General features: G+C 41.7%; 1 protein-coding gene across 2 annotated transcripts; it reads left to right on the forward strand.

Annotated features, from left to right (window-relative positions):
• Positions 1–21,754: 21,754 nt before the first annotated feature.
• On the forward strand, positions 21,755–98,883 carry SLC1A3 (solute carrier family 1 member 3). 2 transcript variants are annotated; one of them, XM_032851339.1, is made up of 10 exons: positions 21,755–21,874; positions 23,471–23,743; positions 44,039–44,176; positions 80,580–80,784; positions 83,528–83,570; positions 86,889–87,181; positions 90,246–90,479; positions 91,080–91,274; positions 94,294–94,428; positions 96,649–96,853. In XM_032851339.1, exons 2-10 carry the CDS (start codon positions 23,563–23,565, stop codon positions 96,851–96,853), a joined length of 1,629 nt encoding a protein of 542 aa, XP_032707230.1. In that variant the 5' UTR covers positions 21,755–21,874; positions 23,471–23,562. The 2 variants fall into 2 exon arrangements, with proteins under 2 accessions (XP_032707230.1, XP_032707231.1); XM_032851340.1 differs by lacking the exon at positions 21,755–21,874 and having other exon boundaries at positions 23,563–23,743; positions 96,649–98,883.
• The last annotated feature ends 45,296 nt before the right edge of the window (positions 98,884–144,179 follow it).

Here is a 144,179-nt window from a genome sequence, read left to right on the forward strand (position 1 = left end):
CCCTAAAGTTACAAATGTAGTGACCCAAAGTGGAACATGCACCTGAATGTATATAGCAGCTATGTTCACAATAGCCAAACTATGGAAAGAACCTAGATGCCCATCAACCGATGAATGGATAAAGAAGATGTGATAGATAGATAGATAGATAGATAGATATAATGGAATACTATGCAGCCATCAAAAGAAATGAAATCTTGCCATTTGCAATGACATGGATGGAACTAGAGGGTATTATGCTTAGCAAAATAAGTCAATCAGAGAAAGAAAATTATCATATGATCTCCCTGATATGAGGAATTTGAGAGGCAAAGTGGGGGGTTTGGGTCTAAGGAAGGAAAAAATGAAACAAGATGGGATCAGGAGGGAGACAAACCATAAGAGACTCTTAATCTCACAAAACAAACTGAAGGTTGCTGGGAAAGGGTGGTTAGGTTGTGGACATTGGGGAGGGTATGTGCTATGGTGATTGCTGTGAAATGTGTAAGCCTGAAGATTCACAGACCTGTACCCCTGGGGCTAATAATACATTATATGTTAATAGAAAAAAAATTTTTTTAATAAAATAAATACACAAACAAAAAAAGTACTGTGAGGATTATACCATACAGAGAAGTGAAATCTATCACAATAATAAATCAAAGAAAGGTGTCAGGGAAAGGACATATATTGCCATAAATTTTTAAAATTTTATGGGAAGTTGCATAAAATCAACTTCATACCTCCCTATCTTACCCTTACACTTTCTTATTCTATTAAATCCCAATGACCTTAATCTTTGTCCTCATCATGACTTCCAATCCCTATTCTTTACCTGTACTAGCATTATTTCCTTTCTTTCCCACTCAGTAGGACCCTGTGGCCACACCATAGAATCACAGATGCTACAATGCCAGGGGTAGAACATTATCACTTCACCTCTTTCTTTTTTTTTTTTTTCCTAGTTGAATTACTTGTACTTTTAAAATTTAAATTCAATTTAGTTAACATATAGTGTATTATTAGTTTCAGACGTAGAACTGAGTGATTCATCAGTTGTATATAACACCAGTGCTCCTTACATCAAGTGCCCTCCTTAATGCCTATCACACAGTTACTCCTTCCCCCCACCCACTTCCCTCCAACAACCCTCAGTTTGTTTCCTAGAGTTAAGAGTCTCTTGTGGTTTCCCTCCTTCTCTGTTTTTATCTTATTTTATTTTTTCTTTCCCTTCCCCTATGATCATCTCTTTTGTTTCTTAAACTCTATATATGAGTGAAATTATATGGTATTTGTCTTTCTCTGATTGACTTATTTTCCTTTGCATAATACCCTCTAGTTCCATCCACGTTGCTGCAAATGGTAAGATTTCATTCTTTTTGATGCCATAATAATATTCCATTGTGTATATATCTATAGATATCTATAGATATGTGTATCTGTCTATAGGTATCTATATATGTCTATATCTATCTATGTATATATAGATGTTTATCTATATATGTATTTATATATCTATGCATCTTTTATCTATATCTATATATAACACATCTTCCTTATCCATTCTTCTGTCAATGGACATCTGGGCTCTTTCCACAGTTTGGCTATTATGGACATTGCTGCTATAAACATTGGAGTGCAGGTGCCCCTTCAAATCACTATTTTGTACCCTTTGGACAAATAAGTAGTGCAATTGCTGGGTTATTGAGCAAAACCCTTATACAGAAGGAGAATTCAGACCTCCAACTTATTTTCCTGCAATAGTCCTCTTACCATGTTCCTCTATTTCCATGACTGATGCTGTTTGCCTCACCGAGTTTCATACTATGTGAACACCTGCATTCAATTTCTCCAGCTTCATCTTTTTTCACTCATTGCTGCAACTAATTGCTTAAGAAACTCATTAAGAACATCAAAGGCCTCTAGTGCCATTTTCTGCATCCAACCTTAGCCTGGCTTCCAGCATGGCTCCTCACTCCTTTGTTCATATGTGTAATTCCTTGGTAGGATTCATAACTTCAATCTCAGAGACTTACCTTTTAGTTTTCCTATGTCTTCATTTGTCCATGGTAGACATTTGTAAAGTGTTTTTTATTTCTAATATTGGAACATCCATACACCTTCCTATGTTTGGGGAATTTCCCATTGTGGTAACAGACTTCTAAAATAGCCTTCAATATTCCTAGCCCCTAGTGTACACATACCTCCCAGTTTTTCAGATACTAATACTGCAAACTCCTAGTTATTTGAATACTGATTTCAGATGTAATTAAGTCCCCAAATCAGCTGACCTTAAAATAGTGAGATTATCCAGGTGAGCCTGACCTAATTACACCAGCCCTTTAAATCTGGGTCTGGAGATCAGAGACAGAATGTCAGAGAGATTGGAAACATAAAAGAGGGATTCAATGAGAGAGAAATTCTCCATTGCTGGCTTTGAAGATGTGGGAAGGGTCACAGGGCAAGGAATACAGATAGTCTCTTATCCCTGAGAGTGACCCTTAGCTGACAGCAAGGAAACAGAGACCTTGGTACTACAACCACAAGGAACTAGATTTTTCTACAACCTCGTGAATTCAGAGGAGGCTCCTAAGCTTTAGATGAGAATGAAATCTGACCAACACCTTGATTTGAGTTTAAGAAGACCCTAAGCAGAGAACTCAAGGCTTCTCACTTACAGAAATATGAGCTAATAAATGAGTGTTGTTTGTGGTAATTTTTAATGCATAACAAATTTGTGATTATTTATTATGCATCAGGAAAAAAAAAAAAACCTTCTACGTCAATAAATGTAGGCATTTGGTTAAGGTTTTTTAAAAAACAAGACAAGAGGCCCAAAATGAAATAACTTGTGCTAAACCTCAGGTCACCCAACTGAGACTTCACTTTATTATAGTTTGGGTTCTCCTAGAAATGCAGTCTAACTCAGTAAGTCAGGAATCACCTGATGAGCCCTCGTTGGGTAATCCGCCTGACGGAATCCTGCTGCTCCTTAAAGGAAAGTAACTTTGCAGTAACCAGCCTGCTCTCTGGCTTCATGTAACTTCTTTTTTCCTGCTCCTTTGTGCCTCTAAAAGTCTTTCATTTTTACTGCTCCCCAAAACTCTTTTCTATTTCCTGGATGGGAGGCTGCCCAATTTAAATCAATTTTTGTTCAAACTCTTAAAATGTTTAATATGCCTTGGTTTATCTTTCAACAGTTTTAGTATCAGAAGAGGGAACAGAGTAGGCCCCAAGGGTCCCCGGGAGCCACAGAGCGACCAAACAGACATTACCTGTGGAGCCCTCGCTTCCTCCCTGCATCCGGAGGTGGTCTGGCTGGGACACCGGCCAGCATCAGACTGGGTCCGACTTAGAAACTGGTCCAGGTCAAGCTGGGTCCAACTTGGGATCCAGACTGGGTTTGGGGTGAAACCAGGTCTGACTTAAAAACCAGACTGAAGAAGCTTAGGCTAAGCCCCATGCCTCCAAACTAAGAATTCTAGTTTGTGCTCTCCGACAAGTGGAATCTTAACTCGGTCAGTCAGGAATCACTTGATGAGGGTTAGTTGGATAATCCGCCTGACAGAACCCTGCCGCTCCCTACAGGAAAGTCGCTTTGTAATAACCAACCTGCTTTCTGGCTTCATATAACTTCTTTGTTCCTGCTCCCTTCTGCCTCTAAAAGGCTTTGGTTTTGTACAGCTCCTCGGAGCTCCTTTCTGTCTGCTAGATGGGCTGCTGCCCATTTGAGCAGATTTTTGCTCAAATCTACTCTTAACATTTTTAATATGCCTCAGTTTATCTTTTAACCACCTTTCAGAGGCATTTGCGCCGTACCATTCTGGCTCCCCCAGTGGTGTTAGTGGCTGCTGCTGAAAATCGATTCCCCCATGTAGACATGGTGGCCATTCGGCCGGCCCGCTGATAACGAACACTAAGAGCCAACATTCCCTAGTCTTCATCGTGCACAATCTGTGGCACTGAAACATGTGGATCTTTCTCTTCATTCACTTGTTCAACAAATTTTCACGGACCACACCAAACACTACTTTTTCCTAAGCATTGATAATAGAATGGTTTAAAAACCGGCAGGGTCCGGGCCCTGTCCTCACAGACTGTGGGAGCTTAAAACGTGTCCCCAAATTGTTCAATTTTCTCCCATCCAGCCCTAGAATATGAGTGGCCTTAGTAAGTCACTTCTAATGAATGGCATGCTGTCGAAATGCCCCCCGAACGAAGCAGTGATAAACAGCCATACAGCTCCTCCATGGCTTGCTCTGGGACCCATGTTCTCAGAGCCCAGTCCCCGTGCTGTGAGGAAACCCAGGCCACAGTCTCATATAGATGTTCTGGCCGACAGCCCCAGCTGAGGTCTCAGCTGATAGCCGCTATCAACCACCAGACACCGGGGTTTTTGAGATGATTTCAACTCCCATCCTTGTCTGCCTACAACTGAATGAGAGACTCAGTGATAATCACCCAGCTGAGTCTAGTCAACCCCCAGAACCATGAAAGATAATAAAAACAAAAGACCTTTCTTGCTTGTCTCATGCCACAGAGGTTGAGATGGTTTGTTTTCCAGCTATAGATGAGTTTACAGACTAGTGAAGGAATGAGCAGATATTAAACAATTATCAAAAAATAAATAAAATTTAATTATAAGGGTACCTTGAAACTCTTTCACTTGCTCTCGAAAACCTTACCTTACCCTAGCTCTTCTCTCCACTCTTCCTGGCTTCTCTGCCCTTCTGAATGGCATCACTGTCCCGACAAAAACCAAGGCTGAAAATCTGGGGGGCAGTCCTGAACCATTTTCTTCACATCCATACTCAGGTCTCCTATCCTGTTGATTCTCTTTCCAAAAATGCCTCCTAGCTGGCTCTGTCTTTGCAATCTCACCACCACCAGGGCCCAGGGCAGGCCCTCGAAATCTTATCCCTGGTTTACTAACATGACTTCTCCAGTTCCTCATTTGCCTCCTACCTAGTCACTGCTGTCCCATCAGTTCTTAAAGTGCATCCCCTGTTTTTCTCCATAGAGAAATCTCTACTATCTCTTCACTGCTGGAAAAATACAGTACAAATGTCTCAGGCCCTTCATGAGCTGCTGCTATCTATCCTATGCTCTGGCTTGGCTCCCCACACAGTTCTGTTACTGCACACTACACTCCAGATAATCTAGACTTCTCAATATACTCCCACCAAATCCCCTCTTTGATGTCACTGAGCTCTCTATCCCTCCACTGGATTTTTTTTTTTTTTCCTAACCCGTATGTCCAGAGTCTACCTCCTATGATCTTCCCAGGCTCCTACAGCAGGGATTGTCACTAGTCCTATGGCCATCTAACCATGACAGCGGTGTCTAGGATAGTTTGCAGCCCACTGTCTCACACAACCACAGTGAGGAGTTATAACTGAACACAAGGCTATCTAAACACTACGGTTCCCAGCCTTCTAATGCAGCTTGACCCAATCCCATGACTAAGTGCTGGCAAATGGAATGTAACAAGAAACAGCATGTGCCACATCTGGGTCATACCTTCAAAAGGAATATGCATGCACTCCCCAGGCCCCCTCTTCCTCTTGCTGGCAGGGATGTGGTGAGAGCAAGATCCATGTCTTCGCCTTAGAGATGAAGCCACATGTTGAAAATGACAGAGATACCCCTGCAGCCCCAGACCTCCAGGCTCAATACAGAGAAATAAACCTCTATTTTGCTATGCTATTGAATATTTGCGTTGGGTTATGTTTGTTGTTGTTGTTGTTGTTGTTGTTCTAACATCAGTTTAATCTACTCCCTATCTATAGGATAGCTAATCTTTAGATTGAAGGTTTATTGTGGGGTAGGCACAGTGCATTACATCATTTAGTTCTCACAATGATAATATGTGGGAAATAATATTAGAGATAAGGAAATTAAAGCTCAGAAAGGGTTTACCAGTTGCCCAAGGCCACGTGGTGAGTAGGTGATGGAGTTAGAACTCAAGCCTCAGTCAGTTGACTTCAGAAACGACACTTTTAATCACTACTTATCCCTTGGCTCTGATCCACAGGCTTAAGGGCACAGACAGATCCCACTGAGGTTTGCCAAGTGTCCCCATAAGCACTTAGCAACATGCTTTGCGTGTAATAGATACTCAACAAATGTTTGCTGGATGAATGATGGATTGGTTTTAGGAAAACGGGCTTTTTGAAAAGTTCCTAACTACAAGAATAGGATTCAGTTAACTGTTTCTGGTTACCTGGCAGCCAGCATATCCCTTTTTTAAACAGAACACTCTCCCAGATGCTTAACGCCAGAGAATTTCCTCCCTGAAGAATACCGTATATCGAGGCACTTTGGGTCCACGTCTTTACCCGTCCTACGCAGTCAGGGGAGAGCCTGTAAGAGTATAACAGGCAGCTGGGGCAGCGTTCAGCTTGTGGCAGTCCTCTGTATTTATTTACACAGCTGTTCTCCCCCTCGTTCGAGCTGAAGACTCTGGCCCAGAAATCAGAGATGGAAATAAAATTAGGGGGCTTTTTGAAGACTGCTGTGCAGTATCCTGCATCCTAGGCTCTCAGCAGGGATCTGGGGTCCAGGGACTTTCAAAGTCTTCCTTTGTGCTGGGTTAAGGGTACTAGTACAAAGTGAATAGTGCTGGGAGCTTCAGGCTGTGGGAGAGGTTATTAGAAAGTACTGACATCCTGCTGTGAGGCCTGAATGTGTCCCCTTCCTCGGGGGTGTTATCTGGAGCTCTTCGGTAGAAAAGGAATAGAACAGAATGCCTGAACTGTCCTAGAGTTGCCTCCAGCCCTCCCCTGGGAAGACTTTGAGAGATGAACACAAATCAAGAGGAAACTGAAGAATAATTTTTTAAAGGATCTTCAAACAGCCAGTCTTTATTTTTTCAAGTGGGGGGTACTAAAAGACGAAATTAGAGCCAACTTTCTTTCTAATTAAGTTCCATGGACCTCCCAAAAGACAACACAGATGCTCTGATGAACATTAACAAGCTCTTAAGCGGACTGTGTTTGAACTTGGTAGCACAAAGATAGAGAATGATTTTTAAAACTAAAAAGAAGGAAAGAAAGACATGGAAAGAAAATCACACACACACACACACACACACACAAAGACCATAAAAGCCTGTTGTAATCATGACTTGCATTAGTTCTTTAGGAGGTTATGCAATAAAGATGAATTCCTTTTCATCAGCACATTCAAAAATAAATTCACTCTTCTCTTCTGATTCCAGTAATGACCTACACTTAACGATTATTCTTTCTCTTCCTGGGGGCACCTGCCATATTAAGATAACAATACAAAAGTAAGTATTCTTTTGTTTCAGAGCATATGTTTGGGAATAAATCCCCTGACCTGGAATTCCACAGAGTCGGGTGTCCCAGGATGGAGCGCACGAGCTGGAGGGCTAAGGGGAATCTACCATAGAGGAACGTGTGGATTAGGAGGAGCTCCGTGTCCTTGAAGAGATAGGTTCCTCCAAAAGATGGGTCCATTTTAGCACAGCCAGATCTCATGGGGTAGTAGAACAGTTATAGGGTAAATAATTAGCCCTGAGTCATTCTAGCTTTAAGCTTAGCAAATCAGAAAAGTTGCTGGGTCTTCCTTTCCTGGTTTTAGGATCTATACCAATAATCCCATAGACACTGTCAAGGTCTGGAAAACACCCCATGTAAAGGGAACTAGGTACGCAGGTTGGCATCACTTTGGGGTTACTTAATTAGAGGTAAGAGAGTCAGAGCCAAACTGGGTGCCAAGAAAGGTAGATGATGCTATCCTAGAACAAGTCTCACTGGAGAAAATTGAGCTCGGTGTGAAATGGCAGCAGGAAGCCGTTGAAGTTGAATTGAGGATTATTTGTCTGTGAGATGATATTAAAGATCATTTCTAAATCATTTCAATGAAGGAAAAAAATAAATCAATGGAGAAATTTATCTTTATCATTTCTCTCATGTTTATGTAGGAGTGAGAGAATATTCCAAAATAAATAATGTAGGGGATCTGTCAAAGGCAAGAGAGGCTTTGCCTATGTTATCAGCCAAGCTAGAAGATGAAGGTGTCTATATCACTTCTTAACATCTCTGTTTATTATGTCTCTCATCTTAAAAAGGGGGATAATAATTTACTCCTACCAGCATCAAATTATTGGAAGGGAAAGCTTCAGTTTCCTTTCCTATGGGGGTGGGGGTAACTTTTAAGGCCTCTTTCCAACCCCTTAATCACTCCTTCTTGTCCTCTGACAAATTTGGGAAGAATAAAATTGACCTTTTTGATTCATTCCTTCCTTTTTTTCCCTTTTTTTTTTTTTTTTTTTTTGGAAGTGAGCAGACTATAATGGGGCATTGGTTCCAAAAGCTTGCCTGGACAACTCCCACCTCAAAAGGATACCTAGCTATCTGCCTAGCTCTGAGGTTTAGCTCACAAGCGTATTTGGAAGTATACTTAGCTGTCCCACTCAGCCTTGGTCTCTTTATTTCTCATCTGCCTAACTCTTTATCTCTTTTCTCAATTTGTTCAAAATGTGGACAGTGAAAAGTAATGCTATATAATGAGCTCCTGGGAAATCCCAACAAAATAATTAGATATTGGAATATTTAAGTTAATTTTAAAGTGTACGTGGAAAGAAGCAAAAATAACTGAAACAATTATGAAAAACAAGCATAGTAAAAATGAAAAGGGTTTTATATTATAAAGCTACCATAAGTAAAACTGTGGTGTTGGCACATTGACTACGTAGACAGATCAATGGATCAGACCAGAAAGGCAAGAAATATGTGTGGAAATTTAGTAGCTATAAAGATGGCATTTTAAATCAATGAAGAAAAAGATCATTTAATAAGTTGTGTTGGGGTAGCCACATGGAAAAAAAATTAAGCTGGATCCTTTACGGAAGATAATTTCAGGTAGATTAAATATTTAAATTCAAAGAATGAAATAATAAAAATACAAGAAGAGATCATTATAGTCTTTTATAATCCTGCAGTGGGGAAAAATTTTCTAAGTACCATATAAACCTCCTGTAAGCCACAAAAAGAAATACTGATCATTACAATTTTATAAAAATCAGAATTTATGTATAACGAAATCCATAATAACCATAATCAAGAGATAAGTGACAAACTAGTCAAAATATTAGAAATGTAAGTCACAGAAGAAAAGCCAAAATTTCCTAACACATGCCTTTTATAAATCAACAAGAAAAGACTAACAAATCTAATGATTCTTAAATATATGAAAAAAATGCCCAGTATCATTAGTTAAAAGAAAAATATAATAATTCCACAATGACTTATCATTGTTTTACCCATTAATTTGGCAAAATTAAAAATCTGCATAGAACAATGCATGGAGAACAAGCACTATCAATACAATATTGGTAGGAGTTAAAAACTGGCAATCCTCTACCAAGAATAATTTGATCATATCAGTTACAAATATATAAACACTTTTACCTAGAAATTCCTCTTCTAGAATTGTATTCTTTCAATATATTGCATATGTGTAAAATGACATATGCAAGGTATATTCACTGCAACACTGTTTATGGGAGCAAAAGATTGAAAACCATCTAATTATCCACTATTAGGGAACTGATTATATAAATTATGATAGATCTCATTAGAATATAACCTCTGTGAGGGAAAGAATTTGTTTTGTTCATTAATATATCAGAGTTTAGAAAAGTGCTTCACATATGTTTTCAATAAATGTTTGTTGAGTATATACATACAATAGAATTCTAAGAAGTAAAGGAGAATGAAGAATTTTTTTTAAATGTAGGTAAGGAATGATATCCAAAATATATAGTAAGAGAAAAATAGGAAGGGGAGAAGCAATGTGTATTATATACTATTTTGTGTGTGTATAGTACATGCATTTGTTTATATGTGCACAAATATTTCTATTTTGGGGTAGTTGATCTTTTCCTCATTTACCATGGTTTCAGCAACTTTACTGAGATATAATTGCTATATAATAATAAATATGTGGGGCTGTTGGGGTGGCTCAGTCAGCAGAACATGCCAGTCTTGATCTTAGGGTGGTGAGTTCAAGCCCCATGTTGTGGGTAGGGTTTACTCAAAAAATAAATTAAATTTCAAAAATACATATGTGTACAAATAAACATCTCTATAATGATACAAAGGAAACTAATGACATTGAATGCCTCTAGAGAGGGAAATGAACAATCAAGTTTGGGTATGAGTAATGAAACTTTTTAAAATAAAAAGTTTTATGTCTTTACATTTTCAATCATATGAATGTGTTGACTATTCAAAAGATTAAGTAAAATTGAAGATATGAAGACATAAGGGGTAGTTCACTATCTTGGTTGTGGTAATGGTTTCATGGGTGAATACATATGTCAAAATGTATCCAACTGTACATTCTTAATATGTAGAGTTTATTTTGTATCAATTGCTAACTCAGAAAACCTTCTAAAAATGGTACCTGAAGAAAAGATTGACTCTTCAGTAAATGGTTTTGTAATATTTGGCTACCATTTTAGGAAAACAGATTAAAAAGTTAGGTCCTTATACCTATTGACCTTAAAGGTAAAATAGCCAGTTATTTTACCAGCAATATGGATTTATTTGGGAAGAGCAGAGGAATTACAATCCAAGACCTATAAGCAATGGCAAACCACAGGCAAGTCCAGAAGAAAGTTACTTTACAGAGAAAAGGCAAAGACAGGGAGGGGATGTGTTGAATGGAAGCCCATTAGAGGAAAGCCAAATCTAGGGTGGTGACAGTTTCTCATTGGCTGAACTCTGGTATTTTCTTACTGGCTGAGCTTGTTGCTGGGGAACTTTTTTTTTTTTTTTTGTGACTCCTGCTGGAGTAGGAAGGAAAGTAAGCCTCTTCTTATTGGGGTCTGCAACTCACAGCAAGTGATAGAGTATGAGAGCTCCCTTTCTGGGCCTCCCAACTTTAAATGAGATTTCCTTTATTCCATTTCATACATCATACCAGACATAAAAACAAATTCCAATTGATTAAAGTGCTAGATAAAAAAGCAAAACAAAAACTGTATTAAAATGTTAGAAGAAAACACTGGAGAGTGAAGTACAGTACTTTTATAAAACTTTGGAGTGGGGGAGGTCTTTCCAAGAAATACTCAGAACCTGGAAGCCATGGCAAAAAAAATAACAATAGCAGACTGTACTATCTAAAATTTAAAACCTCAGAGGAGACAAGATGTTGTGAACAAAGATAATGTCATTATCAATCCCCAAGGTATCCAGTAGAAGAAGATTACTCTTTCTCTTAAGTCATGTGGTGCTAAGAAGTGAGAAGTGTATGGAAAGAATGCTAAGACACAGATTCAGAGACATCAGAGGTCCTCCACCTTTCTGTGCCATTGTCCCCTTTGAAGTCTAATAATATCCCTCCTCAAAATAAAGAGTATAAGTACCTAAATAAAATGCAAAAGATTACAAAGGGAACCAATTACACTGAAATACAATTATATGTATTTGTGCTTCTTTACAAACAATAAAAAAGACATAGTGTCAGGTCTAATAACTATACAATTTTGAAATCGTGAGAAGCATAGATAACATTTTAAGATATCTGAAATCATTGTAGGGCAATGTGATAATATCTGTGATTACTATTGGTATCAATTAGGGTACAGGGTACAACTGATTTTTTTTTGCCCACATTCGTAATTGAAGAAACTGATGAATTTCAATTCAAAGTTAATGAAAATAAAGATGTAATTTTTTTTCCCATCCAAGTTCTCAGATCCCTTGTTTCTATCCCCAGAAAACCCTTTAGAAGTCTCTTCAAACCCTAGGTTCAGAATTCCAGCGAAAGACCTTGACATAACTGCAAAAGATAAAGAAATGCAAAGTCTCAGTCAAGTGGTCTAGCTCCCCTGTGGTCACTGAAAGACTCCAACTTGACTTGAATAGTAGATAAAGAAACTCAGCCCCTGGGAATTGAGTTATGTGACCACCCTACACTCTACCCTAAAAATTCATGAGGGAGAGCCTCTAAAGAGTACCTTGGAATAGCAGTCAAGGGTTGAGAAGCCACGCTGTGATGTCTGCCGTTTCAATATCATACCTGGCCAAAATTTCTGGTCAATGTGCAACAGTGATTAGCTGGAAATGTATAGCGGCAAACATAATTCTAAAATATTCCTTTGGGAAAGCAACCTTGAAATTATTTGGAGGACAAATTACTTGAATTCTATACTTGTGTTAAGTTGGTTTGTTGTTCTTGTTGTTGTTGTTTTGGGGGCAGGGGCAGGGGGGAGAAGAAGAGAGAATCTCAAGCAGACTCCATGCCCAGCACAGAGGCTGGACACAGGGCTCTATCTCGCCACCCTGAGATCATGACCTGGGAGCTGCAATCAAGAGTCACACACTTACAGACTGAGCCATTTAAGTGCCCTGATACACCCGTGTTAAGTTTTGTTTTGTTTTGTTTTTGTTTTTTTAAGATTTTATCTATTTGTCAGAGAGAGAGCACAACCCAGGGGGGAGCGCCAGGCAGAGCAGGCAGAGAGAGAAGCAGGCTCCCTGCTGAGCGGGGAGCCCCATCCGGGACTCAATTCCAGGATGCTGGGATCATGACCTGAGCCAAAGGCTGATGCTAACGACTGAGCCACCTAGGCATCCCTACTTGTGTTAAGTTTTAAAAGAATTTGTGATTATGTGATACTGTAAGTATATGTAATGTTTAGTATATTTAGTATATATATGTAATATTTAGTATATTTGACAACACTTCTGTTTTTTCCTCTCTTACCTTGCTGTTTCTCTTCCAATTCCTTCATATATTTTCTATCTCTAGACATTGGAGAGCCCTCAGGGCCAATCCGTGATTATTTTTTCTCTAGTTACAGTCATACCCTTGGAGCTGACATCCATTCCTTTACTGTTGAAACGTACAATAGCTTTATACTATAGCTAGATATTGATAATACCAAAGTTAATCTCAAACCAGATCTTTCCCCTGAATTCCTTCTTTTATATCTAACAGCCTATTTAACATCTCCATTTGATTATCTCAAGTTTTGATTACTTGCCCTGACCACACCCCACACAAATCTATTCCGGATCTTCCCCAAATCAGTAAATTACAACTACAGTCTTCTCAGGACAAAAACCTTGGTGTCATCCTTTTTGAAGCAATAAATGCTTATAAAATTTTGGCTAACAATACGAGGCAGAATAATAGAGATTCCATTAGATATAATTCTAGCCTTTGCAATAGTGTTTGGTGTACTAGCACATAAAATGCTAAACAAAATAACCTCAACTATTCAATTTTCAGTTATTCCATTCCATTTCAGTTATGAAACTTCTCTATCTTCATATGCTCTCACACACTCCCTTGGCATGTTTATACGGAGCTGAAGCTAAAGCTCTTAATTCCAGAGCTGAAGCTCTTGTGTGTGACAAGTTCAAAATGTGGAGTTCCAACTTTCTCTCTCTCTTAGATGCCACTGTCAACCTGGACAGCTCCACTTGGAGATCTGAGAGGATCCAAAACAGGACTCTTCATTCACTTATACCTGCCCTGATCTTGGGCTCTCCACCCCATTTTAGTTAAACTCTAATTACTTGCTTCCTCAAGCCTAAAACCTTAGTTCCATCCTTCACTACTCTCTTTCTTTCATACCCTTTGTCCAATTTGTCATTAAATCCTGACAGTTCTTCTGTCAAAAATACAGCTTTGAACGTGAGTGGCCTGGAGTGGAATCCCAGTCCAACCACTTAACTAGCTTGTGACCTTGGCTGGTTGCTAATTCTCTCTGAACCTCAATTCCTTCATTGGTAAAGTGGGAATAATAAAACTTAGCAACACTAGGGTTGTGGTGACAAGTAAATAAGGCAAATGTAAAGCATTTGGCACAGTGCATGGCACATAGAAAAGACTCAACTAATGGTAGCTATTTTTATTAGTAGTAGTATTACCACTAGCAGAGACCAAATATTCTCACCTTACACTAATCTATTTAAATAAACTGGGAGAGAATGGGCTAGTGAAGAGATTCTGCCAGCTCTGCCAACTCCAAGGACTCCTCTACAAAGAACAAGAACTCCTCTATAAAGAATAACCATTTTAGGGGCACCTGGGTGGCTCAGTGGGTTAAAGCCTCTGCCTTCGGCTCAGGTTATGATCCCGGGGTCCTGGGATCAAGCCCCGAATCGGGCTCTCTGCTCGGCAGGGAGCCTGCTTCCCTCTCTCTCACTCTGCCTGCCTCTCTGCCTACCTGTGATCTATGTCTGTCAAATAAATAAATAAAATCTTTAAAAAAAAAGAATAACCATTTTACAACAATGCTGCCTAATAGACATAGAATGTGAGTCACATATGTAATTTAAAATTTTGTATTAGTCACATTAAGAGAAACAAAAAAAAAACAGATAAATTGATTTTAATGTTTAATATAATTTATTTAGCTGAATACCTAAAGTATTATCATTACAGTGTGTGATCAATATAATTATTAATGAAATACTTTACTATTTTTCGGATCAAGTTTTCAAAACTCAGTGTATCGTTTATCCTTATAGCACATCTCAATTTGCTCTAGCTGCATTCAAGTCCTCAATAGCTGTATGTCACTGGTGGCTACCATATTGGAAAACACAGACTTATAATATTAGATTTTAAAACATTGGCCTCATGAATGAATCAAATCACACAAAGCTTTCACTGAATGTAATTGGGATTATAGGACAACATGTTTCTCTGAAAATAATTAGAATTTAAAGTGAACACTGGGTTCTGGTCTTGGCTCTGATATTCATTTGGTTGATATGGGGCAAACCATTAGTTTTGCTGTGCTTCATTTCTCACATCTGTCCCAGGGCTTAGCTAGGTCACAAGGCCATAAAAAATATGACCAGTCCCTCAGTCCAGTCTGTCTCATCACCACCCAACTCCCTAGACCTAAGCCTGAGACCTGAAACACGTATGCCAGCACATCTTACCTATCATGGAATTTACTAGAATGAGTCGGCCTCTGTAAGATTTATTAATTGAGGCATCACTAAAACTTGGGTTCTTAGAGTTTACTTTCTGCATTTTATCTTTTCCTCAGAGGTTATGCCAGCTTATGAGAGTGTTATTCTTAGAATTGGAGTACTTTGAGTTACCTGATTTGGTCATTTTCCTATCTCACCCTGGGAACCCACTCGGGGTCCAGATGCTGGCAGTGGAGACAATGAAAGGGAAAGGCAAAGGGGAAGCCAGAGGAAGGGCAAACCTAGTGGCTTATCCTTGATGTGCCCCACTGCTGTTGGTTTCGTCACTGAGATTTTATTCAAACAAAGGGTTAAAAAAAATTTGAAACCCAGCCCTTATCTGACCTTTCATTTGGAGGGGAAGGCCACAATATTTGCCAAGGTTCACACACTCCCACCCCAGTTTTAGTGTATTTTTCTCCAATGCCATATTATCTCCCTTCATTTCACCTATTGATATTAAGGGTTTTTTGTTTTGGTTTGGTTTTCTGTTTTTTGGTTTTTTTTTTTTTTAAGAATTGACCGGACTTAATGCAGTTCTAATAGAAACACCTTTCCACAACTGAGACCTGATGACAAGAACAAACTGGTCACCCTCAGTTCATTTCACTTCAGCATGTGTGATCTTGTGTGGGGAAGCAGCTGGGGGAAAAAGGATACTTGCCTTTGCCTCTTCTGCGACCCATAGGTGAACGCCTCACCAGGCGACAGCAGTTCCCCTGCCCAGCCGAGGAAGATGGGATCCATGAGCATCCTGGCGGCTTTCTTCCCTGGTCTTTTCTGCTCAGAATCAATTCATTGACACAGCCTTAGCAGAAGATAGACTTTGACCCAAGCACACAGCACTAATCTTGAATGTATGTTTTAAAGCATAAAACAACTTTACTCTGACCTTACCCCAGATTGCTATAACAGCATCCAATGACCAAAAATGATTTCAGCAGCTAAGGTTGATTTGTGTTCAAGGCCCAGACAGTTTCCACCATTCACCCTGTTTTCTCAACTCAAAGCTGCATTTTCTCTTGCTTAAAAAATTTGCATATTTTCTCAGTGCCTGTTTCTGACTCACAATAAACAATGCCCAGACCTCCTGCCAAAAAAATGTCCAAATGCGAAATAGTTGCTATAATAGTCGTTTTTGTGATGGCAACTTTAAGCTGTGTGCTTTTAAATTATAATTACTTTTTTTTCCCTTACAAAAGATGTGTATCTCTCTTGATTGCTGTAATTATGATTCTATACCAGCAAACAGTTATAAAAGATTCATGTCATCGCTGCGCTTCATAAAACCCATGCCCTTCAGTGAGTTTCCTTGGGGGACTGTTTATGTGTTTATGTTTAATTTGTGGCAGAGAAATCTAATGAGAAGCCATTAATCATTGAGAGCATATAAAAATTTGTGTCTTTAACTGAATAGGCAAAAGTGGATAAGCCAAGCCCATTGTTGGCATGACACGATCTAGAATCATAGAATGTTAATAGGGGAAGCAACTTGAGAAAAATAATGTAGGCCAACCTCATCCTGCAGATGACATTCAAAATTGGGAAGGGAAAAACATGTGGTTTAGTGACTGAAAACACATGGGAGCAAGATGGGGGACCCAAGTTTTAAACCTGGACCTAGCCCTAAGGAGCAACAGCAGAGGCCAACCTGACTTCATCATTCATCCTTGTTTTCAAGGACAAAGGATGGAATCCTTGGATCGATGAGGTGCCTCAGGGCCTACCTGAGAAAGAGAAAGGGAAACACTGAAATAGACCTTGACATGCACCTCCCACCCATCTAGTCAGAGCAGCCCCACTTGGATCTATTTCATATTGTCAGGACTGAAAAAGAAATTGATTGGCTCCCCCCCCCCATTTTTAAAGTTTGATGTTTATTAATGTCCTTTCTCCAAGTCTTAGGATTAGAGAAGGATCAATGTAATCTCTTAAATGTATGGCCATGTTGCCCATTTCTTCATGCAGCAACTCTTCACTGAAGACCTGTGCTGGTTACTGAGTATGCGGTATACATAGGCTCTGCTCTCAAAGAGCCCACAGTCTAGAAAGGGAAAGTTGCAGAACAGAATGGTAATCACTCTAGAGAGGTAAGCCCAGAGAGCTCTGGGAGCAGATCGGAGGTGCAATCAATCCCTGTCAGGGATTGGAGGATGAGAAGGAAAGTGAAGAGGATGTTGAGGAAGAGGAGGAGATTTTTAGGATTAACTTTCCAGAAGAAATAACAGGTGGTAGGCCTTCCTTTTAATGTTCTTTACTTTCTTTTCTATCTATCTCTCATACAAGCTACAAGGAACTTCTTTTGGAAAAAAAAAATGAGAAACTAAAGTTCTTTTTTTTTCTTTTTAAAAATATTTTATTTATTTTTTTAAAGTAGGCTTCACACCCAACATGGGCTCAAACTCACAACAGCAAGGTCAAGAGTTGCATGCTCTACCAACTAAGCCAGCTGGGCACCCCAAGAGACTGAAGTTCTCGGAACTGTTGTGAACTCTTGTCACTCACTGACTGTAATCCTGGGCATACTGCTTAATCCCTAGGAAACTCCATATCAACATCTGGATATATAGGACTAGTAATAATAGAATGTACCTTAAGGCATTGTCACAAAGATTAAATTAGATAACACACATAAAAGTCCTTATATACAACTAAGAAGCACTATATAAACGTTCGCTATTATTGCTAGCACTCAGCCGAAGGCTTTAATTCCAATTAACTTACATGATTTTTCTCAACTAAACCAAGATTCTGGTCCTTCAGAGGTTTGGCAACTGGGAGCAACTGGGAAAAAAGCCATTTCACAATATCACCATTAATAGCAGCAGCAATTGTGAAATCATCACTAAAAAGTGGATCGTCTTTAGTTTTAGTATGAAGAAAATGTGTTCAATTTCTTTAAACCACCATTATATCCAATTCTTAGCTAACCTATGATCAAATGGTTGGTATGATTTCCCACGATGAGTGAGTCTCTTAGAGGACTCCCCTTTTTCTTCTTCCCCTTACGTTGGGATTCTCTAGCCTTCTGCCAATGCTCAAACCACTTCCAAAGGTCAAAACATGAGAGTATATAAAAGGAAACTAAAACTAAAGTGGGCAGGCCAGGAGCGTGGGGAGTACACACCTCGTCTAATGCAGGAGGTCTCACTCAATGCCAGTCTATCCTTTGAAGAGCCTCAATATTGTGAGATGGTCTGTATTTTTAAAGTGGGTGTGAACTCTCCCAAATTGGTAAATGCTTCTCTTCCCCTCTACTTCCTAACTCAAGTCTTCTTCACTTGAAGGATTTACATCAAGCCCAAATTTAAAATCAATCCTGCGCTTAAATCCTGTGCCTCTGTCTTACCTGGGAGTAGAGTTCAAGTTCTTTAATTTGGTGTTTCGGATCCTCCATCAATGTGAAGCCAGGCACAGCTCCATCAGGGAGCTCCCCTTCTCGTAGAGAGTCCTGGTAAACAGGCCCTAACACAGAGTTCCCATAACTCCCTTGGGGTTCTCCCCTTGCCCACTGCATAATAATTACAGTTGTGTGTTCGTGGGCTCCTTGAGGAAAGGGACTGGCATTTGCAGCACAACGATTTCTCAAAGTTTGTTGAATGAATGAATGCATGAATGAATGATTATGGAAAAGGTTAATTATAATCCAGTCCTAGAGCTGGGTTTTTCAGGCTTCATCTAGGTTTAAAATAAGTCCAATCGGGTTAAAAATTCCCACTAGCCAGAATTCACCACAGATTTTTCTTGTTGTTTTGCTTTTTATCTTCAAGTCTTAGAAAAAATTCAAGACAAAATGAAAGACCAACTACCACAAGTTCTACTTCTACTCTAACTACAACTCTAGCATTTCTGCCCAGGTTAAATCAGTTCCGGCTCATGTCTTCACATTCTATAATTCCCAATTATAGGAGATCCTAAAACGTAAGCTATTTGAATCAAGAATGACAAACTCTCTCATGAAACATGAAATTAAAAATAAAAGTAGAAAACATTTGGTAAAGGTTAAAATATTTTCCCATCCAAGTACTAACCAGGCCCGACCCTGCTTAGCTTCCGAGAGCAGACGAGATCGGGCGCGTTCAGGGTGGTATGGCCGTAGACAGGTTAAAATATTTTCTAATCCATTTTCTTCTTCTCATTCCAGAATGCCCTTATCTTGAGTGCTGAAATTTGATTGTTCTGTACTATGTTAACAGCACTTACTCGTTAATCATGAACTTTCATACTTCAGACCAATGAATGGAAACAGTTCATTTAAAAATACGTTAGACTTGGTGGTTGTTACAGTGACATTTTTTTCCCTCAAAACATAAAAAAGAATGTACGTATGGCATAGAATGTTCACAGAAAATTCTTAGATTTTTCAAGAGAAGTAGTGTTTTGTCCCATGAGATTTTTTTTTTTTTCCACTCTGGAATACCAAAATTAATAGGATTCCCTGGCTCAGTGTCTCCTACCCAGAGTAGCTTTAAAAGAAATCTGGCCTATAGAGGCTTGTTCATAATTTCTTGATCTTTCACTTATTTCATATTTCTATGAAGGAAAAAATGTTTTGACACTTAAGGGTCTTATCTATGAAGTAAGAGAAAAGGTACGTAGAAATGTGTGTTGAGTAAACCTAGGCTGCCCCAAGGGCATTACGGTTAACAGCTTTCCTAAAGAGAAAGTGGTGCTTAAAAGAAGTAATTCCCAATATTTCCCCCCAGACTAAAACCTTGTAATTCAGATGAACTCTTTGCATCTCATTTTGTCAGTAGGTTTTTATTACAGCCAACAAAACTTTCAGTGGTGAATTACTTCCCTTCTCAAGGGGACACCAGACTCCAATAATGTCTGAGCAAACTAAAATAATGAAATGGTTTTTAACCAAGCCTTAGGGATTAGAAAAAAGGAAAAAAGAAAGAGCAGTAGGGCCTTCTCATCTCTATGCGAAACAAAGTGTGTTTTTTCTAGTCCTTTTTCTTGTCTATGGAAAAAAAAAAAAACAGAATTTAAAAACGGAAATGCCACTTGGCTTGGAGCTCCATTTAAAATCATTTAAAGATTTCTCTCTTAAGCTCTCTTAAAATACGTGTCACTTCCACAAGAAATATGGACAACTTAGTCTTAAACCCATGGCTCAGATAGGACTTAGGGCAGTAAATAAGTGCTTTCGAATGTATTCATGGTGTTAAGAAACGACATCTGCTCCATGCACCTAGGCCAGAAGCACACCATAAAAACCAATAATTTTGTTTTAACACAGAAGGTTGAAAAGCATTTTGTTTCATACTGCTACATTATGCCATCCATTTATAAGAGCTATTTAATGTTTCCTACATATCAGGCATAGGACTGGTTCTTGCCCTCAAAGAACTTATAATTCAGTTGAGAAGCCAAAGCTTAACATGGTTTTAAAAAGACAGGATTAGCAGAAGACAGGGTGTAATTAAGTGTTAAACAATGTGGCCCAGATGCTAAGTGACCTAGGAGATCACAGGAAGCGGAAGATCCCTGAGGGCTGGGACTGTCCAGACTATATATTTTCAATAAACTCTTAAAATTATGCCAAGTTTAAAAGTCGTTATGATTTGTTAAACAAATGATGCTCATTTGTAATTTTAAATCATTTACGCGATTGGCCAGTGCTTTCCAACCAGTTCGGAAGGGATACAGGAAACAGTTGAAGCTGACAGGAGACATTATCGTTAGACTCTCCCTGGGATTGCTAATGAGGGGAAAAACACACCTTCCTGTCGGATGACAGACACAAGAACTAAGCAGATTTTGCATGGAGAATACGAGATTTAATGATGAGGAATACAGAACTCTGGCTGTAATTTTTGGTATGGGTTTTTGTTTCAAACTTTGTTCTTCATGCTAAACAAGTTCTAAGTTTTAGAGCTGAGTCAGGGATTAAAAAAATACTTTTTTTTTTTTTTCATTTTAAAAAATCTATTTCCACTACCTATTTTCCTTTCTAAGAAAAGTGGGCTAAAAGTCCAATAAGAATTTTCTAATTCCGAGAACCAATGGGGAGGGGTGCTTTGTGGGGAGGAGACACTGAGCATCCCTTTAATACTGAAGCATCTATCTGTACAGCAACTTATCTCTTGAAATCACAAACCTTCCAGTGTGCATTTACGCTCCTGGTCTTAAAATGCTTTTTACTTTATAGCTCAGCAAAGATCCTGGTCTCTGTGCTTTTCTTACCTTTCTAGACTTTGTAATGTAGGCAGCTGGAGCTAAATTAGATTTGTTATAAGAAGAGTTTAAACTGCTAACATAGCGACATGCCTCATCTTGTGTTTTGAGTAACTTTAGGCAAGTTTGCAGAGTTGTAGTAAACATTTCTCTCTCTCCATGCTTGTCAAGCTCTGGGTCTTCCCAAGAATCGTCATTTATTTCTCCCAATTCTAAAAAGAAGGGCTCTTTATAATAGCTGTACAACCAGGCAAAAGAGCACACGCTCTCGTGCTTCCTTCAGGGGAGGAAACCTGCACTAATGTGAGATAATTACATTTGGTCTTAGCAAAGTCTCCTTTGGAACGTTCTAATCAAGACTTCCAGCTTTCTGAGCGTGTGTGAGCTTTATTTTGCAATTCTTCCCGGTTTTGCATTCCTAATGAAAGTGAACTGACAAAGCGTGAAGTGGTCTAAGAAGCAAAACAAAGCCAGCAAGCATGCCTCTGGTGAGCCAAAATTAATCAATATTCCAGAAGCCTCGGGTTTGCTCCCCTCCTTCGCGGCGGTGTTTTCATTTTTCCCCACTCCCCCTCTCCCGGGCGCAGACTCCTCCCCTTTTCTTAAGTTGCGCTGGTAGTAACTCGCAGTCCCAGAGCGCGTGTCTGCCCTGCTCCCGGCGCTCGCTGCTCCGCGGGACCCGCTGCGGAATCCACCGTGTCACTGCCGCCCGCGGTCCCTTCCGCGTTACAAAACCAGGAAAGGTAAGTCTGACGTCCCGTGTTCCTGCCGGGCTTCACTCCTCGCTGCCCTTCCCCGCCAGTGCATTTCCTTTCGCAGGCGGAGTAGCGAGAGTCAGCAACTAGCCATTTTGGTAGATAAAGTCCACGTTGGTCCTTTAATGTAAGGAGCGCGTGGTGTCTGTGCCGTGTCCGCTCCGAATTTGAGGTTAAGTCTTTCGGGCCGGATTGGGGGTAGATTGTGGTTCCAGAGCTAGGGGGAAAAAAAAAAATCAAGGCTGAGCTGGTCTGCTTCAAAAATGACTGGAAAGGGAACCAGAGATGAGTGAAAAGAGAAAAAAAAAAAAAAAATCTGGCCACCCCTCCTTCCCTTCTCCCTAAACTTCTAATCTGCTGTGAAATCTCAAGCAAGCTGCGGGTCGTATGATCACTGACCCCAACCTGCAATTTTATTAAAATGTCAGAACTGTTCAGGCGAGTCTTTTTTTCCACACTTGGATTTGCCAAAGGCTTCGGAGGAGTCTGCTAGAGCTTCCCAGTGACCTCCCCCACAGCCCCACACGCTGGCTGCTGGCGTTGCCTTAGACAGACGTCCACAGGCACCACTGATTTTTATTCGGATTGATCACGGGAAAGATTATGGATCACAAATCTTAGGAAATAGGAGGAATCCTTTGATTTCTTCAAAACAACTGATTTCCACCCAGGAGAGATGGACTTAGATATATTTGAATAACCTAGGAGCACTTTAAAGAAACTAGAAACCACATGCTGTAATGTTTGGAATGAAAATTGGATTCATCTACTCTGTTGTAGAAATCCTAAATTTTGAAATACCCAGAAGTCGCTGATGGTTTCCTCAAGAGACTCCAGATATGATTGCCACAAAGACAGATACTACTTTCTGCTTGTAATAAAAATGAAAATGAATGACGATTTCAGATCATGCATAGACGGGCTTCGTGATCTTTGCTTATTTCAGGGAAAAAAATTTTTAAATGACCTGTAAAATTGTCAAATATATTTCTGAAGGCCTGTGCATATATTCTGTTTTTTCCTTAATGAGGAAAATTGTTACTTTATTATATATAGCAGAAAGCTCTGACGGTGAAATATCAATATCTTAATTCATTTTATTGACCTGGTTATGCCTTCACCATGTACAGGACACAAACCATTAAGTAATTATTGAGTGCTTCCTGTGCGTTCAATTCAATTAAACATTTATTGAGGGTGAACATTGTGCAAAAAGCACTTGACTAGTTTGGGGGGAGATGAGGGGATGGGGACTGCTCAGTCACACTCAGGGCTCTGATGAACCCTTTTATAGCCTCCTTGGAATGGGAAGGGGCAGATTTTTTTTTTTTAATAGAACACACAATTCTCCTATCTTCTTTTTTTTGTTTGTTTAATTGCTTGTATATTCTGAACTTACACACATTTCTCACACGTGGTCCAGTAAAATATGCATATCCCAAGCCTGCAACCTGGCATTGTGGCTCTCTCTAGCCTTTGATTCCTCTTAGATGATGCAGTGTACCAACAGCTTGCCCTGTGTGGGGGGGCACTTATTTCTCACCCTGCAGGCCGTAACTCTTGTCTCTTCTCTCCCGGTTCTAGTTGTGTTCTTAACACCAAAGAGGTTTGGCTTTCCGGGTGTGATTCTCGAGACACTGAAGCGCAAAGAAGAGACTCTCCTAGAGAAGTAAAATATGACTAAAAGCAATGGAGAAGAGCCCAGGCTGGGAGGCAGAATGGAGAGCTTCCAGCGAGGGGTTCGTAAGCGCACACTCTTGGCCAAAAGGAAAGTGCAGAACATCACAAAGGAAGATGTTAAAAGTTACCTATTTCGGAATGCTTTTGTGCTGCTCACTGTCACTGCAGTCATTGTGGGTAAGTTATTTGATAACAACCAAGAAAAAAAAAAGAAAAGGATCTTGTTTCTCTGGGGCATCAGGCTACCTGAGCATATTATCCGATGGACTGATTGTAGCTATTCAAAATAATAGTCCAGGCTTGCGTCTGAACTGGAAGACTTTTTTTTCTCCCATTAAATGACAGTCTGTTGGCATGTTTGGAGCAATGTATGGTAAACACGTGGGAATCTGAAAGAAGCATCATTAGGCATTATGCAAATCAATTGATTGTGTGGAGAAGAGAAACAAATGTTTTCCCATCTCGCGTAAGGATGAAAGAGTGATAATTTAATCATTAGGCCTGAGCAGTTAAATAACAAAACAAGCAGGCATGCTAGATTTGGCCACAATATAATCCTTCTACGATGTCACTTTCACATTAGTTTAGTTTAGTTTAATTTCACATTAGTTTCATTAGTTTAAAATTAGTTTTAAACTAATTTATACAATTAGTACACCCAAAATGAGGTACGGGTTCCTAACAGTAATTCTCTTCTAACTGGTGCTGACTTGAAGCTGAGTATTGTGCCTAGAGGTAGAGGCCGAGTCTTTTCGGTGCTTGCACTCCCCCATCCAGTGATTGGAAAAAGTAAATTGAGAAAAATGTTGACACAGATCGTTTTCATTCATACCTTGCCATAAATAGCCATCCCTTTTCTGAAACTTTTCAGCCTCTTACAAATGTAGCATTGTTGACAGTAGTCTGTACTAATAAAACATTGTTCTGTTTGACTTACTGATATCTGAAATTACCTCTTATTGCTTATGGGTGGCATTGATCCTAAGATAGAGCTGAAGAAACAACTTACTTGGACTCTTTGACTGAACCAATATAGAAACCCCTAGGCTGGTAAATACATAAGCCAATGCCATTGTTGTAAAAACTATCTAACATAAATTTCTACTATGTGGCCCAAAAGGGGACAGGGGTATTGTGTACAGTTTTAATCTCTACCTTGGAGTTTGCCAAGATCTCCATCAAATACAAAGAGGTAATGACAATTAAAAACTAAGAAAGTTTCGTAGCATGTAAAAATAAGTAGAACTTTATCCCAAAAATTAGGATTCTTAAATTGTAGACAAACAGGAAGACAACAGAAGAATAGTTTGTCACAAGACTTTAGATATATTCCATTTCAGCTTCTTTGGCTCCTTTTAGTAATTGTTGGTGATTAATGACCGTTGAACTAATTTTGGAGATGTTCAAAGAGAAAAGGTCCTGATTGACTCAGGGAAGCAATGGCTTGCTTTAGTAAGTTCCCAGGTTTGTTGTGGGTTTTGTTTTGTATTGTTTTATTTTAAGATTTTATGTATTTATTTGAGAGAGAGAGAGAGAGCACAAGCGGGGAGAGGAGCAGAGGGAGAAGCTGGTTCCCCACTGAGCAGAAAGCCCAGACTCAAGGCCCTATCCCAGGACCCTGGGATCATGACCTAAGCCAAAGGCAGGTGCTTAACCGACTGAGCCATCCAGGTGCCCCAGATTCCCAGATTTAAGCACATTCCTGGGGAAAGTATTTCAGCCCCGTGTCATTGTCTTGGAAGTTAAATGGTTAATGGTTGAAGGATAAATGTTAAATGGTTGAATGATAGTCATCAAGCCAAACAGTAGCTGCCACATAATAATAGCAAATGTTTATATAGTATTATTCCAACCACTTTCTAGATGTTTTGCCGGTGTTAGCTTACTCAATCCTCAAACAAGTCTGTGAGTGAGCAGGGGGGTATGATTAGTATGGTCTTTATTTTATAGATGAGAATAGTGAGCATGGAGAGATGGAGCAACTTGCCCATAGTCATGCAGATAGTAAATGCTAGAGCTGAAAGTCAGGCTCAGGCTATCCAGGCCAGAGCCCATTCTCTGAACCACTTTGCCATCCTGCCTTCCTGCTCTGTGAACTAGTTGGTGTTTTGTGAGAATGCCGGAAGAGAAACGTTGCGAAGTCTTCGTAGAGACCAATTAGCAAACAATGCTAGATGCATTCCCATACCATTGTCATTTACTATATGATTTACCCAGTTAAATCCGCAGAAAACTTATAATTCTCCTATACATGATTAAGCCACATCCCTCTCGTTCATTGAACAAATACTGATTTATCCTGCAATCCTACACCCTTAATAACAGAGCTCAGCGATACTGAAGTATGTTCGGAAAAGATGCAGAAACACTTGTTCAAAACGGTGTTCTAAACACAAGAGTTCGATTTCTAGAACAGCAATGTTTCAGGTAAAGAATAGAGGAAGGGAAAGTAATGAAACCTGCACATGGGAGGCAGATTGATGGAGAAGCAATTCCCTAAGTGATTACAAAGACAAATCTCTAATAATAGGAAGATAATGCCAGGATTTAATAGCCCATTTTCTCTACGAGTTCTGGGATCCTTTCCTAGTCCAGTGAGGACTTTCCTAACATTTGTGAGAACCGCAGTGAGTTGGCTGGGCTGGGGTAGATAACTTGGCAGGATGTCCTCATGGTTGGCTTTACTAATGGAAACTGAAGAGGTAGAAGTAACAAGAAGGCACAAACAAAGAAACACATAAAAAGAGCTCATTGACAGTCAGAGAGACCCCTGAGTCTACACCAAAGACTTGGAAAGGCAAATAGACAACTTAGGAGCAAACAGACTAAGGAAAGAAGGAAGACTCCTTCAGTTATCTCTTGGTGTGTCTTGCATTGAGGGCCCAGTGGAAACAAAGGCACCATTTAGCTTGTCACTGGGTACCATGTCTACATCAACCCTAAAAGAATAAAAAGAATATGTCTGGACTTCAACTCTGTAATCCATTTGCTGCAGCAATAGGAAAAAACTGGGTAGATGCTAGCGAGGAAGAAGAAAAGTTATTTTCCCCAAAGAGGAGATGAGAAGAACCAAATTGTTAGGTTTGAATCACTTTTAATTAAAAAAAAAAAAAAGAAAGAAAGCCCTAATGTCTAATGTCATTTCTAAGTGATGTCCAAGTCTGAATGTGCCATGCTCTTACAGAGCGACGTAACAGGGCGCAAATTAGCAACCTAAGAGAAGGCATTGCCAAGTGTTAAGTCCCTTTAAGAGGGTTCATTATTAAAGCATTAGATAAAGTGTCTCCCAGGGCTGTTGCAGACATCTGTCTGACAAAAACCACACTGAGGAGAGTGCTTACTATCTTTCTCCCTCCAGGAAGCACTTTCTCATTTCATACTGCGGTAAGGGGGATGAGAGTGGCTTCAGACACCTCGCTAAAAGAAAGGGAAAGTCCTTTGTTGTGCTCAAGTCACACAGAATGCCCATCTTTCCATGTCCAGGGAACGAATAGCACAGTAAAAACTGAAATCTCAGACGAAAAATTTTTGCAGAAATGGGTCATAAGACCAGCTGCAAGGGGAAGGAAATTAAACAGCATCGCATAGACTCAGAGGGTGGTTTTACTTGAGGGAATTCCCGAACACAGAAACTAGCACCTTTCTCTGAGGTTTGTCTCACACACATACACACACACACCTTTGTCCTTTATATAGGTTGGAGAAAAATTGGTGATTTTTCAGAAAAGAAAACATACTGACTAAATGTGTATAAAGCATTTCCCATCATTCCCTAATACTCTTCAGCAATGAATGTCAGTTGCACTATAATTCAGTGACGTCAGTGATATCTCTGAAGGATATATAAGAAACCAGCCATGTGGCTGCCTCTGGGATGTGGGAGCTGGGTGATTGGTAATGGAATAGAAGGAATATTACTTTCCTCTAAATAAGTGCTTGTATGATTTGAATGCTTTTACCACACTCGTGTATTGTATACTCTTATCTTTTGTCTGCTAAATAAATGTGTGGTTTTGTTTAAAGATTCAAGGCTATTCAGCAGTTTAACAAATACTGAATATTGGGTATCTGGCCTATGCTATGCCTTGGGGAGTCTCTGCCCTTAGGTCTTTTAGTAGGAGAGATGGATAAAATGAGATGACTAAGGAATGGACAGGGTTCAGAGGTAGTAACAGGGAGTTTTTAAATTTAAATTTAAAATTTAACTTTTTAAATCTCTAAATATTTTTTAAGTGAGATCATATTATCCATATTGTTCCATATAATATATGGTTTTTGTGTTGATGCTTTAGAGGTTCTGCTTTCTTATTAACACCCATGTTGGGGGGTGGGCGCCTGGGTGGCTCAACCAGTTAAGCATATGCCTTCGGCTCGGGTCCTGGTCCCAAGGTCCTGAGATCGAGCCCCTCGTCATCAGGCTCTTTGCTCAGCAGGGAGCCTGCTTCTTTCTCTCTTCTCCGTCTGCCCCCCAACTCATGCACTCTCTATTTCAAATAAATGAATAAAATCTTAAAAAAAAAAAAAACAAAGAAAGAAACACGTGGGTCCTGGATGTATCTGTGTGGGTGTGGCTTTTGATGAAAGGTATGCCAGCTGTACGATTTAATAGCTGTATGATCCTAGAGCTGCTCTGGGCCTCGGTCTCCTCATCTACCATTACACCTATTATATGCATTGCAGACCCTTACACCGTGTGCCAAGCACTATTGTAAGTATTGTTCACACAGGAGCTCGGTTTAATTCTCAGAACAAGCCAGGAAGGGAGGTATTCTTATTCTCCTGTCCCAGATAAGGAAGCCGCTCAGAAACTTCTCCTGCAGCTGATGCCTATTGACTGGGACTCAAATCGACCAATCATGGTCCTCCTTTTAGACTCTTATCCACTCTTCCGAGAGCTGGTCCCTGCCCTCGGGACATGTCTCTTCCTATTTTATGACATCAGTTAGCTAAGGGTGTGTTCTGACCCAAGGACAAGAGTGAGGGGAAGGAGGGGTGACATTGGGACCGCAGTGCCCGAGGCAGCCCTGCGTTCCTGCGTTCGGTCGGTGGCTTGCTCCCGAGCATTAGCGGAAAAGCGGGACGGCAGACTGCTGCTCTGATTTCTGACTTGGTGACTGCGGGTGCCAGTGCTACCAGTGGGGGTAGAATACAGGAAGAAGACTGTGGCAAGAATGGGAAGGGTGAAGTGTTGATTTTAAGATGCGAATGCCACAACAGACATAGAGTTCAATAGGCTCGCTCTGCAGGGAAATTTTGAAGGTATTTTGATGTGGAGATTGAACCAGGGTCTGTCTTCTAGTAGGTTCTGTCTTTGAGTTTTAAACGAATGATGATCGTGAAGCAGGTTGTCCTCCTGCTTAAGCTACTCTGTAAGTGAGACTCTTCTCAGAACACTGTTAACTCCAGGGCCCTTCTCTGTGAATCTCCCAGAAATGCCATAATGGTACTGGGTGCCTTGCACACATACACACTATCTAGCCAAGTCAGTTAGTTCAGTCAGACAGCTTTAGTGATGTGGTTAGCCATCAGCTGCCGCCCTGAAATGATGCAAAATGGGACCAAAGGGGCCGATGGCCGGAGTTAGGGGTGCGGGCCCCATGTGGCCCCCGTGTGGGCAGCCTCTCTGCTTACCAAGAGACAAGCATCTCCACACAGTTGAACAACAGGAATCCAAAGAAAGGTGAAAGATTTCCAGGCTGGGATTTATGGTTTCTTCAACACTCCCCGGAAATGAGAAGAGAGAGAGGGAGCTTCTGGAGTAGGCCGTCCCCTGGTGCTGTAGAGCTCAGCTCCTGGGGCCAGAGGGCTGGGAGGGAAGGGGTTAGGCTTCATGAACTCAGAAGCCATGGATCCACCATGCCCTGCTCTGGAGAAGGGACACCAAGGTAGAGTGTAGGGCTAGTGATTTTCTTCTGTGTTGTTTTCTCCTCCAGAGAGCAGAAATACAGGGGAAAAAAATGGTCAGGGACAGCAATAATAACTCCCTGACATGTGCTCATGGCCCATTTGGATCCTGGCCCTCAATTTCATTCTCAAATAGCATTCAGGGAGCTGCCGTCTGTCGTGGGGGTGTCGTCCAGGACAGTGTTGGAGAGTGGATCAGAGCTATGGGATCTGGAGTCTGACGGTTTAGGTTTATTTCCTCAGTTGTGGAACTGAGCCTCGTTCCATGTAAAATAGAATAATTGTAACACCTCTCTGCCAAGATTTATATTCCAGTCCTGCCACTTACAACCATGTAACCTTTAATAATTTCCTTGAGGGCTTGGCAGGTAGAATATCCATAGAAACTATAGACCCCTCAACTTTTGCTTGCGTCTTTGCTGGGACACCAGGTGAAAATATACACTGATTTGATGATGTAGTCTGCTAGAGACCTGAGAGCCAGCGGGGTGGGGAAGACAGGCCAGCAAGGGGAGAAGATGGCCCCCTGGTTGAGGTCTAGGAGAAGTGGCTTCTATTTCCTTGGCTAGAGAAGAGGGCCAAGAAGACTTGTAGGAAGAGATTTAGTGGTTGTAAAGGGCTTTGAAAGGCTGAGATGAAAGGCTGTAGTAAGTGATACTGTCATTATCTGTCCCTCACCCACCTGGTCTCCTGAGCCAAGCAGAAAGTAATCCCCCAGGGACAGTACTTATCACAATACTGGCTGCTCAGTGGAGGGCGTGTGGGACAGTAGACCCTTCCCTCTGGCTAGGAGAGCTGCTGAGAAAATGTTTTCAATATTTTTTTTTTTAAAGTACACAATTTTGGTTCCTACCACTTGGGACCAATCTGATAGTTCCCCACCTCCCTGGTTTCTCCCTTTTCTCCAATGTTTTGGGGTCTACTGCCCATTACCTGCCGCCCCTATCAGAGTCGGGACGGGCTAGTCAAGAGGTTCTGGAAATCTGGGAGGAGTGGTGCTCGTTCCTAAGAGAATTGGTACAGGGGTAGAGGACTTGACGTCACTCAAAGATTATCTCTGGATTTTACTTTGCTGTTTTCTTCCTGTTCGTTCAGATCATGAGCAAACCAAACAGGGAACTTCAAGTGTGTTTCTCTTTTAAGTAGGTTATCCAATAAGCAGGAGTGTTTGGAACACTTACCTGCAGTAATAAAACCTTGCATCGTTGAGGTGCTCCAGTTTACAAAGAGTTTGCCCCGTGCACTGTCTAGCAGAGCAAGTCCAGGGCCAGTCAGTCCTCCCGAGCAGTGGTCGCTGTTGTCCGGAATGCCTGTGAGAAAGCACCGACAGTCTGAAGGTTCTGATTATCGACCCATCTCTGCCATCAACTCACTCGCTTTATGATTCCTGACAAACCTCCAGGCCACAGACTTCCTCATCAGCAACTCACGTTTGGACTAATGTCTGCTTCCAACCCCCAAATTCTATCATTTAAAGTCTGATTTGCCTTCCTCTAAAGCAGAACGTATGGAGTCAAACACACCCGTGTTTTCTTTCCACTCCTTGACGCTGTATGATTGCAGGGAACTTTATCCTAAACCTTGATCTCCCGACTCGTCTAGTCAGTCTGTCCCATGCACAAGCGGCCACCTTCTCTCCCGTTAAATTCTTGAGGACCGTCATGTTCCTGCACTCTGGGTGGGGTAACCCGTGTGGGAGCCCACAGATGAGGCGTGCCCCTGCCGAAGGCACTTCTCCCCGGCAGTCTTCTGCCTATCCCTCATAAATCAGAGGAGAAAAGCTGCGAGCCTCTGTTTTTGCTATAGAGCCAACAAGACAGGAAAGAGCCCACGCTTCCTGGAAAAGGCAACTGGAATTGAAGCACCATCCTCTCCTAGCCGTGCATTCTAGGTGTTGGAGCACTTGCTATTTATGGAACACTGGGTGCTACCATTCTTAAGCTGTTTGGTCTGGCAGGTGAGAGATGGCTCATTGCTGTGAGATGAGGAAACACAACGCCGAGGGCACAAAAGTTTAGCCATTGTGTTCGCCCAGTATAAAAATGAAGAATTTTGGGTCAAGCTTCCGTGCTAACAAAGTTGCCCAGCGCTTGCTTACTTCCTAACCCAAGAATATGCCCATCAATCACTATGCCCAGTCAAGAGAGGTCCTCAAGTGGTTTTGAAGCCAAAAAGAGGAGAATAAAATCCCCAAAACCAGATAAAGGAAGATATTCCCTGGATGAATTAAGACAAGAGGGAGCAAAGTACTCCTTTTTCACTCAGTGTATCCGATCAAAGATTCAAAAGTAAGTGGAGGAGCAGCAAGTTAAAAGGCACCCTTAAGTTTTGAATTTCAAGACTGAGTCCCCGTCTCCAGAAAGGGCACCTCCATTCTTCTTGTACCTCAAAGAGACTTCTCCAGTTCTCCAACAATGATTGCCGGCCACAGCCCGCTTCTGCTTCCCAGAGAGAAAACAATGGGCTATTAGTGAGAGACTTTCCATTCAGAATCTTGTTAGATGAAGCTCATTTGTCCCTAATGAGAGACGGACAATTGCTGTCCTTCTCGTCCTTTTAGACAAATGCATCCCTGGAAATTTCATCTTTAAAGCAAGTAAGGCCAAACCCCAGGGTCCATGTGCTTGCCGCTGCCTTCAGCTTGTTGTTGAATGTGAATGGTGAAAGATGGATCGAGAAGGAACTTGTGAGTCTTTTAACAGACTGCCTATAACCACAGCTATTTCCTTCCTTTCTTTCTTTCTTTCTTTCTTTCTTTCTTTCTTTCTTTTTCTTTCTTTCTTTTTGTCCTCTTGGATTTGCTTTTTTAAGGCAAATGAAATAGCCATATAAAAAAGCTGAGATTCCGGGGACACCTGGGTGGCTCAGTCAGTTAAGGATCCGCCTTCAACTCGGGTCATGATTCCAGGGTCCTGGGATCGAGTCCCACATCTGGCTTCCTGCTCCGTGGGGGTCTGCTTCTGCTTCTGCCTGCCACTCCCCCTGCTTGTACAGTCTCTCTCTTTCACTTTCTCTCTTTCTGACAAATAAGTAAATAAAATCTTAAAAAAAAAAAAAAAAGCTGAGATTCCATAGACTTCCCAGGGCTTCTGTCAGTTTTGCCATTGCAATGCTTTGCACAGTAGGATGGAGGATGAAAGAGCATGTTACGTTTGCCATTTGCAGCTTTGGTGCACTCATTACTGCCAGGGCTAATGCGTGGAAGCCGTAATCCTATGATGACTGAGTGCAAAGTTTTTTCAGATTCGCTTCCTTATCTCCAGAAAAAAGAGAACTGTTTGGTCAGAAAGTGATCCACTCACTAGAAATCCGAGCACAGCTAGTGACTTTCCTCTCCATGGCCCAAATTAAGTAAACTCATTGTTAAAGCAAATCAAAGCAAGGTTGAGGAGAAACTAACCCAGACCCAAAGGGACTTTTTTAGAAAGATCCAACCATCTAACAGAAATAATGTAGATTGGAATTCAGTCAGATTTTTTTTGATCAAGTTTCGTTTTCATTTATTTAACTAATCTCTGCACCCAACGTGGGGCTCAAACTCATGACCCGGAGATCAAGAGTCACATGGTCCTCAGATGGAGCCAGGCAAACAGCCTGAATTCAGTCAGATTATTTTTTTTAAGCGAGCCATTTTTTTTTGCTTATTTATTTTGTCATTTTATTTATGAAATTCATTTACATTGCCCAAAATAAAAAGTTCAAAAGGATATAAATACCTTGTTATCAGTTTCTCATGTGCCTTTAGAATTATTTTATGAGTATAAAAATAAGTACGTATCTGTCCCTTTTTTGCCTTTTGTATACAAATGCTGGCATAATGTATATAGCCTGCTTTACACCTTGCTTTTTTTTTTTTTTTTTTTTTTTTTTATTTTGTCAGAGACAGAGGGAGAGAGAGTAAGCGAGCACAGGCAGACAGAGAGGCAGGCAGAAGCAGAGGGAGAAGCAGGGTCCTTGCCGAGCAAGGAGCCCGATGTGGGACTCGATCCCAGGACGCTGGGATCATGACCTGAGCCGAAGGCAGCCGCTTAACCAACTGAGCCACCCAGGCGTCCCTACACCTTGCTTTTTTAAAGGTTTTTTTTTTGTGTGTTTTTTTTTTTTGGACAGAGAGTTCACAAGCAGGCAGAGAGCCAGGCAGAGAGAGAGGGGGAAGCAGGCTCTCTGCCGAGCAGAGAGCCCGGATGCAGGGCTCGGTCTCAGGACCCTGAGATCATGACCTGAGCAGAAGGCAGAGGCTTAACCCACTGAGCCACCCAGGCGCCTCTACACCTTCCTTTTTTAACTATACAATATACCTTGGACATGGTGCCTTATTTGCACATAAAGAGCCTCATCTCTCTCTCCTGGGGGTGTGTTAGATGGGTGTACCATCATCCCTTTAAGCAATTCCCAATTGACAGGCATTTAGTTTGTTTCCAACCTTAGATATATTTGTTAAATGGTACAATGAGTAATCCTGTACAAAAGTTATTTTCCCCAGGTAAAGTATATCTGTGGGATACGTTCCCAGAATTGTAACCACATTTACAGTTTCTACTCACTCATAACACTATTTTATTTTTTACCAGAAAGGAATGCAACAGATGCTAATGATCTTAATAGAATAATTTTTATTTTATTTTTTATATGATAACTTGTTTATTTTTTTAATTTTTAATTTTTTCAGCATAACAGTATTCATTATTTTTGCACCACACCCAGTGCTCCATGCAATCCGTGCCCTCTACGATAGCCACCACCTGGATCCCCCAAACTCCCGCCCCCCGCCCCTTCAAAACCCTCAGATTATTTTTCAGAGTCCCTAGTCTCTCATGGTTCACCTCCCCTTCCAATTTCCCTCAACTCCCTTCTCCTCTCCATCTCCCCTTGTCCTCCATGCTATTTGTTATGCTCCACAAATAAGTGAAACCATATGATAATTGACTCTCTCTGCTTGACTTATTTCACTCAGCCTAATCTCTTCCAGTCCTGTCCATGTTGCTACAAAAGTTGGGTATTCATCCTTTCTGATGGAGGCATAATACTCCATAGGGTATATGGACCACATCTTCCTTATCCATTCATCTGTTGAAGGGCATCTTGGTTCTTTCCACAGTTTGGCGACCATTTGGCCATTGCTGCTATAAACATTGGGGTACAGATGGCCCTTCTTTTCACTACATAGAATAATTTTTAAATGACAATGAATTGGACATTTGAAAGACCTGCAAGATTATCTGCAAATTTAAGTGCCATTTCACATAGCCTGTGCTAGTGCCATTTTAGGGAGAAAGCCGCAGGCTTTCAGAACTCCTGGGGTTCTTCTGACAGAGTTGTCTTCTCCGAGTTGTTTGCCATGTGGACATGTCTGCATCAGTGACCCAGGGCTGGTTCCTCTGGGCACCACGGGTAGAACAAGGCTGGAACAGGTATTTCCCACCCCCAGCAACAGGAAATACCAAAGCACAAAAGAATACTAAATCGCTGAAGGATGTGGGAACAGAGGAGTGGGGGAGGGTTGAAAGGTTGCCTCCCACAGAGTAGCTTCTCTCCAGGAAATGCCTGGAAGTTTGGGGTGAAACCAAAGACCGGGAGCAGCAGACCCCTTGGGCAGGTAAATTCACCATTACGCCCTTGCTCTTCTTGTAAAAATAAAGTAAAGGAACTTTATGCCACTGGCTTCAAGAGGCTTGCATGAGACGGACTCATGACTGCTCCAGCTTGGGCTACAAGCTAGCCAAGATCTAAAATAGAAACTTCTATTTTATCCCTCGAATAATTATTGCCTACCTGCCATGCTAACTGTGACGGCCAAGTTGACAACGCACTTTTTGACGTATTAAACAATGCCTTTCTATGCCTTATCAAGGACCTTAGAGTTCATGAGAAGAAACAAGATTCATAATAAAACGGCTAAGATTTATTTTATATATGTATATATATATATAGATAGACGTATATATATGGTTCTTTTAAACTCAAAATCTTTCACCAAGAATATTAAAGTTCAAGAGGATTTTAGATACTGCTTATTCTGATCTATGCTTCCCATTTTGTGGACCAAAAAAAAAAAAGAGCTCCAAGGAGATGACGTGATTTGAAGAGGTGGGCTGTGGAAATGGACATACCTCGGTTTGCAACCCCATTCTGCCAACATCAGGCACTGGCCCTGTCGTCTAGACCAAGCGGCTTCCTCTTTCAAGAGTTCAGTCTCCTCCTCTGTGAGAGGGTGGTATTAAATCCTGCAGGTTTGATATGACGATTCAGTCCTTTAAGGCAGGTACATACCAGCATCATTTGCTGGCAGCGTCAGACCCAGAGCCTCATCTCTGAAATCTCAGTCCATGATCTTTCTATAGCCTCACACCTGCTCTCCTTCATATTCCAAAAAAAACAAAAACCAAAACAAAAACAAGACTTGTGGGAGAAGCAGGAATCAGGAGCTTTCAGTCCTCCTTTGTGAATCTACAAACCTATGCAATATGAGAAACCGTGGTTCGGTTGAGACCCAGTTTCACAAATCATGAGAGAGAAATCACGGATTGGAGGAAGGGGGGTTCCTGCGGGTGGGCTACTGGGCTCACAGAACACGGTGGGGAACTGGATTTACTGTGAAACACGAGCTACAGGATTCCTCCAAACTCCTCCATTCGGTAAATGCGTGCAGCTGTGAGGCAGGGGCGGGGTGGGGGGGCTGGTGTTGGATGGGGCCAGCACTGTGGGCTCCGTCATCTGAAAGAGAACTGAGCCACGATGTCTGTTCATCCGCAGTATACTGAGCACCTACTATGTGTCAGGCACTTTTTCAGGGGCTTAAAATATGTTGGTGAACAAAACAAATACCTTAGGAAAGAAACACCTGGATTTCTTGGAGCTTACATTTGAGGAGGCTGAGACAAGAGAAAGCAAGCACACAAAATTAGAAAATTATATCGTGTTTTGGAAGGTGATAAGACCTCCTCAAACAAAGTCACCAGAGGGAGAAGAAAGTTCAGGGTGAGTGGCATTAAGAGGACACTGGAACGACGTCTGGAAGTAAACCTGGGAACTTCTGCAAAGAGTGTCCCCAGCAGGAAGCAGAGCCAGTACCGGGCTCATAAAGCAGGATCGTGTCTGATGGGGGAGCAACCATGAGGAGGCAAAGGTTGAAACAGGGCGAGGAGGGAGTGAGTTCTGAATATGGTAAAGCTGGGGAAGCAGGCCAGGTGCAGCCATCACATGACTTTGGGCTTTTACCCCATGTGATGTGAGGAGCCATGAGCGGACAGAGAGAAACAATGCTCTGACTTGGGTTTTGAAATACCTCTGGGTTGTATGGGGGTGGGGGTAGGGGTATTTGCTCTAGGACAGCAGTGGAAGCAGGGAGACGAGTTGGAAGGCTATGTAATAGGCCGGGACAAGAAGGAGTGTGATGTTTGAATCTTGGAGCATTCTTCCTTTATAAATGGGCGGGGGGGGGCTCAGAAATGAAGCCTAGGAAAGATCACATGAAGAATTAAAGGCAGGGTTAGGACTACAATCCCAGCATCATTCTTCGCCAGACAACCATAGAGCATCTTCTCTATGCATGTGTCTACACCACACCAGGAGCAGCTTGACAAAGAGGCTGAAAGACCTCCGCATGTTGGACAGCCCCCAACCACCCAGGGCTGCCCACCTGTTGCACGTGGGTGGGACCCATGACTTGCTTCTAACCAATAGAACCTGGCGAAGGTGGCGGATTCAGTCCTGTGCTTTTGTTGCCTCCTACGTTGATCATTGTAGCCTTGAGGCAAAGTAGTGCTGGTCTTTTGTTGTTGTTATTGTTGCTACATAAGTGAAAAGATCCTACCCGGGAAATAGTAGTATTTTGTCACATGAAACCAGTGTGCACTATCAACAGAAACATTGAAATCATTGTTTTCCTCGAGCCATCTTGCATACTAGTGGACAGCATGGTACCCTTTGTGGCTAAAGATCGGCAGGCTGAGCTTATTCTGGGTAGGAGCTTGAATGTCCGCTGACCGGTTTGCAGTGTCAATGTTAGAAGCGCGAGTTGGCTCACCCTGGGTGGACATTTGGTAGTTTTCTTAGGGTGGCCCCAAAATGTGAAGTCTTCCTCTCAAGATCAGTGCCACTGTTACTTTTAGATTCCCTTTGGATCTGAGTTGTTTGGGGGCAACTTATCTTTTTCTGGAGAATTTTGTACGGTGAGCAGTAATTCTAGAAGGAATTGTTTCGATTTCTTGCCAATCTCTTCGTGATAGTTTGGAAATACGGTAGAGGAACTTGAGTAAAATTTTACTATTTCAAACTCCAACATTTATCAAAAGTTAAAAGTTGAATTGGTCCAAATTTTATTTCAAATTGTGCCTCATTTTTCTGCTCTTACGTATTTTCTGGCTTCTTCATATTTTCCTTCATTTTATCAGATTAAATATGGGCCAAATTCTTTAAAGACGTCTTTAGCTTTTGACTTGCTGTTGTGTGTCTGGCTTTCAAAAGGAAGCCTGTGGTGGTGTATTCTTTCTGAGGCTCTAGTGTGTACTTGGTGTCTTAGTTTAGAAAAGTGAAGTGATATTTAATCTTCCAAAGAAGTGTTTGTTGTGTAGACTCTCTGGGGAAAACATCCAATCCCTGAAGGACTCCCTTCTTGAGCTTTTTTTGTATTAGGAGAACCTCTTTAAACAAAAATGCATCTTTGTTTATCGCAGTCAACCAGCACGGTTCATTTTGATCACCTTCAACGTTCCAGTTACGATATTTCCTAGATTCCAAAAATCTGATAAAATACCAAAACAGGAATGATAGAAGACTGTTGACTGAGAATGAGCAGTCCGTGTGGAATCGTGACATCTGTGTGTTACATAATGCCACAAGATGCAAACTGCGAAGTTGACTTCAGCTCTAACTAAGCCCGTGGGGAGGCTATTCTGATTTTTCTCGTCACTTTTGCAGAGTAATCAATACTAAAGGATCTGTTCTTTTGCATTAAAGATTGGACCATCAAGGTTTTTATTAGCTCTGGGAACCTCAATCAATGCACTTCAAGGACGGGCAGAGTCCTCTTCTCCACAGAGGCCGTGAGAGCAGCTTCACCACAATGAGGAAGGCCACCCCCGCCCTGGGACCTCTAGTTGTGGGAAGGGCAGAGAGTAGAGGGCTTTGAGAAGTCTGAACACCAGGATGTGAGGATGTTTCCAGAAGACTTGTTTCTTCACTGGGCTGTGTCATCAGGAACCTGAACTGCTTACCCCCAAAAACCAGTCTTCGCCTTCAAAGTGGTTGCTCCTCTTGATGGGATGCTGACAGCCGGCTGACCTCACCACCAGGGCTTCACCTCTCATGCCTGGTAGAGCAAAAGCCAGAAAACAAAAATGTCTTTTGTTTATTCATTCAACAAATGAAGTGAAAAAAGCTGGATGTTGACTTCATTAAGTAACACCAACAAAACCTTTGCTCACCTCAGGCCCTGTTATTAGTTAAACTAATTCGAAATGGAATGAAAAGGGAGGCAAGATAGTGTGTCCTAAATTTAGGCGCTTTAAGTTAGTACCATGGCTATTGAGAGTCGAGGAGTACAGCATAGCGGGTGAGAGTCTGGGCTCTGGAGCTGGACAGCCTGGGCGCAAAGCCCACCTCAGCCATTCACCTGGCATTGGGGAGGCAGATGGACAGCTCTCTGCATTGATTGCGGCCCCACCCTGTACCAGCAGTGAGGTTTGGCAGTTGACCCTCTCAGTGACTCCAGTTCTTCGTCTGTGAGGCGTGGGTAATACTCGTCCTGGCCTCAATGGTTCTGTGAGGCACTGTTCTCGTGAGGGCTGGGTATCCTGCATGTAGTCGATGACGGCTAGCGATTGTCCTTAAACATGGGAACCTGAAGCATGTTTTCACTTAATGTCCTTTCTGGCTTTGTTACTGATGGTTTCCAAGGATTACAATGTGCGAAGTGGGCTGAAGCGGCAAGCTATTTTAATTAATAAACTTTATGCAAATTGAGTTCAATCATTCCATCAAAAGGGATTCAGTGGAACCATTTTCAACAGTGACTTAGTGCTATGATAACCATATTGTGAGATCCTCAGCAAGTAAAAGGACCTGTGATGGGTTTCAGTATGTGCTGGGTGTCTCTGGGACATCTCTAGCAGATCCAAAATCATTACTCAAGGGCTTCCAGAGTTCAGGGGTTGGAAATGCTAAAGACCCAGGAGCAGACTGTCCTCAGGCCCAGGCTACAAGGATATGTCTGTGTTCAAGAGGCATTAGAGTATAGTAGAAAGTGCTCTGGCTTTTCTTTAAAATTCCCAAGTCAAGCCCTTACTAATTCTGTTAGCCTTGAGCAGGTTAGCAAGCTTCTGAGCATAAATCGGTATATTCATTTTTAAAAAATAGACACGATAATAGCTACCTCATAAAGTTGTGATGAGAATCAGGCCACCATGGAGCCCATTAAGGGCTCAATAAGTATTCCCCTTCCCAATATAATCTCCTCTTTTTTAGGAGTAGAAATGGCTCACTTGGTAAACCCAGAGATAGTAAACAGAGCAAAGCTTAGTCAGGGGCAAAACTGATTGAAAGATTGCAATGTGTTGTCACTCTAAATAACTCTTCTCTTCAAAGCTTTTGACCTGAAACTATCCCTTATGAAGAAATAAATGGGGACTCCTATATGCTGTCCCTACTATAAAGAAGAGCTTTAAGAAAACGGGGGTTCCATATTGGAGAATGTAAAGAAACTGAGACATTCTAGAGTAGCTGATGCCAGGACTACGCTTCCAAACAAGAAGATTGTTGACTGGAAAAACAGAAGAAAAATGTCATCACCTCTTGAGACTTTGCCCCTCTCCCTGGCTGTTTTTCTGCTGCTCGGTTAGACATCTACCTGGTGGACTGGAGTTGAGAGACAACTGGAGTTGAGAGACATCATTCACCACTGCCCAGGACTCATTCACTGAGTGGGCCTACTTTCCCTCCTAGCACCTAGATGAAAATTGGCGGCACTGGATGAATGTGGGATTGGACAGGGGGAGAGGAGAGAACGTACACAGAGCTCCCAGGGAAAGAGAGTCTGGATATGGGTGTAGAGAGAAGAATACAAGGTTAGACTTTGGGAAATGGGATCTAATGCACCTAGTATTTAGAAATTTAATCCCCTTCCTTCATCAACATTGGCTTGTCTCTTGCTTCTAAATCCTGTATCATTGGGTAAGCAGCTATTCTACCATTTTCTTTTTCTAAATGATAACTTAAATAATTTAATAAATAACTTCTGGACTAGTCAGGATCCTACCCATCCTTGGAAACAGTGTTGTATTTGAGTAAGTACATTTCTAATAACAAATAGCCAACTTAGAAATGAACTTGTAAAACCAAGCCTGGTCTTAAATTGTTATTTGGAAGATATCTAAAATTCCTAGTATCTTGATATGGTCAAATTCCAGATGACCAAAATGAGTTTCTTGTATTTATTGTGCACATTTTACATCATTATAATTGAATGACAAGTGTTTAAGTGCATTGAAATAAAGATCAGAAAACAGTCAATTCTAGTGAAATTACATTTAATTGGAAGTAAAGTAAGGTTCATAAATATTTGTTTAACTACTTATTATAAGATGAAGCAGCTATTTCAGTGTGACTTGGTCTTTGTTTGAACAGGCAGGAAAGAACTAGATACTATCAGCACCTTTTGTAATGCCTATGTGCTGTTGATGATACTGTGTGGAATAATACACACTGAAAATTAGAATTAAATGTCTTACCCCAAACCAAGTTCAAAGAAGATTAAAATTTCAATATTTTAAAACAAAGCTAGCAAACAATCAAAGAAGGAAAAGTGAATTAAAAGATTCATCTAAATTGGGAGGAGGAGGGAAATTAAAGTTTATAACTCTTGAAGAAATCACCTAATATAAAAGGTGTGCAAACCTTATTTAATAAACATGCAAAACAGCTGTATATTTTAGAGTAATATATGGCCAGCAAATTAGAAAAGTAGAGCAAATATCTTACATATAGACAAAGAGTAATTATCTTTATTATGCAAAGAATTTATAACCAAATATGCACGCGCACACACACACACACGTAAAGTCTTCAACTATTAAGATTTAGTAAATGCTTAGAGAATATATAATTATGAGAAATTGTTGACCTCATTAGATGTTAAGTAAATTGAAAAGAAATAAAAAATACATACTATTTACTCATCAAATTCTCAAATTTTGTCTAACAGTTTTTTATGATAAATCTCTAAGCTCCTAGAGGTAGATAATACTAAAGCCTTTTCATTCACTAAAAACCATTAAACTGAGGGGCCAACTCACTGGGAAAACAATTTGATAACATTGATCAAGGTCATCATAGTCTTTAATGCGCTGGTTTCCTTTCTCTAAACTGCACTAAAGAAATATTCCTAGTTATAAAACAGCCTTCATACATTCATCATGGTGTTCTTCATGAAAGTGAAAAAATGCTAACCAACCTAACTATTCAACAACAAAGGAAGTATTGAGTAAATTTGGTACAATCATTGGATCTGATACCAAGAGGCTAAAAGCAATGCTTATGGCGACTGTATATGGAAAAGTATATTCTGTGTGATTTCCGTACATTTAGCTCTGTATGAGAACATTCTAGGAAGAAACTCACAGAAGCACTAACAGTGGTTGTTTGGCTCTGCTGGAGAGGTTGGAAGTCTGTGAGGTGGTCAAGAATGTGAGCTTTGGGGGCGCCTGGGTGGCTCAGTGGGTTAAGCCGCTGCCTTCAGCTCAGGTCATGATCTCAGGGTCCTGGGATTGAGCCCCGCATCGGGCTCTCTGCTCAGCAGGGAGCCTGCTTCTCTCTCTCTCTCTCTCTCTCTCTCTCTCTGCCTGCCTCTCTGTCTACTTGTGATCTCTCTCTGTCAAATAAATAAATAAAATCTTAAAAAAATTAAAAAAAAAAAAAAAAAAGAATGTGAGCTTTGAGTCCAAATGCCTGGGTTTAAATCCAAGCTGTCACTTGAGTCACTTTTTGACTTTGGTATCGAATAGCTATTGGAATCTGGCAAGTTCGAAGTTCACAGTGATTCAGTTTCTCCATCAGTGCAACGGTGGTAAGATAGTTCCAACCCCTGGGGAGTTTTGTGATGGTTAATTATACCAACACAAGTAGCGCATTGACAATACTTGGCGTATGGCAAGAGCTCAGTGAGCATTAACTTTGCCGTTTAAGTGGTAGAACCAAGAGGGGCAGGCTTTTGCCTCTCTTTTCTGTGTTTTCCAGATCACCTTTTCTCTCTTGAACATATTATTGTTGCATTGGGAAAACACGATAAATATCTTCCTAAAGACCCTGAAAACCGGATCAGCCAGATTTCCTAGTCACATAGATACAGACTCTTACTTGGAATATCATCACAGCACATAATCAAAGAATGGATAGATACTTCATGGTTGCTGACACCCAAGAAATGAAATCGGAATTGCTGTAACAACTGAAATGAGCTTTGTGCATTTCCTTAAAGAAGAAGCCCATTTCATAAGAAATCAGGGTGATTTAGTTTCCTTTAAGGAACTGCTTGCTTCCCTTGGAAAAAAATGTCTGCTCAGTATTCTCTCCTCCTTCCCCAGCCTCTAACTTCTAGATAACTCAGTATTTCTCTATAACTCACATGTTTTAGTAATGGCAAGACAGAAGTTTTGAAAATATTTACAATATTGGGATAAGTACATTTTCTTGGGCAAGGAAAGTAAATTAGGGAAAGGTGGGGAAGAGAGTAAATTTCCTCAATGTATTTGTTGATTTCCAAACAGTTCAAAAGCTATGATGCATCATTTAATTTACAGATAAAGTTATTTTTAAAATATATTTTAAAGTTCCAGGAGCAGAAGGAAAATTAAGGGGAAAGTTGCTTTCTCCTTCTCCTACTCCCCCTAAAGTTTTCAGGGAAAATTTTTGGAAAAAAATGCCTCTGCTCATTTTGGAGTCTTCTTTTGCCAGCAACTAACCAGTCTGTACAATACAGTTGCCAAGGTAATACCGAGACCATGTAGACAGAAAGCATGGTGTGCAGACAGGGAGATGATGAAAATGGATTAACAATGTGAACAAGAGGAATTTCTTTACTTGGGAAAAAAATTAAATTACACCACCCTTTATAAGTGATTATGCTAGCAGTCCTAACATCTGTTGTTACAAAGGAAATTCATTATGAGGGTTTTTTTCTATATTGCTTAGTTCATGGATACATGATTTGTCTCCTAGTTATGCCCCTATCTTTGTAACTCTGTACTGAGCCATGTCAAAATGGATTTCACTGCATTCAAGTTAGACAAAGAAATTTTTCATTTGCTGAAGCCAGTAACAATTTTTCTCCGAGGCCTGCTGACAGCCCTGGTTTCAGCCAGACCCTTCTAGACTACAACCCAAGAGACAGGCATACCCCTTGCTCTTAAAGCAGCACAAATATTTGCTGCTTAAATACATGTACTCCCGTCAGACAGGAGTGACCACCAGCCAAATCATCCCTCATTTCCCCAGATTGTTCCTCATTTCCCTAGGACTATGACTAAACTTCAGTTTTTAAAAATCTCAATTTTCTCCGTTTTCCCCCTATTTCAGGTACCATCCTTGGATTTACCCTCCGACCCTACAAAATGAGCTACCGGGAAGTCAAATACTTCTCTTTTCCTGGGGAACTTCTGATGCGAATGTTACAGATGCTGGTGTTACCGCTTATCATCTCCAGTCTCGTCACAGGTACCATGTGCAGTGTGGTTCTTTTTTAAGTGTGCTTATTGCAAAAGATCGCTTAGAAAAGCAAACGCTTTAGGTTTCTGCTGGATGCATGCTCTGTTCTAGAAAAAAAAAAAAGTCCCTTCAGAATGATGGAAAGGAGGCTTTAGTAATGCATGAATGATTATAACTCTCGTATTTTACCAATCACAAGAGGAAACAGATTTAAACAACCACGTAATCTGGTCTGCCTCGCTACAAAAGAGACAGTCTGCTAAACACGACACAGCCAGCCTTCTCTGACCACAGCGATCTAGTTGACAACAGCGTACAACAGGTCTGTTTTCTCACCCTCTTATCCCACCCAGATAACATCTGGTTGGACAGCCTATTAGCTATTGATGCAAGAATGCTTGTTCTCAGAGCCACCAGGACTTGAGCGGGAGCCTTCTTGGAAGCCTCATCAAGAGGTAATGCCCACACCACACTCACCAACTCTGCTGCCACCAACACTTTTATCTTTTCCTGGTGAACCCGCATGATGTCATTTCCTTCTCTGGTTGTCCCCCACACCCGTTACCTTTTACGCTGGTGGGAGAACAGGGAGGGGGTGGGAGATTTCCCCATCTAGATATTTTGTCCATTGACACTTGGATTTTCAACGAGTGGAAGATCTGCGGGGTAGGAGCTATTTTCTGTGGCAGCAAGCTAGCAATTGACTCCTGCATGGGAAGTGCTTCAAGAGTCATTTGTGTCTTGTGACTGGGGAATGCCAACGGAGCCAAGAAGTTGCAAAAAAAAGTTACTAGACATTCCTTCCTGCCCACTCTTCTCTTTCCCCACAGCACATCTCTGACATGAAGGAAGAATTTCTTTAGACACTGTCCCAGCAGGATGGTTTCTGGGTTTGTAGCTAAAGCCCAAAACTCAGGTACTACTGCCCCTGGTCTATTTGCCACCCTTGGCTCACTGTCCCTCCTTGGCCATGTCACTCCCCCTCTAAGTGAGCTGGCTCTGAGCATCTTTTCCCTTCCCCTCCCAGGGAGTTCTCAAGGATATTTATAATCTCTTTTTAAGATCTCTGTGTAGTAAGAACTTCATAGCACAACTAAAAAGTCATGGGGCAAGATTCTGACTACTACATGCCTGAGAGGGCTAGCCTTCCTTGGACAGGAGCTATGTCAACTTTTCCCCCATTGCCTCGTGGATCTCTACTGGCTTCCACTTGTTCAGGTCTTTAAACAAGTGACTGCCTGTCCATGAGTCTCCCAGTGGAGGAGGAAGTGCCCATAAAACAATCATGGAGGCACGATGATGGGGGGGTGCTGTTACCAAAGTGCCCTGGCCCATTGCTGACCAGGGATAACCATAGCAGCCCCAGCTTTTATCACAGAAGCTAGATTGATGTTGATGTGAGCTCACATTCTCATTTTATTATCCACATAGTGATATTTTTCTGGGAAGCAAGTTCTTGCAACAGCACTGAGAGGACAGAATGTACTCACATGCACCATTTTATTTAGTGGATCAGGCTGTCCCTCTTCCCCATCCCTCCTGGCTGGCATCTGAGTTGAGTCACTGTGATCTTCCTGGACACAAACTTGAGGGGTTCTGAATTCCTTTCTACTGTCTCTTCGAGGGTGGGACCAGGGTTCAGAGGTTTCTGCTTTCTGGTAATTGTGCTAAAAACCCACTGTGTCACTCTAAGAGGAAAGCCCTCCTTTGGTACAATTAGAGAAAATACTACTTCCCCTTAGTAGCAATCTTACTTGACAGTTACCTCAAAGTGGATTTTCCTGATGTTTCCTAATACTTAGTATACCAACTTTATTGAAGGAATACAAGCTTTCATTGAATAATTTTGCAGGAAAAAAACCCACTATGATGCAATCCCTTTGCATGGTGAAAAAGAAATTTCTGGGTAAACCGTGGAAAAACTAACAACATTTATAATACTGAAAGGAATTATAAACTGCAAGCAACCAATATTAAATGAACTTTTAAAATGTGACCTAATTGCAAGTTGGGGAAGCTACCACATGAAAAGAGTCTCAGCCCTTTTTTGGGACTGTGTTAAGACAAGGGACATAATTTAGTTTGCCAAAGATCTTTTTAACATGTTAACCTCAAAGCAGTAATTTCCAAGCTATATAGTATTTTGGTTACTTATGATCAATTACAATGAACAATTGATTCAATAAGACTTTCCTTCAGGGTTTTAAATACAGTGATTCCAAACCAAAAAGAGGTTGAGGGATATGACCCAATGGGAACGAGGCAGAGGGAACTTCTGAAAATTGCATGCACCCCTGGAGGACCCCCATGTATGCTGGGAGATGCTAGAGAATGTGGAGAAAGTGTCGGAGAATGTGTTGCCTAGGGAGGGAACCAAGTCAGAACTGTTATTTTAGAATGGAAAAGCAAACTCAAATGCTTCCCATGGCCAAGCAGGGGATGATTAACTATGAAGCTGCCCTTTAAGGCTACTTTTTGTGTTCTTACTGTGATAGAGGCATGGATACAGAGAAATAGTTTGCTTTGACAGGAGAAGTAACAGGCACAAGCGTAATGATAAGTGGAAAGGGATCCAGCCACAGAATAGTGTAGACGAGAGACAACATTTTTGCCATGTGTCAACGCGGCCCAAATCTGACTTTTCAAGAGAGTCCAGAAGCCTAAAAATTGTTAAGAACCTCCAGATTTTCCAACCTTGATACAATTAACAGAACAAAACCCTGCAAGCCAAACAAAGCTCATCAACAAAGAGTTGGCCCAAACCAACTCTTGGGCCCAAACCAACCAGTCTAGGCACTCAGGTTTGAATGTCGGTGCTATTCATTGTAAGGGGTGCCTGCTAACTGGATGCACCCATAGATCACTGGGTTTCCCTTATGGCCCTCTTCAACTGTTACGGTTCCATGACAAAGCTCCACTCAACATATTACTAAACACCACGTTTATTGCCACCTAAGCAAATAGTGATTGGAAAATGTCTCCTCTCCATCTTCTGGGTATAACCATATTGTGTCAGGGTTGTGCTGATCTTTCCCACACTTGGCAGGAACACCAGAATCAGAACTCAGGGCTCATGCTCCCCTAGGATTATTTCCCAGGAGGAAAATATTTGACAGACTCAATGCTTTCAAGTCAAAAGTCCCAGAGTTTCTGCAGACGGAAGTTGAAATGCACAAAGCCCTTATTGCATTTGTTGGATTAAGTATTTTGTTTTGAAAGATTCTGCACATTTAATCGTATTAAAGTCCTATTTAAACTCAGAAATCTAAGTTAGATTTTCGTACTTGAAACATCCACATTTGTGAATTGGAGCTCTAAAGCTCCAATAAGCCAAGTTCTCCTCTTCCCAAATTTGAAATTCCAGTCTTTCCAAATATCCCCAGTGTGTATTAACATTCCAGAGCTGCCAGAGAAGCTGGGAGCCAGCCGATGGCTGGATTTGTACTCAAGTACCTGTGTTTTTAAACAAGAAGAGTAAGTCGGTGCCAACACACCACTCAATAAAATAGAGGTTTGGCGCCGATTTCTATTGATTTGGTCAGCCCAGGCAGCCAAACTAGGTATTTCATGCCAGAAATATGAGTTGGTTTGGCTGGCTTAGCCTGATTGAATTTACTAGATAATAATTAAGCTCCATTTCAGGTTATGCCGTGTAGACATAACTATCACCTCCTCCTTCATCTTTTTAGAAAACCTAGTACTGTATTCTTTCCTCATCTAAATGTGCATTCCTCCTCAATTACTTATCTCAGCCTGTGTCTCTGGCCTTCAGGAAGTGGGGAGCATCACCTGGCCAACTATCTCTGTGGAGTTGGGTATAATGAAAGTAAAAGGGGACGGGTGGGGGAAGGCCAACAGCAGTAGAGTGGGACCAGTGTCTGTGGCCCATGGCAGGGCACTCTGGACTTGAGGTTATAAGATGGACAGAGGTTATCTTTCAACATTCATTCATTCATTCATTAACAGCTATTTTCTGAGCTCTTACTATGTCAGACACTAAGCTAGGCACAAGAGAGACATGAGCACAAAGATACAATCCCCAAGAGGAAGTGTGTTGGTTAGACAGGGAGAGCTGCCCAGAAATCACACGATATTTTAAGCAAATCCGAATTCCAGCCATGAGGGAGTAAGGCTGGCCTTCTGTTAGGTGACCTCTATTAGGTGACCACAGGCTGAACTCCTCTGAGCTACTGGTTTGTTGCAGTTGATACAGCAGTTGGCCCAAACCCAGCCAGTGTGAGTGGAGTGTTGGGTCCAGGTCGGTATCCCAGCCCTGTCATGTGACATCTGGAGTACTGGGTTCAATTCTGGGGTGGGGTACAAGGGAGGGCAACCAGGGCAACAAGACAGACATTTGATTTTAGGAACATGATCCCAGATCTGACCTTCTGAGTCATGGCATCTCCATCCCAAAATTATATGGCTAATGTCCCTATTCTCATTTCCTTAAAATGTTCTTGAAATCAACATACTTTTCTTCCAGTGCTTTAAATCATTACAGAAATTTCCTGTTACTTGTCTTGTGAGGGAGGTAATAAATTACAATGTAATAAAATTCTGGATTGCTACTATTGCCTCCCAAAGGTTTTGAGAACCTGACACCTGTGCTCTCATTGTTTAAAAAGGTGCCTGGTGGGGAGAGGGGGTGGTGTTGATGAGGCGTTAAATGCATTTAGTACCACAATAAGACTAGTTGCTCCTGTATCACAGGAACTGAAAGAGAATTGAAAAGAATGACTTTCTTACTATGTGATTTACTGTTCATTAAAGAGGGGTTTCTGTCCCACCAGAATAAATGAATACCACTGTATTTACTCCACTTTGGAAACACTATGCGATCCAACCAGCCTTGCAGTATCTCCTCCAAGTCATTGTCCAGCTTCTGCCTAAACATTCCCAAGGGCAAAAGAACTTTGGAGCCCTTTTGTCCTTGGAAAACTAATAACTCTATTTATATCCAAAATCAAACAAGTATTTTTAAGTCCAGAAAAACAGAACATTACCTGCCTGCCTATACTTCCTCCTCCATGTGACAGGCTCTGTGGCGTGTCACATACTCCTTAGGCAGCGTCCTCCCCAACCTATTGACCAATGTAGTTGGTGGAACATAGAACCTAACCATCATTAAGGCCAACAAGCTGCCATCACCGACAAGGGCCCTTTTGACTTTAAAATAAAAGAACAGTAAGTGTTGTACCTCAAAGTATATCCCTCTGGCTTCGGAAAAATAGCAGTTACAATAAGAATAATCTAAAGATTTGTCATTTCTTTGAACATGAGAGGGCAAAAAATGAGCTAGACAATTCCTAATTGATTACTTGGACATGTGAAGGGCTTATGAAGGGCTTCGAAAATGAAAGCCAAAATCACGTAAGAAAAATGTAATATTTTAAACTATTGATTGTCATGGCCCTGGGGTATAGCTAAGGCCTATTTGAAATACTCTAGGCGTTTACGTATGAGAAAAGAGACTGTAGATTTCTCCCCTTCTCCCCATGCATACATTTTATAGAAGGAAAGAAAGTGTCTGTCTTAGGTGGGGAGGAGATGCTTTGGGCCTCCCTTTCATTCTCTGTAAAATGGAGGGGATAACAGCACCTTTGTCATGGGTACATCCTATATGGTGTGAGGATTTATGACTGGCACATAGCATGTGCTCAGTTAGTGGGAGCTTTTGGCTGTCACAGTAACATCAGTAAGAGCCATCTTGGTGGTCCGCTTTGTATAAATGCAAGTTCTCAAGCAAGAGGACACAGTTTCCATTCAGAAGCACGGCACAAAGCCTCCAGACTGTACATGTCTCCTGTGTGTGATCCTCGCCGCGATCACTTTCCCATTAAAGGTAAATTTAAGAAACCGTGAAGTTAATCGAGTAATAACACGGGAGCCAGAGAGAATTCCTTCTTCACCACTGGAGGGGATTGGTTTCTGCCCTCCAGCGTGGGGTGTGTTTGCCTTATCCCAGCTGCAAAATTCTAAATATTTTCATTGGTTATACAACTCCGCAGTCTTTCCTGAGAAACTCAGGCCCAGTGTGTGTCACCCCGGAATCTGTAGGACCCCGGGTTCTACACACTGTGAGCTGAACCTTCCCTGCAAACCAAAACTCGAGACAAACTGAGTCTCTGTTTCAACACGCATCCGATCTTCGTGGTGGCCTGGAAACAAGCCCTGCTTTATTTTCTCTCTAGAGCTGCTCAAAAACATGGGAAGGGAGGCAAGGAATGTCCATCTAGAGAAGGAGGGGGTGGGATAAAATGGGAAGACTATCTGTGGGGTAGAGATCACCCGGCTTTTTTTTTTTTTCTTTTTTTGCATCATGTTAAAAGGAATCTGGGTAATTATTTTTTAAATTCTATTTTAAAAAATTTTAGTGGATTTGGGGTTTTGTTGAGATGTAGACAGAATCATGTAAGTCTAGCTATTGCAGAAAAAGTCTACCTTTCTATTACAGACAACTTCATTCGGTAAACATTTGTAGAGACTTTTCACGTACCAGCCACTTTTCTAGGACCTGAGGATACCACAGTGAGGAAGACAAGGCCCCACCTCAAGGAGTTCCAAGTCTGGTTGGGAGATAGGCCTGGGACTGCACTATGACAGGGTAGTGGTGACCCAGGTAGGGTGAGCCCAGTGGGAAACAAAGGACACAAGGAGCAATGTGACCATCCTCTTCTGGATTCTCCAGCGTTCAGGAAACTCCTCCTCCCTAGCAGGAAACAGCTCTGTTAGCGGGAGATGGAGCATGTGCCGTGGTGTTCCTCCTTGTTTTCCTCACACGTGACTCTCCCCATTCAATGCAGTAAGAGCCAGGGGTGGGCCCTGAGAGTTTCCCAGCAGAAATAACCTCCCCTCCCCCACCCTGGAAATGTGGCCTCTTGGATGTGAATGAGAGAAGAGCCTCCTGACAGGGTTTCAACCACAGAAACTGTCGCTTTCAGGAGGGGGAGCCAGGAGGAGACTTGAGGCTCTCGTAGATGGAAGTCACACAGAGGTGATAGGGTGCAGCCTGGCACCCACAGCAGGAACCCCCCCACACACACCCCTGGAAGGTGGCTGTCAGCTGCCCCCTGAACATTCCACTCTCAGACGGTCGGAACTGTTGAGAAGTCTGTCTCCTGTAAGTTCCTCCCAGTGTTCCTATTTGTGCCACATGGAGCAGTGGAGAATGACAGTTTTTCCAATGATCCAAAGGACACCTAAACATAAGCTAAGTGTCCCCGGTCTTCTGGGCCCTTCACGACCCTGATTGCCACCCCTTGTACCCCATTCCCAAAACTGAACCCAGGGCTCCAGATGTCACATGATGGGGTAGGACACCTTCCTGGACCCAACCCTCTGCTCACACTGGCTGGGTTTGGACAAGCTGTTGTAGCAGCAGCAATAAACCACTGGCCCAAAGGAGTTCAGCCTGTGGTCACCTAACCCCTCAGAACTGAATGTTTCTGGAAACATGTTTGTGGTGAAAATGGAACAGTTCTTGAGTTGAAAGATCAGAGGCCATAGGCTCAAGATTCTCTGTCAGATGCAACTTTCCAGAAGGCTTGGGCATGAGTCGGGAACTCTTATCTGTAAATTGCAGAAGCTTCAAATTAGCCTGTGCTTTCCATCAGTTCTGCTTTGTAAGAAATTTTTTGAAAACTTCCTCAAAAAATTAAAAAGAAATTTTAAAAAGCTTCCTGTAAAATTAAATCACTCTTTAAGAAAAATAAATGTTTCCCCCTTATATTCCAATTTGGTAATTTCCTTCAAAGCACTGTGGAACTGTAGGTCTGTGGAGGGTGCTGGGAATAGATGGTTTTGTTCTGTTGATGCCATCATGGCTTCCAGGAGAGTATGTTACCTGATGAATTCTGACTGGAGATTATGTTCAAGGACTGGAAGTGGTGTGTGGGGCCTGGGGGCAGGGCTGCTTCTACAGTGAGCTTCTACAACCTTATGCACCACTCACTTCTGGAGGCCATGTTCTGAGAGTCTGTACTGTCCCATTCAGGATAATTACACTATATGGTGCCCAGACATCACCTCCCCTCCCCCAACCCCCAACCCCCCAAATTCTTCAGTTAATTGATCTGAAATAGGGCATGGGGGTTGATGTGTCTCTATAGCTCTCCAGGTGATGTTATGGTGCACCAGGGTTAAGAACCACCACTTCACAGTTTTTCTAGAATCATTCTTTGGGGCTATGATCACTTAGGTCAGGTCCTTATGAGTTCAGATACTCCCTCTTCCAGGAAGCATTCTCTGGCTTTTCCCTTGCCCCTACTAGTGCATGCTTCCAAAGACAGCATTATTTCCCCCATATGATTTTAGTTAAAAATCATTTATGTAAAATGAATATTTATCATTTGCATGAGCAAAACAATATAGAAATACATAGAGCAAAACATGAAAGTACTCCCAAACACACAGAGACACCCAGTCTATTGATTCTGATTTGAATGGACTTCTCCTAGGAGAACCAGTTATCCTGAAAATGTTTGGGAACCTGTGTCTGTTAAAAAACACTTGTCTGGGGATGCCTGAGTGACTCCACTGATTAAGCGTCGGACTCTTGATTTTGGCTCAGGTCATGATTTCAGGGTTGGAAAATCAAGCCCTGTGTGGGGCTCTGCACTGGGCATGGAGTCTGCTTATCCCTCTCCCTTTTCTCCCCCCCCGCCAATAAAGAAATAAAATTTTAAAACAAACAAAGAAACAAATAAAAGACTTATCTGTGTCCCAGAAAGCCAAGAAAAAAGATGCCAGAGTGTCTACCAACAGAAAGACATATATGTGCATATACACACACATATACACAAAGATAGAAAGAGAGAGTTTCTATAGCCAGACAAGGATTTCTGTGACAGTGTCATGGATTGTATGACTGCAGGCATGCTAAGTACCCCCATCATCCCTCTGTTCCATGTTTAGAGAGCATCTCATGATAAGCAGAAAGAAAGTTTTGGGGTGGTATTACTTTCTGCTAGAGGATTGATCTGCTGGAATAATCCAGCCAGTTTTGAATCTGGGTAGAATCTAGGTTTTTAGGCTTTAAACTTCTTTTTAGTGTCCTCATGAAGATGATGTTTGCCTCATGTCAGATCCCCAGGCTGCAAGCCAGTGCATGACCCATGATCACTTGCCTTAGGAACCCATCAATTTCTACAATACCAGTGTAACACTGTTTTCAAATGTCTGCTTCCTAAACTTCCTCATGTGGGGAAAGATGTTTTGCCATCTGTGTATTTATTTATTTTCAACAATTGCTTGGGTTTCTACCTGAGTTTTCTTCAGAGGAAAGAAAATTCCCCTGAATTATTAAGGGGGTTTCCTTTCACAGGGTGTTGGAGGAAAGGTGGCCGGTGTCTGAGTTCTTTGATTCTGGAGACAAGCAACAAGTCAGAAGGAGCTGTTGGCTAATGTTTTAGAAAGTATTCCATAAGATCAAGATGACTATAAGTCTCCTAGATCCAGCTTGCTAAAACAACATCCACATTACCAGAACTTATCAGTACTTTCCAGCAAAAATATCTGTACGTATACACACACAGTCTTGTTTCATCTGTAGTATCCCTGGGCTGCCTCCCTGACCTATACTCGGTCCCACTACTGGATTATTTTGAAGCAAATCCCAGGTATTTCAATACACTTCTAAAAGCAGAGGACACATAAGATGGGTATAACATTTTAAGATGATTTTAACATATTTTGTGTTTCTTTAATGGCCTATGCCACCTGCCAACACATACACACATACACTAAGAGCTGTCAATGAAGAAGGTTCTGCCAAGCAAGCATTTTACTTTCTTTCCATTTGGGTACAATCTTTCTACCAGTGCTTTACATTAACTACCAAAACTCTTCTGCAAACAGAGCATGAATGTCTTTAGTAGGGGATGATCTCGTAGATGTTTACGTTATGAAATTTGGGGGCACAGTTTTCATTACAGCATAATATGAGTGTGTGTATGTGCACACAGAGCTTTGTATGTTTGTTCTGTTTTCCCAAGGTCCTTCTAACTCAAAGTCTGTCAGTACCTCATCTGTTGATAACTCTTTTAATGTACAACTTTTTCAGAATTTGTTTCTGTACTAGATCACTTCTAGTTAAGCTGTAATAGAAATGCAATGTTCTTAAGGGTGTTTGTGCTAAGAGGTGAAGTTTCATTATTTTAAAGCTATCTACCAAAAAGTATGTCACAAAAGTTTCCCAAATTATAATATAGGGATACATAGAAGAAAAAAAAATCCTTAATATCAGGACACCTAACCTACACACTAAGTATTTAAGAAAAAATGGAAACATTAGTGCTTCTCTACTGGAATCTTGTCATGTCCTTTTTAATTTTAGAATTGAGTTTGGGAGTCTTATCTTGGGACGTAGGCTTAATGACATGTCTGCAAGCATCCCTTTTTGACAAGGATCCCAAACACAGTTTTAGAGCCAGGCAGTGTAGTAGCTTTTAATCGTATTTAGAAATAACAAAATGAAAATTCATTAACACTTTTATGGGTCCATTAAAAAATGTTTATATATTAAATTCTGTATGATATAGGAGCACATTTGCCATAAGACAATATGGCTCTCGTGCAGTATAAGGGCAAAACTATAAACATATTTCCATGTATAAGCTGTTAATCTAAGCATAATTGGCAATTTTAAGTTCTCTAATACCATTTAGGTATAGTATTACATAGTTTTCAAACCCTTTTATCTGCTACCATTAATATCAGTAGAAGTCAAGAAAGCCTTAAGAAAAATTTATGGTGGGGGCACCTGGGTTCCTTAGTTAAGCTTCCAACTCTTGATTTTGGCTCAGGTCATGATCTCAGGGTCATGAGATAGAACCCATGGGGCTCTATGCTGGGCATGGAGCCTCCTTAAGATTCTCTCTGCCTCTCCCTCTGACCCTACCCCACCCTGGATGACTCTCTTTCTAAAAAAAAAAAAAAAGAAAGAAAGAAAAGGAAGGAAGGGAGGGAGAGAGGAAGAAAGGAAGGAAAAGAAAAGTTTGCGGTGGAAATTTTTTAAATTGAGAGAATTCAATCCATTGACTTTATTCATTGCTTTTCCCTCTGAATTGAGCACCCAGTGTCACTTGCTTTTAGTAGAAAACATTTGGGTTTAGCTTAACAGAACACAGATGTTCAATGGGAACATAGCTTGCAAGTCTCTATATAACTTCCTATTAAATAAACATCTGAACAGTAACTTAACAACTACCAAGTGAGGTCAAGTGCTTGAAAAGTGCTGCATACATCACATAAGCATGCTTCCCTTATGTGAAAGAGTGTTACATAACAGCATGTATCAGACTTTAAATTGCTAGAAACTCTTGCTGCAGCACTTTGCCATCCTCTGCTAATCTCCCCTTATTCCTGAGAATAATAGAAGCCAGGGCGCCTGGCTGGCTCAGTTGGAGGAGTGTAAGACTCTTGATCTTGGGGTCATGAGTTTGAGCCCCACATTGGGCATAGCAATTCATGGATGGATGGATGGATGGATGGATAGATAGATAAAATGATAGAAGCCCTTTTACCATAGAGGAGGAGGTTCTTTTATTTCTGTGAAGCTTCTAAAATTATTCATTGGTATTGATAGATTTAGGTTTATCTTAGTTTTTTTTTTTTAAGATCTTATTTTTTTTTTTTTTAAGATTTTACTTTTAAGTAATTTGTACACCCAGCATGGGGCTCAATCTCATAGTCCCAAGATGAACAGTTGTGTGCTTTATTGACTGAGCCAGCCAGGTGCCCCATAAATATGGTTTGTTTGGATTTACTGGTTTGTTTTTGTTTTTAAGTAAATTCTATACCCAACGTGGGGCTTGAACTCATGACTCCAAGATCAAGAGTTGCAGGCTCTACCAACTGAGCCACCCTTTAAGAAGGCACTTAATTGAGATATAATTCACATGCATGCAGTCTATCCAAATTATGTGCATAATTCAATGGCTTTTAGTACATTTAGAGTTGGGCATCCATCACCACAATCCACACACTCCCTAATTACCCCATTTCCCCAGCCCCAGGAAACACCAATATATTTTCTTTCTCTATAGATCTGTCTATTCAAGACATTTCATATGCCTGGAATTTTCCAGGATATGGTTCTTTTTGATGGGCTTCTCTCACTTGGCATGTTTTCAAGGTTCATCCATGCTGTCAACACGTCTTAGTATTTCCTTCCATTTTATGGCCATATGATATTTCATTGTGCAGACGTACCACGTGGTATGTGTCCACTTATCAGTTGGTGGACATTTGGGTTGTTCACTTTTTTTTTTTTTTGCTATAATGAATAATTTTGCATGAACAGTTATGGGCATGTGTTTTTATTTCTTTTGGGTATATGCCTTGAAGCAGAATTGCTGAATCATATGGTAATTCGGCTTAATCTTTTGAAGAGCTACCAGACTATTTCCCAAAGTAGTTGCGCTATTTTACATCCCCACCAGCAGTATATGTAGATGTAACATACAGACTAATTATAAGTCATTCCTTTGTGTTCATTAAAGAAAACCTCCAAAGACTCTTTGGTATAAGCTGAATTGAAGCCACTGAACATGTCTTAAAAAAAAATCTTTATTATTAAGGGAAAACTAAAGCTTGTTAGGTCTTTCGAAGTTGCTATCAAGGAAGGCAGCCTTAGGGATGCTGCCAGACACAGGATGGATTTTGTTCTGACCAAGGAACTCGGGAATTATGAAGAACACAGAGTATTACATGAACTATCCTTGATAACAAGGACTGCACATTTTTTCACTAGCAGTTGGTTTCCTCTGTTTATTTTGCTGTTTCAGATTATCCTTTCTGTGTTGAAATCCACAAAAGGGGCATAAGATTAAAATCCTCAATAAATAAACAAACAAACAAACAAACAAATGTTAGACATTGTTCAGTAATGTCTGCCCTCTGTGGTCGGACAGAACCACACTCTGGTATTTGTCGACTTTATTCTTCAGCCCTGTGATTTGCTGTTGGTGGCTCAGGGCCAGAGTGTCCTCTCCAAACGCAAGCTGCCTGAAGGCAGACAGCGTGTCTCCTCTCTGATTAAGCTTGGCACCCAGGCTTCTCCGGAGGTGCCCCCTGGTCAGGCTGTGTAGCAGTTTGCCCACATTGACAAAGACCATTTAAGCTCCCTACTGGGACAGGGGAGTTGGATGTTAGAAGGAAAACAATTTGTGGCATCATATTTGTGGCATCATATCTGTTTAAGGAGAAAATACCGCTGCATGGTTCCTAAGTCTTTGAAAACTTCATTTCCATATTTCTTATTATGAGAAATCAAAATTATATTACTCACAAATAATGCTCTAAAAGGAGTTTTTGAGGAAGAAAAGAAAGACTCCTTGAAACTTTGCAGGTACAAGTAATTCCTTCCTCAGTGCAGTGCAAATAGTGTCTATGGGGGAAGCAGAGACCCCATGTTTATTGTGCTATTGGGATATAAGTGTTAGGGATAGAATTGATCCCATGGGATGTTTCTCATTGAAATCATCTCTGTCCAAAGCCCGAAGTGTATCTATTCTAATGAAATATACATCCCACATGACACCACGTTATAGAATACATATTTGTGATAATTGTCATAGAATTAGACTGTGCCTACATCAGACTCACAAAGGAGATGCAAAGAAAGCTTCATGATTCTGCATGGCTAAGCTTTAATTTTCATTCGTCTTCTTCAGTTACCCTGTTGGAAATGGGTAGTTTTTCCTTGGTCGTTTCAAGTAAGAATCTAATTTGATCATTTTCCTCTTAAAATATCTTAGGAGTCCTGTGAGTACTCAACAAACACTCACTGTTAACCAATTTCTATTTGCAGCCACATGCCAGTCATAATACAACTTATTAAGAGGACTTGAATGAAATAATGTAATTATTTTTAATGTACAAAAGGCAAAATTAGCTGCCATGAATTTCTCTGGAGCAAAGCATAGTCAATCCTTCCAAATAAATGTTTTCATTTTCGACATTCAATCACAATACACTCAAATTCAAATGTATCTTTGTTAAGTAAACATTTTCTTTGGCATTCACAACTCCCAACTTTGCACAGAAAAGAGTGAGAGAGAGGAACAGAGATTAAATATAGTAGAGCAAATTTAATCAATTTTACCTTGGTACATTATTCTTGCCAATCTACCCATTGGTCTACTTAGCACAAAAGAGTACATATAAAAGTTAAGATTAAATCAACGATTCTTTCATGGAAGGAGATTTTTGTCAGCACCAGAAAAAGGCAGATGGTGGTCAAATTTTGACCGAAAGGCTATTTTCTTAACAAACATCCAGACTCCAATCATCCATTTCATTTTATTTTTACAAATGAAATCAGTTTTTGAGAAAAGGCAGCAGTGACAACCACTACTGTGTTTTAAAAGAGAGGAATTTCTTTTCTATCACAATTTATCACAGTAATTTCATGGCTTTTTTTCTTTCTTGTTTTTAATTTATCCCAACCCGTACGTGGAGGAGGCTAAACTGGGCTCTGAGAACTATGGGTTTGTAGTGAGTGTTTAGAGTCCTGTTATCTGAATCACTATTATTTTCTATAACATTATAGAATTAGGATAATGTAAACTATTCTGCATTTCTGTGTGATCTCTTGGAATTTTCTATTTTTTTTTTTTTAAAGATTTTATTTATCCATTTGACAGACAGAAATCACAAGCAGGCAGAGAGGCGGGCAGAGAGAGAGGAAGGGAAGCAGGCTCCCTCCCAAGCAGAGAGCCTGATGCGGGGCTGCTCCATCCCAGGACCCTGGGATCGTGACCTGAGCCGAAGGCAGAGGCTTTAACCCACTGAGCCACCCAGGCACCCCTAGAATTTTCTTTTAATTAGGCATTAATCAACTTCTGACTTACCATTTGGTTTGTATTTATCCTTTTTATTTCAAGGACTAAACACATAGATGTGCAAGAAATAGTACTTTATTCTTCTAAATACCTTCCCATTATTAAGCTCCTAAAAATTTTTGCACTGTCTCCATGTTGAGATGAAAATTTAAGAGATTTGCATGTTTAATTTTTTTATCTACATGTAAGACTATGACACTCTGAGCAACAAATTTAAGTTTCAAAAATTTAACTTAGAAACTTTTCAAGGAATTTGAGGTTTGTGTCAATAAGATGTTTTCTAATATAATTTAGAACACAGTTCTTAAATTAATTTGAGCCTACAGAATCTACCATTTGTGTCCCCATAATTAATCAGATCTTTGAACACTCTCCAAATGTACTCTGTACCATATTTCATACAGTCTCTCCCTCCCCTCCCCCCACCCAGGGCAGTCTGAGAGATTGGCTTTTACAACCTTTGGTTACCCTTGTAAAGTATTCATGGTTTGTATGGGCTTTGTTCACAATCACGGTGTTCTTGTAGGCTAAACCCTTTGTCCTTCTTGTGACACGGAGCTACGGATACCAGCTTCCTACACGTACAGATAGTTGAAATCTACATGCGAGAATGGCAGCCTCATCAGGAGAGGGGCTTGAAGAGAACTTCTTGAAGCATGAGCAGGCCCAGCATGTTACTGGTCTTTACAGATGGTGATTCTCTCTCTTGTTCCTTTCAACCCCATACATCTTTGAAAGACTTAATGTCAGAAGTGCAGGATTTGATCTCTCATGACTCCAACTGCATAAATGACCTGTGGTTCAAAGGTTACTAAGATTTCAGTAGAAGAAAAAATATGAAAACAAAAAACCATTCAAAAGAAACATCACAAGTATACACTTTTATGCCATGTATAATGAACAGCCCTAATTGTATAGTTCAGTTATTATAGTCTTTATGTATGTTTAATTATAAAAGTCACCAAGTCAATCCCGACTGAATGAGTTTATCTGATTCACTCGTGGGTAAAAGATACTCTGTATTTTATCTCTACAATGGAAAAATGGACAATTGGCTTAAATTCCTATTTGAGGGATTATCAAAGAAAAAAAAAACAATCCTATCTCTTCTGTTGGTTCATAAGATCAAGATTGAAAAGTGGCATAAAGAGCAGGACTCTGGCCTTAATGTAGCTTGTTATTTGTTAAAAAGAAAGATACTCTGTCTCTTTCAGGAACTTCATTCCAACAGATCTGTTCTAAAACGTTTTCTGACTGTTGAAAGATTCAACAGTATAGTTGAAGGTATAGTTCACCTTGAGAAAATAACCTAAAGGAATGTCCCAGATCAAAAGTTCTCAAAACTTTTCCAGTCCCAACATACTCAAGGGATTAAAAAAAACACTCTTTTTAGTAATTAATAGTAGCTAATATAATCTCTGTGTTTGGTTTTTTGAGGGGGGGGTTGTTTTTTGGTTTTTGGCCTTTTTTGATATGGGGAGAGTAGAAGGAGCCATGTAAACTTGTGTAGTTTAAAAGGACCATAAAGATTTTTCTGATACCCTGATACTCATATCCCCCCAATCCCAATCCTTGAGAAAGATGTGCCTTCCCAACTGAGAATAACTGGGCATTTTCCAGAACTAATGAATTGGAAAATGCTTCACCGTGGATTGCTTTAGTGCATTTAAAATTTAACTCAAATATTTAGAATCACTGATTTCGCTTTCAGTTTCTTTTCAGGAATACGCTGCTGGGCAAACATGAATTCAAGTCTGGGACTATCAGTGTACCTTTCTGTTTTTGTCTGGGGCAACGCAACTCTTAGGGTAGAGGCAGGTGGGGAAATATGATTAAATGTGAGGTGAACTTGTTCGCTCTTTCTACCTTGACCTCAAGCTCTGGGCTGAGAGTGAAAGTCTTCTCTCCTTGATACAGGATCAGGACTTTCTGTGGTGTGAGGGCAAGTCTGGTTTCCATTGAAGTCATTTATGTCTAAAAACAGAATTCTTTTCCCTAAACATAGCCATAATGCCCATTATTGTTTGTTTAAAAATTAACAGTAATCTCTTAATAATATCATCCAGTTGGTTTTCAAATATCCTTACTTCTTTTTTCTCCGTCTCTTTTTGTAGTTTGTTCATTTGGACCAAGCTACATCTTAGGTTGGATTTGTTTTGTATTTTTTAATCTCTTAATCTATAGGTTCTCTCTCTCTCTCTCCCCGCCCCCCCAGCCTTTTCTTTGTCTCTCTCTCTCCACCCTCCAACCTTTGCAGTTTGTTTGTTGAAGAGACTAGATTGCTTACCATGTAAAATTAGCTTTCCATGATGTGAATTTTGCTGATATCTCTCTAGTGTTGTGTGACATCTTTCGCCTTCCCTCTGACCATGGTTGGTCCCAAGATTCACAGATGCCAGCACTCAAAGTCTGTAGCAGAAAAAGGCCTTGAAGGGCCTTAGTAACTACAGCTTTTAGGAGCTGATAAAACTCCATTGGCTGGAGAGTATCAAGTTAGCCAGGACTAGCCTTTGGGGATGCGATTCTTCATTCCTCTCAAAATGGACAAGAGCTACAGAATGAGTCACCAGATATAAGCATAACTAGAACTGTATGCAAAATAAGCTTAAAGGCCCAGGAAAGACTTCATAATTCTAAGCTCTCCTTCTGGCTATAAAAGGGCCCACTGGTCCCTTCCAAGTTACTAGATTTTTTGGTTTTTTGTTTTTTTGTGAGAGAGAAAGCGAGAGTGAGCATGGGGGTGGGGGACAAAGGGAGAGGGAGAGAGAGACTCCCAAGCAGGTTCCATGCCCCACATGAAGCCCAACTGACTGAGCCACCCAAGCATCCCAAGTTACTAAGATTTTGAAGAGCTGGTTCATTATTACGAAGATAGTGAGCTCATATAGAATAACTGTATCCCTGGTGAAAGAATACAAATACAGAGGGGGACTCAAGCAATTTTCAATTTAGAAAGAGCAGCAAAACTCTTAAAAAGGGGTGTTGTTTTATCAACACGAAATGTAGAAACCAGAAGCTAAGCCAGAAGCTGAGTCTCCTCCTCTGGCTCCTCCCCAACCCCGTCCTGTTGATTCTACTTCCTTAACTCTGACTTCTGACCAATACCTCCGGCCCCACCCTGGTCAAACAGAGTCTCGATCCTAATTTCTAACAATTTCCCTGCTTAGTCTCCCTGTCTCCTTTTTTACATGAAGACTATAGAGTCTAACTAAAACTCAACTCTGCGCTCACGCCTTACATTGCTTTTGGGATAAAGGTCAGACTTGTGAGCATGTCTTGTATGGCTCCTGCTTACCATTTCCATCCCATTTTGCACGGCCTGCACCTGCCTTGACTCTTCTCCAGCCTCTTCACATTTCCCCCACCCCTTACCCTCAGGTCCTTCCTGGAATGTCACTTCCTCCAGGAACCCTTTCCTACTCTTGCAGCATCACCAGGTGGCCCCATTGTCATGCCCGACTTCCTCCGCCCAACTGTCAGTTTGATGAAAGCAAGGTACCATTTTGTTTGGTACTCCAACCCCACCGGGCAGCAACAATCCTTTTGTGAGATCCCAGAGTGTTTTCAGTTATTTTAGAAGGTCTCAGGGAAGCCTCTATTTTCATGTAAAAGAGGGTTATACACTACATAACATTTTTTGGAGATGTGCGCACAGGAGGGACGAAAGGTCAGAATTCCAAGGTGACATCGCTGTTCCTGAAACTTACTACACGGCTTCCTTGAGCAGTGTCGGAACAGAAGAGCCAACACTTGGGCTCTTGACAGAGAAATATTGCACCCTACTGCCAATTTATGTGGTTGGCTTTTTTCTTGCTTGTTTGCTTTTGAAACAGGCAGTGCTTCACCACGCTATTCCTGGAAAGATTCACTGATTCAATCTTTCAGTTCTCATTTAGCGGAATCCTGCTAAAGGCATGACATGCAAGCATTTCTGCCCCGGGTCATGAGCGTGTGTCCGGGTTAAAACAGTGAGCATAACATGAGAGCTTTCTGGTTGCCAGCTCGTTCGCTTCCCTGATAGGCATTTCCGGAGGTGAGGAAAGATGTATTTTGGCACCACCAGCTCCTACTGGTATGCACCCACATGCTTACACACACACACACATTCTCTCCCTCGGTACTTAAGATCATCTGTCTTCAAAGTTGGGAAATTAAGTTTCACTACAACAGAATACTGGCTCTTGGTAACTTTCAAGGGGAGAAAGGGCACCTTTCCCACCCCTGGAACTGAGTACGGCGGCTTAAAAATAGAACAATGTGTGTTTGGTGTTTTTTCGTCCTCGGCCTCAATAACAGGTGTACAGTTACAAACACAAAGAGCTAGATTCACGGCTGCTGCACACCTCTGGAGAATTCCCAGAGTTACCCAGGGAGCAGTACTGCGCCCAAAATGATCAGTAAAAGGAAAGTAACCCAATATAGCTGCGTGTTACTAACACTGCTGTGTCACATGGCTTGATTATTCACCTCCCATAGTGGCTCCATGAGGAAACGCACGATAGAAGAAAATGTCACCAAAAACAATTCTTAGGAACCTGCCAACAAAATACTTAAACCTGCTAAAAGCTGAATTCAAGAAACTGACGCAGCTACTGTAAATTGCTTCAAAATGGATGGGGTGAGGGTCCTGAAAATTGCAATGGGTGCACTGCAGAGCATAGGGTCAGCTTCCTAAGCCAAATGTGATGAGTCAGATTGGTGTGCTAGTTTGCTTTTTAGTGCATTTTCTAAGAGGTACTTCTTAAATTGTTTTATGACCTCTTGGAAGCATTGACCTCACATGTGCTTTGGGGCAAATGCGTTGTCCGTTTTGCGCCGTGTCCGTGGTCAGTGGTATTAATGAATAAGGTCACACAATAAATTTACGGCATGAACGTGGCAACCCCAGCAGGCAACACGTCTTGGCAGCTGCTCACAATTCTTTCACGTTCCCTCCCTGAGGAAATGGTTCCTAATAGATTTGAACAGATGCTAGGTGTTTGGCAGCGTTGCAAGGGGTACTAGTTTTCCAAAATTCGGGTTATTTCATGTCTCATAATTAGAATTTCAACAGCCTGGAGGCCTTCGATGTGTTCCAGTGTTCCCATAAATACCTCACCTCTGACTCCACGTTTACCCCTCACCAGTTCTCCTAATGCGTTTATTGGTTCTGACAACATCACGACTAAATCCTTGGCTCCCAGAGTCCAATCTGGTAAACGTGCACGGGCAGATCTGATTTGGCACTAAGTTGCCCCTTCTCTCTTAAATGTGCTTTTCAAGTTCTCCCTGACAGCAAAGTTAAGTGTTGCCAGAAGTCTGGCGGATGGGCTCTTACCACTCCTCAAATCCCCTTCTCCAGGGCCCCTCTCCTCTTCTGCCACACACCCATCCCTTCTTTCAGCACCCTCCTCCCCTGTTGAAGGCTCCACCTTCTTCCCCCACCCATACCCTCTCCCCCCCAACCACCCCCCCCAACCCCGTGAACCCTGAGAACAAGCACGAGGTTGTATTTCCATTTGTAGTTCTGGGCCTGGCATACAATAAGGGTTCAATAAATTTATCTCAAGCAAGCCAAAGGAAAGGAAAATGTTCTTATTTTCTTACCAGCCTGCTTCAAGGTCAGCCTCCACTTCTGAGGGGGTTCGGATGTCCCTGCAGGGACCGCTAGGGAGCATGCAGAAAACTGTGCATACAGAAAATCCACAGTGGGTTGGAGGAGCCAGCGGAAATGTCCTCTGGCTTCAAAACCCCAGTGGTGGAAGAAGGCGCGTGTCTGTGTACCTTGGGGACTGATTCCCCCGGGGGTGGTTTATCCTGTGTGCCTCGCGTCTTTGCAGAGTTTATCTCCCTTCTTGAAATACTTTACGTTTCTACTCATTGGAGTATCCAGGAGGCATGCACCTGTGCGGCGGGCTCCGATATACCTTGGGCGGGGTGGGTGGGAACAGGCACAGACTGCCCCTGCCCAGTGTCCTTCATTCCCGCGGTCAAGGTCAAGCCTCGTAGAGCGCAAACACGAAGTAGTCCTGAGGGCATCTGCCGTCTGTTCTCACGCTTCATTCCCTCGTGGGTCCTGATGGCGTCTGGGCTCTGCGTCGTGCACGGCGGCTCTTGTCCGGTTGAGGCTGATCATTCGTTCAGGACCGAGCTCCCTCCGTGGGCTGTGGTAGGTGCCGAGGAAGGAAGCCACCGAGCCGTCCCACGCGGCCACCAGAGCCTGGATCCCCTCCGCGAGGTTGCAGTGTTTACCCTGAAAAGTTGAGGAGGAGCCCGCTGAGGAGCGCAGAGCCTCTGAAGAAGAGGAGGCTCCGTGGGGCTCTATTTGTGCCGATCTCCGTTTGGTTCTTAGCGGCACAAGCTTCGGGGCGACCGGACTAGTTTCTACACGCGGTGCTGGGACGGACGAGCTGCGGCGTGGGGAGCCGCTCTGGCATTCGGGGCTCATTTATGGAGCGGAAATAGTAGTGGTGATTGTAATCGAAGTACTGGCTGTCCGTGCCCCTCGGGGGACCCCGAGGAGAGCTCAGCCGAGGCGGTGGCTGTGAGCGTGCTTCGCGGGGACGGTAGGCGCTCGGCCGACGTTAGCGAATGCCGCCGCTCGGATTCTGCTTCAGCGCCACGAACGTCCGCTCGGGAGGCCCTTTCGGCTTCCTTGCCGGTGAGGGTCAGGGTCAAGGCCCTTCCTTGCTTGTGCATGTAGCGGCTGTCCAGAAAGGATCGTTTCCTCGCTGTTGGCCCGGGCCATCCGAGGCATCCTCATCGACCCCGCCTCGCCTTTGTCACCGAGTGGTAGCCAGTTGGCGCTCCTGTCGCATGTAACCTCACCTCCTTTCAGCAGGCTTGCTGCTTCCTACATCATGCCCACTGAGGCTTTTGCGCGTTTCTGAACGAGGAGACTGCTTGTGCGTGAGCCTGAGTAAGCAACTGAAGTCAGTGCATTTTCTACGTTAGAATGAAAAACCCACTTGGCAAGAAGTTCCCAACCTTCCAAGATTGGGAAAATGTGAGTTGTTAGAAACTTAGTTTCATGTTGGTGTGCTATAGCCAAGCTTTTAAGCTGTGTTGCATTAAGAGAAGGTCTGGTGAAGCTTTCGTTCTGCTCTAGCCTCACCACTGGACGGTGATGTCATTTTGTACATCACATGGACAAATCTTGGTTTCTTGGCCTCACTCTCCAAACCTGGAGGTTCTCAGCCATGACTTGGCCCCGGTTTCGGCCATTTAATTTTGGCTTTTTGATAATAGACTTGGTTTCCAAGGTGGTTCGCAGACTCCCAGTGGGGTTGTGTTCTCTACAATCAAGTTTCCAGAGCACTAAGATGTGTGCAAATTAGAGACAATGCTTCATGGTTTACTTAGCCTGGGACAGAGCCTGGCACGTGGTAACTAGTCAGTAATTAGCTAAATAATTTGTGGTTTACATCTGAAGCAGCAAATCTATGAGGCCATTGGCATCATCATTCAAATCATGTTTACTCTCACCTTGAAGTGATAAAATGATCATCTGGATTGCAGATTTATTTATTCTTTGATTGGTCAGTGACATTTTTTAAAATTTTGCCCGCCATAATAATGGCTAGCAGTTATTGAGTATAAAAGACATGCCAGGCATTGAACACACAATGCTTGTTATCCCTTCTGCAAAATCGTGGTATTACCATCTCCATTATACAGATAAGGAAACGTCCCCAAGGTTACCCTGCTGGCAAGGAGCTGAAACTGTGTTCAAACTCATATCCATTTGTTATCCAGGCTCCCTCCCTGTAGTGCCACGCAGCCCCGGATGTAGTGTGGCTTCTAGATCATACTGGGTCAATTTATAATGCTGAAGTGCATCTGTTGTTGCCTTAATGTTACTGCTTGTGGTAACATCTTCTCTCCACATGAACCAAATATTTTCCACAATTTTCCCATTCCTGTGCACTTAACTTCTTCCATCATGTGTGATTGAACATTTATTTGGTGAGGCTATGACTTGTCTGCTCCACAAGAGATCTCCGTGGGAGTAGGAACCACTGTTTGTCCATCTGCATCCCATCACTGGTTGCAGCGATGAGCTTGTGTTGGAGTAGATGTTATGTAAATAACTCATTGATCTGTGGGCTGACAACATTTGCTCAGTCTGACCTGCTGAATTTGCGGGCTATGTCAGTCATCATTCATTCAACCAATATCTGTTCAATCCGTACTCTGATAGCCACTGGGCATATTATCATCTATATGGGTCTTCATGTATATTTATAATTGAAGGACTATAACCTGGAAAATCACAAGCTGATGTGGTATCATGGAACGAGTAAAAACAAAGAGGAATTAAAGGCATACATCCAGTAAGGAACTTTTTGATGACCAGTAGAGCACATTCAAAATTTTTTTTCCAGTGAACTACCCAATAAACTTTCCTGAAGCTTAAAATAATTATTGTTATTTCTTTCTCATATGAATGACTTACGTTTATATTAATTCTTGATGTGTTTATATCTTTACTCAAATGATACTACATTCCCACTTAGTAGAAAAAGATACTTATCGGTGTATACCTTTCTAGATTGATAACACTGATTCTTTTAGGTAAAGAGAGTTGTTTCCTAAAGTTACAAAGCGAGGCTTACTGTATTCCTACAAAACAGCTTGTCTCAGGTACTACAAGGAATCTTTATATTGTGAAAATACTCCCTTCCTATAATAACATTTAGCTGTCGAATTCCTGTTACTATTGGTTTTGGTCATTCTCAAAAGTTTTGAGTCTTCTGTGATAGGTTTGACAATAAAATAAGACCTAATAAAATAGCAAGGTTGATTTTAAATTAGCTGAATGTTTATACCTAGAGTGTTTAAGGTCCCATATCAAGCCAGAAAGACACCTAGTGAGGCACTTGTGTTATACTTTTTTAAAAGCTCTGTCCTGTTCATATTTTTATCAAAAACTTGAAGACCTAGGAGGCACCTACATTGGGTTTTCAGATGACATAAGCCCCAAAAGAATGGCTTCTACCACATATGGCTAAGATTGCGATTCAAAATCACTTCAGTTGGCTGCAGTGCTGGATGGAAACCAACCAAATCAAGTTGAGCGGGGGATAAATGTATATTTCTGCTTTTAGAATCAAAAGGCATTTGCGCAATTACAGGATGGGGAAAGACTGAGCTTGGCACCAGTTCATGTGACTGAAAGCTTAATATGAACCAGCAGTGGGATGTGGTGGCTAAAAAAGAATGAATCTAGTCAGTTATAATTATTAATAGTTCACCATACTCTGCACTGGTCACACTACATCGGGAGTGATTTGTTAATTCTGAGCACATTCAAGAGTGACTTTGACAAAGCGAAGTAGCTGTTAAGAGGGTGTTGAAACCAATCCAAGACACATTTATTGGGCTCCTGTTTTGGGCAGGCAACATGCTAACCGACGTGGGGAATAAAGATACGAAGAGACGTTGCCAATCTATAGCCTCAAGGAGTTGAAAAAGTAAAGGAGAGCAAGACAGGTACACACATGACTATAAAACAAAGCAGAGTAAGAAGTCAGGAAGCACAAAAAAAGGGCTGTGGGAATTCAGGGGCTGGACCAAGGGTAGGATTTCCACAGGAAAGAAGGATGAGGGCAGAGGAAGCCTTAAAAGCAAAGATGTAGAGACAGGAAAACTCAAGTCTTGGCTAGGGAATCCTGAGTATACTAAGTTGCCTAGAAGAATGGGGTGAGTCTTAGCAGGCAAGAAAGCTGGGCAAATAAGGTTTGTACCGGAGCATGAGGGCACTGACTGGTAGGCAGTGGGAGGGATTACAGGTTGGTGAACATCTGGAAGTCATGATACATGAGGATCCATTGGAGAAATGTTGAGTCTTTAGTCTGGAGAAAAGAAGTCCAAGGTCCCTCTGGTCAATGTAAACCAGACTCACTTTGTGTTCTTCCAGAAGGAAAATTTATCTCGGGAGAAAAAGGTTATAAGGAACCAGATTTTGCTTCTTTCTGAGCTTCTTTCTGTTTTAAAATTCAAAGCTACCCAACAATGAAGGGCTGGCCAAGTTGATGGTGAGCGCCACTGTGGTTAGGCTCAGACAAAGTTTAATAACAGATACTCTAAAGGAAGTGGGGGGTGGGGAGAAATGCTGCAGCTTCACCAAGAGACATGGGAGTTCTAGGAATTACCCCAGGCTTTTGAAGTGTGTGATTATCCATGGTTGAGTGTTCTTTCTCTCTTTCTTCGGTTTAAGATCTCCAGTAGTATATCAACTTCTGAATGAAGCCTGAATGTTAGAACCCCTCCCCCCAGTTCAGTAAGATGTAGGGCTAATTCTAGCAGAGGCTGCCCAGTGCTTTGACAGTAGCCACTCATCATCAATGCTTCCTGTGATCCTGTGCAAGTGATTTAACCTCCCCATTTCCTAATCTGTCAATGGGGATTGACCATTGTTATCCCAACTTCACAGGTTGTCTGGGAGGATTTAATGAGAAAAAGCCCTTGGCCTGTGCCTAGCAGGGTGGAGTCTGAGTTTAGGAACTGAGTTCTCACATTTTATAATTGTGTTCCAGGGACCCCTTCAGAGTTAAAAAATATTTTTATAAAACAAAAACAAACATATCATCATCATAGGGGCTAACTTATCTGTACCAAATATTATACTAAGGCCTCACACGTTAAACTAATTTAATCCTCAGAACAACCCCATGAAGTAAACCGTTATTATCCTTCATTTACTGAGACACTGAGCGGCTACATATCTTGACTTGTCACAAGCTAGTCAGTGAGAGAGCCAGGACTCAAACGAAGCAAACCCTAGAGTATTACAACTATTTCCTTCCAGTACGGACCAGCAAATACCCCTGTTTTCCTCCAATTCCATTCCAAATCACTCTGCTGGATAATTTCATGCATTGTATTTGTTCAGGGCTGTTTCAAAAAGCATATTTTGAAATCTTACTTATTATACTAAATACATGAGGGAGGCCCCATCAATCATGTCTTTGGTGGGACCCTTGAGAAGTTCCTTCATAAAAGCTGAGTGAATGCATGAATCAGTGAAACAGTCTTAATTGTAGAAGCTGGACTATAGCCACTTTTAAAAGAAGCTAGTTACCCTTAATATACCTTCGCTACCTTACTCCCTCTTTCCGTGATTTGCAATGGGGCTGTGGTGGCTGTTCGAATCATTCATTTGAAATCATTCATTTGAGGGGTGCCTGGGTGGCTCAGTCGGTTGAACATCTACCTTTGGCTCAGGTCATGATCCCGGAGTCCTGGAATCAAGCCCTGCATTGTGCTCCCTGCTCAGTGGGGAGCCTGCTTCTCCCTTTCTCTGTTCCCCTGCTTGTGCTCTCTCTCTATCAAACAAATCTTTTTTTTTTTTTTTAGATCATTCATTTTAATTCAATTTTGCACCCCACTTTCATTTCCTTGTTTATAAATCTTTTATCTCATATCTTTTTAAGAACAATGTCCATAGTTCACTCCCCTCTCTCTCTTTTTCTCTCTCTTCTGTCTTTTGGGGATTTTTTGTTTTGTGTTTTTGCCATCTAGTGTTACCAGATTTTACTCAAGACCCATCCAGTAGTGTTTTTTCCATGTCCTGGTGATTGCATTGTTACCCACCCTATCCCCATTTTTCAAGTTAGAGAATTTTTAATAAGAATTTTTTTTTTACAATTCAATCCAAGCAACATCAGTCTCGATTCAGCCGAACACCGTTTCCACTTCCTGTCTCTGCCACCCTCCTGGATCCCTGAAGTCTATTCAGGAGAAGTGGAGTCGGATAGAAGGGGCTTCCCATTGTTTTCTTTGGAGAATTTACAGGAATTTCTAAATACCCTTTGAAAAAAGCATCAAAATATGAAACTGAGAAGTGCATAGAAACTCCATACAGGGGTGTTAACAAAACTGAGGTAGAATAGGCAGAAGCAGGTCCCTAGGCTGGGCGGGGGGGAGGGGAAAACTGCAACAGTCTTGCACCACTCCTGATGGTCTGTGTTGGGAATAACTCAGTTCCATTGTCGCCCTTGGCGCAGGGGGCAAAAATGCAGCTTTTCCTGTTTCAAGGAGAGAATGTTCTCTTACTACACTTCAGGCAGGGGTAAGGAAAGCCAACCAAGTCTAGAGTTTGCCACAGTCTTTTTCACTCGGCGGAGTGATACCGCTTTATTGTTTGGGTCAGGTAGCTGGGACAATAATCTCCCACTCCCTGGGTGCGACTATTCCTTTATAGATTAGATAAGAACAACTGATGAAGTTTTAAATGCTGAGAAAATTAATCAGAACTGAAAAGGGGTGTGTTGGCCACAGCCCAAGAAATATGCTGACTGAGATAAAAGCACCCACTGAACTTTTTCTCCATTCCATGCTTCTGTGCTGGGTAGTCTCCCTTGTCTTTCCCTCTTCTCCCTCCTTCTGTCATTCTCTCAACCCCAGCTCTGTCCCCAGAGACTTCATTGGCACGCTCTCTTAACTGGCCAGAACGTGGAGTAAAATTTTTAAAAATTCTTCTTGTGTATTGTATCTGAGATCCTATGTCCTGGATTTAATTTAGAGAATAACCAAAGGGAATGCATATTTTCTCAATCATTTCTTTCTTTCTTTCTTTCTTTTTTTATGAAATATATCTTTTTAAAATATGTAAATTTCAGTTTCAAGCCACAGACTTAACCTCAGTCCCTTTCCAGGTTCTCAGATTGGCTTATGGTTCCAGAATCTTTTGATGGCATAGAATGGGGTGGATGTTGGGTTGGAACGGCAGGCATGGCTCCTTTGGCCCCAGGAATCTCTGCCGCTTCCCAGCCTCATTTCAGGGCATGCAGACACACTCCTGTCTCAACCATTCTTCTGGGAATCAGGGCCAGGTCGAATTGGTTTTTAATGTCCATGTGTTGTTTTCAATTTCTCTGAGGCTTTCAGTTCCTTTTCTCCTGTGAGGGACAGGCCTTCCTTGGGAAGAAAGGGAAACCCTTGAGTCTGACATGTTCTGCAGTCAGCTTGAGATGCCTTTTGATTAACTTTGGACAAGTCTGGCCCTGTTGTGGAATTCAGTCCCGCTCAGCATTCTGCCAGCCAGGAAACGTGCTGTCTTGACCATCATCTTCCTAAGAAAGTCACGGGGGACCCAGAACGTACAGGTCTTTTCCACAGCAAGTAATTCAACCCAAAGTAAAGAGGGCTGCTTTGGAAACCGCAAACCACTCAAACAGTGGTTGGTTGTAAATCATGATTCTTCGGGGAAAGGGGGAGAGGGGGGCTGGAGCTCTGGCCCTCAAAGAACTTCCTCTCATTAAATGAAAGCAATTTGCTGCTCTCCACACACTCTTTCTGCTGTAAGTGAAGTCACCTACTTTCCCCAGTCACACCGGTGATCCTGGTGGGGGCCAGTTGATGGCCGGTTGATGGCCGGTTGATGGCCGGTTGTTGCCATATCTTTGCACATGACGGAGGTCTCTTCTCAAAGCCAGGCTTCACAGGTGTAACCAAGAGTTGGTCTGATCAGCCTCTTGTCTCCATGGCCCAACTCATGCTTTTTCTTTTAGCCGCTATTTTCTGCAGTCCTGGGTTTCTAAATCTTGGCGAGAGGACAGTCATTCCTTTGTGCTCGGCTGTTACAATGAGGTAACCAAAGAAAGGGTCTTGGTCTGAGGCTGTCAGCTGTTACTAATCACTACTCCCCAGCTCATCATGGGTCCCGCTCGCCTCTCCCTCTTGCTCTGCTTAGCACACATAAAGAAGATGAATTACTCCCTGGTTCCTCTTCAGAAAAGCATATTGTGCAGCACATTCCAATACCGTGAGCGAAGGGTGGGCTAATGTGAAGGGTGAATGGGTATCTAAATCACCTCTCAGTGGGTCTTGTACCGGCAGCTGTGTGCCTGTGAGAAGTGGATCTCAGAGCTGGCTCTTCCAAGGTTTTCTTGAGACCTTGCTGAGAGAGAGAGGGAGTCCCCATGGTGGGTTCCCTGGCAGGGCTCTGCTAGGCTGTAATGAGAGTCTGTTCGATGGTTAAGACTAGTGTAGAGAAAAGCAAACTTGACCACTCAGAGGACCTCATCAAGCTGGTCACCCAGGAGAATCATTCTCCACGCCCAATGTCAAGGAAGCCACTGGTGCTCTTTAATATTGGAGGTAGCAGCAGTTAAAGTTGGACCTCAGTTTCCCCTCACTGCTTCCCGGTATGAAAGTTCATTTTTCAGAGGACAATAATAGCCAGAGAAAAGGGATTGTCTGCTGAGAACAAAGGGTGATTTATGTGAATTTTTATGCCACTAATAATATTGCCTGCTCCCCTGGGATTTTTTCTATTTAACAATCTTTCAAAACAGAGTGTTTCCCTTTTGCCTTTCCACACTTCATTTTACTAGTGAACAGTGGAACTCGAAGAAAGACTTTTGTTGACAGTTTTAAGGGTCAAATTAAAAAATCAATTTGCTTGACAAATTATATGCTATCACAAGCAATAAATTTGCAGAGAAGTGTCCTTGTCATTCTCATGCAGTATAACCTCATAAAACTAAATGATATTATAGGCGAATGAAATATCAAGTTTTGTGACATTATACACAGCTATATGGGAAGGAAATTTTGGCCAGGGGGAAAACCCCTGTGAAGATACTTGTGATTTAATTGACTGTGTATTCCACAAAATTGTTCTCAGCTGCTTATGGAGATGGTTTAACTCTTCTTCACTAAGAATTACCGATTAAAGTAAATGCCTCTTTGCTCAAAATTGCATAGTGAATCTATTCTCAAACTTTTCCCCTTGTTACAATGTCTACAGAATTTCTGTTCAGCTCAACTGACCAGATATTAGACATCAACACGCTTATTTCCTTGGTCTCCACTAGCCAGGTGAAATAAATTCTTGGGTGCTGTGGGCAGCCCAAGTTGTAGAAAGCAAGAATAACAGGAAGGAGAGACCACAGCTCATGGTTCCTTTTTAAAGCCTCTACTGTTAACTGAATGTGAGTATCTACTGGTGCTTGCAAACTACTTTCTTTTTTTACTAGAACCTACAAATAAAATATAAATGTATTCATATTGGGTGCCCCCTCCAAAAAAAGGAAAAAAGAAAAAAAAAGGCAGGGGACACAAATACATTTTACACTGTGACCCAGCCACACACAGTACATACACACAGCTGAAAAAAGTTTCACAAACTAATACTTACCTTTACCATAGGAGATAGATACCCTTTGGTATTTTCTATTCTGCACTCTTCCATTAATGGAAAACAATACTAGTTGTAACTCACTGAACAGATTTCATGACTTGCATCGTAAGCACATGTTAGACCCCATCCGTCTCTTCCATTGCCTTCTGTGTGTTTATTTTTTCACTTCTTCACTCAGTGTTCTGTTAAGGTAGGGACAGAGAGGACTTCAGCAGTTACTTCTATGGGCTCATCTTCGAGAGTGCATCATGGTAGTAAATGAGGAAAATAATATAGAAGTGGGAGAGAGAGAAGGAAGGGAAAGACGGAGGGTGCTCCTGGTGGTGAGGGGTAAAGGTGTGCCAGCCTTCTGCCTTCCTGACCATCCCGAGGACACCTTGCTGTGAGTGACACCTCCACCCCCCACCCCCCTCCCCACCGTCTATTCCTCTCCCCGCCCCCCACCTCCAGCTCTGGAAATGAAGCTCCAGGTGATGCCGAGTCACTCTGACCCACCAGAGCTGTCGCTCATTCTCCAAGATAGAATGAACCTATTTTGGATAAACTGAGGGAAGAGCAACTAAAACTGACGAATCCGAGTTTCAGAGTATTTTAAAGAACAAAAGCAACTTGAGTACTTGTAATTCACAGTAACCTAACCTAAATGTTAAAAAAAAAAAAAAAAAAAAAGTGTGTGTGTGTCCTCTCCCCAGCATAACAACAACGGTGATAAGAATGACTATTCAACACACGATGATGGGGGGCCTTCCTGCGCAGGCGCAGTTCTAGCCACTGAGGCTGCGTCAGTGAGTAGAACTAATGGTTCGGCACTTTGGGCACTAAAATTCTCATAGAGACAGAATGATCGTAACTAGCATTTATCAAGAATCTGCTTTGTCTAGCGGCTTTATGTAAGTTTTCCCTAAGCTTGCAGTATAAATATTATTAGCTTCTTGTCTAGACGAAAAGGAGGCTTAGAGAAGGCAAATAATACTTAGTAAATATCTTGTTTGTTATTTTTCTGCTTACTTAATAACAGCTAACATTTGTTGAATCCTTACTATGTGCCAAGCACTATGCTAAGTGCTTTCTCACTGGAAGTAGTCCCTTTAATGCCCGTGAAAAGCCAGTGAGAGAGCGGTCAGTGTTCCCATACTGCAGATGAGGAGACAGAGGTTTACAGAGGCTGACAGAGGTCAGAAGGTCCCAGAGCCAGAAGCGGAATACAGGTATTCTTATCTCAGAGCCTAAGCTCTTCATTACTGAGCTCTAATTTAAAAAAAAAAAAAAAGGGACTGAAAGAAAGAAAAAATGCCTGAGGTTGGCCTTAGCTTGAAATACTGTCTTTTAGATTAAGTTCTGAGGCTATATCCTGTGTATTAATTGTGACTCAGAATTGTAATACAATCCATAGCAACGATTTCTGACCTCTTAAAGATTTTTCTGTTTCAGAACCCAGAGAATCTTAGAATTTGACTTTTTACAATGGAGTCCATAAAGGGGCCAGAAGAAACTGTTTTAGTGAAGAAGAACATAGTATAGTTGAGACAGATTTACTATGATATTTTATGCTCTCTCCCTCTGCCTCTCCCCTCCTTCCCTCTCCTCTGAGTTTTTTTACCCTCTTGCTCACTCTCCTCTCTGAGGGGTCCCGTGTGCCCGTGCTCTGGCAGTGGGCAGTTGTTTTAGGATACAAGAGTTCATTTCTCAATCTGTAAATAGGAAGTATGTTGTATTTTTAGAAGTTAACTATCCTTAAAAAAAAAATCACCTTATAGTCAAATGAATATGGCACATGCTGGAGCCCATCCTTGACTTCCTTGTTGTCAGTTTGGCCATCTTGAAATTCTAGGATGGAGAACAGGCGGTTTCATTACATGAGTATCTGAGTAGCCTGTTGTGGAGTAGGAGTGCCTCTAAAATAAAACAAAACCTGAAATAGACAATATTCTTGAATCAGCAGTTGCCATCCCCCCTTTTCTCTTCTTTCTGGGCCTGATCCAGTCCCTGGAAGAACAATGAAACACCACAAGAATGAGTAGAAAGACAATTCATCACAGAAGGCTTCTTCCTTAAATTTCGATTTTCAAGATCAGAGACAGGAATTATTGGGGGAAGTAGAGTAAGACACATGAATGGATAAGACATAGACTTTTAGCAGATGGAAGAGTAAAATCCATGCAAATAATAGAACCTTGAGAACTTGACATTATTTATATGTTATCCTTTAATGCTTGGCTGAATGCATATTTCATTTATCCAAGAATTTACCAAATTCTTATATCAAACATTATACCAAAAGAAATCTAATTGGCAATACAGACTTACAGAGTTCCACATACATATTTACGAGACCCTCCCTCCCTATTCCATCCCTGCAATAAACACGAATGTGGTCCATATTTGTTAATGCCAAACTGATGACCAAAAGACTGTTTCTATAAATAAAGAAGAAAATGTGTATTTACCTATTTACATTAAGAAACTCTCTTGTCATCCGGAAGGATGTCTCTTCAAAGAGACTGCTGCCTAAAATACCCAGGTTTCTGAAGCTAAGTCTTAATCTTTTACATTCGAAAAATGTCTGTTTAATCCCTCTTAGATGCTTAACTCAAAGGTTTGCAGAAATGACGGATGGATTGCTTTCTTGATGACTGGTTCTTCTTTAAGGGTTGGTTTTTAGAAAGGAGAACATGATTCATGTACTCACAGCCAGCAAGTATCAATGATCCTCCATGCTCCATTAGAACATGCTCTTGGCTGTTTTTCTAGAAATGATGAGAAATTTGTACAAATCGATGAGTTCTCTAGCTAGTCCTTCTGGTGAGCAGCGTAATACACTTCCTCTGAAGGTAGGGAATGTTGAATAATGTGCTAAGAGTTTTTCCAGTTACCTACCGCCATGGAATTTTCCTCCAGCTTGTCCATTAAAAGTGAGGTATCGGGGAAAGAGTGATTCCTTGAGAGTGCAGGTTCAAATTCGGCCACTGCCATTTGCTAGCTGTGCAACACTGGACAAATTACTTAACTTCTGTGATCTTTTGTATGTTCACCTTTAAAATTATATCAGTGACGTCTACAACCTACAGTTGTGATGAAATTAGATGAATATATGACATTGATTGGGGGTGGGATTTTGTGAGTGAATTAGGGAACTGGCACAAAAGTTAACTCAAAATATGTAAAATATGTAAGCACAACAAACACATCATTATAATTGGAAAACCAGTCATGGTACTTGTGGCAACTGTGCAATATAGTATTCCTTGGGTTTCAAGAGAGTCTTAATTCTGATGGCAGATTGTTTTCATAATAAAGATGTCAAGATGTCTTGAATGAATCTGGTTTAGCTAAACCCATTTCAAATGATGAAAAAGAGACCAGCCGAGATTATTATCTTTACTACTTGCTCTGGAATGTGTTTCTCAAATGTATGTTTAGACAAACACATAGTTGTTGTAACACACTCCCATTAGTACCTACACACCCAAGTGACCTCCTGTCTCCCTTGCCCCGGTGTTCTTTTCTTCCACGTATTTTGAAGTGACAAGGCTCAATTAAAATTTTCCCTTCCCAAACATTTAGGGCACTTCCTGCCCTAAGTTCCCTTTTCCACAAAGTGATTTAGTACTTTACCCTTACCCCCAGACATTCTGATGTTTGTGTGTAGTCTCTGGTATAGAGCTTTGTCTCAAATTTCGTGAGAATAAGGAACAGAGATGATCACCGAGTTTGAGTAAGGGAGAGGAAGAGAGACATGGCTCACATGACGTTTAGTCTTCTAGAGCTCATCCTAATGAGCTAGTCTTTTAGTGCTCATCCTAATCTTTTCCTGGTATTACCACTATCAGGACCATTCTCTTTCAGGCCCTCTGTGTGACCTTGTTCATGGTGGTCCCTTCAGTTTTAGGAGCCTATGTCAGAGAAAAGGGGAGTGGTCAGAGTTGGCAGGTGGTAGGAGGGGATGGAGGACCAGGATCGGAGGTAGGCTAGCAACCCGTGTGGGACACCGGGCCACCTCTCAGAAAAGGACCTACATGGGGAACTGGTTCATGAAGATCCTCTGCTCTACCCCCATACACTCCTCCTTCCTTGGCTGAAATAGTAGCAGCTATTACTTTATTCTCTTGCAAAGGAAAAGGGTCAACATATAGAGGTTGGTGAGCCTCTCCTTTGGCTATCAGTTCTCCTTCTAGACTCACTGCTAAAAACATGCCTTGGTGGTTGTCTTCAGCTATATCAGAATTTTAAAAGTATGGGGAAAATACTTTCATATTGGTTTTCATTTTTTAAATTTAAAAAATCCTATAAATAAGAATCTTGTTTTCTTCAAGTTTATAGCCTTGTAGCTGTGGACCCTGGGAGAGCTCCCCCCATCCCTAGCTCCGTGGTGGGAGGGAGGGAGATTTAAGCCTCCTCCTTTGTTTGCCACTTTGGTTTCCAGTATTCTGCCTTGACCACTTAGCGCTCTCTCTGAATAGCTATAGGTCGGGAGTAGTGGGCAGGAACGTCAGAGAAGAGTTGGCGTGAGAACGGAACAGCACCACAGAATAGAAGGCAAGAGGGAAAGAAAACATCTTGGAGGAAGAAAATACTGCTGCTTGGTACCCCCTAGCAGAGATATCCGGCCTATTGTGCCCACACCACTTGCTGCCGAAGAATTTCAGGCTTCAGTGGTGACAAGCTCAGGCAATAATGGGAAAGAGAGTGGGCCCCTTCTGAGAGAAATTATTGCAAGCACAGAAAGCCAAGATATTTGAGATGTGATTCAGACTTGAGGATGAAAATGGGGGGATGGGACATTTGATTGAAAACAGCCCATTTTTAAGGTTGGCAAATAAATGGCACCATCCCAGTATTGGATAGTTAGCCCTGGGTTTCAAGAAACCCAGGGCAAGGGTAGGAGAAGCTAAGTTCATGCCTTAAAGCCAAAGCTGGCCGCCTTGTTTGTGAGAGCTCCAGTTGGTCTCCTCAGTGGCAGAAAGTATATGAAAATTAGTGTCATAAGAACAAAGTTCAAGTTTCCACTCCATTTTACTTGGTGTTGACTAAGACCTTAGTCATTTAAGTGTTTTTTAATCTGCATTATGGGTTGTTGTTAAAAATAACGTATCAGGTACTAAGTGTGTGCTTATTTTAAAAATTATGAATGCTATTATTCAAATACAAATGAAGTTATAAATTGAAAGCCCTGGTGTCAATTCTCATGGGAATTATCATTATATCACATTTTGGGGGCAAACCCAGCCCAATCATGGATACTGTTTTTTTCAATACTTTACCTTACTCTAAATATGTTGGTATGAACAAAGTCACTACCTAAAAATTAAATCACTGGTAGAATCTAATACTGGTCATTGGAGTACAGTATAATCTTTTAATACATTTATAAAAAGGCAATTTTTAAGTAGTAAAGAAAATAAAATTTTAATTAGTAATGAAAACCATGTTATGATTGGATTATACTATAATTGGATTTTAGTGTTTTCATGAGATTAGGGAGGGGAAAGAAAGAAGAAAAGTGAAGAAATAGCTAATGAAACAGAACAGCCCATATTATTATCATCTTATCTTTTGAGGGGTTTGTGTCATGTCCAGTTTTTTACTATCCCAAGAGACATTAAGATATGTTCCGTTTGCTAGAGCAGGAAGGGAAATCTTGAAAGTCACACCTCCTTTTTTACCTAGGATAACACCTCGCCTGAGGTAGACTTTGAAGATGTCCTGAAAACGAGGGGGCGAAGATGAGATAAGGTACTCCATGCCCAGGGGAGAAGGTAGAAACATGAGAAGAACCCCACCAAACAGAGAATTTTTTTTTTTAAAACTTTGATGAGATGAGATGAAATGAAACCCCACAGAAACTATTTGAGAACTTTGGCTTTATAACCCAATGTCTAATTTAAATGCAAATTGATAAGTTGTTAGGTGATCAGAATAATGGCTTCTAATTTGCATAAAAACATGAAAAAAAGACTCCCAAGTACATATATAAAATAATAAGTCTTTTCAAAAGTGTTAATGCTAGTTTACCAGTGTGAGTCACCACAGTGACTTGAGATAGGCTTAGGTTATCCTGCCAGAAATTTTTTTTGAGTAGCTCTTCATACACGCACTGCTCACTATTTACACTCATAGCTTCCCCAACCAGTAATAACCTAGGAAAGAATTTGATTGCCCTTTTAAATCATTAGCCACATGAAATCAACTCTTGAGGCAGTAAATGGGTGATCAGGTGTTTGCTGCCACAGCTGATGACTGGCCATTCTTTGGCTTTTTTCTTTCACCTTTTATGATGCCCTGATGGAATTTGATGCCAAGTTCTCATAACTTGTATAAAATCCCATTGCTGGGTTGGAATGAGGGTAAGGGGGTGTTGAAGGAATGACTGTCCCCATTACCTTCCTCTGGAAAGTTCTTTGGACTGACTTCCTGAAAATCTCCTTCTGTTTGCCTTCACCAGGAATGGCGGCCCTAGATAGTAAGGCATCAGGGAAGATGGGAATGCGAGCAGTAGTCTATTACATGACTACAACCATCATTGCCGTGGTTATTGGCATAGTCATTGTCATCATCATCCATCCTGGGAAGGGCACAAAGGAAAACATGCACAGAGAAGGCAAAATTGTTCAAGTGACAGCTGCAGACGCCTTCCTGGACTTGATCAGGTACGTCCTTGCAAGCCCACCCCTTTGGGTATATTCTGACTGCCCAACCCCTCTTTTGGGGGAGCTAGTCAAACTGCCGATCAGGTATCTAACTGAACCAGCCTTGCTGGCTTGAAGTGAAGGTCACATCTTCATTTCTTTCTAACAGAAGTTACAGCTTTTGTTTTCTGACCTAATGGGAAAGAGGTGAGAAGAGCAAAGAGGGGATATAGATTTTGAGTCCCTTGCTTTTAGGATTCAGGATCTGATCACTCACTTCTCCTCTCAGCTGTGCAGCTTACCTTGGAATATTAATAAGTCTTACCTTATTGTCTTGCTGTTTAAGGCTAGTTTTTATTCAACTGTAGCCTGTTGATTGGACTCTTCTAATGTAGAACTTGTCATCGGTATTATCATCCATTAGGCACAACAATTTCTGTCCAGAAAGGCCTTTCAAGATCATCTGGTCATACCTGTTCTAACATCTTCCTTTTACACTATTGCCGAAGAAAGGATTTGGCAGACCAGCAACGAAAGATTAAAGGATGGCTTCTTTAGCACTGTTCTGTGTACAAACTACACACTGATTGCAATGAGTCTTATCTAGTACTTGAAACGGATTTGATGGTAGAGTCCTCTCACACAGAACTATGAAGTAAACCCGAGTTTGATCCTGGCACCTTCTTCATTGCTCTCTCTACACACCTTTGTGTCAGTCAGATCCTGGCAGGAAGCATATTGCATATTCAAAAGGATCAGTGAAAGGGCTTTGGAAAAGTACAGGCAGGGTTAAGGGAACCTACAAGGCATGGTGAGGCACCACCAGCAATAGGAAGCTTTAAGGCTTTTCATCATTTTTTCCATGACCTTTACCATCAGGTAGGTTAGGTTAGGAGTATTGTATTATATTCTCTTTCTATAGAATTTCTACTCCTTGTTTGAAGAATTGGGAGCTTGTCGTTCCAAGTCTGGTTGATCCGTCAGAGTACTGTGTGTTTCTGCCTCTCCTTGCCCCAGTGGTAGGTGTATGAGTAGCCCATCCCCACCAGTCACTTGGCTGGAGCATTTTTCCTGAAATCTCCTGAACTCACATTTCTATCAAGATTTCTATAGATAGACCCACAGAGCATAGATAAGAAGGAAAAGGAAACAGGATGGTCTAGGCGGTAAGAAGAAAGGGACAAGAGTTGATGACCTTAAAACATGACTTTGATAACCTACAACTGCTGGAATGTTAGGCTCTGCAACTTCCTGGGCCATGTTTCCTACTCCCATAGTCTCTCTCTCTTTTTTTTTTTTAAACGAACTCTATCAATTTTAATTACTGAAAATGTTTCGATGCAAATCATATTTTCTCTATCGCACAATACATCTTCTACTACTAGGAGTACCAGATCGTTAAAGATTCCTGTTTCTATTTCCATGCTACATAGAATTTCATTGACTTTAAAAATAAGCATTTTTTCATTTTTTTCCATGAATACCTGTTTAAGAATGTCACAAATAACTGGTGCAAATGAAGCTTTCAAGTGGAGTACACAATCAATAAACACTTGCAGATTTCCACAGGAAACCCCGCACTATGTTCATTTCCGTATTCCTCTTTTCCAGTCTACATTTTGTTGGCCCAGTAAAGGCTTCACCAGGCCCAGACCCTCCCCCACACACCCACCATTGTACTCCTTACATACAGGGGAAATAATGAATGGCTCTCATGACCAAATGCAGGCAGAAAAAGAGGCAGAAAGGGACTCGGATAATTTTTGAGTGCGAATATCACCTAGGGGCAATGCAGAACGGTCTTCTTCTTTTAAGAGTCCCAAGTTCTCCAACTAAAATTCTTTAAATAAAAGTACCAGCCTACCCCACTCCCCCTCCTCTGGAAACTACAGGAAGAAATGGTTTCTGTTTAGATACTGACTTTTCCCACTCTTACTTCTCCGGCCTCCGAGGTTGCAGACACTCCATCCCCACACCAAATACCTCCGCCTCTACGTCCTTGTCCCACAGTCTTAAACCTTGGAGCCCTAATGATAGTTTATTCCAATATCCTCTTCAACAGATGAATCAGCAGAGAACTACATGGGTGTAGTGCCTTGGCCAAGTTCACCCAGCTGGTTAGGGACTCCCCAGCTAGATGGTGGCCCCTTGAATTCCACCATGAACCCAGACACTGCTCTGAGAAAGTGCCAAACCTTGCCACATGGACCACAAGTTTAAATTTTGTGAGCCATCTCCCCATTGGTCACCAAAGAGCCTCAAAAGCTCCAGCAATTCAGAATCAAGAGCCCATCCCCCAGCTGGCCTTTGGGAGGACTTTGTGGAAGATAAAATTCCAGTCTGACCATGACATTTGATTCAGAACAGTTGGTCCATGGACACATGGCATAGTATCAAAATGGGTATTATTAAATAAGAACTCAGTTAACCAGAGTGTTTGTAACCAAAGGTGTTTCCATGCTCACTTTGGTTCTTCCCGGGAGCAATATTTGATGATATAATGACCAAATTTTAAAAATCCCATTGTCTGAAAAAGGACAGATGAGTCGAATTTGAGACTTCCCTGAAAAATATGAACTACGTGGGCCCCACACAGGGATGACCATATGTCCCACGTCAAGTCATAAAATCCACCAAAACCTTTCTCCTTATCCATTTGCTGCTTAGTTTAATACAGTCTTTAACTTAGACACAATGAAAAAATATTTAAGAAGCAAACTTATCATTTGAGAAATTTTTCAAATGACCATTATTTTCTTTGCAGGAATATGTTCCCTCCAAATCTGGTGGAAGCCTGCTTTAAACAGGTAAACACTCTGTAGCTACTAATTCACTTTTGAAATTCCTCTTGGCATACCACACAGAGCGGGACCCTCTTGTTTATTTTATTTTACCTTTCCCACGTCTCTGCAATAAGAAATACTTTTTTGCCAACCAGCTGGAAAGCACTAGGGTTTTCTGAGGAATTTGCAGGGGATGGGGAGGTCTTACTTTGTTTTGAAGGCTTAGTAGTTGCCAGATACTCTAAGTCTTGCATACAGGTAACTCTGAGTCTCCGTTAATTATTAAGAAGGCCAATCAGGACACTCCCTTCTTCTCTCCGCCCATGCCCCCCCCCCCAACATTCCACACACAAAAAAGCCCACCAAGCAAACAAACAGTAAAAGACATATTTACAACTCAACTCTAAAGATTAGGGAGATTATTCAAGTTTCTGGGTTTAATTAAAAAAATCGGTGGGTTGGCTTTTGAAAGTCTACTAAGGGCCTTATGGATTCTGAAGGAGAAACCATATCAGAAATGGCATCATCATTTCTTAAATGCCTGCTATGTTGTATTTGGTCCTCACATGAATGGGATGGCTATCATTGTCTTCATTTCATTGATGAGGCAACTCATCTATGATAATTCAGAAGGATTATTTAATAATCACAAGATCTCACAAGTTATAAATGGTAGATACAGAATTCAGATCCATTGCATTGACTCCAAATTCTATCCTCTTTCTGCTCCTACATTCTGTGAGGTCCAGCTCCTTTTAGCCCAGATACACACAAAGCTTGGCTCTCTGTGTTATGGATACAAACACATTTTACTGTTTGGGGGTGAAGTTCATTCTAACTTCACCTGAATAAAAAAGGTTTTTTACCCAAAATATTAAAAGGAATACAATTAGACATTCTGGGTTCAATAATAGTTCCCGAACATTTCTCCAGATGGTGTCACTTCACCCTAGTTGTAATTCCCTAACCCTTCTGCTTAGGATCTCTAAAGCAAACAAAATAAAACCCCAGCCCCATGGAGGACTAACTTGTACACATTCAAATCATTCTTTGGTTCCCCTCCCTTTTTTTTTTCATTCTTATTGACTATTTTTAATAGGTAATGCATGCACACACTGCAAAATTCAAACAGAATCCTTTCTTTAAAAAAAAAAGTCTAAGAAGTCAAAATCAAACTTTATTCAAAACCTGCAATAATCATGAATAATAACCCCCTTTCAATCTAACCAGCCCACGCCAGCACCATGGGGCTGACTATTCTAGTTAGTCAGCTGGCACTGGGCAACATCAAAAATGCTGATTTCTAGCAGCACTGGGAAAAGTGCTGACTCGAGCAGATTTATTATATTTGGTTTTGGATTGCATTTCCAGGATTTTGAAAGGGAAGCAAATGTATCTTCCCAGATCTGTTTGTCTTAGACCAGAATGCAAATGAGGTTGCAATTTCTGTAGGCTACAAACTGTGTAGATTGAGAAAGAGTTGGAGCCATAGGAAAGGCTAATCAGGATTGGAAATCTCCCCTAGACAATCCATAAAATGCATAAGCATCCCAGTGAAGTAGAGATTTGAACATTGATTGGAACAGGAGACTTAAACGGGCCAGTTTCCTTGTTACTTAGGATTACCAGCAGTATCAATGATTGGTCAGAGATGTGTCCATAGTATTGACAGCTGGTTATGCCCTTGTTTGAGAGTAGTGGTTTTCCACTGGACACAAAAGTCTCCCCTTCACTCTTGGTAGCAAAATGGCCCAACACTTCATGTACAGCTAAGCGTTCTTCCCCTAGACTGTAGATCCAGGCAACATCCATACATAATTACTCTCTGATCCTTTACTACCATTAACATAAAGGCCAGGCATTCTACTCTCATTAAAATCGTAGATGGGTGGGCTTAATTTTTTCATGTGGTCGTAGTCAAATACTCTGAGTCTTCTGTCTGGGACATCTATGTAGAAGCTGTTGGGAAAAGACTAATTTGAATAAGAAGAGAAATTCCTTTATAAACTTGAGAACTGGGCTGTCATCCTCAACTATTAATCAAGTATCTATTCTTAAGAATTGATAATATCAGAAATGCCTTGAAGATCATTGTTTGGGAATTTTTAAATTTTTTTTTAATTTCACTAAGGCTTTTTTTATTCTAGTATAGTTAACATACAGTATTATATTAGTTTTGGGTATGCCATATATTGACTCGACAGTACTATACATTATTCAGCACTCATCATGATAAGTGTACTCTTTAATTCCCATCACCTATTGTCCCCATCTCCTATCCCCCCCAACCCCCTCCTCTGATAACCATCTATTTGTTATCTATAGCTAAGAATCTGTTTCTTGGTTTGTCTCTCTCTTTTTTTTTTCCTTTGTTTTGTTTCTTAAATTCCACATATGAGTGAAATCACAGGGTATCTGTCTGCCTCTGACCAACTCATTTTGCTTAGCTTTATAATCTCTAGATCCTTCCATGTCATTGCAAATGGCAAGATTTCATTCTTTTTATGGCTGAATAATATTCCATTGTGTATATATTTATCTTCTTTGTTGATACGTGTGTGTATATATATGTATATATATATCTTCATATATATATGTGTGTGTGTATGTGTGTGTATATATATATGTATATATACATATAAATCACATCTTCTTTAACCATTCATCTATTGATGGACACTTGGGTTGCTTCCATAATTTGGCTCTTGTAGATAATGCTGCTATAAACATAGGGGTGCATAGGAGATTTTTAGATTTTTAATATTAGCTGAAATCTTCAGCTAAGTCTAATCCCCAAAGGGCTTTGTTACTGAGCACCATTAGCCAACATTAGTTGGCTTTAAAATTTACAATGTATTCTCATATATTCTGCTTAATTTGATCACAACAACCCCATGAGGTAGAACCACTGTGGTTATTTCTGTTTCACAGATGTCAATAAGACCAAAATGATGTCTGGTTGATTTGTCTATGATCCCATAGCATGACAGATAGTAAAGGGACTATATGAATACTTAGATTTACAGTTTTTTAAAAGCCCATTTTTAGCCATTATACTAGGGTTTCAGAAGAAAGCAAAAGCACATGTATATTTCAGACTCTACAGCCAGATACGTCTTTCCTGCTATGATTTGTCTTGTGTTTGAGTGTGTGTGTATCTGTACTGGGGAAGTAGTAGAGGTTTGTCACAGATTAGACAGATGCTAGCTAGATACCTTCTATAACAGTATTCTCTGAATTCGAGGTTAATGTATGTCATTAGAGAAAATTGGGACAACAGGCAAGGAAAAAGAAGAAAACAAAAACCACCTCTAATCCCTGTTGTGCCTTTTCTTTTTTAAGTTTAAAACCAACTATGAGAAGAGAAGCTTTAAAGTGCCTGTTCAGTCCAATGAAACGCTCGTGGGTGCCGTGATAAACAATGTGTCAGAGGCCATGGAGACTCTCACAAGGATCACAGAGGAGTTGGTCCCAGTCCCAGGGTCTGTGAATGGGGTCAATGCCCTGGGACTAGTTGTCTTCTCCATGTGCTTTGGATTTGTGATTGGCAACATGAAAGAGCAAGGTCAAGCCCTGAAAGAGTTCTTTGATTCTCTTAATGAAGCCATCATGAGATTGGTAGCGGTGATAATGTGGTACGTATTTCCATTTGCTGTATATGCCATATACAGATGTTTATTGCCATTAGCATGGGTTCCGTACCAAGGAAGGTGCCACCAGGCGGGATGGCCAATGGCAACAATCTCACTTGGGTAAGCACATGAAAATCAACAATTTTTAGGGCCTGTAGTGGCCTTGGAGCCCATCTGCAAACCTCTCTTAATAAGTTTGCTTCCTTGTTTTTGAAAGGTGTCTATTGCTTTTCTCCAGGGCTGGTGGGATCCCATTCCTCATTCCTTCATTTTTTTATCTATTTGGTATTCAGTTATATATTTCAATATATGCTTATTGAGTGTCTACTATATACCAAGCGTACAATGCCACACCCTCTGGACATAGAAATGAAGAAAACAGACAAGGATGTCCCGGAACTTCTATTCTTTTAAGGGATATAGAAAAATAAACAAATCAACCAAATGCTTTAGTAACAAATGCTGTGAAAAAAAATAAATAAAACACCAGATTTTATTTTATGCGATGTGAAAAAAAGTGACTGGGGAGGAATCACAAAATTTATCTTGGATTTTGGCCTCTGAGGAGGTGACTTTTTTCGCTGATATCTGAATAACTAGGAGAAAGTAGCCACACAAAGTGCTAAGAGAAGAGCATTCACAGTAGAGGGCAAAGCAAACATAGAACACCCTTGACCATCAGAAAAAGTGAGATCTCCTCTCCTCCGTTTTTATCCCTAAGAAAGAAATGTAAAATCATGGCAGTCCAGCTGCCTGCCCAGGGGACTCATGGGGAGGGTTATAGAATGCCAGTCCACTCACTGTTCATAACAAAACTTCAAGAAAAGTTGAGAGTAGAACACAAAGGAAACGATTAAATCCGCGGAGGAACATTGACCTTGGAAAGTAAATTCTCGCCAGCTGGGAGAGAGCACTTTGATTGGTTTAGGCCTCACGTGGGGGTTGCTTTCCCTTTATCCTTTACTTCTAATCCAGACTCCTTCTTGGCACTGGAAGGAGGAAGGCATCCATTTCTAAGAAAAACACTCACCAACATGATTAAAAATACCCTTTGTCTTTATGGCCATGAAAGCCCAGAGAAATCCATTTCTCAGGAGCTTGTACGAAGTGGATATGAACTTGGGCACGAAGGCTGATCAGAATGTGATCTCCACAGGAGCCCTTGGTTGAAATCCTGGAGCCCCTCCTCTGAAATCCTGGCAGAGCTGAAAGTGGACATTTATCTTCATATTATTAAAATGCCTCCACCTTTCACCTCTTTTATGAAAGAAACCCATTCAAGGCTGCTGAATGAACCTCACATGTAGCTTTTCAAGCTGTACATTCGCCCGCACATTCAACATTGAGTTATTACTTTTCTGAAAACAGGTACTCTTATAATTTCCTGGCCTGGGTTTTGAAGGGAGTTTTAAAAAGAAGCATTGTATTTTCAACTTGAAATAAGACCTCCACAGTTCTCAGCAGACTCTTCTCCTTAGGGGTGATTGGCCCCTCTGTGTTTGGTAACGTGAGTTTGGTTGCATCTTACCACGCACATCAGACAAAGGAGTTGAAAGAGGGGCAGAGGGACCTTTATGCGACAAAGGTTGTTAGACGTACGAGTTATTTTATGTCTCACTTGTTCCTTCTTGAAATGTGTGTGGGGAAGATCACAAATGCCGGTAGCAGCCTATGGGTGATAATTACTTAATCAGAACACCTATAACCTGATCATGGTAGTACGTACATGCGCATTATTAATTTTAGTAGCTTTGAATTTATTATACAGTTGCCTTTGATCTGTGGCAAATGGTACTAGTCTTCCATTTGCACTAAAACATAAAATGTATTCTTTTTTTTTTTTTTAATTTTTTAAGTGAGTGAGGGAGAGTGACGGAGAAGGAGCAGCGGGAGAGGCAGACTCCCCGCTGAGATGCAGGCTCCATCTGATCCCAGGACTCAGGGATCATGACCTGAGCCAAAGGCAGATGCTTAACCAACTGAGCCACCCAGGCGCCATAAAATTTATTCTTAGAATACATTTATTTAAGAGTTGATTTGAAGGGACACCTAGGTGGCTCAGTCAGTTAAGCGGCTGCCTTTGGCTCAGGTCATGATCCCAGAGTCCTGGGATGGGGTCCCGCATCGGGCTCCTTGCTCAGTGGGGAGTCTGCTTCTCCCTCTGCCTTTGCCTGGCACTCTGCCTGCTTGTGCGCGCGCTCTCTCTCTCTCTCTGACAAATAAGTCATTTTTTTTAAATCTTTTAAAAAAAGTTAATTTGAAGACCAATACTAAGTAATATTGTAAGTGGTGTGTAATGTGGGAGGAAAATAATAAAAACAGACTATGATGAAGAGAGATGACTGCAAATCTAAAACACTGAAATGGCATTGTGCGTATCTTGCTTTAACTTGGAAATCAGGCTCTGCTGTGGGAAATGCTCCCAAAATTCTGGATATTGGTTCAGTGGATTCTGGCTCTTCAGAGTAATAAGAAAGAGAACAAAAGGCAGGGGCAGTTGGGTGGCATCTGAGGACCACAGAAGTGACCCAGGTGAGGTGAAAGGAGAGTGATCTAGAAAAAGAGGTGAGTTTAAAAACCTCTGTACTGGCCCTTTTTCATAGCCTCAGGAGAAAAAAAAAATGTGACCTGGAGAAATTCTGAGTGAGAGGAAAGCCTTTTTATGTACCATTTGTATATATATATATATTTTTTTTAAAGATTTTATTTACTTATTTGACAGATAGAGATCACAAGTAGGCAGGGAGGCAGGCAGAGAGAGAGGGGCAAGCAGGCTCCCTGCTGAGCAGAGAGCCTGATGTGGGACTTGATCCCAGGACTCTGGGATCATGACCTGAGTCGAAGGCAGAGGCTTTAACCCACTGAGCCACCCAGGTGCCCCACCATTTATATTTTTAAAAGAAAAAAAAAAAAAAAGAACTTCACAGTTTCTGCAAGTTCTGATAGTATCCTGGGCACAAAAGTTTTGGCAATCAACTCTGTCATATTTTCTTGCCACTTGGTAGTTTCTGTGGAATAGCTCGTTGGAAATCAGACTTCCAACCGTGCGTGTGTTGCTTCTACATAGGTACGCCCCTCTGGGCATCCTCTTCCTGATTGCAGGGAAAATTGTTGAGATGGAAGACATGGGAGTGATTGGGGGGCAGCTTGCCATGTACACGGTGACCGTCATCGTCGGCCTGCTCATTCACGCCGTCATCGTCTTGCCCCTCCTCTACTTCTTGGTAACGCGGAAAAACCCTTGGGTTTTTATCGGAGGGTTGCTGCAAGCCCTCATCACAGCCCTCGGAACCTCCTCCAGGTATGGATGTCCATTGTGTGGCTCACTTCCGTCAGAAAAAGCATCTCAGACTTAACTTTGATCCAGAATCCTGGTAGTGGTAGTGAGGGGCTGGTGGGGTCGTGGTGGGGAGGGGGGAGCTGAGCGGCGGTTCTGGGTTTTAAACTTCCAGACACTCGATTTGGCATTTTCATGCAGGTGCGAATCAGACCTAGTTGGGATGCAGGGAATGATTGTCGGTATACCCTTTGGGGAGACAGATGGAAATCAGCTATTCCTTTCCTGCCCACTGTCATCTCTCTCTTCCAGTTGACCTGTGCCCGAGGAAAAGATGGAGGAGTCACTCAGCACAGGTGTGGGGAGTGGGGAATAATCACACTTCTTCACAGAAGAACCCAGGAGCAAGAGAGCTGCCAAATAACCCAGGGAGGCAACCCATGCTCTTCTAGCCCTGTTCCCCTATTTATACAAGTGCTGACTTAAGTTCCCTTTCAATTAGGACTTAGGAGAGGAAGGAACTATGTCCAAAATATCAAACACATAGTCATGGTCTAACAGATCTGGACGGTCAGCTGACACACCCTTTTTTTTTTTTTTTTTTTTTTTTTTTACCATGCTCAGTTCTGCTACCCTACCCATCACCTTTAAGTGCTTAGAAGAGAACAATGGCGTGGACAAACGTGTCACCAGATTCGTGCTCCCAGTGGGGGCCACCATTAACATGGATGGGACTGCACTCTATGAGGCTTTGGCTGCCATTTTCATTGCTCAAGTTAACAACTTTGAGCTGAACTTTGGACAGATCATTACAATCAGGTATGAGGAAGGTTCTATACAACATTTTCTTAAGAATGACTTTAAATGCTGAGATGGTGATCAAGGATTGGATGAAGAACCTGGTTGGAAAGAGGATCAAACATAAACAGAAGTTTGGGGGTTTGTGGCAATAGATTTATTTTTTATATTTATATATTTTATTCATTTTTTTAAAAAGTACAGATGTACACATTTATTAATAATGAAATTCTAATAATATAGAAATGTAGAAGTTAAAAAAATGTAACTTCCCTGCCACCATCACCCCCCCCAATCTTTCTACAGGTCACTTCTGTTAATGTTTGGGGTATAAAGACCTTTTCTTACACCTAGACACACAAACACTTTTTAGTAATTAATGGAACCATGCCATACATACTGCATGTCGCTGGATTAATTTATTTATCAATATATCAATATCAATTTCAATATCAATATCAATTTATCAATAAAACATCTAGCACTTTCCTTTAAAATATACAGAATACATAGTATGGGTAATTCCTTCTAAAAAATGTCAGATTATACTTCAGTTTTAAAAGGCATTAAAATATGTTAGCTGTTATTGCCAGTACTAAAAAATTACACTTGAAAAACTGGTTTAACATTTTCTCTTGGGTTAATTTTTAGACAGTATAAAATAGATGAGAGACCCCATTGACAACAGGTTGAGAATTTTGTTTCTATAGACTATTTTTTTAACTACTATATTTGAGGTGTCTAGTGAAAGGTAATTTTCCTTCCCATACCCTCCCCTAATTTTTTAGTTTCCTTCTTATGAGGCAGCCACTGCTGCTTGCTAATTTCTTTTATAGTCTTCTGAGGATAGCCCGTGAATATGCATGTGTATATGTGATTATAATCCCATTTTTTGCTTACTGAAAGTCAGTTATACACAACAGACCAGTAAGAAAGTATAAGGGAGACTTTAAGCCTCACAAACCAGATCAGACTCTTTTCATGTGTGTGTGTGTGTGTGTGTGTGTGTGTGTGTGTTAATTATTAGCAATTTATTTTGGATATCAAAATAAGTCAGATTTTTTTCATATCTCATATATGTCTGTGTGTGTGTGTGTGTATACTCTATTATAAAAATTATCTTACAAACAGGAAAGTTGAAATAATATTACAACAAACATCTACCTAGATCCAACAATTGTTAGCATTTTACCATTTTGCTTCTTTCTTTCTCTGCTTTCATTACATTTTACATATACATAGTCCAGCATGCATCTCCTGAGAATAAGAATCATTTTTACAAAACCACAATAGTAAGATTCTTTAAAATACTTCCAGAATATCCAACCTATATCCAGATTTCCCTAGTTGCCCCAAAAATGTCTTTTATAACTTATTCCCTTAGACCAAGGTAAAATCCAGATTTATGGCTTGCATTTGGTGTTCATGTCACGTTAGTCTAGTTTTAATCTGTCAATTCCCCCACTTTGTATGTGTGCATAATATGTCTATCTAGAAGTTAATTATGTTAGACTCTGTATATATATTTGAGCTATTGAAAAATAATAGCTGTAGGATGTGTTAGGATATTAAAAAAAAAAAAAAAAAAAGAGGCTGGTCACAGTGAGATGTGACTGGCCCAAGGGTTCTGGGACCCCTGAGCACAGTCTAGCTACACTGGGGCTGGGAGAGCAATATCTCAGCTCCCCATAACCCATTCTTGGGCATACCTTGGCATACTGGTTGGAAAAGCCCTGAGTTCCAAAAAAGGCTCAGTTGCATGTGACAAAGTAAAATATTATAATAACAATAAGAGTGACTTTCTTTCTCTTGTGGAGGAGCTGTGCTCCACAGAACCCTCAACACTTGTAGGTGTCTTATACAGTGTAAGGGACACAGGCTTTGATTCCATCATCCCTGTGGTATTACCCTCATCCAAAAGGTCCAGATGGCTCATCACCACCTTCAAATCTTAGCCAGTGGGCCGATTTGGAGGAGGGCACAGCCCGCAAGACACTTGATCACTTTCATCCATATCTCAGTGGCTAGAAACTTAGTCTGAGCTCCAAGGGAGGCTGGGAAATGTAGTCTTTATTCTGGGCAGCCATAGACCAGCCAAACATTCTAGTACCATAGAAGAAGAACTATATAAGATATAAGAGAACCATAACAGTCTCTTCTACAGACTCACTTTTATTAATTCCACCTTATATCTAAGTAATATTTTACTCTTTATAAAACATTCTCACATCAGCCATCTCAAATAGTTATTTAATGGAGTTCTAGATAAGGTTGTATGCCTTACAAATCAGATCTATACTACCTCCATAAAAAATATTTATAGTGGTACAGAACTTTATTCATAAATCAGTTTGCTTTGGAATTAATAAATTTGATTTTTTATGATTTTTTTATTTATCTATTTGACAGAGAAAGAGACAGTGAGAGAGGGAACACAAGCAGGGGAGTGGGAGAGGAAGAAGCAGGCTTCCCCATGAGCAAGGAGTCCAATGCAAGGCTCGATCCCAAGACTCTAAGACCATGACCTGAGCCAAAGATAGCCACTTAACAACTGAGCTACCCAGGCACCCCATGGATTTTTTTTCTGACCACATTAGTCATACATGTTCAATATCTTTACAGTCCTCTAGTTGCATAGAGGAATTATAGGAAACAAATCATTATTGTAACTATACAGTATTTTAGACCTTATAAAATATTTTCAGGTATGTGAAAAAGTCTCTCAGCACCAATGTCTTCCTTTAAGAATGGGTATAATACTAAGACCAACTTCCTAAGGGTTGTGGGGAGGATCAGATGAGGTAAGCCATGCTTAGCATATCAGATGGCACTAATAAGCCCTTGATAAATATTAGTTAATATTATTGTTAGCTCAGTGGGTCTTTTTTTTTACCGTCTCCTTTAAATTTTTCTAAAGTATATTTTCTGTTAACCCAGCAGCTCGGATGCTGCCACCGCCACTGCACGTGGTTTGCTGGGCATTCTCTCTGTTTGGGGGGACTCGTACAAATGTCTTATGTTTGGGAACTTCTTTTAACAGCATCACAGCCACAGCTGCCAGCATTGGGGCAGCTGGGATTCCTCAGGCGGGCCTGGTCACCATGGTCATCGTACTGACGTCTGTGGGTCTGCCCACCGATGACATCACGCTCATCATCGCCGTGGACTGGTTCCTGTGAGTATGCTCGGCCTGCCTTCTGGCTGGCTGTCACAGGGCCCCCCTCTGTTATTCTGGGGTACCAGACAGCTTGGCCCACCTGCCAAGAGGGCTCCACCAAGAGGGGCAGCATGGCCTGTGAGTAAGTTGTCCTCACCCCCTGGGCCCTGCCCTTATCTAGAGACCAAGCCCCAGACGCCAAGCGCACTCACACCCTTATCAGCTCCCGGGCCCCATTGGCAACTACACTTCTCACTCCATAAAGCCAGTCAGCGATTGAGAAACTGGCTGTCTGCAAAGGCATTTTCTGAATTGCACAACACATCCCGGCGGTGGCCAGAGCAGGACAGGCCTCACACGCAGGCTGGGTCCCTCCTCCTTGTGCTTCCCATTGCAATGGTGTGATGCAGTGCAGATGTTCCCCCTCGGAACCCAGCAGGCAGGGGGTGGTCATGCAGTGGGAAGAGCACTAGAGTCATTAAGTAGAATAGACCTTTGGCTCTGCGGAAAATTCCAAGAAAGTTACCCTCCATCCCCTCAGACCCTAATCTCAGGGGGCCCATTCCTCTTCCATGTTCCCCATGCCCTTCTAGCTGACATCTTTTCTCTCATAAATTCCTTTCACTTGCAAAAAAATTTTATCACAGTCTGCCCAAAATGAACACCTAGAAGGATACAGGGTGCTGGGGTCAACTGTAAGTTGCCTTCACTGGAAGGATTATGAAGAGCTGACGGGTGTGTTCAAGGCATGATAAGCAGGAGGAGGGTAATCAGTTAAGAGCATGAGTGCCACAGTCACTTGGATCTGTGTTTGCATCCCACCCCTGTGTGACAATGGGCAGGTTGCTCAGCCGTCCTAGTTTCCTCTTCTGTAACATGGAGAGGATAATGCCATCCACCTCCCTGTGATGCTTGAGGATTACGTGTCGTGATGCCTGGCTTTCAGCCCACGGTTGAGCCCACAGTTGGCACTCAACTGCCATGAGGACTGTTAGAGGATAAAGCTGTGGTTCTCAAAGCTTTTATCCTCAGGACCCCTTTACACTTAAAAATTACCGAGAACCCAAAAAGCTTTTATCTATGTGGGTTATAGCTATCAATATTTATCATATTAGGAAAACAGAAATGTTTTAAATGTTAAAGTCCTTTAAAGTTTACAATAACAAATTCATTACATCTTGACATGCATAACATTTTTGCGGGGGGAAAAATAGCATTACAAACCAGAAATTGAAGGAAAAGAGTGATACCATTTTACATTTTTGGAAATCTTCTTAGTGTCTGGCTTAATACAAGACAGTTGGAGACTACTTCTACATTGAATGTGTTGGGGTATCTCTTGTGCTGTGTTGTAGTCTTTGCAAAACCCCGCCTAGGCATTCATCAGAATGAAAAGAGCCAAACCCATCTTGGCGTTATTATGAAAATAGTTTTGACCTCCAGGGCCCTGGGAATCTCTGGTTCACACTCTGAGAATGACTGGTAAAAAGGAAGGTGAATTGTAGGAAAGAGAGGCAAAGAGGAATTTTAAATAGAAGGAGAAAGGGAGGGTTCTTGCCCTAGAGTACTGTTGGTACTCTAACATTACATTCATTCATAGTAACTGAACATTGGTCATCCGAATGGATAAGGAAGATGTGGTCCATATATACAATGGAGTATTACGCCTCCATCAGAAAGGATGAATACCCAACTTTTGTATCAACATGGACGGGACTGGAGGAGATTATGCTGAGTGAAATAAGTCAAGCAGAGAGAGTCAATTATCATATGGTTTCACTTACTGGTGGAGCATAAGGAATAACATGGAGGACATCAGGAGAAGGAAAGGAAAAATGAATTGGGGTAAAGTGGAGGGGGAGACAAAGCATGAGAGACTGTGGACTCTGAGAAACAAACAGGGTTTTGGAGGGGAAAGGGGTGGGGGGTTGGGAGGACATGGTGGTGGGTATTATGGAGGGCACGTATTGCATGGAGCACTGGGTGTGGTGCATAAACAATGAATCTTGGAACACTGAAAAAATAAATTAAAAAAAAAGTAAAATGAACATTGGTCACCTATGTGCCCTTATAACTCAGTAACTACTGTTTAAACATTCTGTGTCTGCTATGTAAGGTTGTGGTTAGTGGATACACCAAGCAGAATTTTAAAAGATGCTTCTAAAGATTTAGCAGCTGGTTCAAAATATGAGCTGAAATCATGTGATGTTCACAGGAGCCCCGTTTTTTCTACCCCAGGGACCGCCTCCGCACCACCACCAACGTGCTGGGAGACTCCCTTGGAGCCGGCATTGTGGAGCACTTGTCACGACACGAACTGAAGAACCGAGACATGGAAATGGGTAATTCCGTGATCGAGGAGAATGAAATGAAGAAACCATATCAGCTGATTGCCCAGGAAAGTGAGACTGAGAAACCCACTGACAGTGAAACAAAGATGTAGACTAACACACACAAAAAAATGTTTTCTTGAGCAGCAGGTGTTTGCAAACCATTGTAAAATGTTTCCATCTGTTACAACTCATTCTCTCCAGGAAGCCCCTTACCTCCCTTTCCCTGCATACTCTGATAGGATTGGGAAGTATTCATCTAAAAAGAAGGGAGGATTTTGCGAGTCAGATCAGGTCTTACAGGTTTATGTGGCACACAAAACTGTAAATGTGATTTTTTTATAAGCTAAAGAGTCAAACAAATAGTGAACTAAAACATGCTTTTAAATCAACTTTCAAAAGTTAAAAACCTTTCAGAATACAATTCAGTTTTAGTATCAAAACAACTTGATAAACTACAATCGGTTATCAATAGGAGAATAGAAGGGGTTTTTTTTTCCCTTTCTCTTCAGATTTGTGTCCTGATTTTATTAATATCAGGGCAGTATGAATACACAGCTAGCACAGCTGTAAGGAGTCACATAAAGTGAAATTTCCATGTGACCACAGGCAAGTTACATCTCTTCTCCAGGCCTCAGTGTTCTCACCTGTAAAATGAGTGAGTTCCCTGGATGCCTTTATGGTCTCTTTTAGCCCAGACATCCTGTGACGTCATGAAAGAGCCTGCCCTCTATTCCCCCTTGGAACATCCTGTAGCAAGTATCATTCCATGGAACACGGGACTTTCAGGAAGGACACTTACTGGAAACGAACCTTTCTAAGTAGGGGAGGGTTGGCAGTATGGTTTACCAGGTCCTGTGTCCAAAATATCAGCTATGCAAGTCACCAGGCTGGAGGCCATTCCAGGAGTGGACTAATCCGTGAAACCCTGCTCAGTTCTTCCCAACAGGGGAAATAGTCCCTTCTTTTGTACTCTTCCCAAACGGAAGGGACTGCTCTGGGAGGGACGTCTCCCACCACTCCTCAACTGACTGTAGACTTTTAGAAAGTAAAATGTAAGACTAGCAACTAGCAAGGCTGCCCATGGTCTTACTATAGAACACTAAAGAGCCAGGTAGGAAAGAACGGAGCATGGTTGACATTATAGAGAGGATTTTAAAGCACCAAGATTATAGATCATCTTTATGGAAGAATTTAAAACAGAGAGGTTCATTTTTTTTAACCTGAAATACTTTTTCTCTTCAGTTCAAAATCATCCCCAAAGGAAGTTTGCCTATCAACAGAGAAGGTCACTTCTCATATATTTTTTTAAAGAAATCAAATGAATGAGCTCTCTCTCTAATAGAGGGTCCGTGAGCTGGGTGGGTGGTCTCTGATTTGAAAAGGTTTTTGACTATAATCAAAAGTTCTTAGAACGAGAGAAACAAGATATCTCTTTGTGTTGGAATTCCACTTATCAGATCATTCAAAACCTTCAGCTGGAGTGAGGTTTGGTTTTATTTTGTTTGTGTCCCTGAGAGAAATGGTAGAAGATGAATCAGTATAAACACACTGCCGATGCGGTTCTAAGAAAAAACCAGAAGGGGCATCAGTTGCAGGCAAGGCAGCTCCCAGGTTTAGAGGAGATTGATTTTTTAGCCCCTAAGGAGTTCAAAGACATGGAGTAGGAGCTATCAGACAATACCAGCTGTGTTTGAGTTTCCGACCGAAAATGGTAGAGAGTGGACTTAATCATGCTAACAGACTGAAAACCTAGACGTACACCCTCCGACATACAATTAGAGAGATTTTTTTTTGTATAGCTCATGAGCGTTCTCTGTGTACAAAAGTTAACATTAGGCGGTGGTCGAGTAAACGTTTAATGCCGAGGCTCTTTTTGGGAACTACACTACAAAAGTTAATATCCGTGGTTGTCATCTCATGACACCGGTAGAGGAAAACATTAATCATGTCAAATTAATTCTGTTACACAGTGTGATCTTTTTTTATACTAACCATTTCTTACGGAAAGCAAGTCCTCTAGGATGTTCCTCTCGCCAGCCCATCACAGGCTCCGCATCTGGGTGTACCCAGTGGGGACTGAGAAGCATTACTTTGTAGATGTATTTTCAATAAAGAAAAAAAAATTAGTTTTACATTATAATTTTGTATGTTGTTGTTATTCTTCTGCCTGAAGAAAAATCCATGTTCCTTCCACAGAAGTATTGTAGTGAGCTCAGGGCAGTGCTGGGAAAGGCTACCATGCAGATTTTTCTAGATGATACTAGGTAACATCATGGAAGGACCAGCTGAGGGAGCCAGTCGTAAGAAAATAAGAGAGGACAAGGGCCCTCCCTGCCCAACTCCTAGAACCAGAGCCAGAAAGGAGAGTTGGTAAAGGAAGCACTTTGCTGTATAGGCCTGCGCTTACTTGTCCACATAAATTTCTCAGATAAATTGAATCATTTCCATATGGGGATTGGAAAAGTTATTGCCACCATTGGCTCTTCCAAAAAAGTAATTTCCTGTCTGGCCTTCAAATTAGGTAGATGTATCTATGTGATTAGTGCTGCCATTTGTGAAAAGAGCGGAGTAAGATCTCAAGGGATGTTTCAGAAGCAGTCCCTGTCCTAGTGAAACCCTTCTGTTCATAAAGAACAACTTTTAGACTACTGCTTTTTCCCCTCAAGCTTTTTAATAAAGAATTGGCAGACGATAATATGGAATGCCCACATTGAAGTTGTGTCTGGGGACTCTTTAATGTGACCCTCTCTTCCTGTAGGTAACAGAGGAGAGGCTCTTTTTTTTTTTTAATTTTATTTTTTATAAACATATATTTTTTTCCCCAAGGGTACAGGTCTGTGAATCGCCAGGTTTACACACTTCACAGCACTCACCATAGCACATACCCTCCCCAATGTCCATAATAACCCCACTCCCCCAACCCCCCCCCCCCCCCCAACCCTCCGTTTTTTTTGTGAGATTAAGAGTCACTTGTGGTTTATCTCCCTCCCAATCCCATCTTGCTTCATTTACTCTTCTCCTACCCCCTTAACCCCCATGTTGCATCTCCTCTCCCTCATATCAGGGAGATCATATGATAGTTGTCTTTCTCCGATTGACTTATTTCGCTAAGCATGATACCCTCTAGTTCCATCCACGTCGTCGCAAATGGCAAGATTTCATTTCTTTTGATGGCTGCATAGTATTCCATTGTGTATATATACCACATCTTCTTTATCCATTCGTCTGTTGATAGACATCTAGGTTCTTTCCATAGTTTGGCTATTGTAGACATTGCTGCTATAAACATTCGGGTGCACGTGCCCCTTCAGATCACTACGTTTGTATCTTTAGGGTAAATACCCAGCAGTGCAATTGCTGGGTCATAGGGTAGCTCTATTTTCAACATTTTGAGGAACCTCCATGCTGTTTTCCAGAGTGGTTGCACCAGCTTGCATTCCCACCAACAGTGTAGGAGGGTTCCCCTTTCTCCGCAGAGGAGAGGCTCTTAAGTAGGGTCTGTAAACCCTGAGGTCATCCATGCGAAGACTTTAGTGAGTTTGCGTAGCCCTTGAAATTCTAGGGAAGGTTTTGTGTATTTGCTTTTTTCCGGGGTAGACATTTTGATTTCCATCTATTTCTCTGAATGATTTTATTTTTAACTGAAAATAATATAAAAATTTATTGCCAAGACTGTGAGAGACCTCAGTGAATGGAGAGATATGCAATAGTCTTGGATAGAAAGATTTACTATCATAATGAAGTTAATGCTCGCCAAAATGATCTTTAGACTCATTTACTTTTCAGACTCCGAAAATATTGTCCAGTGAAACACACAAAGGGAAAACAACCAGGAAGAGGCAAGTTAACACAAATGTCAGGGTAGTCTGAAGGATCTTTCTACCAAAAAATTTACAAATCACTGTTTGACCAGTACATCCTAACTTTTTTCAAGGCATCTGTGAGCTTCAAATAGTTGATTGCAGAAGTGGAAGGAGACTGCTCACAGCCTGAGGGAACGGAATCAGCTCTGGCCACCTTGAGGGGACCCATATCTGTAACCTGTAGGACATTCTGGACACAAAAGCATTCAGGAAAGTGCCACAAAAGATCAGCCCGCTGCCGGAAAGTGCTTCAACAGCCTTTTTCTCACTTCTGTGGCCAAAGCTGGATTTTGCCCCCCACCCCTAACCCCTCCACAGTGCAAGCCTGGGAAGCCGGTCATCTGCCTCTGGGAGGTCTGTGGAGATGCCCTTACGGTTCAGGGAGAGCGCAGCTCTGTCAAGGTGTGACTGTACAACCCGTTTGAGGTGGGGGTAGGTGGGGTGCAGAAGATGATGGGGAAGGAACAACTGAACATTTTTCAGGCTAACTTTTTATGTTTCTGAGGGGCGCCGGGGTGGCTCAGTGGGTTAAAGCCTCTGCCTTCAGCTCAGGTCCTGATCTCAGGGTCCTGATCTCAGGGTCCTGGGATCGAGCCCCGCATCTGGCTCTCTGCTCAGCAGGGAGCCTGCTTCCCCCTCTCTCTCTCTGCCTTCCTCTCTGCCTACTTGTGATCTCTGTCAAATAAATAAATAAATAAAATCTTTTAAAAATAATAATAATAAATTTTAAAAAAATTAAAAAATAAAAATGTTTCTGATGAGTAAATACATTTCTAACGAACTTTTTAAATCCTACACTTGAAGAAGTTGGGAATCTGTGTGTTTTTCCCTTTCTCGTATTTATCCCTTCAGCACCACTGTCTCACCCCCAGCAGGATTCCCTTTCCCAAGTTAAATAGTTTCACTCTCCAAATAAAACCCTTTTTTGTTGTCTTTATTCATACACACCATGTTGAAAGCAGAGATTTTAGTGCTGTTAATTGCGCGGGTCTGAAGGGAGCTTAGAGGAAGGGCTCCATTCCCTCTGCATGCGAGCCCAGGGAAGAGCATCCTGCGGGGGAGGGGGCGGGGGGGGCACAGGGGGCCCTCTTTCCGGGCTGCGGCTGGGCACTTGACCGAGGCTGCTGTCAATCATCCGGCCTCCGCGGCGGCGCGAAGCCTCTGCTCCCACCCGGGTGGTCTCCGAACTGGGGCAACAATGACCCTGTGTGGCCTGTTCCCGGGGACCAGAACAGTTGGGAGGTGTCACGCCGAATGCAGGCTCCGAATGAATAAGCCGATGGAAAAAGAGCGGGGCAGCAAGAGCGAAGGAAGCTGATGGGCAGCTTCTAAGAGGAAAAGTGGGAAATGAATCCCTGGGAGAAATGAAGCTGGGGCTGGTTGGGGCGATACCCATGATAGCCAGCAGGGGGAGCCCGGAGCTCTTTGCGGGGAGGGGGTGTTGGGGGGCAAGGGCTAAACGTCCTCTTGAAAAGAATTCGCTTGATAAGCACATAAGGAATTCCAAGGTCTGCAGAGCAGAAGGAGGATAAATATGAGAAAGCCATCAAGCTGTTAAAATTTTTTTCAGTACACCCATTTCCCTTTTCTCTCTAGTCATCCTGCTTCTCCAGTAGTCTTTCCCAGGAACCCCTTCCTTCCTGGGTGTTACTCTCCCTTTTGTCTCCTTGTGACCTGCCGCTCTCCCCTCCCAGCGCTTTTTTTGCTATCCTGTTCTAAATTCTCATCTTCAACACTTATTTTTCCCAGGCACATACAAGAGCCTCGAAAGCGGGATGGTAACATTTTCCACCGGATTTCCCTCATCACAACCGCAAAACTCTTGTCTCAACTGCAAAACTCTTGTCTCAACGTTCAGTCTGGAAAGTCACATTTTACTGAATCTGCACATACAAGTAGAGTGGTCAGATAAAATTCAAGACATCCAGTTAGATTTGAATTTCGGATAAGTAACAGTGTTTCAGTGTCAGTATTAAATAATGATGTTTTAGTGTAAGTTCATCCTGAAATATTGCATGGGGCAACCTGTATTTTTGTTAATCTAACAACCCTATATATAAGCGAAATGAAGAATTCAAGAGAATTTATGTTTGCCTCCGTGAAGTGCTGCTGTAGAGAAAGTTTGTGTGATTTTAGTAAAAATAATCGTCCTAACTTTAAAGTTCTCTCTACAAACAAAAATACTGCTTTAAAAGGCAGTCCGGATCTAGGACATTCATTTCCCAGTGTTTATTTGCTCTGGGGACATTATCACTTATTATGTGTTTGTAAATCTTGTGGCTCCCTTTCAAAAGCCTGATCAGTCACCTTTAAGAATTCACAGACCAGGGGCGCCTGGGTGGCTCAGTGGGTTAAGCCTCTGCCTTCGGCTCAGGTCATGATCCCAGGGTCCTGGGATCGAGCCCCGCATCAGGCTCTCTGCTCAGCAGGGAGCCTGCTTCCTCCTCTCTCTCTGCCTGCCTCTCTGCCTGTTTGATCTCTCTCTGTCAAATAAATGAATAAAATCTTTAAAAAAAAAAAAAAAAAAAAAAGAATTCACAGACCAGTCTTGGGATGCCTGGGTGGCTCAGTCAGTTGAATGTCCTACTCTTGATTTCAGCTCAGGTCATGAACTCAGGGTCATAGATGGAGCCCCTTTTTGGGCTCCCCAATCAGCAGGGAATCTGCCTGGGATTCTCTTCCTCTGCTCCTGCATCTCCCACTCCACAATCTCTCTTAAAAAAAAAGACTTCACAGAACCATCTTATTTTTTTTTAAGATTTTATTTATTTATTTGACAGACAGAGATCACAAGTAGGCAGAGAGGCAGGCAGAGAGAGAGAAAGAGGAAGAAGCAGGCTCCCTGCTGAGCAGAGAGCCCGATGCGGGACTCGATCCCCGGACCCTGAGATCACGACCTGAGCCGAAGGCAGAGGCTTTAACCCACTGAGCCACCCAGGTACCCTCACAGAACCATCTTAAATATATTAAATACCATTTCAGATATCTATGTTTAAAATATTTTAAGATTCACATCTGTTTTTCTTTTCTTCTCATTCCTTTGTTTTTTTTTCCCCTTTTTCTTACTCCTTCCTCTTGACCACCACGCCCTGCCCCAACATAGAATATTTTCTGTAATCCATTACAGGGCTGAAAATTTTTTTCCAATGGTGGACACATTTTTTTCATTTGGGGTGCTCCTTTTAGGAAAGTGCCCATATTTTTTTCATACTGAGCTATTCAAAGACCATCACTTTCTAGTCATTGTAAATTTGGGAATGAGGCATTTTTCAAAGTTTCTTCAGGGCACTTCAGCTTCCAAGGATAGGCATCATTCCCACAAAAGCCCCTTCTTTAAACTACAGGCTGAGGCTTATGAAAAGCAGGGCCCCACGGATACTGCAGAAGGACAAAACATGCCCCTAAAAACCATAAACTCTTTCCCAATCATCGCATAGGCACATGTTAAAGATAGCACTGAGTCCCCAGGAAGATGGTGTCAGATGACAATTTGTGAATTTCTTTTTCAACTCTGTAGGTTCAGGGGATCATAAAAGGCCTGAAGGCAGCCAGCCAGGAGCCTGCAGACATGGCAGGAGAAAATAAAGACCATCCAGGGATCAACTTAGCCATGAAAGGAACTGATGATGGGTCTGCCCTGGGGAGAACTTAGCACTCACAGACTCTGTCAACAACACCAGTCTGAAAAGTGTCACCAAATTCCACTGCCTTGGCACTGTCGGACCTCTGTGAAGCATTGTGTCATTTAAGTTGTTGGTGAGCTATTAGCCAAAGAAGTAGAAAACAAACTCGAGAAAGTCCACATGGGAGTTAGAAAACTAACAAAACTAGACTAAAAATAGCTTCATGCGCCCTAAAACCTGAAGGCCTTCCGCTTCAGAGCGGTGGTTCCCTGCAGACTTGTACACAGTGCTGGGCTGAATCCACACTTGCTACAGCTGAACCCTCCAGCATTTTCAACAGGGGCCCTGGGTCATCTCCATTAACCCGGGAACATCATCTATTAACTTCGTGGTAATGACGGTTCTAGAACAGGTTCACCGGGCAGGTGGAGAGAAGAGCAGACTTAGACAAGAGAAAGGAATTTTAGTCTCTCACTTGCTTTCAACCAACTGTGGGACCTTGACCTTGACTTGTGCCCTTGGCTGTACATGTGGGGAGTTGGATGAAACCCACAATCTTCAAAGTAATGTCCCTCTCAAGTTTCTGTATATTGGCATAATATAAGTGTCATAATGGGGTTCTGTGGTCAGTTAAGCTTGACAAATTATAGATTAAACTTAAGCTTCCTCGTTGTCGATGAATATAATGATACCTTCTTCATGACGATGTAATGAGAATTAAACAGATAATAATAGAACACCACCAGCGTGGTTTCGGGCACTTAGATTCTTAAGATGTTTAGGACAAAACAGGCTCAGTGAAGGAGGAAGAGGGTGGGGGGTGGGGTGCAGGAGAAGGGGAGAGTGTTTCCCAGCTCCATCTGGGCCCACTGTGAGCAGGATGGAACTCCCCTGGGAGGCCAAAAGGCTAGGAGGCCCTAGACCTACATCGGCTGGGAGGGGAGCTGTGGGGAGGCCCGTCACCCCTGGAAACTGGCACCAGGAGAAACCCGCAGGCCTCCTCACAGAGGGGTCTGGGCCTCTGCGCCAGGGCGGACCCGCAGGCCTGCCAGTCTCCTCCGTGGGCTTTTGTTCGGCCCCGCTCTCCCAGCAGCACCACACTGCATGGTGGTTTTGTGAAGGGCACAATTCAACACTCTGAGGAGACCACCCAGCTTCCTCCTGAGTCTCCCAGAGAACAAAAGTGCCCCTCTGTGTGCCAGTGACCTCCCCTTCTGCCAGGCCTCCTTCCATCCTCCACCTCCCTGCCAAGGGGAAATGGAGAGGCAGTCAGGCCCTCACTCTGTGGGAACCCAGGGGATGGCTTGCTAATGAGCAGTCCCCGGCCGGCTGGGACAAACATGGTACCTGGGATGCTGCTGCCACCCTGTGGCAAAGGTCTTTCTCTGAGCTCCTCGTGGTTACTCCTGTCCAGACTGCGTGGAAACAGCATGGACCTGAAACTCATCCCTGATTGATTCAAGCAAAGGCCATAGAAAGAGAAAATAGTTCAGAAGTCTGAAGCAAAAACTTGAAGCATTCTGTGTCTCCAGAGTGATCCTCCAAGTGTGATCCCCAGACCAGAAGTTACTAGAGCTTACTAGAAATGCAAATTCTCAGATTCCCACCCTAGACCTACCTAATCAGAAACTCCGAGGCTGGAGTCCTGCTGCCTGTCTTAACAAGCCATCGGGGTGGTTCTGATGTACACCAGAGGTTGAGAACCACTCGTCTAGAGTCCAAAAAGAAACGGACTTTGGCATTGACACACTATCTTAATCCTGGCTTTGCTTATGAGCTACGTGACCTTGGCCAAGTCGTTTAACCCCTCCATGCTTCATTTTGTTCAATAATCATTCCTATTTTCAAGGATTTTTGAAGATTAGGTAAGAAACAAAGGTTAAGTCACCGACATTGGGGCGCCTGGGTGGCTCAGCCAGTTAAGGGACTGTCTTAGGCTCAGGTCATGATCCCAGAGTCCTGGGATTGAGCCATGCCTGGGGCTCCCTGCTCAGCGGGGAGCCTGCTTCTGTCTCTCCCCCTACCTGCCCCTCCCCCTGCTTGTGCTCTCTCTCTCTCTCTCTCTCTCTCAAATAAATAAATAAAATCTTTAATAAATAAATAAAGTCACTGACATATATACATGCTCAATAAATGGTTTGGGATGTTATTATAATGGGGTCATAAATTTGTTTGCACTACACTAGATTATCCAGAGAAAATGAAGTTCTCTCCTTTATTTAACATTTATTTATAGGGAGCCAACATAGTGAGGGGTAATACAGACCCAAGGATGTACAAATAAATTCCAATAAACACGCACTGTAACGGATTAGACAGTATACACTCCAAAAGTCAGATGTGGAAACCCTAACTTCTAATGTGACTGTATTTGAAGAGAGGGCTTTTAGGAGGTAATTAAAGTTAAATGAGGTGATAAGAGTAGGTCCTTAATTTGACAGGATCAGTGGTCCTCTATCCGTGCACACACACCGAGGAAAGTCCCCATGGAGCCCCAGGGTGAAGGCTGCCATCTGCAAGCCAGGAAGAGAGCCCTCACCAGGACCCGAGCACCTGGGCACCCTGAGCTCGCACGTCCGACCTCCAGAACTGTGATAAAAAAGATGTCTGTCGTTTAAGTCACTCAGTCCCTGGTATTTTTTTATGGCAGCCCAGGCTGACTAAGACAATGGGTGAAGTTGCAATCACTGTTATAAAGAACAAAAAAGCTGGAAAGAGCCCAGAAAGCTCTCAGAGCACTATTTAAATGGGGTGCTCAGGGAAGGTTTCCCGAGGAGGCTTTCTTTTAGGAAAGACCTGAATGGAGTGAGAGATCAAGCCCAGGGTCCTCCGATGACCTCAGTGTGTAGAGCAAACTGTGTGGAAGGAACAACCTGGAGGCCAGGAGGAAAGGACAAAAGGGAGGGTCAGAGAGGGGTTGACGGAGAGCCCCCTGGCAGGGTCTTGCAGCCCTCTGTGAGGACTGTGGGTTTTATTCTAGGTGTGATGGGATGCCACTGGGGGTTTGAGAGGCCAGAGATCCTTTATTTTATCTCTAACGTATCTCTTTGCCCTTCAGGATTAACAATCCTAGCGCTTGCCCATCTAAATAGTCTCCTTTAGGTAACTCGGCTACCTTCTATTTAAATGCTTGGCATCTTTCAGGACAGTCCTCTGGACTTCCCATTCCCTTCCCTCCTCTCCACACTCTTCACCCAACTCCAGAACTCATTCCCATGAAGGCAGGGTCCCTGTCAGACCTGCTGGCTCTCAACATGATATCCACACCACACAGAAAATGAGAGGGTTCTCAGCTATGCAAACTCTACCCTCTTTTGGACAGAGCCGCCCAAAACAGGGAAGGAGAGGGGTCAGAACTTTCTCTCACATGTGCTCCTCAGCTTATAGAACACCTGCTCTTGGGTCTCCCTTGTTTTCCAGCCCCCTATGGATGGAAGAGGGGTTTTTGCCACCCACTTCTCTTCCTGCATGAGCCTCACAAAGGAAAACCCTATGGTCTTTTTCACTGGCCTGGATCTCAATAAGCTAAGGAAGGAGATGAGGGAACTTAGAAAAGCTCTCTTCACAATGCCTGTTGTCAACTCTATTGCTTTGAAATAAGACTCTATTTTTTTTTTATTTGACAGACAGAGATCACAAGTAGGCAGAGAGGCAGGCAGAGAGAGAGAGAGAGAGGAGGAAGCAGGCTCCCTGCAGAGCAGAGAGCCCTATGTGGGGCTCGATCCCAGGACCCTGGGATCATGACCTGAGCCGAAGGCAGAGGCTTGAACCCACTGAGCCACCCAGGTGCCCCAAAACAAGACTCTATTTTGAAAATCACAACCCAAATACTATCTATTTCTTACTATAGTAATTTCCCTAATTTCTTGAGACAGATGAGGACCCTTGGCTGGGTCCTCATCTATATAGAAATCTATTTAGAAAAGCAAGAGAGAAAAATCACATCAATTTTTCCCATCAAAATATTAGATAGTAATTATTATTATTATTATTATTATTATTATTATTACTATTACAAAAATTAAGCCCAGAGGCAGGGAAATCCTCACTGGGGTTCTTTATCATTTGATGGATTTTTCCTGTGTCTCTTGAAAGACTAATTTTTTTTTTTTTTACTTGTCCTTAAGAAATCCTTATTTCTCTCTCTCAGATTTATTCATTCATAAAGTTACAACTACTTTGGGCCTTTATGTCTGGCCTAGGTTTTTTTCCCATTTTCCCCTCTCTTTCCCCCATTTGTCTCTCTCATGAGGTTGTGACTTGCCCCAGGTCACACTTCAGGGTCATCCTGGACCTCTTCACTGCATTTTAGAGGCCCCATGAAGCCCCATGGAGAAAGACTAAGGTACGGTGCTTGGAAAAAAAGCTGAGGAGTTCGAGAGCTCAGACACCGTCCAGGAACCCACCTCATGGCTTCTAGCCCCTGTGGAGTCAGACATTTCCCTCAGGCAAGAGCCCTCTTGAAGTGGAAAGAAGACTTGAAGTAAAAATGAGGGAAATGTTTTGCAAATTAACTCCTCCCAGCCACCCACCCCCCAAAATCAAGGAAAACTCTGACGTAGGAACAAGGTCACCATTTATTAGGTGTTTCCTGCCTGAGGGAAATCCGAGACTGGGATGACCATGCGACCCCTCAGAGGCCCTTGCTGGATGACATCTAGGAGTCACTCCTAGCAGAACAGAAAAGACTCCCCTACCCACCTGTCTCAAACTCTCAGACTCCAAGCAGACATCACCTTGCTCCCACCTTGTCGCCTTGTCACAGCTACGCACTTAGGAGACGGTGAGCCACCCGAGAGTGCCTCCAGCAACCACCAGTTCAAACCTCGCTCCTCCACTTATGTACTGTGCATCCTTGGGACAGTAATTTCACTTCTCTAAACCTTAGGTCTCCTCCTCTGGTGAAGTACCCGCCGCATCGGGGAGTTTTATGGGGATTTCATTAAGTAATACTTAGCTGACACCCAGCACATACACGTGCTCAATACGCTGTAGCAATTTCTGGGGCTGAAAATCAGCACAGCAGGACAGACTGACCCACTCTTCGCTGCTGTGTCCCTTCTGATTAGTCGGAGCTTCACCATCACCTTTGGCTACTGTTATACTGATGTTACTGCTACGTTTGTTTCACACAGTGTGTGCAGGCTGGCTTTATCTGGAGAAAGAGAGAGAGAGAGAGACAAGGATCCTGCCACAGGATGGCAGCAAATAACCTCCGAAGTCGTTTCCAGCTCCAAAATTTCTCGAGTCTGAGAAAACACTCTCTAGCTGGAATCCAGCTGGGCAGAACAGGATTGGGTTGTCACAGAAGCCCATTATCGGAGCCAGAAGCATCGTTCTCTGCTCATTCCCATCCAGGCAGGAATCCGCAGGAGTCTGGGGCTCTGTTCCCGAGGCTTAGACGATTTGTCCACAACCCTGCTTTCCTTCTCTTTAATCGTCTGCTCCCCCTTGATTGCATGCAATCGCTGTCTTTCTCTGTGCTCGGAAGCAATGCCCCCCACAGGCCAGGCTCGGGATCCTGGAACGTTCTCTTCCAACCTGGACTTGGCAATTCAGGCTCCCACTTATCTGCAGAGGATCAGACCACAAAGTCCTGGGTCTGTCGACTAACCGACCGCACATACGTATGTATTGAACACAAGCATATCCAGGTGGTGAAGAAGGGAGGTGCCATGAGTGCTGTGGAGATGGACCACACCTCCCTCGTACAGAGTTGGAATCCTGGCTCTTTATTTCCTCACTGTGTGACCTTGGGAAAGTTTGGCCCCCTCTCTGGGGGTCATTCCTGTCATCTGTAAAATAGAGATATACCAGCATCTACCTTGCCGTGCAGGCTGCAAGCTAGGGGATCATGCAGACATAGAGCAGCTACTCAGCAAACAATAGGCATTATCATAAAACAGAGTCAAGGAATTTATGATCTCATGGGGGAGGAAAGCTAGAAATACATCATGAGAAAACAATGCCAGTGGTAGTATGGATTCTTGGGCCAGGGGTTCTGGGTCCCTTCCTCATGTAACGTAGCTATGAGTCTCTCACAGACTTAAAAAAAAAAAATCTATCTAAGCAACTCCATTAAAAAACAAATCACAATACCTCAGTGATTAGTATCTGTTCCTCTGAATATCAAAAATTCCGCCTTTCTAGCTCCTTCCTCAGTATGTCCAGGGGATCATGGCTAGAGTTCTTCTGATGGGATGTGTGACCCTTAGTCCCATGCTCTTCCGTAATTGTGCAGTAATTCAGGAATATTTGGGGCAACTACTGTTTACCAGTCAAGCACAGTTCCTAGTGAAGAAAATCATTAAACGAGTAATAATATCCATGTAATCTGTACGAGGAGAGACTCAGACAGAGGAATTCCAGGGAACATATCCCTGTAAAGTGGACACATTTTCCTCTCCTGGAACCTCCAAGAGGTTTCCCTCACTCTGCCTCTGAATGCAATGACGCCTGTACTCAGGGTTACTCTATCCGTAAATCACTGTTCTTAGCATGAATCCCCCTTCCGCAGCAGAATGCCCTCATTTAGTTTAACCATAAAATTCTCTACCCACGTGGAATATAAAACCCTTCAAGCATAGAAGGGGAAGGCATATCTTGAAAATCTCTTATGTACCAAGCACCTCACAAACAGTCCTGTGAGACAGCATTATTACAACCATTTTATGTAGGAGAAAGTTGAGCTTTCAGAGAATAAACAACTTTTTTTTTTTTTTTTTAAGAGAAGGGTGGTGGGGAGGGGTAGAGGGAGAGGAAGAATCTTAAGCAGGCTCCACGCCCAGTGCAGAGCCCATCACGGGACTTCAGCTCACAACCCTGAGATCATGACCTGAGCTAAAATCAAGAGACAGGTGCTTAACCGACTGAGCCACCCAGGTGCCCCAGCAAATATGTAACTTAAAGCAAAGTTGCAGCTGGAGTCCAGGTCCATATCCAAAGCAGTGGCTTTCTCCCTTAGAGTACTCTGACCCTAGAAATTAACTCTGATCAAGCGGTGCAAACCCGGGGCTTCATCTGAAACATACTAGGGGATAATCTCCTAGGTCACTGTTTTTCAAACTGTGGGTCATCAGTTTGGTGGATACCAGCTAGCTTTTTTATTTTTTTATTTTTTTTTTTCAGTGTTCCAAGCATTTTTTAATGGAAGGATAGAAGAGAAAATATCAGTGCCTTACACGTTGTGTTGTTTCAGGAAAGTTTTATTTGAATCATGTGCAGATACAGGCTTGCATCCTGCATAAATTACAGTTCATGATTTAAAAGTTTAAAGATACATTTCTAAGACTTTGCTGATCAATAATCAATCAATACCTTTTTACTTCATGAACTCAAGGCTTTAAGTGCCTTTTGGTTTCCACAACTGACCACACTTCAGGAACTTTTATTGTCCATATGGAAATGTTTCCTTAGGAAGTGACAATGTGGACTTTTATGTTAAAGATCCAAGTGCTCTACCACTACCCAGTTTCCAAATTCAGTTCTGGGCTCTGTTAATACACGTTCCTCTGACCTAGCCCTCTAAAGTCTCTCAACATGTGGATGTATTGGAGGATGGATTCCACAATCAGGTTAAATTTCTCTTGGAGAGTCATATCTGATGGCGCTTCTTGTCCAAATGATAAATTAAGTCCAGTCTGGCACTTAGCTCTGGACACACAATGAAGGGACGAAATTCCTTGTTAGCACTGACATCTGGTGGTCATCCAGGGGCCAGCACTGCAGTATCTTGAACTCAAAAGTGTTAACCTGGGAACCAGGTAACAATCCTAACTGTAGCAGAATTAATTCCTCATATTCCACATCCCCCTCACCCCCACCCCACACACACCCGCATCACTTCCCTTCTTGTAGCTGGACACAGCAGGGAGGAGGAAACAACAGGAACTTAGAGGCAAACATAACCAACAGTCCCTCACCCATCACAAGATCTTGGATAAAACTCTCAACCTCATCTGCAAAATTGGGATAAGAAAACAACCCCCCCACAGTGGGCATGGGGGTGTCTTATTTTATTCAATGCTCAAAACAACTCCTTTGGTGGTAAGTTCCAGTACTTATTAAACATTCAAAAAAAAAATGGGTTCTCTTGCCCCTTTCATCGTTTTATATAAGGCACTCACCAATTGTCCTATAAAATCTAGATTCCTATTTCCTTTCTATCATTGTTTGCTGCTTCCTCCGTACTCCATTAAAAGAACAGCAAAGCTTTATGGAGAGCTTGCCTTGTGCCAGGCATTGTTCTAAGATTTACGTGGTTAAATCAAGTCCTGTCAGCCCTCTGAAATGGAAACTATTATCCCCCCATTTTACTGATGAGGAAAATGAGGTGTGGTGAATTTAAGTAGGTTTCCCAAGGCCAGAAGCTGTGGGACTAACATGTTTGTTTGTTTGTTTGCTCGCTTGCTTATTTGAAGGGGGGAGGAGCAGAGGGAGAGGAAGAAAGAAGCCCTAAGCAGACTCCCTGCTGAGCCCAACAGTACCCTATCTCAGGACCCTGAGGTCATGATCTGAGCAGAAACCAAAAGTCAGACACTTAACCCAGCAGCCACCCAGACACCCTCTGGAACTAAAATCTTTAATTCAACAGTGTGGGTCCAGCAACATACTCTTAACCTTTCAGCCAAATTTGGCTCTTTGCCGCCCTTATAATAATAGCTAATTAGTGAGCGCTTACTACGCACTGAGCTCTTCATATAGATGGTCTCGTCTAATCCTTATTAAAACTCTGTAATATAATTATTATCATTACCCCCCATCCTACAGATGAGAAAACTAGGTCAAATAACTCGCGTGAGGTTGCAAAACTAACCAAAGGTGAAGTTAGAATTCCAATAAGATGATGCGATTCTAGAGCCTTCGGTCTCAACCATACTTCTCCTTTAGGGCTTCATGTTTTCCAGCCTCCCAAACTGCTTGTGAGTTCCCGGGCAGAGCAGTCTCTGCCTGCGGAAGATATTCCCTCACCAGGTGGTCATGATGGGGTTAGTGATCATGGCCAAGTGGGTAACGGGAGTCTGGTCCAGCCTTCATGAGTGCAGAGTAGCGCAGCCACAGGAGAGAGAAATACAGAAAGCCCAGTCCAGTGTCTAAAGGCAGAGTGATAGCAGAACTAAGACTAAACAAGTCCACAGTTCACCAGCATCATCTTCCCCTTGATGGATTCCAAATGGCCTGTGTTAGCTAGCCCCTGTCTGAGTACTATCCTCTTGCTCTTTCAGTGCATCTCCATCGATGGGTTACAGTCATTCTTGGTGAGACAATTCCAAAGAGACTGCCCTGAGACCTATGGACTTTGGGCATCCTGGATTCCTGACACTAACTATTGGTTTCCCCCACCCCTCGACCTCCACCACCCCTCTCCATCTACCCCCCTCTCATCCCCGTTGCTGTGGCAATCAAAAATGCCCTCCCACATTTCTAAATGTCCCTTGAGAAGAACCTTTCCTTGGTCAAGAACCAGTGTAGCTGAAAGGTGGTTTTACTCTAGACGGAATATAATTGCCCTGAATCAGGCATTCCCAATGTTTATGGAATTTTGATATTCCATCTCTAACACCCTTGCTTGTCAGTTACCTATCATTGTAATCTCCTCCCAGCCTGGCACTGTGTTCCATCTTGTAAGATACATGATCTTGTAGAAGATCCTATTTTCCTTCATGAAATCACAGACACCAGACCATTAATTTTGTACTGCCTTCTGGGTCTTTCAGCAGTGCTGTTGATTCGGTGTGTCTATATTTGTATGCAAATTATATATATATATATACATATATATATACATACATATATATACACATATATATATACATACATATATATATATATATAAAATAAACAAACATGTACAACACAAAAACAATTCAATGACTTTTTTAAAAAATGAGAACTTCATGATACTTTTGATATAAGAGGTCCCCCTCACCGGGGTGTTAACGTAGAAAAAAAGGACGGGTTGGGAGGAATCATTGGCCCCAGTGCATGGGGACAGCCATCGGATAACCCAGTCCTCGGGTAGTTGTTTTCTCTTTGTTAATAAGCTGTATTACTTTCTTTTTGCTGCTGCAACAACTTACCATAAACTTAATGGCTTAAAACAATTCAAATTTATTCTCTTACAGTTCTAGAGATGAGAAGTCTAAAATCAAGGTGTTAACTGGACTGCATTCCTTCTGCAATTTATGTTCTTGCCTTTTTCAGTTTCTAGATGCCATCTGCATTCCCTGGCTGGTGCTCCTTCCTGGCATCTCTCCAGCCTCTTACTTCCATTGACCTATCACCTGCTGCTCACTCTAATCTTGCCTTCCTCTTGGAAGGACACCTGTGATTATACTGGGTCTACCTAGACAATCCAGCATGATTTCATCATCTCAAGATCATTAACAAAGTTCCTTTTACCACATCAGGTGACATGTTCATAGGGTCCTGGGATTGGACGTGGACTTCCTTGGGTGACCATGACTCAGCCTGCCGTAGACACCAAGACCAGGTTTCCTCCCATGAGAGGTTTTCCAGCTTAAGGCCCTTCTACTCTAATAGAATGGTACTTGGAAGCTCCATAAAGCCCAGGCTCCATATCCATGAAACAAAAACAAACCTTTATTCTCTACAGTCAAGCAGGATGGCATAGTGTTTTAGGATCAAAGGACAGGACTTCTGAGCTGGCCTTTGTCACCTTTTATTTGCTGGATCATAGACAACTTATTGCACCTCACTAAGCTTCAGTTTCCTTGTGTGTGAAATGGAAACACCACCTGCTCTCAGGGTTAACATGAGGATTGGAGATCAGCTCTGAAAAGGGCCTGGAACATGGTAGGACCTCCAGGAGACCCTCTTGGGGGAAGTGCACCAGAGCTACCCAGCAACAGCACTGTCATGATGAGTCTGCCCATGGTAGGGATGAAGGGTGAGGCAAGGAGGAAGAACCCAGAGAAAAGAAAATGTTGGTCACAGGACAAGAATGAGGTCAACTTATCCTTCTTTTTCTACTTGACCCACCTTGTAATGACAATAAAAATATCTTTCTGCTTTTACATTACCCATTGTTAACATCAAATATATAAGCACTAGACATCAGGTCTGTGTTGGGAGCAAATTGCTAGCCTCAAGGGGAATGCCTTCCATGCTTTGAAGATGGTGCTGGGATTTGGGAAACTTAGAAGTTAGATTGAATATTCAACATTGCTCATACCCAAATGGACTGAAAAAGCAAAAATCCTTAACTGATTCGTGGTCTCAGTTGTCTTCTCTGTAATTGAGGATTTGGGGGGAAAATGCCTCTCTAACTGGATAGAACACAGAGGAACCTCAAAAAATTTCATTAATGAACATGCCTTTCATCTTTATATTTTGAAGGATAATCATGTCTTTAACTCGGAACTTGTGTCTAAGAAATTGTTGTCAGCACATGAAAGAGTTAAGTATGGGATTCTGTTACGAAAAAGACTTGTGAAACTCTACTGTTGTTTCTTTTACATTCTTAGGCACCGATCATTTTAATCAGTGATAAGATACCTTGTTTAAAACCATTAGCTTCGGCAAAACATGGATATGCAGAACATTAAATTTGAAAAGTGGTAGTTTTCTTCTTCCCTGCCACACATCTGAGATAATAGAGATAAGAAAAGTAGGTGGAAGATGATGCTACGTAATTTCAGGGCATTATTACAGAGTGAGGCTGGTGAGGTTTTTGTCCTTTTGACAAATTGAAAGAAGCCGGCAGAACAAATCTTGTTTCAGGAGTGCATTTTCACTTAGCTGTCCTCTAAGTGGAAATGCATTACCCCTAGAAAGAAAAATCAAAGTTCTTCAACTGACGAAGATAAAAATGGTAAATTTGGCTCCCAGCAATACATGCTTGACAGCCACTTGAGTTCCAGGAAAAGAAAACAAAAAAATTAAATTTGACAGAAATGAAGAGGAGGAAAAAAGATTTTTCTTTCTCCATTTAGTGTCTCAATGCCTTTGAAGAGATTTTAGGGCAATTCAATAACAGGCCACTTAGATGTCTCCCCCATTTTCTCCTATAGACATGAGTGCTATTTCAATGAAGCTGCCCCCTCCATATACAACAGGTGGTGTCTACACGTGTAGCCCATGGATTGATTGCATGATGACTTGCTCAAGACAACCTAAGAAGAACTGTGAGCAATGACCTGTCTGGAAATGAATTGTACAGCTTTCCATCAGCCCTCATTTCTGGACAGAAGAATGCACTTCTTCAGAATTCTTGCAGAAGTCTGTTCTCCAGTCTGAGCTTCAGATTGAGGAGTTTATTCTATGTTTAGAGAACTGGGCTATCCAGTATAGTAGTGGTTACTTATTTTAAATTGATTTAAGTAAGTTATTTAAGTCAATTATTTAGATTTATTAGCTGATTTTACTTAAAATTAAATGAAATCAAAAATTCAATTCTTCTGTTACATTAGCCACATTTTGAGTAGTCAGTAGTCCTATGTGGCTAGTGGCTACCATGTTGGACAGCACAGATACAGGACATGGCCATCAGGGCAGAAAGTCTTATTCATTAAGTTACCTCTGAGCTCAGGACACCATAGGTTGATAGTGAAGGCAGGGGAAGTGGGAGAGGTGGTATGAAATGAAAAAAGTTGGAGAGGAAGGATTGTCATGGACTCCTATAAGCAACCAGAGGGGAATTCAAGTCAAGAAATAATCGCTGAGTGCCTACTCCATGAGAAAGGTGCTCCATGAGCACCAAACATGAGAGAAACAAAGATTAATAATGAGATGTATTTCCTATCCTCAGGAAATTAAAATTCAGACCAAAGAAACAAACATGCATTACGAAACCACTTTAACACAAGTTATGGTGCCAAAAGGAACATATCGTGAAAGAGCTATGGGGGCACTCAGAGTGTTATCAATGGAAATTAAAGATGAGAGTATTTAAGTGACTGAAGGGTGAAAGAAAAAGGAGACTACAGCATAGGAGAGGACCCTCAAAAGGAGATAACAGGGATTGGAGAGAAATGTCAAAGTGGAATCGCTGACGAATACAAGCCTGGTATGGAGCCAGGCTAGTAGAAGGTGTAGATTCCTAACATCACCAGACGCCATTTTGTATTACCCATTACTATGTTTCAAAAGATGTTTATCATTATTACCTGTGTTTTTTTTCTTTATCTTTATCTTTCTTTATCTTTAATTTCTACTTTATCCTTGTACTACGTTTTGGGTTGCTGAACTCCTTCTGGATCAAAGGTTTCATAATATTATCATTAAGAAGGGGCCATTAGACATAGTCATTCATCCAATAAATATTTACTGGGGATCTTTTCTGAACTAGGGGAATACAGTGGTGGATTAAACATATGGTGCTACCTTCTCTTGTTACTGACATAGAGATTCCAAGAACTCTCCTTTGAAAGGGCATTTGGGAGGGGATATTGGGATGGAGCTAGATGGAAGGAAGATGGGGAGAGGATGGGAAGAAGAACAGAAAACCATACTGTTGTGGTTTTGTGAAATTTGGCTATGTAAAGGCTTGTGATAAGATCATTCATGGAAGTAGCAGGAGCAAGAAAAGATTCATTTCAACATGAGAAGAGCCTGTAAATTCAGTTAAGAAATATTTCAAACACCTACCATGGCCAGGCACAGGGCTTACATTCCACAAGAGCATGTGTCCCTTATGTTCACTCAACAAAGGTGCAATGAGTTCCTTTACCATTGGTTGGACACCATGGAGGGTACAAGTGTCTACAAAATAACCATGGCCCATATATGAGCACAACTACTGTGTTCGAAGGCAAAAGCAAGGAGGAAATCAAGTGAGAAGAGTTGATCAAAAGGACCAGTTCCAGGGAGGTATTGGTATGATGGCTTATATGCCCAGTTGGGAAGATTTGTTTTGGACCAGTGAGGGGAGACAGCTCTTCTTTTCATAGGAGGTTATGCCCAGTTGGTACAAATTTTCTATAAAGTAATTGGGGAAAATATATCAAAAGCCTTAAAAATGTCCATAACCATTGACTCAATAATTCTACTTCTAGAAATCTTCTAGAGAAAATCATCAGTACAGGGTCAAAGATGAGAACCCTATAGTGGTGATTCTAGAATATGGACTTTAAGTTCAAATGCTGGCCACTCCACTTTACCAATAAAATAACCTTGAGCAAATTCCTTAACTTCATGTTCCACATTTTAAAATAGGAAAAGAATAGAAATTTTAAATAAAATAAAATAGGAAAAGGAGAGTATGTGCTATGGTGAGTGCTGTGAAGTGTATAAACCTGGCGATTCACAGACCTGTATCCCTGGGGCTAATAATACATTATATGTTAATTAAAAAATTAAAAATTTTTAAAAATTAAAAAAAATAAAATAGGAAAATAATGTTTTAATGTTTGTCTATAAGATTTTTGTGAGGCTTAAATGAACTAATATGTAAAACACTTGACACTTGGTAAGCACAAAAATGTTAAAGACTTATCATTAAAGCAAATGAAAACGGAAATATCAAAAGTCCCTAACAACAGCATGTGGCTTCTAGAAGCAGTATGTAGCCATACAAAATGTGGCAGAAACTGTCTGCTGGCCCTCAATACCTGTCTTCTCCTTCTAAGGAAGGAGAAATGAAAGAAATGGAAACACTGGTTTTAGCTGGACAGATAGTCACCTGGAATAAACACGTTTCCCTTCCTTCTTTGAAGGAAGGAGTCATGTGAGAGCCACATGACTGGTCTGGCCAATGGGATGAGAGCAGAAGTGAGAGGCATACTTTCTGGATTGCGTCATTAAAGCTTAGAGCTACGTCTTGCCTATATTCTTTCCCTTCTTTCTCATTTTCACATAATGGTGGTGGTGAGACATCTTGGATCCTACAGATGGGGCCACCTCTGGGGATGGCAAAACACTACAATAAAGGAACCTGATCTTCTGGGCACAGAGAAAGGAATTCCCATCTTATTTAAACCATTCTTATTTTGTGTCTCTTTCACAACAGTCAAACCTGTTTCCTATCTGCACACAGAAATATTATGCAACATTTTAAATGATGTTTTAAGAAGCAGTTTGAATGTCACAAAAGAATGTTTATGATACAGTAGGTAGAAAAAAACTGGATACTAAATTGTATATATAATACGATCTCAGCCATTCTTTAAAAAAAATTCAGGGTTAAAAACACTGGAAGGAACTATGCCAAAAGAGAATTAAGCTTGAATATTTTCCTTCTACTTGTCTATACTTTTTCAAATTTTCTGCGGCATACATCCAAATGTTGGTAATCAGAAAAAGTATAAAGATTCTAGCCCCCTGTATTTCTGACAAAGCTGCCCCAACTACCAGAAATACCCCTTTCTCGGGGCGCCTGGGTGGCTCAGTGGGTTAAGCCTCTGCCTTCGGCCCAGGTCATGATCTAGGGGTCCTGGGATCAAGTCCCACATCGGGCTCTCTGCTCAGCAGAGAGCCTGCTTTCCCCTCTTTCTCTGCCTGCCTCTCTGCCTACTTGTGATTTCTCTCTCTCTCTGTGTCAAATAAATAAATTATTAAAAAAAAAACAAAAACAAAAACAAACAAACAAAAAAGAAATACCCTTTTCTCTTCCACGCTCGTGGGCCATTTCATTCCTGCCCCTGTTATATCATCAGCAAGCGCCATGTCTTATGTAACTTTGTGTTGCATAGAATTTCACCTCCAGCAGACAAGAATTTGATGGATAAATCACAATTAGAAAGGCTGCGATGTTTATAAATAAAACCAACTTAAAGCAATATCTTGGTTGGGACACCTGGGTGGCTCGGTCAGTTAAGCACCTGACTCAATTTCTGCTCAGGTCATGATCTCAGGGTCGTGAGATGGAGCCCCTTGTGGGGCTCTGCACTGACCTTGGAGCCTCCTTAAGATTTTCTCTCTCCCTCTGCCCTTCCTCTCTGCTCTCGTGCTTGGTCTCTCACTCTATCTCCAAGAAAAAAAAGGCAATAATTTGGCTGCTTTATTTTTACATTACCTATGTTACAAGCAAAGTAGTCACAGGTTGCATGGGGATGCCTGGGAGGCTCAGTCTGTTAAGCCTTTGACTCTTGATTTCAGTTCAGGTCATGACCTCAGGGTTCTGGTTTCGAGTATCGAGCCCCGCATGAGGCTCTGTGCTCAATAAGGAGTCTGCTTGAGGACTCTCTCTCACACTCCTCTTACTCTCCCTCTGCCCTTCCCCCAACTCACTTTCTCAAATAAATAAATCTTTAAAAAAAAAACAAGCAAATTAGTCACAATCCTTTGTATTTAGTTTATCTTCCAATATTAAACTTAAGAACAACACAAAATTTATTGTAGCTGCATTTTAAGTTTTACACATTTTTCTTTTAAATATTTACAACCACCCTATTAAGCATGTATTATCCCCATTTACAGATTTCAAAACTGAGGCTCAAAGAGGTTATTTGTCCCAGATCACACAACGAGCAAGTGATGGGGCTGAGACTGTAACATAGATCTTTCTGACTTTACCATATTGTCCTACATAACATCTTTATATCCAAGCATTTTATTTATATACATGCATGCTTTTAACCTTTTAACATCATAATCGCAGTACTAGTAGTAGATAATACCCATGCAGTACATAGTAAGTTTTAAATAATATCCTGAATAATATTCGTGTATTTATATACACACACATATGTACTCTTTTAATCCTCACAATAACCTCCAGAAGTATTTTTATTATACTAATAATATATTCCCTTTTTTTATTAGCTAATTTGTAACTGCAAAAGGAAAACATGCCCCACTCTAATCATGAGAAAAACATCAGACAAATCCCAATTAAGAGATATTATACTGACTAGTAGCCAGTCCTGACTAGTACTTATAAAACTGTCAAGGTCATCAGCAACACAAAGTCTGAGAAACTATCACAGCCAAGAGGAACCCAAGGGGACAGGACAACTGAATGTATTGTGAGATATTGGATGGGATCTTGGAACAGAAAAATGACATTAGGTAAAAATTAAGCAAATTCAAAGTATGTAAACAGTGTATCAGTATTTGTTCATTGGGATAAATTGTGAAAAATGTACCATACTAATAATATAAGATGCTAAAAATAAGGGAAACTGGATGTAGATATATGGAAACCGTACTATATTTGTAATTTTTCTGTAAATCTAAACTCTCCTAAATTTAAAAGTTTTTCTATATACTTTCTGTATGTATGTATTTATTTATTTACTTATTTAGTTACAATTCCGGTATGGTTAACATGGTATTAGACTAGTTTCAGGTGTACCATATGGGGATTCAACAGTTCTAAACATTACTCAGTGCCCATCATGGTAAGTGTAATCTTCATCCCCTTCACCTCTTTCACCCAGCCCCCCACCCTCCACCACCTCCCTTCTGGTAACCATCTGTTTGTTTTCTATATATAGTTAAGAGTCTGGTTTTTGTTTGTTTCTTTTCTCCCGTTTGGTTGTTTGTTTTGTTTCTTAAGTTCCACATATGAGTGAAATCATATGGTAGTTGTCTTTCTGTGACTTATTTCACTTACCATAATACCCTTTAAATCCATCCGGGTTGCTGCAAATGGCAAGATTTCTCATTTTTTATGGCTGAGTAATATTCCATTGTATATACATGTACCACATCTTCTTTATCCACTCGTCTATTGATGGACACTTGGGCTGCTTCCATAATCTGACTATTGTAAATAATGCTGCAATAAACATGGGTATGCATGTATCCTTATAAACTAGTGTTCTCATTTTCTCTGGGTAAATACCCAGTAGTGCCATTGCTAGATCATACGGTAATTCTATTTTTAAATTTTTGAGGACCCTGCATACTGTTTTCCACAGTGGCTGAACCAGTTTGCATTCTCACCAACAACACATGAGAGTGCTTTTTCTCCACGTCCTCCCCAACACTTGTTGTTTCTTGTATTTTTTATTTTAGTCATTCTGACAGGTGTGAGGTGACACCTCACTGTGGTTTTGATTTGCATTTCCCTGATGATGGGTGATGTTGAGCATCTTTTCATGTGTCTGTTGGCCATCTGGATGGCTTCTTTAGAGAAACGTCTGTTCCTGCCTCTGCCCATTTTTAGTTGGACTATTTGTTTTTTGGGTGTTGAGTTGTCTAAGTTCTCACAGAACTTGGATACTAACCCTTTATTGGATATGTCATTTGCAAATATCTTCTCCCATTCAGCAGGTTCTCTTTAGTTTTGTTGATTGTTTCCTTTGCTGTGCAGAAGCTTTTTATTTCAATGTAGTCCCAACAGTTTAGCTTTGCTCTTGTTTCCCTTACCTCAGGAAACACATCTAGAAAAATGTTGCTACAGCCAATGTCAAAATAATTACTGCCTGTGCTCTCTTCTAGGATTTTCATGGTTTCAGGTCTCACTTTTAGGTCCTTAATCCATTTTGAGTTTGTTTTTGCATATGGTGTAAGAAAGTGGTCCATTTGTCCCAACACCATTTGTTGAAGAGACTGTCTTTTTTGCATTGCATATTCTTGCCTCCTTTGTCAAAGATTAATTGACCATATAATTGTGGGTTTATTTCTAGGCTTTCTATTCTGTTCCATTGATCTATGTGTCTATAAAAATTTTATTTTTTTAAAAAAAAGGAATACATGCATTTGAAAAAAATGTCAAACATAACCAGAATATATAAAATGCAACAGTAAATCTGCCTCTTATTTTAGACTCTATTCTCTTGGTTCATTCCCCTTCCCAGAAGCAAGCATGGCTGCCAACTTCTTGTGTCTCCCTCTCTATAAGCACATATTGGTTCTGACATATTTTTGATAGAAAGATCTATATTTATGACTTAAGAATCTAACTCACTAGATTCAAGTTAGGTAAGGTATTAGGTTTCTATGATTGCTGGAACAAATTACCACAAACCTGGTGGCTTAAAACAACAAAATGTATTCCCCCACAGTTCCAGAGACAAGAGATCTGAAATCAGTATTGCTGGGTCAAAATCAATGTGTCATCAGGGCCATGCTCCTCTTTATGCTGAAGAGCAGATGCTGTTCCTTGCCTCGTCCAGCTTCTGGTAGCTGCCAGCATTATTTGGCTTGTAGCTACATCCCTCCAATCTCTGTCTTCATGGTTACATTGCTTTCTCTTCTTCCATTGTGTATGTTACAACTCCCTCTGTTTCCTTCTGAAAAGGGGTGTGCTCTAATTATGTAGGGCCCACTGGATAATCCGGGATTCTCTCTCCTTCTTCAAGATCCCTAACTCAACCACACCTGGGAAGGAAATCTTTCAAAATAAGAAACAGTCACAGGTTCCAGGAATTAGGACCAATTATCTTTGGGGGCTTTTATTCAGCCCATTTACAGTAAGTTATGGATTTTTTAATATTAAAGCCTTCATTCACAAGTTAATGACAACAAGAATCCAACTATCTTCCAGCTCTTATTCAGGTGAACAAAACTAAGAAAGGCTAATCTTCTGATGAATCTCTAACATCCCTATCAGTTACCCTCTGAGGGACTTAACTATATTCCCCTGAAGCTCGTCTTAAAAGATGTGGGATGGTCTCTGGTAATATGCAGCAGGTAATTTAAATTCAGTGCCTCAAGACACTGTTTTCAACTTCCTTTCCCACCTCCCTTCTTGCAAGGGTAACTTAACTCCCAGGGCTACTGGCCCCTTCCGGCCTGTTGCATCAGTTTCCAGCTGTGGTTGTTGCAGCCTCGTCATTACAGCAACCTGATGAAAGATCTGCAGCGTCTGATGCAAGTCTCAGCTCCCTTGGTGTCCTCTCGCCCAACTAGCCGGCTCTGTCCCCCTGTGAGAACTCGGCTGCCTGACTGGGGAACATGTGCCAGTCCCCAGAGCTCCAGATTCTGGCTTTGAAAGCAAGCTTAGGTCTTTACATGGGAAGCAGAAGAACTCTGGAGAACTCTGCACACAGGTGGGTTCGCTAGGACTGTGAGGAAGGTAGGAAGGTGATGTACACACCAGGAACAGGAAAGAAACAAAATAAAAACCCCAGCCTCGGTAGACCTGCCTTGCTTTCCTGATTCACTGGCTCCAACCCAAAAGGTCAGATGTTCCAGAGACAGCGTGGAATGTCTCGCCTGTGAAATACCCAGTAGAGAGACTTGGTACTTTTGTTTTTCTCATATGGCTAAGTATTGAAAATAATGGTTAATTTTGAGCCTACTAGGAAAGTTTAATTCAAAACTTAACACTTTCCTACATTATCGGCTCTAAGGCATCCCTACCAGTATTAAAACAAGCACAGGCAAGGAAGCAGTCACATTTCAATACGGAACAACAGCTCCCAAGACTTCCATTTACCACCAGTGACTACTGCTCAGGGAAAGGATTAAAAGTATATGTAAAGCGTGATTCCAGTTCCTCGCAGCCCACCTGCTAGCTCCTTTCTGTAACCAGCATCATATTCACCCATGTATTTTTTTTTCACCCATGTATTTTGAGCCAAGCATGAAAGAGTCAAGAATGCCAATAACTTTGTTATTTGGAGTGCTGACAAAGGAATTAACCACCATGTCTGACCGGGCTCATGACACAGCTATGCCCACCCTCCCAGAGGTCATGTATCCAGGGTACTTCGCAAAGTGCCTGGCAAGTGGCGAAGGCGAGATAAATAGCAGCTACCACTATTATTAGCACAACCGTGGGGCCCCGCAGGGAAACTCCATCCAGTATTAGGCAAAGGGAGGAGGAAACATAAGGAGAAAGGCACAGTCAGAGGTGGAGGGGCGGGGAAAACCAGGAGAGAAAAAGAGACCAAGAATCGGACAGACAAGTTTTACAAGTTTTTACAAGTTTTTTCCTCAGCATAACTTCTACCCTAGAGGCACAGTCCAAAATGACTTTTTTTTTTAATCTGATTGTTAAACGCTGCCAGTTGAGCTAAAATAGTATGTTTTAAATTTTTGCCAGAAAACATTTTTTCAAGATTGGAAATTCAGTTAGCTATATTTAGTTTCTTTTTTTTTTTTTATTCTTTCTTTTTTTTTTAAACAAAAACAAAAGACTCAGGTGATCATGCTTTCCACCTACTCAGTCCTGAGATTAACTCCTGGTGTGTGGTAGTTTCACGGACCATTTGCCTATTTCTGGAATACCTGGAAAATTGCCTGGTTGGATAAAGCTCCCATCTGCTGACCCAGGCAACCGAGACCTCCCCTGATCAACATAGCGAAGTGAGTGATGTTGGCCTCATCCCCACACCGCTCCTTCGATGTGGAGGAGTAAAATCCGCAGCTGAAGGTCCTCACCAGTCTCTCAAGGGGGAGAGGGACACAAGTGTCACTGCTCCGTATACTTGCACACTTATTTGTGCCCTGTATTAGTGCTTGGAGGTTTTGAAGAGCTTGTCAGCAAGACAAGTACAATTACAAAGACAAGTACAATAATATTATGACATAATATAAATTAGACTAAGGAATCAGCAGCAAGGACAAAATAAACAAAAATAGAAAATTGAGACCGAGGAAAGCCCGAGACAGCTCACAGAAAGCCTAGGATTGTGCTTCCATTTTAACTAGAGAGAAGTTCTCAGGCAGCCGGAACAGCAACCTAGGAGGCACAGCCCATGAGGCCAACCACAGGCTGGAAAGAAGGGAATGGAAGGAGCCCCTGGAATCTCAAGGTGGACTAAGAGCATACAGAAAGGTGAGGCCAAAGATCCTGCAAGTCTGGACTGGGGGTAGCCAGTGAGCCAGAAATATCCAACTTGATTTCCATTCCTGCAACCTAACCCCACCCTGTCCCCTTTCAGTATGGCCGGATGACTAGTTTCCAAAGACCCTATGTGTAGAGATCGTCCAAGACGCTGGTTAAGGGTGCTTCCCTGCTTTTAAGATCAGATGAGTAAGTGGTAAAAATAAGCACCTTCTGGATAACTGTGGCAAAGCCAGAATTTACTCAAGAGACTGGGTCTACTCTAGCACGGCAACAAAGAAATGCTAAGGTTGTGACATTCTCTGCGGAGGCTCATGGCTCTGACGCTCTTGGCATGGACCCTGCCTAAAGCAGGAGTTACCAATCATTTAGCAAGGTCAAAAAGAAAAAAAGATTCTCAGAAATACTCTCATGAGCAAAAGCTTCGCAGTGAACCTGGCCGGATAAAGTAGCTGCACAAGGTGCCCCTAGAGAAACTACATGAATTAGCCCGCAGCAGCAGTTACCAGATACAGAGCGATAAATTTTGGAGGACATCTGCCAAAAGAATAATTTTCATTTTAGAATGGTTAATGTCAAATGGCTCTTAGAAAGAGAAAAACAATGAGTTAGAAAGAGAAAAGCAATGAGTGTGTGGTAGGCCCTTCCTGGTTCCTAACAAGAGGCCACAGATCAGTAAACTGGAAGGTTTGCATGTTTGCATTCTCTTGTTATCCTCAGCCAGGCATCCAGGTGATTGCACAGAAGTTTCAAATCATTGAAATAGGATTTTGCACCTCGGTGAAAAGTAACAAAACCAAACAATCCCTAATTACTATCTAATTTCTTAGCAATCCATTCTGGCTAACCCTGCCTCTTACAGAAGGATGAATGTACACGGTACCAGGCTTCCCATCACATCTGAGTTAATAGTATGATAGTTTTTGAGTGACTTGGACCCTCCACTTGCCCCTTCGGATTCAGAAAGTATAAGAAAGGAATCCCTAGGATGTCTCTTCTCCAGGGTTCTTGTCTCTTGTTATGATAAGCAGAATAAGCAAAGATATCCACATCCTAACATGAGGAACCTGTGAGTATGTTGGGTTAAGTAGAAAGGAGGAATTAAAGTTGGAGGTAGAATTCGGAGGCTAATCGACCTTGAGAGGGGAAGACTAATGTGGATTATCTCATCAGGCCTGATGGAATCACGGGATCCGTAAAAGTAGAAGAGGAAGATAGTCAACACCAGGGAGAGGACAGCATGGGAAAGTCTCAGCCAGGCTTTGCTGGTTTTGAAGATGAAAGGGGGCCCAGAACCAACCAATGCAGACAATATCTAGAAGCTGGAAAAGGCAAGAAAACAGATTCTCCCTTGGCGCCTTCGGGAAGGAAACTGGCCCTACAGATGCCTTGATTTTAGCCCTATGAGACCTATTTTGGATTTCTGACAGTGAGATGGTAAATTTGCTACTTTGCTAGTATTTTATTTCTCCCCAGCTGCAACTCCTATATAACCTGAAAATTCACCTCTCTCTTGGAGCTTCCAAAATACTGAGTCCTGAGTCTCACACACCCAGAAGTTCTGATTTCATTGATCTGGGTACCGCCCAGGAATCAGGAACTTTGAGAATTCCTCGGATGATTCTTCTGTGCAGGTGAGTTTGGGAACTGCTGTCCCAGAGGCTGGGACATAGTTTCCATTAACCCCTCTGTATCTCTGCAGTTTTTGGTCTCCTAGTTTACAGACCGTACTGTTTCTTATCAAAATCAAAAGCAGATAAAAGAGGAAGACATAAACTGACATGTAATTCTCTCCAGAATAGATAGGGTGCCTAACCAGCAGTAGTAAAGAAGCCACACCTGACCTTTGCTTGCTCCTCATGTAAAGCGTTGGCCCAGGACAGTGGCCTCCTAAACCCTTATGCATAGAGATCAGGTTTTACTTGAAAAGAACAGAATCCATTGTAGCTAGTTTAAGCAGGAAAAATACATATTACAGGCTACTGTGAAGGCCTGTATCATTGGGAAAGTAAATAAATAGCATCCAAGTCAAGCTTAAGGGAACAAAAAGCCACGAGGCAGGAGTGAGCCTCCAAAGGAGTTTCTGCCTCTGCCACGATCAGGAAGCAGCGACAATGAGGAGGCTGCCCCATCAGAAAGTTGCAGCAGGCCTGCGCACACACAGTCAAAAAGGGGGCCCCAATGCTCTGCCTCTTAGTACTCAAACCAACTGAATTACTTGACACTGGTGCCTATGGCAAAGCTGCCACAGGAAAAGAGCAAAAATCTATTCCCCACCCCCATGACTGTGCTTTTTAGGAAAAAAAAAACAAGCCCCTCAGAGCATAGCCTCTACTCCACTTCTGTCTTCCAGATCTCGTACAAGTGTGTTTCATTGGCCTGGCCTACATGGCCCCCAAAATCTTAGTTCCAAGAAAGTCTGGGGGAAATGGATGTTTTACTTTCTAACTTCTACAGATCATGAAAGTTCACAGAAGAAAGCCTGAGTGTATGCTCAGCACCAGTCCAGCAGAAAGGCCACCGGCTCTTCCTCCAGCTCCTCCCCTTCCATACTAGTATTCTCTGCATTGTTAAACCTCCAAATGATAATAACGAAACTGTCTGTCCCTGTACTAAAAAAATGTACTCCCCTGCCCTCAAAAGAGGACACCCAAACTTCCATGAGTCTCTGCTTCTGTCTTTGAGTGATATTCCTTCCTTCTCCAGTTTTTCAATTCCATCTTCCTTGTATATAAATTAACTTGGAAAATTAGCCACCATCGGTAGCCCATACATGAAATTGACAGGAGGGGGCGGAAGGGAAATGGCTAATTATGTAAAGTATATATCTATGTCAGAGCAAGGAAGAGATCGTTGGTAGTGAGGACAGTCCCAGTTTCAGGGGCAAGCCTTATAACTCGTATCCCCCAGAGCCTGTTGTAGGTTACTTTTGCCCTCAGTCAGCATCATAGTTGGGTCAAATTATTTAGCTAGTGGAATCACCCAGATCTTCCTTCCTGGTGAATCTGAACCCTAGGGGATCCTGAATATACTTGATTTCTGTAGTCTTTCATTAAAGGTATATATTGAATATACACATTAAATATATAAATTTAACTTTTACTACTAGGCATGGCACTCCTATGAAATGTCCCAGAGAATCCCCTCAATTCCAAAAATACTTCTCTCTTCTCCCATCGTATAATGGCAATCCTATTTCCTCCTGATAGCCGGGATCAATCACCCAGCTGACCTGATAATGACCCTTCTTTTGCCTGTGGGTTCACTTGCCAATGGTGCCCAAATGGTGAGGGGCAGTCTCAAATTTCAGTTTAATGGAAAAACTTTATATCCTGTGCCTCCTGGTGTTTTCACTGAAGTTCCAATGTTAGTTATGTGATATTCCTGCCAAAAATGCATCACCTGAATCTAATTATGAGGAAGCACTGTCAGGCTGTGGAAAGAGGGGCTTACAGACATCCACAAAACAGATCAGTGAGTCCAACTTCTTTTTTCGCAACTAATCCTCAAAACATGCCCTATCGAAAACAAACGTGAGGATAGGTGTGACCGTCCTCATAGCTCAACTCACATATTTCTTTCACAGTCCTTGACACCAGTCCACCTATCTTTTTCCTTCCAAATTTCTAACCATCCCAGCTATTCCAGTGCCCATTAACTGTAACCAATGTATCTGTATCAGCCTGGACCTCTGAACTTCTTTATTTTCAGGTCACATTGACAGGTCCTTCCCACTGAGAGACTTTTTTTCCCTACTGTCCTTCAAATTCACCACTGAGTGTGGCTATCATGGTATAGAAGTTGACTTTCAGTCAACACAAATATATCATGTGGAACACATCCATAAGCCAGGCTTGATCCCCCCCACTCAATTAATGTGTTCATTGGGACCACCCCAAGAATCTACAGGTATTGATTAAGGGAGAGGACAATGCAACAGTAGGTGATACACTGGGAATATGAGCTCTTTGTTCAGGCAATGTACTTGTGTCTTCAAGACCACTTAATAATGAAGTGTTGAAGAAGGAAGAATGAGAAGACCCATTCTTATAGCTTGATTAACACCAAGCCCATGGACAGCTCAGGTCACACGATCACTTGGTATTCCATGAACAGCCAGGCCTATTTCTCAAAGGGAGCATTTTTTTTATTACATGTATCAAGTGGGATCCTGATAGATCAGCCATCTATTCACTCCTGGAAGCCTCATGATTAGTTAACTACTCATGATCAATCAACTACCTAATTAGTTATCCCAGCTCTATTACCAGAAGCTGCTTTGACCTTGCATCTCCCATTTAAGTTTTGAAACGTGTCCTTGACCACTCCAGGATCTCAACAGATCCACTGCAATCAAAATGCCCATTTCAATAGCAGCATCTCTCAGCATCATCCTCTTTACCCCTGATCTAGAGAGGATTCCACTGCAATACTTTTCAAGGATATATTTCTCACAATTCCGTTTATCAGTGTCTTGGTGAAGAACATCCTCTGAGACTCCTGAGTGAGTTACTGGGTCGTATATGAAATACCTACTTTAATAGTCCTTTCTCTTAAGTGTTTAGATTCCTCCCCCTACATTACACCATGCATTTCTGACACCTGAATTTCCTTCCACATAGGCCACCATTGAGTCCCACTTCCAGTCATTCAGCCAGGCCAAGAATTACAACCATTATCAGTTGTACCAACTAGAACAATGAACCCAGAATCTCTAGGAAATGCACCCACACCAAAAAATTAAACCAGATTTAAAGTTAAGTTTCTTCCTCTCCGGCCTAGATTCTCATAATCCATTCCCACACCTGTTCCCTAGGTTTTTGCAGATATAAATGAGCAAAGTCTTGCAGTTCCTTGGGTATATAAACAATTGCCTCATAAGCTAGACATTGTACTTATCCTTCTGGGGACATGGTGTTTGACTACTTACAGATCTAGAAAAATGAGTGGTGGGAAATAGGGGCAGGAAGGAAATGGACACCCCCTTGCAAGGAAACTATCTCAGTAAGGTCATTACAGAGTCTCTAAGCAAGGCTGGACCAGCCTCATCAGACCGGGAAGGACAAGATGCTTCTACTGGAAATGGAGGTTCAGTGGAATTTGGGGATCTCGGTAGGTTCAACTGAACCCACTAAATAGTCCCAATTCTCAGGGTCCCACTCTTTCCCAATCAATACCCAAAGTTTTACATAAAAGACCTAGTGGTTCTTTGAGTTTAGATTATCTTTTAATCATTGACCCACAGGATCAAATGGTATTTGTTGTTAGAATGCATCAGCCCTGCAACTACATGAAATAAATGATTCTTCTAGAAAGTCAGGGAAGCTTCTCGGTCCTCTGATCATGCCTCATGCCAATAACTTTAAGATCCTGAGCATATCATTTTCTTTCTCGAAGTTCTCCAATGTAGGTAAAACAGCCACCAAAACCCACAGACTTCATATTCCTTAATCTCACCATGATGGTCAGCAGGCACTCTACAAAAATCTTTGCCTTCCTGGGCATTTCATTCCAAGTGATCAATATTTTAAGTCACTATCTCACCACTCCATGTCTTATACTGCCAATACTCCATATTCTGACAGTATCAAAAGCATGGCTACTTTCAAATCCCATCAAGTCAAAAAAAAAAAAAACAAATCCAAATTTCCATTTTTTTTAAGAGTCTGTTGCCTATAACCCTCCTGGTACTGATCACAGTCATGGACAGGGTTCAGTTCCATAAAACATAAGCCATTCTAGCAAGCTGAAGAATGAAAAAAAAAATTATAGGGCATTAAAAAGCTCACTGAATCATTAGAAGAGTCAAGGATTTAAGTTGACATTTCAGAAATGGCTCCCAAAACTATATAGTAGGACTGTAGCACCAAGAGAGCTCTTGGTTCTCCCAAGATTAGGAAACTCCCATCTCCTAAAGAAAATGCCTGCCAAAGTCCAGAAGTCACCATGGTTGGTTGACCCTCCTGGACAGGCAGCTGGTGCCACAAAAAAACCAGACATGCTTTAATCCTCACTTGCAAAATGAGCTTTTCTATAACTGTTTCTTGACACCCACAAACTTCTGCTAATGCTGCTGCAGAAAATTCAAATACCTCTATGACCAAACTTTTAAAAGAAAAAAATAAAAGCAGCAAAAGTATGGCCTTTGCCTAATATCTACCTTCCAAACATTGCACCAGGGCAACAAAATGGCCTTAAATTAAGTCCAACAAAATGGACTTAAATCACAGCTGGAGCCCTGAGGGCAGGGTAGACTGGGAAGTGTGGTGTTTGGCTTTCCAGCCACTACAGTGCAAGAAGGCCTATTAGAAGGCAGGTGGAGTAGACAGTAGGAGCAGAGCTAGTAGCAAACCCATCACAAACCCCAAATACTAACCTCTAGACTTAAGTTCTGACAAAGAACTTTTGTAGATGTAACTGTTTACAACCAGTGAGTCTGCTGCTTCCATTTCTTTATGTTCTCCACATGCCTATATAATCCCTCAACAGTTATAGATAAACTAAAATTTCCAATTGATTGAATGATTGGTTTAGGATCTATTGTAACAGAGAAAGGTGCTTATTTTTATTTTTCTAACTCATTGCTAGAAGTCACTGGATAACCTCTCCTCCACACAGCTGCAGCACAAAATATTTGCTGTTTATCTTGACGAGATGTCAGAAGGTTTTCTGAATCATCTGAATAATAATAAATTATATTTGGTAGCATGGTAGATGAAGTACATTGTACAATAAACTCATTTCTGGAAACTGATATGGGGAACCAATACACCCCTTTTTTTCCATTCACTTGAGAAAACAGGGAGTTTACTGTCTTAAGGAAAGTCACACTTTTGTGGCCTCTTGCCTTGAAGTCAATAATATGCCTTACAGAAGAATCCCAGTAGAGATGAACAGTGTATCTTCTCCAAGATATCCCCTTTCTTATCATGCATTCAGTTGTCTTGAAACTCCCAACGTCTCCGGAGTAATTGTTTTGCCTGAAACAGAGAACGTCTTTGTGTTTCTCAAAGGAACAACTGACCCAGAGAACTAGAGCCCCCTCCTTCAAATTCTGCTCTCAGCACCAAGACCTATTGGTTTGTGGTATATAAATACCCAATTCACACAGTGTGCCAAGTGTTGGCCAGGACCCAAACCTTGCACAGCCCCTGCTCAGAATTTGGGAGGGCAAAAGTCATCCTGTCCATTCCCCCTGTCTTCAGTCAGGATTATGCAAAATTAATCCCAACCTACAAGAAACTGATCATAACCTGGGAATGGAAGAAAAACTTGAAAGAAAAAAAGCAGCTTATGAAAGTGAAAAGGTTTCATTTCAGAAGCACCAAGGAGACCTTGACAAGACCCATATAGTCCCCTAAATGATTTTTCAATGACTATTGTGTTTTAGTCACAAAGTTAGGGATCTAGGAGGCAGTCCATTGCAAGCAAGAAGAACAACACGTTGCCATGAGCAGACCAGATCTCTCTGCAAACAAAAATGGAAAGATAGGAAATGGAGCTCATTATTGTAATAATTCCTCCTGAAGTACTAGAATAATTACCTCAACCTATAGTGGAGACTTATTACAGTTTAGTAGCTGTTCTGGGCATGGACCTTTAGAGCATTTTCAGAGTAGAAGAGTCTTCCATTCCACATCCCTGCTACAAACTTCACGCTCCTTAGCAATGCAGGTGTAAGCCCCTATACTTTCTTCCGTTAAACACAGTCAGATCCAAACTTTCCTGTCTAACCCTAAAACTCTAAAAACTCTCAAGGCTTTTCTATCAAGGAATGCTAGACACCCTTCCCCTGTCCCCTGAAGGAACTGGAACAGGATGGAAGATAATGGTTCCAAAGGGAGGTGTTTAGTATGGCTTTATTTTTAAGAGCAACCATAGATAATGGTTTAGTTAATTAATTTGATGTCATTTATATTCCTTTTTAAGGAGTCAGGGAAGGAGTAAGAATAACCTCTCAGGATCTCTTGCTAGAACCTTATGTGGCCCTCAAGGAAAGCCCAACTATGTCTTGTCCCTTTGTGGCACCAGCCTGTCATCGCTAGCGACTCCCTCCCCAACATGTACCAATGGAGGCTTCTGCATATGCCTGCCTTTCTGACCTAATTTGTGCATTGCATTCTCCCTCTTTTAACTGTCCTACCCCCCAACACACACACACACAACACACACACACACACGATCCTTTATCATGACCCCAACATAGTCTTAAAAAGTAACAGCAATGACTTCAGGGGCACTTAGCTGGCCCAGTTGGTTAAGTATCCAACTCTTGGTTTCAGCTCAGGGTCAGGAGATTGAGCCCTGCATGGATGCTGCGCTGAGCACGGAGTCTGTTTAAGACTTTCTCTCCCTCTCCCTCTGTCCTCTCTCTCTCCAACCCCTAATACCACTCTCTCAAAAAAAAAAAAAAAAAGCAATGGCTTCAGAATTAAATTGTATGGGCTCCAATTATGGCTCCACCATAAGCAAAGTGTTGGAAAAGTCCAATGCCTCAACTTCTTAGTCTGTAAAATGAAGATAATAATAGCATCTACCACAAAGAGTTGCTTTTGAAGGTTAAATTATGAATGCTATATATTACCTCTTATTATTATTATGGGACATAGATAGTATATTGAGTATTTACATTCCTTTCCTGTCCTAACAAATAGTTAAGTACTACATAATGGCTATGCCCACATCTCCCTTCAGAGGAGAGTGGTCATGGGTAGTTCTTTCTTTATCAAGATACTATAGTTGGCAGTCATGGATCCAAAAATGAGTGTCCAGGACTGATGCGACCGCATGTATGTAAGATGAACGTAAGCAAGACTCATCACCAAGAAGACAACTTGATAGGTCATCATAGATACTACCTAATGGGAGTACTTCACTCCTATTGAGTGGTGACAACCCAGCTCAATCAGAACGCCCCTCTTGGAGAGTTGGAATGCAAAAGCACACAGCAAAAGGAAGAAACAGAGCCCTCTTGGAAAGACCTTGAAAAGATGACCAAAGCACTAGCAGGGCAACCATATTCTGAATGGCGATTATCTACTGAGTATTCATGAAGCCAGCTGAACACTTAAAACTGGGAGGCAGAGGATCCAGTGATGGCATAGGTGCTGGGATAATTGCCCACATTACTTTCCTTCCTGTGCATCTGTTTGTTTTAAAACCTATTCCTAACCTGTGCTTTTCAAACTTCAGTGTTAATAGAAGCTTGTGAAATTTGTTAAAATGTACATTCCTGAGCCACTTCCCTAGAGATTCTGATTCAGTAGAACTGGAGTGGAGCCTGAGACAGAGAGAGCCACTATTTGTGTCTACGCAGGTTATCCACTGTACTCCAGGTACACATTCAGTGTGACAATGATGTGAATGCCTCCTGAGAGTTGTGCAGTGCACAACCTGCCGGGCTAAATGTGGCAGCCATGACTAGTCCTCATGTAAGTGGCTCCAAGTTCACACTAAGAAATACTGAAGGTAACTTGGATCTGTTCCTTTTTTGCCATCTCAAAGAATCCTAACAAATACTAGTTTCCTGCTGATCTACCCAGGTCCTAGTTGCTATTCATACTTACAAGGTAGCTACAGCTGGGCAGGACTGAAGCAGAGAGGGAAAAGGATAGGCAGAGAAAGGACCACTGCATTTGTGTCTCATTATACACAGAAAGCTTCAACAAGAGGCTTGAAATCTAGTCTAAATATATGTCCCTTCTGAATGCTCCTGGCTGTGAAGCAATTGGAATGAAATCAAATACAAAGAGTGCGGAATGAATTGCTGATGAAAACCTTACAACACCCTGAGGCACTGGCATTGTGCTCCCAGCTCCTTGCCCCTTGTTGTAGACTTGTTTTCCAAGCCTCATTCATTGGTGAGGGTTTCAGTGTAGAGAGTAGGAAGATGCTGTAAGCCCCTTAAAAAAAAAATAATGATTGTGCTTCTGGAAAAAGGATTTTTTTAAGTTTTTATTTAAACTCCAGTTAGTTAATATATAGTGTAATATCAGTTTTGAGTGTACAATATAGTCATTCAGCACTTCTATACATCACCCAGCGCTCATCACACAAAATACACTCCTTAATCCCCCTCACCTATTTAACCCATCTCCCACCCACCACCCCTCTGGTAACCATCACTTTGTTCTCTATAATTAAGAGTCTCTTTCTTGGTTTGCCTCTCTTTTTCCCCCCTTTGCTTATTTGTTTTGTTTCTTAAATTCCACATATGAGTGAAATCATGTGGTATTTGTCTTTCTCTGACTTATTTCACCTAGCCCAATACTCTTTAGCTCCATCCATGTCATTGTAAATGGTAAGATTTCATTCTTTTTTATGGCTGAGTAATATTCCATTATATATTCCATTATATAATATTCCATTATATATGTCTATGGACACTCAGGCTTTTCCCATAATTTAGCTATTGTAAATAATGCTACAATAAACATCAGGGTGCATGCATCCTTTTGAATTAGTATTTTTGTATTCTTTGGGTAAATACCCAAAAGTATGATTACTGGACTGTAGGGTAGTTCGTGACTTTTTTTTTTTAAGATTTTATTTATTTATTTGACAGAGAGAGAGAGAGAGATCACAAATAGGCAGAAAGGCAGGCAGAGAGAGAGGCGGAAGCAGGCTCTCTGCTGAGCAGAGAGCCCAATCAGGGCTCGATCCCAGGACCCCAAGACCATGACCTGAGCCGAAGGCAGAGGCTTAACCCACTGAGCCACCCAGGAACCCCTGTTTGTGACTTTTTGAGGAACCGCCATACTGTTTCCACAGTGGCTGAACCAGTTTACATTTCCAACAATAGTGCGTGAGGGATCCTTTTTCTCCACATCCTCCCCAACACTTGTTGTTTCTTGTGTTGTTGATTTTAGCCATTCTGACAGGTGTGATATAATATCTCATTGTGGTTTTGATTTGCATTTCCCTGATGATAAATGATGTTTCCTGTGTCTGTTGGCCATCTGGATGGTTTCTTTGGAGAAATGTCTGTTTATGTCTCTGCCCATTTTTTAATTGGATTATTTGTTTTTTGGGTGTTGAGTTTTATAAATTCTTTATATATTTTGGATATTAACCTTTTGTCAGGTAAGTCAATTGCCAATAACTTCTCCCATTCCATAGGTTGTCCTTCAGCTTTATTGATTGTTTCCTTTGCTGTGTAGAAGTTTTTTATTTTAATGTAAAGTTTATTTTTTTATTTTGTTTCCCTTGCCTCAGGAGAAATACCTAGAAAGAAGTTGCTATGGCTGATGTCAAAGAAGTTACTGCCTTGTTCACTAAAGAAAGGACTCATCATCTATCAAGTGAGCTCAAGTCAATAGGTTTCATTCCATCAGTATGTAACACAGTTACATACTGATGGAATGAGAACTTCCCTCCAGTTACATACTGATGGAATGAGAAAAAAAATTAGAAGACTTCAACCCAAGATATTCAAACAGAGAAGTGTCTCTTGTGAAGAAGAGGGACATTATTAAAACACATAAAGAAACTGGAGGACAATCAAGAAAATATGTCATCAAGTACAAAGTACCAAGACTATATGTGAGTTAGAGCTCAGGAAACCAAGAGACCAATGAGGCTACATAATGCCACATGGAGGCAATTGAAGAATATTCTAGCAACTACTTTTGTAAATCATAGAGGTATCTGAGATTTGAAAGGAGAAACACATTTGCTCATTTTCCTATTGACCAGCATTTCCTTTGATCCCAGCACTGGACTTGGTCATGTCCATTTCCCATCCTCTGAACCTAATATATTTTTTAAAGATTTTACTTATTTTTTTGGCAGTGAGAGACGTCACAAGTAGGCAGAGAGGCAGGCAGAGAGAGAGAGGGAAGCAGGCTCCTCACTGAGCAGAGAGCCTGATGGGGACTCAATCCCAGGACCTTGAGATCATGACCTGAACTGAAGGCAGAGACTTAACCCACTGAGTGACCCACAGAGGCGCCCCCTCTGAACATAATATTTTACTCTGATTTTCCAGAGCACACCTCATTTCTGCTTCGTGTTTGCCTCAGCTTCTCAGGCACCTGGTCTGGGACACCTATGGGAACCACCTAGGACTTGCAAGATTCTGGCAAGGTAAGGGAGATAACATGTGAGGGCAATCCTTGACCAGCGCGGGGTGGAAGCCTACCCCACTTGTGTCCCTTGAGTGGAGGATTGATGAGGCATTTTTTAATGGCTCTCAGTCCCAGAAGGAGCAGGCCCCAGTTTCCCACAGCTATGACCAAACTTGATAACACATTTTGCATGAAATGGCTTCCCCTCTTGCCCTGTTTTCCCTTTTCCCCATTCCCCACTCCAGTTCTCTGAGCTCACTTCCCGAAGGACCTGCATATAATCTTTTGTCCTAGTTCCTCTTTCTGGAAGGAACCCTGGTTTAAACAATCTCCTAGAGAGATAATGGTTTCTGATTTCTGGTATTTTATGTTCAATTTACAGAGAACTCTGACCCAGGCCTTCTCCCCCAAGCACACTAAAATCTGGAAGGTCTAAATCAAAATGTACTGTGTATTCGATTTGAGGTTTTGCCAAAGGTTCAGGATATGAGGACAAGTTGCAGAAGGGAGCATTTTATATTTCCCAGATCCCTGTTATGTGCCCCTACTGTGCTATATGTGTTTGTATATCATTGATACATACACCTAACAAGATAGGTAGAATTTTTTTTTTAAGAAGAAGAAACTGCTTGGAGAGAACAAGAAGTTACAGAATCAGGATACGAATTCAAGTCTAAAGACTCCAAAATCCATTTTTTGCCCATTTACCTCGTATTTTCTCCCACATACTATTTAACACCTCTTTCTCAAGTGTTTCAGTGGTCTTCATATTTTTTTTTTGTTGTTTTTTTTTAAGTTTGGGAACTAGAAATTAGTGATCTGCAGCAATGAGACAGCATTTTAATCTCTCCAGGTTGTGGGATGAAGTTGGTCCTTTAAGCAAGAGTGAAAGCTCAGAACATAGAAAGCTGCTGCTGTCTGCATGCAGCAGCCAAGGATTTCAAGCCAGCTTCAGTCTGGCTCTGAGAAATACAAAGCAGCTGTCTGACTGGTAATGAACACAGAACGTGAGTCAGGCCTATCATGGCTCTGGGCTCAGTGCTAAGCACACAGTAGGTACCCATGAAACATTTTCCAAACTACCCATAAGCTCAGAGCACCAAGGCTCCATTTCCCTCCAAGTGCTCACTAAAAGTAAACTGTGAGGGCCACGTACTGCATTTCTATGCTCTCTGCCCCGAGCCCCACTTGTAACTTTTACAGGTCAGACCCCAGAATAACAGGGATCTAAATATGTTTACGGAAGCCACACAGTAGCATTTTGAGACTGAGAACACCCCCTCTCCTTTGTGATCACATTGCTTCTGAAACACAATTCACAGCTCTTTGAGCTGTCACTCTTAATATCGCTCCTACAGGATGAACTAGAGCCCCACTGCTTTATGTCAGCCTCTGTGCTCTTCCCGCTTTTGTGTTTATTTACTAATTGGCCAACTCTGGTTGTTTCTTACTGATTCACAAGTCAGCTCAGAAAAAGTGATTCAAGTGTAGGGTATTGAAGACTTGGATCTATATTCTCACACTGCTACTTTGGTCACTGAGACCATGTCTTCTCTGGGAATACCCACTCATCTTGCATCTCCCAACCTTGATAAGGAAGGGATCAGAATCATTAAACCTCCTAGAGTAGGCAATGCCACATTCATTCATTCACTTATTGAGACAGAATGACATCATTTCTACACAAAGAAAAGTTGGGGACACCTGGATGGCACAGTTGGTAAAGCATGAGACTCTTAATCTCATGGTCATGAGTTCAAGCCCCATACTGGGTGTGGAGTCTACTTAAAATAAACAAATAAACATTTTTTTTTAATTTATTTAAAGTTTAGAACAAAAGAAAAATAGTGACTTTAACAATTGTAATCAATTTTCTTGAGCATTAGGGTGCCATGGAGTTAGAACTCTGTGCAGTGTTTCTCAAACTTCAGTCCTTTCCACCAACTGCAACAGAATTCCCTGGAATGACTGTATAGATTCCTGGACTCCATCCCAGACTTACTGTAACAGAATTTGGGTTTTGGTTTTTTACAAGTTTATTGTTAAACAGGAGATTCTCATCCCACTAAAGTTTAAGACCCCCAAGATCTATGGTCCTATGTTGCCAAGCAAAGATTTCATTAGTGGACATCACTTCTGCCTTGTCCAGTTCAGACCCCCAGGCCAGTTCTGGCACTGTGGCACCTTATCTTCCTTCAGTACATGAACTTGAGTCAATGTATGGGTAGGGGTGAAAAGAAACTGAGAAAAGAAGAAAAATCAAGAAATTACAATCCAAGAAATTCACTGATGAACTCAGGAAGAAAATGCCCCAAAAATAACCCATGACAGTTAAGTCACTGCAAACACATATTTCCAGCTATTTCCCACATCTGTGTATAGCATTTAATAACCTCCTGCAGGTATCCCATTTTGGTTCCAAAACTATAGTTATCCAATTTATACTATGAAGTAGAGAAGAGTTAACCCCAACTGTCTATTTCCTATTAGGAATGTAAGAGACATTTAGCTTTATATCAAAGCTGTGTGTTATAATAACACCATCTTACATTTGCAGACTGATTTATAGTTTCCAATATCCTTTAAGGATAATACCCCATTTAAACTTTGCATTGTTGGAGATACCAAAATATAATGTATAGACTAATAAGGTTAAAAGCAAGCCAGGATTTAGTTATCTCCTCAAATAGTTTCTTTTAAACTCAATGGGGTCTTGAAAATAAGATCAGAAGACACTCTTCAGCAAGGATGGAGAAACATGCAAACTCTGACTTACAGACTGAGTTTTCCCAGACGTCCTGATCTCCGGGCATGTACTCAATGGCAAAGAAAAAAAAAAAAATCATGATTTGCCAGAATGAAAATTAGCTTCTCTGATTCACTGGGTTTGAGTGTATGAATTTTGTTAATAAAAGTACCTGCTATAGATCACATTCCAGGAGACATACCATGTCTTAAATCACTTCCTGAATTTATTCAAATCCGCCTATTCAACAAAGGTTCACTCTCATACATAATGCCTTTGACCACAAATAAAGTCTTTGCCATCTGTTTTCACACTAGGAAAACACTATTTGGATTCAGTGATGACATAAAAAAAAACCTTATTCACATAAATACGAGTTTTGTTCTCTTACCCTGGGATCCCTCCTGCTGAAATTACAAGAAAAAGGACTTTGTTAATTAAAAAGATGAAGTGTGAACATGTGTTATTCAAGAATATTGATACCTCCACCTACATCTCCAAATTATTAACAATCACATAGCCCTTGGTTTTTATTTGCTTATTGGCAATGAAAGCCTTTTTAAATCAGGGCTTCAGATATATCATTTTATCATACTCCTGTAATACTTTAGAGGGTAGAAGGAGATGCCTTTATTTTTTTTTAAGATTTTATTTATTTATTTGACAGAGAGATCACAAGTACGCAGAGAGGCAGGCAGAGAGAGAGGAGGAATCAGGCTCCCTGCTGAGCAGAGAGCCCGATGTGGGGCTCAATCCCAGGACCCTGAGATCATGACCTGAGCCGAAGGCAGAGGCTTAACCCACTGAGCCACCCAGGTGCCCCAATTTTTGCAGCTCTTTTTTAGCTCTTTGAACCAAATATTTCAAGGGTATTTAACACCACTGGTATCTTATTGATATGGGAAAACTTAAGCAGGTTAGGTCACTAAAGAACTAGAGAGGGAATTTAAACTGGCTAGACAAAGGAAGTATGATTCTCATGGTTGATAAAGATGGATGCACATCCTTCAATCCCACCCCACTGATGGCTCTCCTCTGGATTATGGAGGACACTGATCAAGGACAAATACACAATCTTCAATGCAGCCTGGAGTTTCAGTATCAAACTCTTAGCCCTACCTTGGGGAGCTGAGTTTTGAGGACGTTCCCCACCCCCTTTAGGACCAGACCTAGACATAAGGCAGGCTGAAAAGGCTATTATTCTCTTCGCCCTAGACCCCACCATGTTCCTGAGTCTCCCGTCTTACCATTTTCCCTCCAGAGAAGGAAGTATGGGAGTGTGTGAAAATGGGAGCACACCTCTCCTCTGAGCTACTCTCCAGGCATCTTTCCCTTGGCCTCACCCACCAGGGAGTTAGAGGATCTCAGGCCTGGAGATGCCTGGAACCTGATTTTCGTCATCCTGGGAAAGACAAGGGCTTCAGAGTGGTTCGGTCTATAATCTTTTCTCTCCTCTCAGCAAGAGCCCCACCTTCTAGTATGCTGGCCCCCACATCAGCATCCCTCCTTTCAGTGACAGAATATGAGGAGATGGGAAGATGCTTCATCCCTGTAGCTTGGACACCTTATTAATATCTCAGGGCCATACAAGTCAGAGACCCTTTCTGCCACCTCTATTTATGACCATGACACCATCATTCTCTCCAGGCAGAACATTCTAGGCCATGCTCTTCCATTTGTGTCCCAAATTAGTTCAAATAAATCCTTCATACCATCTCTTACATCTATGGGTTTTCATATTCACTACTTTGAACCTAATTCAGACTTTAATATTTGTACACCAGGATATATTAGAAGAGGCTCTTATCAGATTCCTTGACTCATCTATCCATCACTGTTTCCCTTGTTCCAAAAGTCTCTTCCTGGGCATCACTGTTTTTATGCCATGTCTACTTACCAACCTTCTGTAGCTCCCTATTACCTACAGATTGGGGTATAGGAAAATATAGAGAGGTATGGATACTGATGACAGTCTTTCTGGGCTCCAATCCTGAATCTGCCACTTACTAACTGTTACTTTGGGCAATTTACTTAACCACTCTCTGCCACAATATCCTCCACCTAAAATAGGGATAATATGATACATAGTTCATAGGATTAATCTGAAGATTAAATGAATTAATATAGAAAAGGGTGTGGTATTTAATAAGCATCCAATAAGCAGCAGCTATTATTACTATTATTGTGGTAGTTAATACAGCTGATACTTCTCCAGCATCCACTGGCCTATACAATCTGTACTCTGGAACCGTACTCTTAAGACAGTGGATTCTCTCCTGCAGCTCCCTATAGCTTCCAAAAACCCATTAGAAACCCACTAAAGGTGATAGGCATGGTGGCCAATGAACAAATATTTAATTTGAGCCAAGAGCCTAGAAGTACAGAAAGCTGGGGAGGAGAAGTGGTTTTCTCCCCTCTGCTGCTCCTGAGGACACATGCAACGCTCTGAGAAGCCAGAAGGAAGATTTGAGCTGATTATAATCTAATGAGTCTGCCAAATCAGTTTTACTTTCCAATACAGCATAATGACTGGTGAGTCCCATGGGCCCTGAGCCAGGGTTATTTTAACTGGTAGCATTATCTGGGTCAGACCGGTCAGCCTCTATGGGGAACACTCTGGGAAATGTCATCTTCCAAGGCAGAGTGGGAGCAGCCCTTACCACTGACTAGATGTTGATAACCATGGAATTGGGAGGGTAATTTCTGAGCTCATGAGATATAACAAGGGAGCACAGGATGGGGGAAAAAAAGGGGGGTGGAAAGGAGAGGGAAGAAGGGCAATGATACAGCTAACAGGGAAAAAGAGTAATACAAGTGCAATAGCAGTTAAGGGGTGCGGGGAGTGATTTTTTTACAAAAAGAAGAAAATAAAAAACAAAAATAGAGATTAAAGGAACTGAGTGCTGGGAGAAAGGGGCATATCTGGAAAAAGAACTAAAACTGCCAGGGGGCTTGAGTGCCTGATGGATTCTGAAGACCTAAAATACACGAGACAAGGAATCCAAGCAAAAACAAGACATGGACACACCTTTGCAGCCTAAGCAATGTCATCTGTAATATTTGTTAGTAAGCTTAGTGAAGTGCTAAACGGAAGAAGGATCTGGCAAATTCGAACCAGCTGGTTGGATTCTGAAAGCCTCAGACCTCTCTTCTTCAGCCCTAGCAGGTAGCGTGGGCGAGTTACTGGGGAGTTTCCCCACTGCTTTAGTTCCTTCTACTGCTTGGAAACAAGCCTGGTTCCCTATGCTTCGTACCCCCCAGGCAACCCATGGCTGCTGCTGAGAGGAAGTGGGATCAGTGTGGGGTTTGCCCCAGGGTTAGCGGCACCAGGGCGGGGCCTCTGCCTCTCTCCCAGTTAACTGCAGAGAAAGGAGGCCTGGGCAGCATCAAATACGCTTTGGGGTAATGACTTAGCCGCCGCAAATTACGGGGTCTCCACAGCATGGTCATTATCTTTTCACACCACATCGTGGAGAGACGGTGAAAGAGCCAATACTTC

This window comes from Lontra canadensis, unplaced genomic scaffold (assembly GCF_010015895.1).
Source record: "Lontra canadensis isolate GAN:19392208 unplaced genomic scaffold, GSC_riverotter_1.0 scaffold5, whole genome shotgun sequence".
NCBI classification, from domain to species: Eukaryota; Metazoa; Chordata; class Mammalia; order Carnivora; family Mustelidae; genus Lontra; species Lontra canadensis.

Excerpts from the sequence above, each read along its gene's own strand:
- SLC1A3 (XM_032851339.1), top strand. The coding sequence starts at position 23,563 with ATGACTAAAAGCAATGGAGAAGAGCCCAGGCTGGGAGGCAGAATGGAG. Across the intron at positions 90,480-91,079 it reads GCCCTCGGAACCTCCTCCAG|TTCTGCTACCCTACCCATCA; the intron begins GTATGGATGTCC and ends TACCATGCTCAG. Across the intron at positions 94,429-96,648 it reads ATCGCCGTGGACTGGTTCCT|GGACCGCCTCCGCACCACCA; the intron begins GTGAGTATGCTC and ends TTTCTACCCCAG.